The 144,179-nt window shown below is 41.0% G+C and overlaps 3 protein-coding genes across 13 annotated transcripts; 2 read left to right on the top strand and 1 right to left on the bottom strand.

Annotated features, from left to right (window-relative positions):
* Positions 1-32,829: 32,829 nt before the first annotated feature.
* On the bottom strand, positions 32,830-43,320 carry BARX1 (BARX homeobox 1). Its single transcript, XM_007434838.3, has 4 exons — positions 42,765-43,320; positions 36,744-37,032; positions 36,021-36,105; positions 32,830-33,568 (listed from the first exon to the last, which is right to left on the bottom strand). Exons 1-4 carry the CDS (start codon positions 42,973-42,975, stop codon positions 33,401-33,403), a joined length of 753 nt encoding a protein of 250 aa, XP_007434900.2. The 5' UTR covers positions 42,976-43,320; the 3' UTR covers positions 32,830-33,400.
* A 39,462-nt stretch (positions 43,321-82,782) lies between these two features.
* Positions 82,783-117,011, top strand: PTPDC1 (protein tyrosine phosphatase domain containing 1). Of its 11 annotated transcripts, XM_088134160.1 has the most exons (11): positions 82,784-82,932; positions 101,331-101,414; positions 106,269-106,425; positions 106,790-106,961; positions 107,777-107,857; positions 108,047-108,165; positions 108,919-109,056; positions 109,945-111,107; positions 112,230-112,415; positions 114,818-114,928; positions 115,996-117,006. In XM_088134160.1, exons 3-11 carry the CDS (start codon positions 106,365-106,367, stop codon positions 116,113-116,115), a joined length of 2,151 nt encoding a protein of 716 aa, XP_087990286.1. In that variant the 5' UTR covers positions 82,784-82,932; positions 101,331-101,414; positions 106,269-106,364; the 3' UTR covers positions 116,116-117,006. The 11 variants fall into 11 exon arrangements, 9 of the variants coding, with proteins under 9 accessions (XP_087990284.1, XP_087990286.1, XP_087990285.1 ...); XM_088134158.1 differs by lacking the exon at positions 106,269-106,425 and having other exon boundaries at positions 82,783-82,932; XM_088134159.1 differs by lacking the exons at positions 82,784-82,932; positions 106,269-106,425 and adding an exon at positions 82,952-83,035.
* Positions 117,012-117,182: 171 nt separating this feature from the next.
* LOC148216714 (tripartite motif-containing protein 54-like) lies at positions 117,183-128,828 on the top strand. Its single transcript, XM_088134164.1, has 4 exons — positions 117,183-120,013; positions 122,979-123,137; positions 123,894-124,064; positions 128,171-128,828. Exons 1-4 carry the CDS (start codon positions 119,840-119,842, stop codon positions 128,801-128,803), a joined length of 1,137 nt encoding a protein of 378 aa, XP_087990290.1. The 5' UTR covers positions 117,183-119,839; the 3' UTR covers positions 128,804-128,828.
* The last annotated feature ends 15,351 nt before the right edge of the window (positions 128,829-144,179 follow it).

The raw sequence follows: 144,179 nt of genomic DNA, 5'->3' as shown, positions 1-144,179 counted from the left end.
AGTCCCAGGTCACATGCCAAAACACTACACTATCCTGGCACCCTCTTTGTTGGCTCTTTAGGAACTTTTAAAGACAGAGCTGCTCTGCAGAGCCGTGGGGGAGTGAATGGTCACCCTTGGTACGCAATTTATTGGTTTTTAGATTTTTTATAATGTAAACGTCCAGGATTCATCTTCCTTCCTTCCTTCCCTCCCTCCCCCCCCCCCCAGTTTCTTTTATTGGTTTGCTTTCTTTTTAATCATTATCCATCATCCTGAGCAGTGCACTGAATGGTCAGGATACCCTTTAAAAAAAAAAGCAGAAAGGAATTCCTACAGCTTGGAGTCTAATTAATTTCTGGCTCAGTACATTTTGCGGGGAGGAAACAAGAAAGGAGAATTTTTGAAATAGACTCTTCCCTTAGAGCAGTGTTGTCCAAACTTGGCCACTTTAAGATGAGTGGACTTCAACTCCCAGAATTCCCCAGCCAGCCATAGATTCAAGTATGCTTTGCTTTATATACAGGAGGCTCCGCCTCTTTTTTTGAATTAACATTTTGATTAAATATTCCAAGCAGTTTACATTTAAACAGTTCAAATGGAAGGTTAAAATAGTTGATAAAAGCATACATTAGTACACCGTACAAAATATGCAAAATAAAATAAATGACAAAAACACAGCAAAACAACAGAGAATAAAAATAGCAGTAAATTTAAAAAATATATATGACAGCAGGATTCACAAATCCTTAAAAGGTTTGGGAGAAATCAAAGGGTCTTTATCTGTCACGGAGAAGACAAAAAAGGGGCACCTCAGTTGAGATGTCATCCCTAAGGCAGAGGGCTACTCCTGTAGAGGCCTCCTTCTGGCTTGTGACTGGTCAGCTTTAACCTAGGCAGATGCCCAGAGCTGGCTCTCTGAAGAGCATCTGGGTGGACAGGGAGGAGCACACAGGGACAGGCATTCCTTCAGACATTTTAGATACTTCGCCCCTTATCTGGACCAGGCCCCACTTACACCTTGACTTGTCTCAGATACAGAACTGCTTTTCTTGGCTTTTTTAAAATGCATTTTTATTGTTAAAAAATGCACACATGGGGATTAAAAAGAAAGACAAAAAGAACAAATCACAGAAATAAACATTAATATTTCCTTAGTACTTCTTCCATATATATAGGGTTTTTTAAAATTACTTACACACAAAGGAACTAAACCTCTGATTTGAAACATCATAAAAGTTACAACATCTGTTCTGTAACTACACTCCTACGGAGCTGAGCAGCATGCTCTGCTGAACTCAATGATTCAGTAGTCAAGCTAAGTTATATATTTTTAGTGGTTTCATTATATTTTTAGCTTAGCATTTCCTTATATTTTTAGCAGGTAGAAGTATTGGCGTAACCTAAAGGGAATTTACACCTTTAAATGTTCTATGTGATACTCAGTTGAATGGTAAATGTGATACTCATCTTGGGAATCGATAACACCTTGGAAGCCAGTGACAAACACACAGAATATTAATATTCCAAATCAGGCACGGGCAACATACTAGGACTATGCCTTTTGGAAGGACAGTCTGGGGAAGACATCTCATTTCTTCTTTGTTTTTTTAGATGTGCCCTGTACAACAGCTGAAATGCCTTTGTGCTTGAATCGTGGCCAGACAATTGCATAAAATTGTTAATGGCAGTTTGCCTTAATTGTTAATTGGTGACAGATTGCTGCTTGCAGCCAAATGTTGGGAGTCCAATGGTATTGGGGAATGCAAGTTTCTATGGGCTATAAGTTGCCAACTCTGTTCTCCCGCTCATAAGAGGATTGTACCTGAAGAGTAGAACCAATACAGTTTTCCTTAGTAAAGAGACAAAGGAAGGTAGATTTCTGGACTCATCATGGAAATGCAGAAGTGGGCACATTTTGTCGGGCAGAGATGAGCAAAGCTATACTGAGTAAAACTCCTTTTCCTATCCTGGGATTTCCGAACTCCATTCCATGGAACACCAGTGTTCTCTATGTGACTTAAAGGTCTTCCTTAAGCAGGTCTCAGGAATGAGAAGTATCCCATCTGTGAATTCAGAGGACCTGCTAGCAGAGCTCTTCATAGACGTCACACCAAAAAAATTAGCAACCACTTAAAAACCTTTGAATGAAAACTCACAAAGAATACGGGCTTTTGAATCAAAGGCATTGAAGGTCCTACTACCTTGTCCTTCAACCATATCTTTCATCACTTCAACAAGTTTTCAACCAACTTGTTACAACCTTCCTACAGCCAAGACCAAATACCAAAATAGGCTGAATGTAACCCCAACTCTAAGACTTCAAAAATAGGCTGCCCCATGCAAGCTCATACACTAAGATTTTTAATTTAGGTATTAAATGTGAGGAAAACTAAAAGGAATTATGAAAACATGGTTTATTTCAGTATTCCTTCCCCTGCCACTTTTTTTTTTAAAACAGAAACAGTCATAAATGTTCCAGGTATGGATATAGATATTCCAAGGTTTGAAAATGTAAGAAATACTGTTCACCTCAACTCTGAACACCAGCAGAGCCCTTCCCTCTTTTGTCGCTCCGGAACTGGAGCTTTGTGAGCTCCACATGTTTACAGCATCAGCATGCCAGATATTTTTTAAAGAACAACATTTCTGTAGGGATGATTTAATAACATTGAAATCACTTAGAAACCAATTGCCCTTAGCAGTGAAAATTCTGCATCAGCTATATTGTTCAAGTGTGTTATACAGAATTATAAAGTTTTAAAGTAGTAAAAGTATTTCTCTACCTATTGCAAATTAGGACTTCAATTGGCTCTTACAGGATCATCCGAGATGTTTTATTACCCGAATTGTTAATTGCTCGAGAGCAACGTTCTGCTTCCAAAGCATCCTACTTTCCAATTGCCCTGAGAACCTCGAGTAAGTGCCATATTTCTTCTTGTTTCCACAAAGTCTAATCATTACGGTGCATACAAAGCTGGGATTGTTTGGTAGGCCAGCTTATTTCACTTCACTTTACCAGAGCCAAACCAAACACTGGCTTTACTCTCCCAAAGTTGAAATAGTGGCAACCAATGAAAGAGGAAGAAAAATAGTTTCACTCAGTTCTGTACTCTGTGTGAGTTGTGCATATTCACAGTTTTCTGTATGTTTTGCAGCAACTTTGCTTTAAATTTTAAAAAACCAGCTCATTAAAGAAAATGTCTGAAAAATACCAACTCCCCAGAGAAAATGCTTTCTAATGGGGAGAAATTATGCTGGGAGTCAGGTGGCTGCTGCTGCTGCTGATGTTAAGTTCATCTGGCTAATGGGTTGGAGAAATATAAAACCTGGGTCAGTTCCTAGAGACCCAAAGATTCATATCAGCCCTGATGACAGACCAACATTTGTATCCTTAATTGATCAAAGAAGCCTGCATCACAGGATTTTGTTCTGATGCAAACTGTCATAACTATTGACAACTTTATGTAATGTGTACAATAAGTTTTGTTGGAGTTCCAAGGGTGTATACTGTCATAACACCCTGGACATTTTTACATGTGTTTGCATATTGAGATCTTTCTGAGACCATCACTGGCTTTGGTGAGGTCCAAATCACTGGTTTACTAACCTTCTGTACTTGGTGATTCAGTTATAGAAAGCCTGTTCGGGCATAAGTGAGATGAAACACAGCATATAGAAGTCATGCTGTACATTCTATATTCACGCTATGAAAGTGTTTGCCTGATAGCACTAAGCGAAACTCAGCTTGTCAGATCCTTCAGTTTCTTTCTGGCTGACCATTGTTTATGAGAATGTTAAATAAGCTGGCTTTCTTTGCACCCTCTTCTGCTTCCTCCAGACTGAAAGGTTTCAAACACAATTCATAATACCAGTTCCTGGGTCAATGAGTTTGGGATTGGGTCTTGAATTTAGCACTGGAGTTTTCTAACTTTATACACCTCAGCTGTATAGTATAGGATCTCAAAACTGATAGACCAGTTACTGTTGTGACATCTCCTTCCTGGCTTGACTGGAGGCCAGTACTGAGCACCTTGGAACATCTTTCATGCCCAGACCAAAACATTTTTTTAAGCAATCTATCCGTTTTTTCCCAAATGCTTTATTTTTGTCTTGGTATAGCTTTGTCCACCTCCAAGGCCATCTGTCATGATCGCATGAGGTTCCTGTGGGTCACGTGATCACTTGCTGCATCTTATTGGTTCAGCGTTCCTAAGACTCCAAGACTGCATCTCACAGAGAAGGGGGCAAATTCCATTTCCGATTAAAGTCAGCCCCTAAGTGACAATGATTGCCATATTTACAAATATTACCAAAATGCAGCAAAACATATTTCCTTTGGACTCCTTGAAATAAAATACAGTTCACTTCTACTGACGTTTAGACATTTATGTTCCCATTGAACCATTTCTGTAGCTGGAGGGATGTTTATTTATCAAGCATGTCACAAATGAAATTTAAAGGAAAGATCTGTTTGCATAAATACTGATCATCTTGATGTTTTAATAGCCCCATGCAAATGTTCCTGGCTTTGGAATATGAGGAAACTGTGAAAAGATGGTTGTGATTTCTATCGTTTCAAAAAGTACATCATTCCTGGACAAACAACTGTTGCTTACAAATGCCAACCCATAGTCTGAAGCTGATGAAAGAGATTTATTTGCATTAATAGGCTTTCATTAAGCCTTGAAAGAGCAAAACTGTTATGCAGCAATATTTAAAAGCTTGATCACTCAGTATAAACATATGCTTCCCTTTAAATACATAACCAAAATTATGCAAAAAATGTTGTTCACCTGGAAAAACAAACATTTATTTGATTTCAATAGTGAAATACTATGGAGCGTATCCCAACTAGTGAGTCACAGACCAGATACTGACTTGATTTGTGCTTTAGCACTTTGGCCCAACCCATGGCTTGTTTAATCATTTTTTACTGAATAAACCTCAACTGACCATAATTTCTTTCTCTATTTTATTTTATTAAATTTATTACGGCTGCCCACTCCAATAGACTCTGGGTGGCTTACAGTGTCCAAATATACAATCAAAATAGTTAGAAACAGTTAAAGCTTGATTTGTAACCACAGTAGTTCAGTTCATACAACATGCTAAACCAAACCTGGACTTAAACATATATATGAACACAATCATAATATTCTGTCGCATGCCAACTCTTTTTCAGCTTGCAGGCATGCAAAAAGGGCAGGTAAATGATAAAACATTTGCCAGCTGACCAACTCATTAGAGAAAATTAGGTAGCTGGACACCTACTGGAAGATCCTGCCTGTTTCCTGCTGGAAGAATAGTTATCGTGGCATCTGATAAATCCCAAAGAGATTACTTCTTTACAACTACAGGACATTTGTATGCCCTGTAACAATTAAATTATTAAATTAAATTAAATGCCACCTGGCCTGGGGTGGGGTGAGAATACCTCAAGCATGGGGATGGCTAGCCCCATAGAGTCCTTCTGCCTTCAGCCTCAGATTTTTCATCCTCTTGGTCTCTCTTTCTTCTTTTTAGTAATGTTTTAAATTAAGGTTTTATGTGTTTATATATTTTATGTTCTAATGTTTGTTGTGAATCGCCCAGAGTTCTCCCATTGGGGGGAGATGGGCGGTTGAAAAATTTAATAAATAAATAAATACATAAATAAATAAATACATAAATACATAAATAAATACATAAATAAATAAATAGTACTGTATCATCTTTGGATTGCCTTAGTATTGGATTAGATTGGATTGCCTATTGACCCACAGAGGTAATATGATCATATGTTTTGGCGGTATCAGTTTTAAACAGTGGCGTACCTCTTCCCCAGATCCATATGATCTTTTTGAACTACAGGGGATTCCGTGTTTTGGCATACGGCTAGCAGTACTTTCTGAGCTTTGATAGAGATGAATCAGTTTCCATGGAATTTTAAGGAATTTTACCTCAAAGCACAAGAGGGGAGCATAGATTCTGCTTTTAAAAAATGCCTCTTCTCCAGATTTCATGTAAGGAGAAATATCAATGTGGATTTACAATCTATTAATAGCTCCTCTAATTCTAATCCAAAATCGAAATGAATAAAATTATATTCTATTTGAATTTATTTAGAGAATTAAAGTGTTTGCCATTCCTTTTCACATGGAATAACCTTTAAATGATTTACACAGATTAATACAGCAGTACAAAACAAGGTGAAAATGTATAAAAGCAGTGGTCTAAAAACTAGTGAAACTGGTACTACAGTATCTATTATTATTATTATTATTATTATTATTATTATTATTATTATTATTTAATTAAATTTATATGCTGCCTGACTCCCAGCAACTCTGGGTGGTTTCAACATTAAAGTAAAACTTGAAATGTGGGTGGGTAAAGATGCTTCAAAACTGAAGTCTATAGCTCACTTTTTTCTATCACTGCCTTTTTAATCACTAGATTGTTATTTTGGTTAACGATACAGAGCTCTTGTCCTCACCACCACCACCATCTCCCAAAAAGGTTTCTGCAGACACTGCTTCATGAAAGCAGATAGTCTGGCAACAGCCAGATGCTTTGATGTCCATTCCCACCAGCTTCAGCCAACAAGGGTAATGACAAGATATTGGGAGAGTTGTAGTCCAAGCCATGTTTCCTACTCCTGTTATCTGGTTCTGAGGGAAATTTGGGGGTTGCAATGGAAGAGAGAAAGCAAACAAGCACTAGCTGTTGTGTTATTACCAAGAATGTTGGTGAAATTTTATCCACATCTCCTGCCTGAAAATCACTGAAATAATTGCCAAAATGGTTCACCTCTGTGTGGGGAACTAAAATTGATGAGCCCAACTCAGATTAGCCATAGTTGAAATGCCTGGCAGCAAAATAAGGGTGACTACCTGAGAAATATGTCTAGGAAAGGAATTCATGGCAGTGACTCCAGACTAAAAAGGCACTCCCTTATAAATTGCACTCTCTCCATTGTGATGGCTGGGGCATGCGGCTCAATGCCTCATCTGATTATCTTTTTTCAGTGGCAGATTCATAAGGCCAAGTCCATCATTGCCTTGAATCAACACTATTTGGTGTTTTCTAGATCAGAATTTAGATTCTGAATTGGAAACAATTTGGTAACTTCAAATACCAAGAAATTATTATTATTAGTGTCAGGCAGAACCTTCTTCCAGTAAGCCCAAATGTCTGCCTTTGTCCAACAGGCTTTGCAACCCACTACCAAGGAGGGAAGTCAGAAGATTAACAGTGACTGGGAACAGAGGCAAAAGAGACAATCAGTTTCAGGCTGGTATCGTTTCCTGCTGGCTCAAGGACTGGAGGAAGCATTTTCACTCAGCCGGGGGAAAGGATCAAGATTGGCAGAACTGTGGCTGGTGGATCCTCTGCCTCTTCTGGCACACCCTGATGGTCTTCCAGAATACCCTCCTTCTCTTTGTTTCCCTGTCCCCCCACCCTGACCCAGGATCAGAGTTTCAGCCCAATCATTGGTCACTGGAGTTTATGCAGTAACAGGAGAATGCAGAGATGTAAGCCTGGGTCATTGGCCTGTACAGTAGCAATTCTTCCCACACTAAATCCTTTCCAAACCAGTAAACCAGAATGAAAACTGAGGTGGGGAGGCAGGGTCTGAAATAGCATCCTCAACCAGTATTAGATAACTTTCTCTGCCCCAAGGAGCCCAGGAAGCAGCCCATAACAGCCAGCCCAAATTCCCCATTGCACTTCTCCCCTGAGAAAAGATAAGCTTTATAGCCTTTGGGCTGTATAGAAATAACTTTGTTTCAGCAGAGGGAGTGAATAAAAGAGACTGTGTGCGCATGGGGAAAATAAGTGTAATGTTAAGTATTAATTTTGACACATCTGAATTCCTTGCTTATGTGTGTGTGAGTGAATGTGTGTACACCCACACACACATAGTGTTGGGACTTCATGGGGAATGGGAAGGAAGAAAAAACCCCATGAAGCTGAGTAGACCTTGTGGCTTGGACTCTCACTCTGCAGCACAGAATAAAATGGGCTGTGTTAATAAAATGGGTTGTGACAGGCCATGGTGAGTGTGGTCTGACTGTATGTATTTAATAAAAGGGCTTACAAATGTGGTAAAAATAGGGATTTACAAGTGCAAAGTAAGTTTGGGAGGATATTCTCTAAAGATTTCTGTATGTTGACTAGCCTGCCAGACACACAAGACCTTTTCAGCTGGTAGCATTTGCAAGAAACATGATGTGATGGGAGGTTTACACTTCAAAATGAAACCAGAGTTTACTTTAACCAGCTACAAATTTTTCTGTTAGTTCCAGAATGAAGGCCAAAACTCCTCTTCTCTCCACTGGGAAGGGCATCAACTAAATGAGGTGATAAAACTCTTCTACTTCTTTCCATGTTGACAAACAAGATTAAGGATAGCCCAGTCTGTATTTGGACTGCAGCACTGGGGTGGGACACATTTTCCAGATTACCGCCTTCAGGGATTATTTTTTATCTGCCCTGTGGATGAACATTTGGATTACATAGAATGTACATCTTGCAAGAGAGCCAGTTTGGTGTAGTGGTTAAGGCACCAGGCTACAAACTGGAAGACCGTGATTTCTAGTCCTGCCCAGGCACAAAGCCAGCTGGGTGACCCTGGGCCAGTCACTCTCCCTCAGCCCTGGGAAGCAGGCAAAGGTAAACCACTTGCAAAATCTGGCCTAGAAAACTGCAGGGACTTCTCCAGGCAATCACCAGAAGACGACACTGACTTGAAGGCCCACACATCTAAACTGCAAAATTCAGATGATCACTGTACTTATCCAGAGTTTTGCAGCCCTTGCTGGTATGAATACTAGATTAGCCCCACTACTTGTAGTGATTTTTTTCATATAAAAATTCTCTTCAGTTTTCCAGAGAAATCAGAAAACACTAAACTGAATCTGACCTTAGTTACAAGTGTTCCTGAGTACAGCTGGCACCTCAAAGTTTTCCCAGCCTGTTAAATGGTGTAACACACCATTTTTGTTATCCCAAATATGGAGGTTTTAAAGAAGACAAGACTCATAGATTATTAGGTAGGTACAGAGATAGTCTTCTACTTCACAAAGTTGTTGGCGTAACTACTGAACTTCTTGTTTTTGTTACAAAGAAATGAGTCCAAGAGTTCTGTGAAGTCACAGTCTGCCTGGCTGCTACAGCATGGGAAGGATGGTAATTTACACCTTCGTCCAAAGCTTCCCAGTAGGAGAAGCTGCCAACAGTCAGGCTGAATTTCCCAGCACTCTGTCCTGTTCTACCCAGGACTTTCCTCTTTAGCCCAACAATGGCAAAAAATGAAAAGGAAGATGCTTTGCATTTTCTTGCCCAAAACCAACAATACAAAATGTATCAAATCTTATGCCAATCCTGAAGTATATAGCCTAGCTGTGTAACCTGGCACGTGAGGAAAGCTTTAATGAGAAATTCCTCTGTTAAATCAATAAAGCCAAACGTCTAGATATAAAAATAATTACATTCGGAAAGGGAAGAACAGGACAACAAAGGAAGTCAATAATCACGTATAGAATTCCAAATAAAATCAATACAATTGGCCTAACTTAATTTATAATTACTTGAAAAAGATTCAAGTTTTAGAAGCTGTTCAGATTTCATTGCAGAGAAAGTAGTTGGAGAGAGGTTTTCTAGGCCTCTTGCTTGGATATTGTTCTACTGCTGTATTTCCTCCTTTTCTTTCTGAACACCGCGTTACCTTTTATAGAATGTGGAGAACAGCTAAAAATCAGCTTTTGGGAGGATATTAACAATTGCTATGCCCATCAAGCTAATTCTTTCATCTCTGATGTCATAGATTCAGCCAGTTGAAAGCTTTTTTGGGAAAACAGACTACTTGTATAAAGTAAAAATAATTAGGTATTCTGAGTTGCTACCATGCCATACCAGAAAAATAGGGGTTTGTCACACCTGGTAGATATGTTATTTTCATATTTAGATTTATGTGGGATTTTCAAATAGGTTTCTTAAATACTTATTAAGAGTCATTTCTTTCTTTTTTCTTTCTTTTCTTTTCTTCCTTCCTTCCTTCCTTCCTTCCTTCCTTCCTTCCTTCCTTCCTTCCTTCCTCCCTCCCTTCCTTCCTTCCTCCCTCTCTTTCTTTCTATCTTTCTTTCTTTCTTTCTTTCTTTCTTTCTTTCTTTCTTTCTTTTCTTTTCTTTTCTTTTCTTTTCTTTTCTTTCTCTCAGTTTCTCATAAATCCCAATGTGTGCATTCAATTAATAGCTGTTGTCAATTAAAAATTAAATTGTACTTTTGCAGATTCTTAAGGCAATTCAAAAGTAATTTTTTGGTTTCATTTCAGCCATAGTAAGAACATACTCTCAGTCACATCTGTAGAAAATATATTATAAACAAACTAAATGCCTGTTCATTTTTCCTGAACAATGCAACATTCTTCTGATGTTTTCAATCATTCTTCAAACATGGTGTGTGGGGTGGGTGGTAAGAGGGGGGCAGATTTTTTTCACCCCATAAAATAGAAGTGTTTTTTTTTTTTAACTATATTACATACAGAGAAAGAAAAATGAAATCATAGGAGCTGTGGTATACATTAAATGACACATATGCAATTGAATTATATCCCACACATGAGGAAAAATGGTCTCCACTTGCATATATGAACCACAGCTCACAAAATAGCAAATGCAGCCTCAGATGGCAATCAATGTGTTCTCCATTACTATTACATATAGTGCTTTTACTGTAGCATAGTATGAACTTTGATACTTTTCCTGGTCTTGGGAAGACAAGAAATATCACTTGTATTGTATCCTGGAAGGAAGCAGGAGAGGTGAAATGGTTGTTCAGCCCTATGTAGAAGAAATTTGGATCAGCCCTGCTGGGGTTCCTGTTGTCCTTAAAAAAAAGTGGCAAAGGTTTTGGACAGACTTTCAAGATTGCTACTATACCATGCAACAATAAAGTTGCATTCCTGGAATCCCTGCAGTGTCTCTTTCTTGACCTGGCCTACCATAAAGTTCTGACAATTCATCAGTTAGCTGGTTAGAAATTTCATTACTCTATTTTCTTTGATAGTGAAGAGAAAGGCTGCTCCTTGTTTCCCTCTTTTTGTTCCTTCATCTGGTTTCACTTTCTGTTCTTTTTGCCAAGTTTGGTCTTCATTAAAATGGGCAGGACGGGCAGCAAGGTTTAGAGTATAATCTGATGCCTGCCAAGGCAGTCCACAGTGGTCTACAGTCTATAGCCTCATTAAGGTGCTGCTGGGCTACACCTATTCCTCACCTCCTGCCAGAGGTCTGTTTGCTTCTCCTTCTTTTCTTTCTCCTTTCCCTAGCTCTCAATTTGTGCTACCTGGTCCTTCTCCAAAACAAGACACTGGAGCAACTGAATCAAAGTAGCCTCAGAGTCCCCCAGAAACCAGGGCCACCACCAGCTATTTTATTGCAATGCCAGACAGAGGATCCACTTGTCCAAGTGTCAGTAGCACAGGCTGTCTCTGGGGCTACCTTGCTCCCAGAGTGCCTCTCTCTATGGAAGGACCCTCATCATAATGCCAGAGGTTTCTTCTGCAAAGGAAGGGATTTGACAGTCTCCCAAGTATGGTGATCTTGGACAGCCCTGTGAAGTGCAACCAGGTTTTGCTGCTGTGGCAAAGTCACTCCAAAGTCACTCCACTCCTCCTCCATGTGGGAAGCATATGTTCTCAAGAAGTGGATGATTGAAAGCAAGGGGTACCTGCCAACTGGTCCGAGGGAGGTAGCTTTGATATAAGACAGAGAGCATAATCTTCCTCTCTTCCCAAAGACGACAAGACTCATGAAACACACTGTTGTTCACAGAAGGGCCAATCCTCACATAGATGGAGTCTCCAGGGAGCACCACAAACAGATTATTTCCAATGTAAGCACATGCATGACAGAAGCAAACAGTAAGGATCATTGACTGGGCCCATCCTGCCCTCCTTCCCCCAAAGGGAGCATTCTGAAGTTTAGGGTGAGTCTTTTCCTGTCTTGCAATGGCTCCACATAATAAGAGAAAGAAAATTGTATAGAGCTCATCCTGCCCTGAGGATAAAACCTCTGAAGGTTAGATCTCTCTCTCAGCCCTTCAGAAGTGGCAAAAAGGAGACAAAAGGAGCCAACCAAGAAGAATGCGGAGGGAGGGAGGGAGGGAGGGAATCATTCAAGCAGATCCTTTGTGATTAATCTCATGTTTGCCAGTGATAATCGGACCTCTTGAGTATGAAAAGATAAGCAGAACCTTTTTTGCTATCACTGATAATGAGGATGCTTGAGTTGATATGATTGACAATCCATTCACTGAGACGCAAATACACAAACTAAGATATAACTACAAGAAGAATTTTGCACAAAATACTATCAAGTTAGAAGAAAAATGGATCCAAATGTCCAAATAAATAGAAGAAAACACTCTCATGGAGTGGATTTGATCATCTGACTTAAGTTTTACAGACTAGAATTTACATATGACAAATTCTTTACATACTGTATTTAACATTCAGAATTTACCCAGGTACACAGTGCAGACTAGACAGAGCCTTTCACTAGTATGAACTTCATGCTAAGCAGTTCAGTTAAAGGAGGGCCAAGATAATGCATCTGTGGTTCCTGTACTAACATGTGCCCTCTGGTGGTGAAAGGAAAACCTGGTAAAGTGCAAAGCTCCCTGGGGAGGTGGGGGGAGCACAGATGATTTTCACGTGATTGGAGTTTACCACATGTGGGTGTATTTAGAAGAATGAGTCACCATGGAAGAATTGCAGGAGAAAATGGAATATGCTTATACTACCACAGCACATGGCATTTTTGTTCCATTGCCAAGAAGACAATCCTGTGTCGTCCCCCCCCCCCGCCCCCAAGGCCTCTATATCCATCACCTTTTATAAGCAATGATTGCAATTTAAAATTAATGACAATAGAGTGAACTTAATAACTGGCACTTAGTTAAGTACTTTCCAGCTGCATCACATGGCTTGCAGGCTTAAAGTGTTTTTTGCTGGCAGAATTTGCAAACAAGCTAAGAATATTTGCTTATTAGAGTGGGAAGAAATCAAAATTTCCAAATGCTAATATGTTGCCTGATGCAAACCAGAGTCCTGTTTCACAATGAATTAGCCAGCAGTCACTTAAACTTGTTTCCACATTGTTTTGTTTATATTGACTGCATTTATGATGCTTCAGAAGTTGCCAGTAAAATATTTATTTAGCAGTTAGAGTCTTCTGCAAATGATTTTGCTGTCTCTAAAATAAATATTCTCAGCATCCTCAAATGGGAGAACTAGCATGGCTGCTAAGGAAATCCCATTTTGATCAATCCTCTCAAGTTGCAAATAGCCATTGTTCTATATCTGAAATAGCAACACTGTTGGGGAGAGGCTATTTATTATAATTAGAACTAAAACTAGAGATGTCAAATAAGCAACAAACTCAAGCATAATAAAGGATCCTGTAACAGTTTGACAAAAGAAACGTTCCTCCCATGGAAGTATTGGTTAAGAAGGGTGTAGTAAAATCCCACTCTGAAGTATCATTTGCAACTACAGTAGCGCCAGGCTAGTATGCAGGAACGCAGCCAGTGTGAGACAAGAGATCCAGAATTGGGTTCCTTATATAATGGCAATAACAGCAGTCCAGAGACAGGAAAATTAGATCCAGAGCAGGGTGCTGAGAACACACACACTACGGGTACCTTGTCACTGAAGCAAACACTATGAGATCCCATATTTCCAAGTCAGAATATGAAATCAAATGGCAGCCATCCTCTTAAATCTTACATCGTGAATGCAACTATTTACACAACTCCATAAAACCAACTGTCTCACTTGAATATTGTATAGTTGATGGCTGGCAGTTAAATGTGTGACCTGGCTCCACCGAAAAGCATTTCTGTGTGAAGTGATGGGGAGATGAAAGTGCTATTTCTAGCCATCTCTGATGGCAGATTGCCATCACCAGATAAATGCTGCAGTCTGTGACTATTAAAGAAGACATAGAAGCCAGCCCTAATACAAGGAGGATCTTGTTTTGGCTGCATCCCATTTCAACATTAGAGGGCAAACAACTTCTGATTATTCCCTCTCCACCCCACCCTCCACCTCCCCATCATTTGCCCAGATGTTTTGAAAAGAGTTTGATCTGTTTCTCTGCAGAGGTTACGTAGGCACAAACGTTCCTTGGCAAAATTTGTACTTGAATAAAGATCTCACAGTGGGATCCCACAGTTTCTCCTCAAGAAATGCAGTGTAATATTTCTATATTACATCTGACATGTGTCCCTTTGAATGGACTTCTGAGAATACTTTATACAGTGTGCTTCTGGCCATATAGCTTTCCTGCAAAGTCAATATAATCTAACAGAACCCCTCCTGGAGAGACTCTGTGGGACAGTCAAGGTCATGTTGACCAAATGCCCACTAATAAAAATACCACTGGGAAAAATGAGCTAGGTAAATAACGGGTCAGAGAAAGAAACCCTTATGGTTCTTATACCCCCAAGCCCAGGAAAAACAGCTTTGTGCACTTTAAAAGGAAGGAAATATAGCCATGTGCCAAAGTCTCTGGTGTGAAATTGTTAGTCTCCAATTTGAGGCTCTCTGGTTTAAATGGAATTTTTATTTTAAACTGTCTCACATGGATCTAATGAATACTCATATACTGACTATCACTAACTGAAGTCTTATGTCTACCTGGCACATGATAGTGCCAGGCATGGGAAGAGAGTGAGTGTTCTATTTGTAGAAATTACCTGGATTTGACAGTTTTAAGACAAGTAGATTTTGTATCTTTCTAATTAATGAAGTCAGTAGAACTCCACTGAAGGTTAGAAAAGGAAGATTTCCAAATTATCTAGCAAGTTATGTCACTTTATTTGGATTCTGGCATTTGATGGTTATAGGAAAGACTTTGATTGTCTTCAGCAGAGATAGGCAATGTAGTGCCTTCCAGATGTTTTAGACTATAGCTTTCATAAACCCTGACCATAGGCTATGTTGGGTTTCAGCTTTTGGAAACCGTAAGCCAAAATATCTAGAAAGCACAAGACTGACTGCCTATTCTTGGTCTACAGCAATGAAATGTATGTACTTGGGTGAAACTGATTCAGAAGTAGACATGTTGTAGCTCAGACTGGTGCTTCCTAAACTGGTGCTCTCCAGTTGAACCCAGTATGCAGCCAGGATCAGCTTGGAGAAAACCGGTCTGGTTTGTTTTTTAATCTGTTTCACATATGCACATAAATTTGATTGCTCACAAATGACAGTGAAAGGACATTCAGCCTGTGTTGCTTCCTTGGTAGTGCTGGGAGTAGATCTTGAGGCATATTCTCTTAACAACAGTAGGTCTTTCTTTATTTATTCCTGCTGTGCTTAAGCAGATTATCTCCCTAGTCCAAAGAATACATGGAATCAGGACAGATAACAGGATCTTCCAGGCCTAACTTTTTAGAGCTGTAAAATGTTACAGTGAGACAATTTGCAAGCACAACTCACCACCATATGGAGAAAAAAAGGGAAAAGGAAAAGCCCTATAACCCAACCATACATTTTTGAGAGAAGGTCCTGGAGGTTGCAGAAGATACAGGACAACAGAAATGTTTCATAGCTGCTGATTCAATAAAAGGCTTGGCTGCTACTCAAAGAATTATGCCAAGAGTGATCAGCAACCCTTGTGGCCTCTTGGGCTCCATCAGTTGCCAGTCAGAGTATGCATAGGTATGTTTGTCCAATTATGAACCTGGGCCTACCCACTCTCATGCTCAGGCTAGCAAAAACCAAGGATCCATTTCCCTAAAGTCAGCTGATCAGCTGGCTTGCAGGAAATGTGAGCAGAACTACCTGTAGCACTGAAGATCACACCTTTTGCCTTGATTTGCCGCTTGCAGGCTCTGAGTTCCTTGTTCAAGGTAGTCATGTGCTTTTACTGTGCTACCTATTCTGACCTTTGCTTGCTCTCATGTTCCCAGATAAAGATGGGATTTTGCCTTTTTCTTCCCACTTGAACACTTTACTTCTGTCGTACTAATTGTTTTCCTGTGAACAGTTTCTGCCAACTCAGACCTTCCTCTTGGGAGTTTGAATGCTGGCAATGGAACCACTCTGGACTGGTGAACAATGACTTTGTTCATTGCTCACCTGTTCAGTCTTCTTCCCCTCAGCTTGTGGTCCAGTAGACTGAGCCAACTAATACTCTGTCCGCATCTAAATGCTTTCTTGGAAAAAATATTAGTTACGGGCAGATAAATTCTCTTGTATTTTTCCCCACCAGAGGGCATTCAGTTTGATGAAGAGAATTTGCTTAGAAATTATTTTTTAAAAAACAGGAGAATTTGTAGGAAATCTTCATAACTAGATTGTGGTGTCCCTGCAGCTAGCTAAGAGGTGGCTAGGGAATATGTATACATTTTTTGTCTTCTACAATAATTTCTCCAGCATCTGCCACTTTCCTGGTTTCCCATACTTCTGCTAAATCCAGGGGTATCTGCAGGGTATGGTCAACAGGTCAAGATGGCAGCCACCATGGTGTGATTGAAGCTCTGTCCATTTCTTATGTACATTGCACATGCAACACATATATGAAACAGGTGGAGCTTTTTATATATATAGTTTTTATTAAAGAAATTTAAAAAAATAAAAACAATACAATTTTTGAAAGAAAAAAGTAAGGAAAGTAAAGAAAAGTAATAAGTGAAAAAAAGTGCAAAGAAAGAAATAGAGAAAAGAAAGAAAAGAAAAGTTATACAGAAGCAGCTTCTGATCTTCTTAACAGCAGTTACAAGAACATTTATATCTTACCCCCTCTCTCTAAGGTTACAACATAATTTCCTTCTTTCCATAGTCTACCCTTTCTAATCATCAAACTCATAAATCACAAATTCATCTTTTTCTTTTTTCAGAAAAAAGTCCAAAGTGGTTTCCAGGCATTAATAATGTACTTATTGTCCTTTCTGTAATCAAACAAGTCAATTTTGCCATCTCTGCTAATTCTGTCATCTTCACCATCCATTCTTCCCTTGTGGGTATTTCAGAGTCTCTGTGCATATAATAATTTCATAGCAGTTATCACATATAAAAACAATCTTCCATAACTCTTTTCTAATTGTCTATCCATTAGTTCCAACAAGAAAAGTTCTGGCTACAACTGAATATTAATCTTTAAAATTCTTTGTATTACTGTGTGTATTTGAACCCAAATTTTTCTGGCTTTTTTGCAAATCCACCAAGCATGGTAAAATGACATGTCATGTTTTCCACATTTCCAACATAAATTTGAAGTACCTTTATACATTCTAGATAATTTTTCTGGAGTAATGTTCCAATGGTACTCATTTTATAAAAGTTCTCTTTTAATTTATAGCATAAGGTAAATTTCAGTCTTTTCAGCCACACATTTTCCCATTGTTCCATCAGCATATTATGTCTGAAGTTCTTAGCTCATTCTATCATACAATATATACACAATTTTAGTAAAAATTTTGATTATAATAGTAAAATCTAATGCAAACTAAATTTAAAGAAAGGAAAGAGAATAGAAAGGAGTAAAAAGTGCAAGAAAAAAGAGAACAAAGAGAAAAGTAAGAATATAATAAAGAAAGAGAAAAGAAATATATAAAAGTGGCTTCCAACCTTAATCACAACAAGGATAAACAAATGTAGTGATTCTTCACCTCCTCTAAGGTTACAAACATTTATCTCTTCATCCTATAGCCCATCTCTTCTCTATAAACAGATCCATAAAACATCATCTTTTCAGTCCTGGTATCAGCAGAATGTTCATAAAGGGTTGCCAGAAGTAACAACCTATCTTGTTTTAACCTTGATCAAATAAATCAACATTATATTCCTTACTTTTACTTCTAACAGTCTTAATCTTTGGTTCATTCAAATATTGTTGTAGGATTTGATTTCTCTTCATTTTTTTGTCCCATCACACAGAGTTCTTCAAGATTTTAACAAGCCTCTTTTGTAAATCCAGTAGGAAAAAATTGTCCAGGTCACTCTCTTGGTTTGTCATTTGTATTTCTGTTTTGAATTTTAAATTATCATGCACTCTTTTACTTGTTCTTCTTCCATTTCAAATTTCAACAAGAGTTTATACATTTTAGCAATTACATGTTTATCAATTTCAAATTCTGTCTTGTACTGTTCAGGTCCAAATGTCCTGTTATCTACCTTAAATCTTTCTCTGAACTGTGCATATGAAAACCATTGAAAACTGAATCCCTCTGTATCAACTGATCTCTTGATTTCAATTTCATCTTATATTCTCCATGCTCATGTTGTAACAGCTGTCTATATGTTAGCCATTTCTCTTTGCCTGCTGTTTCTTTTCTATAAAATGCTTCTTGTGCTGAGACCCATAAAGGCATTTTCAGGCACAATCTGGGTCAATATCCATTCCATATTCTCAATATGGCACTTCTAATATAGTGATTTTTAAAAGCTACATTAACTTTAACTTTATCATACCATAAAAAGCTATGCCATCCAAACCTCAGGTCATGCCTATCTAGTTCTAAGCTTCTATTATTTCTCACCAGAACCCACTCCTTCATCCAAGCCAAACAGCAGGCTGCAAAGTACAATTTCAAATCTGGCAGTCCCTATCCTCCTCGTTCTTTGCATCTTGGAGGATTTTATATGTAACCCTTGGCTTTTTCCTTTGCCATACAAACCTAGGTATATCTTTCTGCCATTACTTAAATGGTGTATCAGTTGTCAAAATAGGTATTGTTTGAAACAAAAACTTAATCCTAGGCAATACATCAATTTTTATCACAGAAATTCTCCCCAAGCATGACAATTGTAATTTCTTCCATCCTAGCATATCCTTCTTAATTTCATTCCATATCTTAGCATAATTATTCTGAAGTAACATACAATTTATATTAATCATCATAATAACTATTTCACTTTTTTCTCAATCTTAAAACCAGTTTTTTCCATCAATTCTTTTGTTCTTCCATCATCATGTTTTTGTCAACATCTTCATTTTCTCATTATTAATTTTAAATGCAACTAATGCACCAAAATCCTTTAATTTTTCCATTATATTTCTATTTCTTCCAAAGGATTTTCCAGAATTATCACCAAATCATTGGCAAACACCCATAATTTATATGTGTCTCTTTTAATCTCTATTCAATACTTCCAAAGCTAAGATGAATAACAATGGTGATAATCCTTGTCTTGTCCCTTTATGTATCTCACAAGGTTTTGTTAAGTCTCTAATTAACTGTGCCTTTTGCAAAGTATAAATCAATTTTACTCATTTAATAAAATTCTCACCAAAATCCATAACTTCCAAAATTTTAAACAAGAAAGTCCAGTTCAAATTGTCAAAGGCCTTTTCTGCATCTAGAAAGATCAGTGCAGCTTGTTTTTCATTATGTTGTTCTAAGTATTCTACAATGTCCAATACATTTCCACTATTATCTCTCAGCTGTCTTTTGGGTAAAAAGCCACATTGATCTTCGTGAATAAAGTCCTGTAAAAAAATTTTCATCCTCTTGAGAAAACAGGCAGAGCTTTGATCATGGCATTGCAGCCACTATCTTGACCTTTTTGACTGTGCCCCTGGTTAAATCCCAGATGAAGATATCTGGTGAAAATCTTCTCCTTGGGCTTTTCAAATAAATGCACTACTATTACTGCTCTACAGAAATCGATGGAGGCTATCTCCTTCTCCTGGAGAAATTTAGAGAAATCATCCATCCAATTTCTCTGTCCACAAACTTGGTAGAGAATTTCAAAAGACTATTTGTGTCCAAGAAATGCAGAATAAATGTAATAATAAAACAGCGCTGCTGCAATCAATTCATGCTGCAGATTTGTTATTATAGCCTTACAAGAAAGGTAGTGTTAGTAGTTATGATTTGTGTTTCTTCTCTGGACTACCTCGAAGGGCTGATATCAGTCTCTCAAGTCTCAAAGCACTTCTTCCCTCCTTTACTTTTACTTTCCAGAAAACTAGGAAGGGTCTCTTCTGAGATGCTTCCCACATCCCTTTTTCTTCTGTGGGCTGAGATACCTTTTGCATGATGGTTGTCTAGGCTGCAGCTCTTTTTCCTGTCTCCCAAGGTCATTCCCACATACCATTACAACTAAAATACAGAAACTATTTCATATAACCTGGTGTTCTTCTCATTCAATAAATGCCATTTGAAAATCAATAATTCTCAAAGTTGAGAGCTGAACTTACCGTATTATTCCGACTATAAGACGATACTTTTTTCTAAAATCCTTACCCTAAAAACTGAAGGGCGTCTTATTCAAGGAAGTCAGCTGAGAATCACATGGTTCCAAACTGCCCATACTTTGTTTCTGCAGAGAGGCTTCCTCCTATTGCTAGCCTCCAATCACGAGTGAAATAGCTTGTCTCCCAACAGACTTCCTCCAATCACGAGCCTGATGCAACTGATGTCAGCTGATGCTGAACAAACCATTTAGAGGAAGGCTGATTGCAGAGACAAGCTATCTCCAGTTTCACTCGTGCTTGAATGTAATCAGTTAAGCAAAAGAGCCTGGAAATACAGCTGCAGAGAGACGGTTTGGACCTCCTCCCACCTAGTGTATCAGGTCAATGTTAACTAATTACTAAATAAAAATGTGTTCTGCACTATCTTTAAAATATTGATTTTTTAATTTTGGGCTGGAAAAGTGGGGGTCGTCTTGTACATAGGGGCGTCTTATTGTCGGAAAAATACGGTATTTATGAGGCTATCTGAATAGAAGTTCAAAAACTAGCAACTTAAAATTATCCAAATGAAAAAAGTATGAGACTAGAAAAGACAAACAGTTTCTTAGCACTCCAAGCTAGCCCTATTTTTCATCTTGATCCCACCCTGCTAAAGATTTATACACAGCCTACATAACATTCACATACCTAAACATGTATTATTGGAGACACTGAAGACTCGAGGAGTTGTAATTCAGAAAAGGAGGTAGTGGCCATTAAAGCATTCAATTGAATTGTGGGACCCTTGGGAATATACATTATGTGTCTGAAAGAAAGGAGGGGAAAAAAGAGTTTCAGTAAAATTAGCATTCTAAATGAAATGACTCCCTGACTACTTACAACTGTATAAATCTATGGAAATCTATGGGACCATGTCTGTGGATGTGTCTGATGAATCAACCTCAAGCCCCCCCCCCCCGAAGAATAAAGAATCATCATCAGCACTTTCCTTGATCAGCTTTGTTTTCTTTTGTTTCTTTTTATCTTGGAGGAATGTGTATGAAGTTGGGGACACGCTGAGTATTTTCTAGACTTGGTGTGTAGTCAGAATAGAAACCATTTGGAAAGAAATTAATTTTTGACACTCTTCACACAAGTGGTGCTTAGAGATCCACTGCAGAACATAGATGGAGACAAAGAAAAAGTTACAAGTGTTTCTTTTACTCATCTCTAACATTTTCCTGTTATGATTTTTTTCATTAGTCATACAAATATGTCTTCAATATACCTCAACGCTTGGGATACCTTAAAATGGCCTAGACTGTAAAAATCTGCAGCAAATATAATTATTTTTATGGAACTTACTTTCCGTTAAAGCAGTATTAGATAATAATATTATTGGGTAGAAGGACTTTCTCTGTATCTAATTTTCGATCATTTTCAAACTGCTGATTGGATACACGATACCGTATATTACTCCCACATATTCTTGGAAAAGGTATCATTCTGATTTAATAGGGCAAAACTTCTATGATCCAGAATGTTAGGTAATCATACTAACCTTTCCTTTCTACTTTTCCTTCTGACTGGACTAGCACTAGAAATAAAGTCCAATAGAACTTAGTCTCAGGTAAGAACTGTGATCTTAACCCTGAAAATAAAATCAGAATGGTGGGACAGAAGGGGATGCTTTCTTCATAAATATATTCCTTCTGGTTTGCTTTTTCAGGTCTCCTCTCTAAGTGCTAAACAGACCAGACACTGCTGAGCTTCTGAGGCCACTAATTTTTTTTCTATTGTGCTTAGAAGTCCTCCTGATCTTTCTACTGGGTGGATTCCTAGATCATCACCCTAAAGGCCTATCTTGAGAGCAGGAAGCCTAGCAAGAATATTGGATGTTTTTAAAATATTGAAATGCTTTTGAAATTTCTATACAGGTAGTCCTCACTTAACTCGTAACTGGGACTGGAAACTCCATTGTTAAGTGACATGGTAGTAAGTCAAAAAACCATGTGACCATGCCACTTAGAGATGGCAGTTCCGGCAGTCCCAGCTGCCGTCATTAAGGGAGGACATCACATGATTGCGACTTGCAACTTCCTGTCGGCTTCCCCATTGACTTTGCTTGTCAGAAGTTGGCAGGGAAGGTCGCAAATTGCGATCACATGACCGCAGGAAGCTGTGATGTTGTAATCTCAAGATGGACACTGAGCGCTGTTGTAAGTTGGTCACTGAATGAGTGGTCATTAAATGAGCTTCACCTGTGTTAACCTCCACCAGCTGATACCCTCCAGCTGTGTTGGGACTTCAGCTTCCAGTAATTCCATCCAATGGAGCAGTTGGCTGGAATTGTATGATCTGTAATCCTAGTACATCTGGAGAGTACCAGTTTGTTAAAGACTGTTCTACATCTTATGTGATGGGGCTAGAAAAACAGACAAGTTTCCACACAAAGCTACAGGGTCACCAACCAACTGCAGAGGAATCAGGAGAGTGGGAAGGTAGAGCCCAGCCTATCCACATCCATTGAAGTAAGTCTCATTCTTTTCAGGGGGATTGACTCCAGTGTAATCTTATATTCTGTTGGCTTGCCTTGATATATGCCCTCAATATATCAGGGCATTTTCCTATTTGGAGTAAATCCAGTGGTATTTGAGTCCAGATACTTCCAAGTAAATATGCATGGCTCTTCTAATTTTCTGAAGATAAAATAAAATTTGCAGGGGAAGAAGAAAGCAGTACATATTTCACCTAGGTTTTTTTTTTCTCTCTCTCACACACACACACACATACACGCACACACACCTCTACCTCACCCACTCTTTCTTATTTTCCACTAAGTGGGTTTCTGCTTTATTTTTGTTGGTATTTTTCCTTAGACAAGGAAGATAATTGTCTGCTTCCTCAGCCACACTATAATTTCATATCAAACAGGAAAAGGGGGGGAAAATCCATGCCCACAAAAAGACTGGAGCTGAAATACCTTCCTTGAGAGCTGGGAATTTTATTTGTAACCTGAGGCTAGAGGCAGAAGATAATTTTAATGAAAATGAAAGATGTGGCATTCTCCTTGAGTTTCATTTTCTTTCTCTCTTTAGTGTTTCTGCCTCATATTTTGTGGGGTTTGGAGGAAATGCTCCAATGAAAACCTGCCTTACCTTGGGACAATAAACATGATTCCTGCCACCTTCAGGGGAAGGACCCAAGAGAGAGACCTCCAGGCCTTCTGCCAGAGAAGGTGATCTGTTTGACTGATAAGGTCTCCATCTAGGTGAGCAAGTGGCTACTGGTGTGGACCACTTGCCTGGCAGACTAGAAATTCTGTTGCCCTGGAGGAATGATCTGCAAGTCAGTTCTACAGCTGTTCCTGGAAGAAAACCCATTGGTTGTGCATTTTGGGGAGGTGCAAATTGGATTGGATAGCCGATGAACCAGTGTAGGCCTCTCTTGATAGCTGCTGGATACTTCCATTTCTAATCTTTTGACATGAGGAGGCCTTTCCAGTTCAAAGGATGGAAGACATAGCTCTGTGAGCCCAGCTGAAGCAGGTGTCCTTGAGTGCAAAGGCTCTTCCCCTTTCAGGCAGGCTGGAGGTGGGGAAGGAAAGGAGCCAGGGAATCCTTCAGCAGCCAAGGAGAAGAAGGTTTAGGACTTTGCTTGATGAAACGCAGGCTCAAGTTATCCTACTTCAGACACATTATGCCAAGGCCCAGCTCTCTGGAGAAGACTGTAATGCTGGGAAAGATGGAAGGAAAGAAAAGAAGAGGACAACCAGCAGCAAGATGGATGGATAGATGGAAGTTACAGGGGTAAAGGGGGCATTGTTGGGAGACCTGAAGGACCAGGATAGGGACAGATGGCCATAGAAAAAATTTATGTAGTTGATGCCACCTTGATGGCACATAATCAATTAAAATTAATTAAACAAGTGCACATTGTGGGCAAGCTGCAAAGTAAGGAATGGATCACCCTCATGAGTCAGGTTAAAGATGCTGAAAGAAAGAGAGAAATTTCCACAGCAGCCAAAGAGATGTGCAGTAAAAGTTTTTTGGGTGCCGAAATCTAAGTAATAGACCTACTCCATGAATCTGTCAGCAGCTAGAGTGAATATTCTGCTGCGTTCATGGGAGAATTCCTTAAGAACACTTTGAAAATGTTGGCTTAGACGTTGCTCCTAAAAAAAGAAAATGTTACCATGTAATGAGAGCAGGCCTCAAAATCACACTTGAAAAAAAGGGAGGATATCTGTGAAGCACTGGCATGCCTGGCCCAAAGACACGTACTCTATTGGCTTCATTTGTGGGAGACGTAGAATTGGGGCTAATGTAATCCTGATTTACTCAGTCCAGTTTTTCTTAGTTTGCATAACACCTTCAGCCATAAACTAGCCAGGCTGGCCTTGTGCAACACACTCATTGAAACCAGAGTTGGCTAGTTTGTGGTTTAGTGTATGGCACGAAGCCAGCCAAATCATTCCCAAAACATCTCTGAATTCCAGATGAGGAAAGAAGGGTATCTTTTCAATGTTTGAGATGATTCAGACTCAAACAAATAAGAGAAATATGCTCCTTAAAAAAGAGGTTGATTATACAGGAGGCTAGAATGTGTAGGAAAAAAAATTGGTTTCCCACAATCAACTTCTATAAGAATTCAGCTGCACAGAGCAAACCATGCTGTGGCCTAATGTGTGGTGCCAATGCACCAGCCTGGTCAGTTTACTCTTGTGTTGTAAGAATCCAAAAAATTAGATCCATTCAATAAGATGTGATTCAGTTAACCATGTCCAGTGAACAGAACCATAGACTTAATTCATTCTAAAACACACCCTATAAAATAAATATTTTTGCCCAGAGCATGGCAAGCAGATTACAAAGTAATGGTGCTAAGTTTGCATCTTCAGATCACATGGGAGGACTTTTCTCAGAATTAATGGGAAACTTCTTATTCTGCCCTCTACAACAACGCCAGCAACTTTCATGATGACTTTATAAAGATCAAAATATTTGATACACTACTGTGCAAAAGTTTTAGGCAGGTGTGCAAAAATGCTGTAAAGTAAGAATGCTTTCCAAAATATATATTGTAATTGTTTGTTTATCAGTTTACAAAATGCAAAGTGAGCGAACAGAAGAGAAATCCAAATCAAATCAATATTTGGTATAACCACCCTTTGCCTTCAAACCAGCATCAGTTCTTCTAGGTACACTTGCACACAGTTTTTGAAGGAACTCGGCAGGTAGGTTGTTCCAAACATCTTGGAGAACTAACCACAGATCTCCTGTGGATGTAGGCTGCCTCAAATCCTTCTGCCTCCTCATGTAATCCCAGACAGACTTGATGATGTTGAGATCAGGGCTCTGTGGGGGCAAAACCATCACTTGGAGGACTCCTTGTTCTTCTTTATGCTGAAGATAGTTCTTAATGACATTGGCTGTATGTTTGGGGTCATTGTCCTGCTGCAGAATAAACTTGGGGCCAATCACACACCTCCCTGATGGTATGGCATGATGGATAAGTATCTGCTGTATTTCTCAGCACTGAGGACATCATTGATCCTGACCAAATCTCCAACTCCATTTGCAGAAATGCAGCCCCAAACTTGCAAGGAACCTCCACCATGCTTAACTGTTGCCTGCAGACACTCATTCTTGTACCGCTCTCCAGCCCATCGGCAAACAAACTACCTCCTGCTACAGCCAAGTATTTCCAATTTTGACTCAGCAGTCCAGAGCATCTGCTGCCATTCTTCTGCACCCCAGTTCCTATGTTTTCATGCAGAGTTGAGTTGCTTAGCCTTGTTTCCACGTCAGAAGTACAGCTTTTTGGCCGCAATTCTTCCATGAAGACCATTTCTGGCCAGACTTCTCTGGACAGTAGATGGGTGTACCTGGGTCCCACTGGTTTCTGCCAGTTCTGCACTGATGGCACTGCTGGACATCTGATGTCAAAGGGAAGTAAGCATGATGTGTCTTTCATCTGCTGCATTAAGTTTCCTTGGCCGACCACTGCGTCTACGGTCCTCAATGTTGCCCGTTTCTTTGTGCTTCTTCAAAAGAGCTTGAACAGCACATCTTGAAACCCCAGTCTGCTTTGTAACTTTTGCCTGGGAGAGACCTTGCTGATGCAGTATAACTCCCTTGTGTCTTGTTGCTGTGCTCCGTCTTGCCATGGTGTATGACCTGTGACATGAAACTGTCTTCCACAACCTCACCTTAGTAGCAGAGTTTGGCTGTTCCTCGCCCAGTTTTAAGCCTCCTACACAGCTGTTTCTGTTTCAGTTAATGACTGCATTTCAACCTACATATGAAATTGACAATCATTAGCACCTGCTTGGTATCATTAGTTAATCATACATCTGACTCTAATCCTACAAGATCCCTGACTTTGTGCAAATGTACAAAGTTTGCAAGTGTAAGAACTGATGCTGGTTCTTACACCAAAGGCAAAGGGTGGTCACACCAAATATTGATTTGATTTGGATTTCTCTTCTGTTCGCTCACTTTGCATTTTGTAAACTGACAAACATAAACAATTACAATATATATTTTTGAAAGCATTCTTACTTTACAGCATTTTTTCACACCTGCCTAAAACTTTTGCACAGTACTGTACATGTGGGAAGAAGGGTGGACCTTGTTCATCTTTAATACATTTATTATGGTACAGAAAGTTCTATTGTAGATCTTGTTTTGTACATAGGAAGTACCCAACTAACCAACTTTTCAGAAACAAAATAATAATAAATAGTAGCATGGTAGCTTACTAGATAGCATTTGGAAAGCCACCAAGTCACACAGAATTCTTTCTCAGCTGGATATAGTTTTGTGAAACAAAAAGCCCACTCTTTTTACATGCTGCTTTGCGTAAGGCTATTTTGTACCTGGGACTTTCACTCCATTCTAATCAAGCTATTCTGCTGCCTTGAAGATTATTCACCCATCCAAGACCCTACCAAATTGGGGGATACTAAATAGTTAAAAAGGAATACTGTTTCTACCCCTGGTAGGTGCCAGTTTGGTGTAGTGGTAAAAGGTACAGGACTAGGAGTGGGAAGTGGGGAGACCTGAGTTCTAATCCTCCCTTAGGCACAAAAACCAGCTGGGTGACCTTGAGCCAGTCCTTCTCTCTCAGCCCTAAGAAGGAGGCAAGGCAAACCACTTTTGAAAATGTTGCCAAGAAAATTGCAGGGACCTGTCAGAGGCACCAGGAATCAAGATTAACTTGAAGGACAGTAACGACAACAACGACAATTTAAAGTGGAAACAACAGGCACTCAGGCCTCTTCATTATTGCTGCCTGTTTGATTTCCACTAAAAGGCTCTGTTGCACAAGATTACCTTGTTTAACTGAACCAGAATTAATTCAATTAGCCCAATGGAATAATACGATCAATACATGTAAGCCAATCACACAGGCTGAATTTGCACAAATTAGGCCAAACTAGGGTTGCAACTTGGTGTACATTCTATTGTACACCGATTCTGTTTTGTTCATACAATGCCAACCACATTTTATTTCTCCTTTCTGCCTTACAAAGGCCAAGAGGTTCCAGTTCAAGTTACAACAGATCAAATAATTGCCTTGGTATGCTTTAGTGCAAGGCTGACTATTTTTATTTGGGGTACAAATTAATTTCAGAACCTCTTTTTCTATCACTATCTGAATATTGTGACGTTAACCTATTCTTCTTGCCAGCGACTCCTTTTTCTCCTCTCCCCCCCTTCTTCTCCTCCCCCCTCCACTCTCCTGTTTAATTCTGAAGAATAAGTTTATAAAACTTATTGTCGGAAGGTGCTTTAGTTGCTTTCAATAAAGCTATATGATAATGTGCTATACTATAATAATTACACACTATTACACATTCCGTGAATGTGTCAGACTAACATTTCTGTTTGAGCTGTTTGGCCCACTCACCCCTCCATCAAACCTGTTGCAAAACTTCTTCCACTGAGGACACATTTTGTTCAAAAGCCCCACTGGGACAGCTGGCCACCACCCTTGCACCAGTTTTCCCCTTGCCCATAAATTGTCACCCTGCCTGCCGCTTCCGTGAAAAGCAGGGTTCAACTCCACTCCCCTCGCGGCTTTAACAGTGCACCTTCTCACTTGCGGGCGGGAGACGCTGGTCTGTACACAGCTTGGCGCTCTATTAATCGATAAAGCGCCTTTAAGTGCTTTTGATGTAGAAAAAGGGAATAAAACTAATGATTTCAGTAAATAAGACGGGACAAGCCAGCTGTCCTTCGACAAAAATCCGTTTCATGAACTAACCTACCACAAGATGCCCGGGCACAAGCGAATCCTACGCTGTTCAGCGGCGCTTCTGGCGGGGGAAACAGACCTACTAGAGCCGCACGTTCCTCAGCCGAGCCAATCCTGCATTAGCAACTGGGTGGCTTCCCGGGTCTCAGGCGCTGGCCCTTGGGGGTGATTGGTAGAAGGCAGGCCTTGCCCAGGGTTCAGGCAGACAAGGCAGCGACCGCTGGTGCGGACCCATGGGAGGCTTTCTGCCTGCTGCTCAGGCTGGCCATGCGCTGCTCCTCGAAGCTAAGCAGCTTTCTCTGCCTGGACTGGAGAAAACCCGAGGTCGGGACAGCAGCCTAACAAGGAAAACCACCTGGAGCTGGCTGAGGGTCCTCGCCACGAGGACTGAGCAGTCCAGCATCCTCCTAAACCTGGAAGGGAGGAAGACCCCCAGCACTCCATGCCTGACGCTTCCTTGCGGCTCCCCGAGTCACTTGTGCGCCTCCCCGGGGCCGACCCTCCACTGCTGAGCTCCAGCGTTCAGGCCCTCTCTGGCCAGGGACATAAATGCGTCTAGATCGATCGCAAAGCAAGTAACCTCCACTTACCCTTTTCTAAGGAAGGCAGTGGCAGCGGCGGCGGCTTACTCCAGGTTAGATGGTCACCTAAGGCGCAGGCTTAAAGGGAGATGTCTCCGCCACCGCGCAGGCTGTGGCCATTTCCATCTAGCCATCGCTGTGGCGACAGATCAAGAATCCAACTAGGCTTTCAGCACTGCTGGGTTTCTCCCCAGCCCCACCATCTGTTACTTTCCTAAGGACTTATTTACTTGGAAGAATAGCCCCACTGAAGACCGGCTGCCTGCTGAAGAAGCCTGTTTGAATAGCCTGGCCCGTTCTCATTCCTTTCTCTTCCGTTCAGACTGAGCTCTGAAGTCCTAAGTTTTCCACCAATGAGAAAGGTTGCATTAAGTAGGGCTGCAGAAATCTGGAAGACCACTAGATGGCAACCAAGGGGATGTTTTCTCTCTCCCTTTTGCTGCCCTCTAGTTGTTGCCCCCCTTGTCGCAGCCCCATTCATGAGGTCCTTGGGCTCGTTAGTGGGAGAAAAGGTAGCTGAGGTGGCCGCTGGTGGAGCTGCCAGGAAAAGAGAACATCCTAACGCCCTACTACCACCACCACCACCAAGCCGTGGAAGCCCCTGAGTGTCCTCTTTCTCAGCCAGCCTGCTTTGAAGGTTCTTGTCCGAATAAAATTATGGAAAGGGCAAGGCGGTCAATAATGCATAGAATACATAAATGAGCACCGTGAAACTAAGGTGGGGTATGCCCCAAATAAATAATAAGCACCCATGTTTAGGATTACGGCGCATTGCAGCCCCAGGCTAAGGGCTGATTTCCAGGGCCTTCGAGTCCACTCCAAGGACACCGCTAAGAATTGCAGCCCATTTCACATGCTCACTCCCCCACTGCATTCCAAAAGTCTTCGTTCCCTTCAAGATGGACTGTTCCAGCTTCTTTCAATATGAAACTGGGCTCAGGTGCTGGAGACAGTAACCCTGCCTACAGTCTCTGGAGAGCCTTGCCAGCTTCCGAAGAAGCTCCAGGGTTGCTGTTGGAAAGAGTGCCTGGGGAGGGACCCGCCCTCCGGGAACCACACTCAGATGGCACTCGTACCTTAGGTGACATACAGCCAAGGACATTTCGAGCCCACAGATTTCAATGGGGAAGATTAACCAGGATTGCGCCAGTCTCAAACTTCAGGCGCCGGGGCTGCAGTCCTGGGGGGAAAGGTCCAAGGGGCTCCAGCTGCCACTGGCCTGATTTGAGTCAGAACTAAAACGGCAAACAACTCGTGACACCTTCTCTGATTCCAGTCCTCCAAATATGCTAGATTTCCACTCCCAAAGTTCCCAACTGCCGTACTGAAGTCCAGCACACCAGACTGGAGAATTTTGGGATAATAAAGGGTAGCCGGAAGAATATGAGGGCTTTGGTGTGCTACCAAACCTGGTGAGAGGAAACCGTGAGTTGTTTGTCTCTCTGCATTGTCCCAGCGTGCTGTTGGGTTCGGGTTAGCAAGCTGGGGAGCTACAGCTGAGAAACACAGCCAGGGATGAGCCGTGCCCCATTAAGGAAGTTAGAAGCAGAAAAAGATGCAGCCCCTTCCGCGAAGGATGTTATGGCAGACCTTCTTCCGTTCTACGCTCAAAGGCAAATCACTGCAATCCACTGACTAGGAGTCTCAAGAACCACGAAGGGGCACCACTCTCTCTTGTCTCTTGGAGACCAAGCCCCGTTGGCTCAGGGGGCTTTACCGCCACCTGTAGATACAGCACCTCCGAGCCTATCTGAGGGCTTAGCATACTGAGAACTTTCGCCCAGCCAAGCAGAAATGTCTCCGTTTTATATCACGATAAATCCGCTGTCTCTGGCTTGAAGTAGCGCAGACCTTACCTTGGATGCCATACTTGGAAAGAAGGGCCCCTGTTGATGATAGGAAGGATGGATTCACAGAGAATCCCTATTCACGAGAGAAGTAACCCCCAGGCCCCCTTCAGTGATACTTACTCCAGGAAAATGGAAGGTTTCAGCTGAGTTGCTTTTGTGCTTGTTTTATCAGTTACGGTTGTCCTGCCCTCCTCCCAAAAAGACTCTGTGCCTTTCTCGGTTTGACTCTTGGGAGTTAAAAAAAAGAAAAGAAAACGGTAGGGTAGGGTTGTTGGAGGGAAGGCCCAGGGTGATCCCTTTCCTTGGTGAGAAGAGAAGAGAAGAGAAGAGAAGAGAAGAGAAGAGAAGAGAAGAGAAGAGAAGAGAAGAGAAGAGAAGAGAAGAGAAGAGAGAAGACTTTATTGTCAGGATCACAACACAGCACACAGGCTCCAGCCTCTTCCAGAACTTTGCATTAGACGAAACCGCAAAGGACGCAAAAGAAGCGGGAGAGCTGGGAGCCACCCAGGCTGCCTTAAAATGGGAAATGGGATTCCTGCAGGCTTCAGATTAGGCTGGGCTAGGTAATGAGGTGGCTGGAGGGCAGGAGCGCCTTAGCTGTGTTCCTAGGGCTGCTGGAAACCGAAACCAGGCAAGCCCCCCACCCCACCCGCAGCGCGCCCTGTGCTAAAAAAGATAATCCAGTTGCTGCTACTTAGAATCATCCATCTGGATGTACAGACACACATGGTCGAGCAGGCATGCTGAAGTTTGAGGTGGGTTGCTAGTGATCGGATTTGCACGTTGCGCTAAATCATTAGTTTAGCCTGTTATATTAATTCAACCTGTAGTTTATTTGATGAACCATGTCTGAATGGCTTTCTGCCATCTATGGACCCTGCCACTTGGCCGTGGTGTGCTCTACAGAGCTTGAGAGCAAAGCACGAAGAGACGGGTTTTAACCAGGTCCCCTTTTTTTCAAGTAGGCAAAGGTGACAAAAACAAACTGAAAACATATGTCCAAGTAAGTGGGAAGATAATCGTTGATATTTGAAATGTAGGGCACCAATTGAGGCAGATTCTGCTTTGTCTTTATGTGGAAGAAGATGAGCGACATTGCAAAATGCGCAAGGAAAACCTTAATCAGAAAACCTATCCTGATTTACTCACCAGCTACTCGCCCTACTGATTTCAGACTGTGAGCTGGCGTCTTTTACTCAGAAGTCACTTTCTTGTATTTCAGGAAAAGAGTTCTCATGATGAATGCTACCCTAAACACATTCTGTTTAGTGGCCATTTGGGATACTGAGCTCTCACGAGGCTTAGCTGCTCCGCTCAAGGGGCAGAAGGCAAAGGCATGTTCGCAAATCGGTAAGATTCCACTGATTTTCAGGGCAGCACTTTAAGGCGGGGACAGAGAGCCACCGGGTGAAGGCTGCTTGGATCTTGCTCCGAGGTTGTTTCAGTGGTATGGTTTGCTGAATCACAGCCCCATAGGTTTCATGAGAAAAGCCAAGTCTCCTCCAAGTGGAGCGCGCCTCCAGAGTCCTCCTGGGTACGTCCCTGTGCTTTTCCTGGCAAGGATGCAAAAGCGGGTTGCCACTGTTGTTTTCCAGATTTTTTTTTACTTCCGATCTAGCTTATAGCCTTAGGATTTCCTGACCATCTCCCATTCAAATTCTAACCAGGCTCAGCTCTGAATCGATTCGGAGCAGCACAGATGAAGTTGACCCAGTGCTGAGGCACTTAAGGAGAAGATAAAGATGCCAGATCAGAGCCCTCGGCTGCATGCCTCCTTTGAGCCAAATTTCCTTTCCCAACTGCTCGGCAAGCCTCTTGATCCTTAACAGCTTTGCGATTGGACTGGCTTCAGAATATGAACCTTTTGCAGGCTTACCTCGGAGGAAACCCTCTTGAACGCAGCAGGGCCTCTTCGCGAGGAGGCCTGCGGAGAATACGATGGCATTATACATGTCCCAGGAAACGAAAGCACAACACGCCTCAGCCCCATCATTCATAAAATACTTTATTGAAATAAAATCAATATCTTCACGTTAATAAAAACCGGTCGTAAAATGAGTTTGCCAAATAAGTTCGGAGATGGTCCCCCGCTCTTAAACAGCGCAAGAACAGCGACGGGCGAAACCCCAACCCTTCCTCAAGCCCACCCAGAGGGAGCAGCTCTTCCTTAGGTCCGCACCCAGGGAGAGGGCGGCAGGGCTCAGACGCCTAGGAAATCCTACAACGGAATCAACTGGGAATCGGAGTCCACCCCAACCCCACCCCGATCGTCGTCATCTCCTTGCACGTGGCAACTTATTTAAACGGCAGCGAAAGCGGCTGCAAGGCCCTCGGCTTCAGTGGCCCCCTCCTGTCTACACCCAAGGCAGGCGATCCACGGGATGGCATTGCAAGCCGGACGGGCCTCGTCGCTTAGCAAGGCGCGCAAGGCTGAAGTTCAGTCCTCTCGGCCGCAGGTCCCAGGCACCCTTCCAGGCTAAGCCAGGAGGTTTGGGGACCTGCAGTCCAGCATCAGCAATCTGGGTGCTAGATCCTTAGTCCACGGGCTTGCGGCGCTCCGTTATTGCTCCTGGATGACTTGGCAGGGAGAGTCGAGGTTTTCAGCGTGCTGCTTCTCTGCTTCCCGGGCTCGCTCTTGCTCGGTTAGTTGCTCGCTGGTGGGGATGGAGTTTTTCTTCGGGCGACCTTTGGGCTTGGTGGGAGACTCAAGGCCTCCACCTTGCAACACCTGTAAAAAAAATCCACAGTCTGAAGGGAACGAAGGGAAGCAAAGCAAAGGTCTGACTTAACTAAGAGTAGCGCTGGGGAAGAGGGGGAGGCGAGAGAGCAGCCTTGCTGAGAAGGTCGGGAAACTCAACATCACCCTCACCCGCCCCCCAGCAATCATGGCCAATGAAAAGACATCAGAGCTGCTTGGCCTGTGCAGCGGTCAACCAGCCGCCTGGCCCCTACAGTATTTCTGTCTGCTGGCTTTTGTGGGGAAGGTTCCTACGGGTTGATCTAGAGCTTGAAAAGCAAATACTCAGCTGATCAGCCTCCCCCCCCCCCCCCCGGCAATACACCTTGAGAAAAACTCTCCTCAGGAATCCTGTTGGATTCCTTCCTCCCTCTTGCATTTGAGGCTGGTGAACATGAGAGGCACCATTTCTCCTTGCGGAGCAAGCCCCTCAGGGGCCTCAGGCCTCCCCTGGAGCAAGACTGAACTGGGAGCATCTCGCTGGTCTCAGCGGCTGAGCCCGGAAAAGAGCTGAGTTGTCGGCCTGTTTGGTCTAGGCAACTGCGGGTCGGGTCGCTATTCTCCTGACTTCTGCCTCAGTTCTTGTCCAAAGGGAGACGACGCAATGGTCACTTCCAAAATGATGGCCAGTCCGTGAGGCTGGCAAAACAGGCTCACTTCCAGCCCAGCAGGGACAGAGAGGGTGCTGTCCTTCCTCCCACTAGGTCAGGACTACAAATCCCAGAATGCCGATATCTCAAGAGGAAAACTGAGGTAGCCTGCCATCTGGAACAGAAGCTGGAGGCATGGAGATTGGGGAAAGATAAGGACTACGGGAGGGTCTCTTCTTCCACCCTCGCTTTCTAGGTCGGGAGGCATCGCGCTGCAGGCAGCCTGCCATTAGACCACCTGGGAAAGGCCCCCTTGGCAGGCACTCTGCTTTCATTTGTTCTAGTAACTGGGTTTGCACATTGCGCTAAGCCAGGTTCCTTTAGCCACTGTTTAGTGCATAGACCACAGTTGATGGAATATTAAGCCATGAACCATCATTTACAAGCCACAGTTGGCTGGGTTCTGACAACACCCTAAGCCAAAGCTAAACAAATCCCATCACTGCATGTTTTTCCCCACTGAGTCTTATGGCCAGGGGCTTTCTTGAAATGGAACCTCGGTCCCCATGGCCACTAGAACCTTATTTTCCTCCTTCTCTCTGCCTCTCCCATATTCTGCTGTAAAAGGTTGAGGAATAATAAGGTTAAGCAAAGTCATCGTGAATGAGACAGGTTCAACTGCTTCAGTCAAGTTCACTTCCACATGGATGTGGTTAGAAATTGGGGTAAATAAACAATAGCTTCACCTGAAGCAAATGGGCTACGGGTGACTAATTTTAAACAATGGGAGCATAGGTTACGTTTCATTCAGGTTTAAGAAGTGCTGGTTAAGGAAGATGGCAGCCTTTCCTCTTTCCGGGTATTGCTTGGAAAATCAGCTTCTACTCTCTAAATGCTGTGCAGCACTTTGAGGGAAACGGATTAAACACCCCCAGTACAGACATTGCATTTCAACCCAGGAATTTTCCCTGAATGCAAAGAACGGCACAACAAGCTCGTTGTGAAGAAGCTTTCCCCAGTCGGCTGCCCTTCGAGTACACTGGACCACAACTTCCAACATCTGGAAGACCAGATGGCTGGAGATGGGATAAGACATGGCCTCAACACTTCTGGTCAGACAATGTTGGGTTAATCATGATAATCTTCATGCACAATCCTATACTTTTTGCATAATCAAAAGTCTTCTTTTTGCCTTCAAGTCAGGCTTGACTCCGAGCTGGTCTAAGAATCTCTCCTCTCTAGCTGAAGGCTCCAGGGAAGGCTAGCCCGCCCCTTCCCTAAGTCCCCTCCTGGCCCCACATCTGTAGTTTGAGCATATCCCACTGGCTATTCCAGTCTGGCTGTGTCTTAAGGCAGGGGTGGGGGTGGGGGAATTGCTCATAAAACCAGCTGGCTCCCCACTTCATGAAAAGGCTTTCCCCCACCCAGCACCTGCTTCTCCCTAGCAGCCCTATTTTTGTGAGGAGCTACAAGCAGCCTTTCAGTCTTTGGTCCAGCTATAACAAGCCCTTGAGATGGGAAAAATTGCCCTGCCCCACCTGATCAGTCCACTGCAGAATGAGGAGAGCCAGCCAAAATTCCTGCCTCTCTATTGTATCCTGCCTCATATTGTATTGTATTGCATGAGGAAGGCCTCCTCATGCACTCAGTTTCTTTTTCCAATGTGGAATGTCCATGCTGGTTGGGGATGATGGGAGTTGTGCCTCAAAGGAAGGGATCCCTGGGAAGGGCTGAAGCCCTGGGAATATTTTTCAAGAACATGTTTGATAGGATGGTAGTCTTCCTCAGGTTGCCTGTGTAAATATGGGCTGGGTGAAAATTTCATAATCTGAACATCAAGACAGCACACTTACTATTTTCTTCCATTTCATTCTTCTATTTTGGTACCAGGTTTTCACCTGCAGTTGACTCAGGCCCAGGGATTCCGCCAGGTCTATCCTGCAGGAAGAAACAGCTGCACTGATTGCTGTTCTGGCAGATCCGCTCTGCTTGCCTCCCCCGCCCCCTTAGGCGACTCTTGAGCGTCTGGCGCACTGAAGGCACGGCCGCACTCAGCTCCCCTTCGCGCCAAAGCGCCGGGAGCAGCCCAGCGAGGCCGGCTAGCTTCCAGGAGAGGCGCGACCGAGAGTAGCTGAGCACCGGTTGTCTGAGACGCAGCTCCGGGCCAACACTCCCTGCTCAGGGAATGGTTGTCCGGCCTAGCTTAAGATCCCAAGAAGAGGGGGTGTGTGTGTGTGTGAATACCTTTCCTTCTGGTCACACTTTTGAGGAACGCGAGTCCTCCTGCCCGCGCCCCCCGCCCCCCATGCGGGACAAGGCCCCATAAGGGTGGTTTTTCGCTTGGGATTCCCTTGCTGGAAGGAAGGGCGGACACACACACAGACACAGAGACGCACTTTCCCTTCCCCGATAGCACTGGACCACCGGCAGGTCGATGGGTCGCGTCCACCGCCCCCGCCCCCCGATCCTCCTCTTGCAGATCTAGAGGAAATGTCTCTCCGAAGTCAGCCCCTCACCTCTCTCCTGCGAGCCCAGAGTAACCCCCCGCGGAACGCTGACCTCCGGGCGATGCCCACCTGTCGGGCGTGGAGAGGTACTTCTGCTTTTCGAAGCGCTTCTCCAGGCCCATCAGCTGCAGTTCAGTGAAGACCGTGCGGCTCCGGCGGCCTTTCTTGGCTTTACTGCCCGCCTCGGGGGCTCCCGGCTCCAGCTTCCCGCGGAGGTGCAGCTCCAGCGGCAGGTGCGGGGGCCCGGAACCGCCTTGGAGGCTGGAGCCGGCCGCCAGCAGCGCCGAACTCAGACCCGAGCAGCCCAGCGGCGCCAGCGGGAACTTGAAGACTGCCGCCTGCTCCGCCTTCAGCACCGCTGGGGAGAGAGAAAAGCAAAGAAAGAGAGGGTGACACACGGGATATACGCTGCGTAAAAATAGAGAAACCCCCACCCCCATCCCCAGAGCGGGTGAGTGTGAAAAGCACGCAAAACCCTGTGCAGGGGGCCAGGACAAAACGTAGTATTTTCTCTCTCTGCTCGGAGAACTTAGGGACGGTGGACTCTACGTGCTGCCTTCAGCCCCTCCTGCTTCTCGAGTGGGGCTCCCAGAAAGGCAGCTGCGGCCTGGGAGAAGGACCATCAGGCGCGCTGAAGCACCGCCTTTGCTCTCTGGGACAGACCCTCATTCTCAGCCGTCTGCATTCACCCGGGGGTTTGGCAGCACCTTAAAAGCAAGGGGGGTGGGGAGAGATAAGGGCACCGGTCTTCTTTTTGCAGGAAGGCACCTTCTGGATGAGATGGACTCTGGCAGCAAGTGTCCCCAACCAGAGGGGCCAGTGACAGGAGCCCAATACATCTAGAGGGCGCTGGTTGGGGCAGACGGACAGATGGGGGCTTTTCAGGGTGTTCAGTTTGGCTTCGGTTTGCCACGACCGGCTAATGGGAGTAATGGTTAAAAAAAGGGGCCATCTCAACTATGAGCCGCCTTGATGCCCCCCCCCATTGGTAGCGTCCCCTTTGATCCCACAAGCACCTGACTGGCCCAGGCAGAAGTCCAGGGATAGGCATTGCACACACACACATATACACACACACACAGTCTCTACTTTGAGATTTAAGAACTATCCTGTAGGAAAGAAACTTGGGAACAGCGACAAAAATCCAACCCTGCGGTGCCTTTCTTGGCTAACCTTCCCCAATCTGATGCCTTCGGATGCCCTGGGCGCCCCTACCCATTACCCCCAATCTCCACAAGCATGAGGGTGATGGAACATTTAGTCCATCCCACTGAGGAAGGCTGATACCAGGTAGAAGAGGGTTCCCAAAGTTGCAAGCGCCACCCAGCTAAAGGTCTGGACTTGGGAACTAGTCTTACGGATAAGAACGGGGCTTCTTTCCGAGGAAACATGGTTGGCTGCAGAAATGTGCTCAGGGCAAGCAAAACCCTGCCCCTGTTCCGTAGGTAATCCAAGCTGCAGGGACCCAGAGGTGCGAGCAAAAGCAGCTCCTGGAAAACAGCACCCTTGAGCTCTGGGGTTAAACTAGAGAGGCTCTGGGATGGAGGCGAACGGAGCCCCCTTGCGAGCTCTTCGGGGATGGGAAGGGACGGAGTTTTCTACCGCGCAATCCTACCGATGCTGCTTGACCGCAAGTTTCAAGGATTAAGCTGCGATCCAGGCCTCTTAGTTGGAAGCAGTTCCAAGGAAACCAGCAGCCAGTTACTTCAAGGGGGCCCTTCCGTCGTAAATCAATACAGTGAATTTTCCATTGATTATGGGAATTAACGGTACCCTTCCAGGGTTGTAAGTAAGCCCCTATGACGTCAGGGGAACCTAGTTATTTCCAGCTTGAAATTTACTCTGTTTTTGTTGAGGTTTTAGGGTTTTGAAGTACGTCTGCGAGGCATTAAGACAGCGGTCAATATTGGCTTATTTAAAGGTATTATTTTATTAAGCTGCTCCCAAGAAATCTTGGAGTTCTTTCTTCTTCTTTCTTTTGGTCCGGGAAGCAACAGATCAGTCTTTATATTCGGGAAGCAAGCAAGCAAGCAGCTGTGCTGCTAAAAAAAGGACCAAGGTAATTTTTTAAAAAATGCGACTAATGCGCTTAAAGTTTTTTAATTAGGCAAAAATAAAAGTAAGCAAAAATAAATTTGAATTTGCTAGAATTTACTTTTTCATCATACATGTGGAAAATGGATAATCGCTTATTTTCTTCTATAACTATATATGCAACCTATAAGCATTATTTGTTAAAGTGAAGCATAAATCCTTCTACTCTAGAGCACATAACAATAAATATATGAAAATGATATAAGCTGCATTTTTGAAACTTTTATCTGCTTTTCAAAGTTAGCATTTAATTCAATGATATAGACAAATTTAGAAATCAACAGAGATATATTCTGATCTTTGGGTGAAATGAGAAATAAATTGCTCTTGGATGTAGCAGGATATAAAAAGTAAACTTGTAAGAGCATGCAGTTATACACTTTTTCATTCAGTTGAAGTATAAATGAAAACAGATATAGATGTACTTCTGAATAGATTCTAAAGAGACTCAAAACTATATTATTGCATTAAACCATGTTTCCTATGTTTGGGTCAACAACAATAACAACAACAACAATAATAATAATAATACAGGATTTACTCAACTTGTCTAATTCAATTCAGTTTTATGTGCATTTAAATCATACCTATTTAAAATCGCTGGGACTTGGAACACATCCAGTCTGAACTCTTTGGCCCCATTACTTAGTACTGAGTCTTCTCAGGCAAGTTTATATAGAAGGCAAATCCCACAGAACTGAATGGAACTTGAGGAATTCCCCCCAGACTTCATAGCAGGAAGAAGCCATGTTACACTTCGGTATCTTACCGAGCCAACAGTAATAAAAGGCGAGGACACAATAACCCAGAATCGTTTACCTCTTTCGGAAGCTGAGAAGAGAGGAACAGATCATGGAAACATCCGATCAATGTCTATTTTCTTTTTTTTTTTTTAAGGCAAACTCCGAAGTGCTTATTGTTTCAAGGTCTGTTTATCTGGTCAAGAAGCTCCTAGGAAAGCTTTGAACAAGTATTCTGTCTCCATCTTAGAAACATTAATTCTTGAATGTTAGTTCCAAAAGTTATTCCCTTCCTTATCCAGGCAAATTCCAGTCCTAACCTCAGCCTTCTTGGTGGTACATCTTAAAGAACAAACATAGTTTAAAATAATTTCATGGAAATATGTCCATTTTACTTCCTCTGAAGACTTCTGAAAGGCAATAGTCAAGCTGACAACAGTAAATTAGTGGGGGATGTAAAACGGAGCAGAGATCCCGCCGGAGTTGTTCCAGTGGCAAAATCTGCTATAGTCTTGCTCTGGAATTTCCGTTCTGGATTCTCGCCATTGATTAATCGATAGAGAGCCAGAGAGTCTCTCTGTAGACACACAATCCTTCTGTCTTCCTTGCTGAAATGAGTTTACAGCAATTCTTCCTCCTAGGGCCGCATTCCTTGCCTTTGGCTATCAGTCCAGTCCCTCCTTAGCAACAAACCTTGCGGGGTTTAAGCAGAGCTCCCTGCAGGCCAAGGGGCATTGCCGCTAATATCCAATATATTTTTAGGTGCAGTGTCCTGGCCGGTAGCGCCCAGCCCAGGCACTGTGCCTAATATAATATATATATATATATATATATTCGGGGAGGATCTGCTCCCACCTTCTAAAGGGGATGGTGGAGAGTGGTATTTCGACACTTCTGGAGGGCACCAGGTTGGGGAGGGCTATGGAGAAATAACAGAAACATAGGTCCTGCGTAAAGCATACCCAAAAGCAGGAATGCAGTGGCCCTCCAGAAGAGCTCTCCGAGGCAGAATGTTTATCTTAGAGCCACCCCCTATTCGCATCACATTAGGCCTAAATATTTCATGAGGTGATATTTTCAGAATGAAAAGGCAGGGCAGAGGAATAGAACAATGTCACTTCTTTCCAGTGACTAGTCACTTTCTTGCTTGATGTCACTGAGCCACCCTTATGGAGATCTAGCACTGTCCTCATTACTGATATAGCAACAGTACTACATATGTCAGTAGTGAAGGAAGGGCCTTTCATCTGAAGAGGCACTGAGGGCTTCGCTTGTTTTACACATCGGTTCCTCTCACCGTCCTCGATCCAAGCAAAATCTGGTGAAAGGAAAATCCCTGCATTTCCTCCACCATGTGCTCCTCTCTCTTCCCCCATCAGCCTCGAGCGATTTCTTGGTGAGCAGCACCTTCAAGGGAAGGGGCAGGGGACGATTCACCACTGCTTCAGGGTCATTCTCCAAATACAGAACAAAACAAAATAGGGGGAACAAGCGACTCTCCAGAATTGAGTCTTTGAAATCGACTGGATTGGATCTCGCTTTTGAAACACTGTGAAAAGAGCCTGGTCGATCTCAGCCGGCTCTGAGGCAGCCCTTGTCTCTTGTCTCTCCCTCGCTTCATCGCCCTCTGGAGATTTAAGCTTGCAGGGTCCCGATTTAGAGAGACACCACTGAAATCAAGCCAGTCATAGTTTTCAGCTCCCAGCCGAATGGAGGGCAGGAAGACAAGCGCAACTTCCCGCCCGAGGTACCGACAAGGCCCTCTTGTGCTCCTGGTTTCTCGTTGAAGTGCCATTTCATGGCTCAGACACTGGGGAGGACCAGGTGGCAAGGAGCTGGCACCCAAGGGGACTCAGCTGGGAGCCCTCGGCCAGGGCACCTTGCGCTTTTCCAAGACCCCAGGGAGGCCCGGAGCGCAGGAGGGACTGCAGCGGCCAGAAACAGACCCTGCCTCCTTTCTCCTTCTTTCGGCCCCTTGGCTCTGAACTTCCAGCCCACCGATTGCTCCTGAGGGAACAGCCTAAGGTCAGTCTAAAGCAGGGCTGGAGGGCTCTTCAAGTCCCTCAGCAGGCCCCTGGGGGGCTTCTTCTGCACGCACAACAGCAAGCTGAGAGGACCCGAAGCAGAGAGGCGGCCAAAGAGGTGTTCCCGCCAGGCTCCCTGAGAAGGCCGGTCCAGGACATGGGCCTTTCCAAAGGTGCAGATGCAAGGTGGTTACCTTGGCTGCCCCTGCCCAAGCCTCCTCAGCCCTTCCTATCCCAGCTGCTGCTCCAGGGCCTGGACAGTCCAGCCCCCTGGAAGTTGCGCCTGAAGAAAGTCTGGCAGAGCTTCTCCCCAAGTCCACCTCACTACGTCCCACTCCCCAGCTGGGTTGGGGCCTTGGACTTCTATGAGCTTTCGCCCTGTTTTGTTTTTTAACCTTTTCCCTGCCCACTGAAGAAATGCAAGCTTGGACCAAGCTGTCAGCTTGGATCCGTAGCTCTATCCTGAATGTATTAAGATAGTGACTAGAATGATATTATGTAGGCCCTTTGTTACTGCATCACTCCGAGCAGAACCAGCCTGAAGCATAATTTTTAAGGTGGGGAGTGAGAGGCCAGGAGTTGAGATTTTCCAAGGGCCTTGAATCATTGGGAAGGAAAATATTATTCTCTCAGGAAAAGAGAATGCTCTAAGGAAATCAGGCTGTCTTCGTTTAAACCCACTAAACGTATTTGCCACTCGATTTTCGAGGGAATTATTCTGTGCTTGTGTGCCTGTCCTACCGCGGCAGCCTTAACTAAGCAATCGCAGGGGGGTGTCACAGGGCCCTCCGTCCCAGCAGCTCTGGGCACGAAAGACCCTCATCCTTCCCCAGGATCAACTCGCGGGTGATTGCCGGATCGCAGCTTCCTGTGGAGTCGGAGGGGCGCCTGAAAAGAGGGGGGGGGGGCTTCCTTCTCCAGCGGCAGAGTGGATAAGCTCCGGCCGACACCCCGAAGGCAGGCTACATGGGGCGGAGGTGGAAGGGAGCTGCGGTTCCTCTGGAGATCGAGGGGAGCCAAAGTCACTGATTTCAGAGCGGAGGGAAAGGAATGGCTGGTTGGGGGACGAATATTATTTCCCGCAAGTCCTTTTGAGCAGCCCCATCCTCTACCACAGATTGATTTCCGCCTTAGCCTCCTCCCAACAAGAATACCGGGTCCTTGCCCCCTCGTCCACGTCCCCCGCCCCGGCTCCGCCAAGAGAGACCTCGCACAAGAGAAGAAAGACCTACCTAGGGGGTTGTGGTAGGGTCGGGCCGAGAGTAGAGCCTTCACGCCAAATTTGAGCAGCTCCCCGGCTGGTGCCGCGCTCTTTGCATCCGGGTGATCCGTCAGGATTTCCTCGATCATAAAGCTCCGATAGCGATGCGACCGGTGGTCGACGAAGGGGTCTGCGGGGAAATAATGGGCGGCGGCGGCGCCCAGGTCCAGGGGGTGCTGCATTGTTTCTGGTGGGAAAGTTGCCTTCCCTCCGCCGACTCAGCTCCTCTCCTCCTGACTCAGAGCAGCCTCCCGTCTGGCGCTTCGGCCGGGATACTCGGAGGCCTCGGGCAGGCCGGGGCCATCCTCGCTGCTGTGGGGCGCTGGTCCTGCTAATGCTCCGGGGATCTCCACCGATTGCCTGCCACCAGCTGGCTCCGCTGCTGTTGCCGCCCCCGCCGCCGCTCTTCCAGCGCCAGAAGGCCAAACAGGGAAGGCTACAGCCTCGGCTTGCTCGAAGGCGCGGCCTTGGAAGAGCAGCTACTTTCTCCACCCCAGCGCCGCTCCAGACGACAGCCTATTATAAGAGTGACGCTGCTCGGAGCGCGGGGGGCTTGGGATGCCGACGCGGAGGGGGGGGGGCACTGCGAGGGGCGGGGAGTACCTGGCAAAGCGCGCTTGATCCGGCGCGGAACCAAGCGGATTGGTGGCTGGGCTGGCCGGCTGAAGCGCGCCCGCCCCCTCTCCCAACTCCATCTGCGAAGAAAGCCCGGGGTCTGCCGTGCCTGCGGGCCAAGCGCCCCGGACAGCCTCGGAGGAAGGGAGGGGAGGGAAGGGGAGGGGAGGTGCAGCGGGCCCCCGAGCTGCTGAAGGGGGATGACCAAGTCCCCACTGCCAAGGCCAGGGATGAAAGGGAAGGAGCGGGAGCGGGAGCGATCCTGCCTTCCTCTCCTTTAAGGCATCTTCAGTCCCTAAAGTTGCCTGCTTAGTTTAATCGCTTTACAGACTGTTTTTCAGGTTCCAAACGCTAAAACCAATCCCAGCGCTTTGTCCGCGTTTGCAGATTTACAGGGGCATTTACTCAGGTGCCTCTGAAGTGCGAGGATGCGGTGCAGATATATCTGGGACTTGCATTTAGAAAGAGCGCTTTACAACAAGTTTATCTTTGTATTCCACTATCTTTCGCCCTGAAGAAGATCGTTGTAATTTAAATAATTTTTCATAGTATTTTCTACTCCTTTCCTACCTTGGCTGACAATCAAGGAAAGCATCACTTGTGAGTGATGAGAAGTGAGGATAATGAGAATAATGTTTCAGAATGTATCATGCTCCTTTGGCAGTAAAAAGATTGGCTCCATGAATTATTCCACCCGTCCCCAACCCTGCTGAAACAGGATTCGAGAGTCATAATATGCGATGCTTGAAGACCAATCATCCCTAATCAGACTTGTGCAGCAGCACAGAAGATCTTGCTTATAATGCAAATGTTATAGACCTTATAGTACTTTAGGGTATCTGAGAATCATTACCTGATAAAATATTCAGGATAGTTAACAATATTATGTACGTTTGTTTGAAAGTTGTTTTGTAATGTTCAAGAAGTTATATGAGACACGTAAGATTGCAACCTAATACTCATCTGGGAATTAATGCTGTTCAACTAATTGGAGCTGAGTAGATTTGGACTGTCCATCTTACTAAAACCAAAATGAGTGGTCTAACAAAATGAGACACTTCTATGCCTGTTTATCCAGAAGCATCTCCTGCTGAGGTGAAAGGGTCTTATTTACAGGAAAGTATACAAAAAATCGAAAGCACTGAAGCAATTAAGCATATGCTAAAAACGTCTCCAGCTGCAATTGAAAAAAAAAATAATAAGTTTGCCTTCCTCTCCTCCTTAGGAGTAAGTTGTTCCTCCCGCCGGAGTTCTCTGGGAAACCATTGGGGAAACATATATAAAATTGATGCAGGAGAACCACGTGTGAATTTAGATGAGATTCTGTATTTCTTTTGGTCAGTTGTTAGATTTCTCTCTCTCTCTCTCTCCCTCCCTCCCTCTCTCTCTCTCTCTCTCTTACTGTTTTAGAAAATGTTTACCCAAAAGCCGCCCAGAGAGCTTTTATGCATATACACATATTTCCCTAATACTAAAAGAATCAACCCATCGTTGCCAGTGCCCAAATGTGTCTTGCAAGTTTAGGGGGAAGGACAATGAGCAGAAGGCGAGGAGCTGCATTTCAAGTCCAAAAGTGGGCTAGTGTCTCCTAGGAAGCCTGGCATTCTGAAGTAGTGGAAGAAAGCTTAAATCAGGAGACAATACTTGACTTATCACATTTTTAAAGCTGCCCAATGTATGACTGTGTGGCGTCTAAATTAAACATATTAATTTATGGCAAGATCCAGCAACAATTCACCCCTCTGAGATGTGAGCAGCTCTAGCCAGGCATATCCGAAACTTTATGCCCCGGAACTCAGTGAGACCGAAATCTGGGCGTGCAAAGGATTGCCCGTTCAAGACACCCTTATTGCTGGGGCTAAAGACAGGGGCGTTACTTAAGAAGCAGGAGCCCCTGGGACTGAGGACTTTCCTGCTTAGGAGCACGCAATGCATCTCACTGCCTCTCTTCCCAAACGGTTTAAACGCCTTTACCTTCCGCTGGATGCTCCTGTCCTTTGACAGCTGGAGCTGTTTTTGAGCGTGTTTATTTTCTGCTGCTATTTTAGGAAAGTGGTGGGGGCTATGCTTGGTTTCATCTGTGCTAGAAATTGGATTTGTTTCCGAACGCTGGCCAATTCACTATTTTGTAATTTAATAGAATGCCTAGCCCCCTCTGTGATTAAAAACAATCCCAAACAATACCAAAAGAAGCTTCTGAAATCAGCGTGGAACAATACCCAAGGAAGGACCTATCATCCTGCCCCCACACATTGAAAATGGCACTCCTGATTTAAAACAAAACAAAACCAAGCCCAAACCTAAAGTAAACTGAAAGAAGAAATGAGCGAGTATGGAAGGGGACCTATAAAAGAATAGAAAAACAGTGAGCAGGGATCAGGATAAAAGACTTGCTCTAAACGTGGGAAGGGACACCTCCTATTCACACCCTATCCAAAAGAGTACGGGAATCCTAGGAAAGGCAGCAGCTTCTTTGCGACCACTTAACAGGCGGTTGATATACTCCTTACTGGAAAAGTCGGGCAGTCTCCTTGCCGGCAGTCGTTCTGTACCGCACCCAACGCGGCGTCGTTCCATGGGATCTGTCCGCAATTTGGAGCGCCTGACTTTTGGTAGGGAGGAATTTAAAAGCCAGTCCAAGGTTCTGTGGAGAGGTCAGCAAAAGGCACTATTGAGAAAACCATGTTTTCTGCTTTTGGCCTTTCCAAATGGTATCCACCTGGAATTTCTCCAGGCTTCCATTTTCTTATGTCCCCTTTCTTTGCTCAATGTTTAAACTAGGCTGGAATTTCTCCAGGCTTCCATTTTCTTATGTCCCCTTTCTTTGCTCAATGTTTAAACTAGGCTGGAATTGGTAAGTTTCTCTCAATCTTCTTTTCCCCCAACCCGGACCTCCCATCGGGGGACTTTTGCTTAGGAAGTATTTGAAGAATGGAGACACCTTGTTGAGATTGGACGGACTGCCTGGCGTTTTAACTTAGTGTATCATCTTTTGAGTATCAAGACCTATTCTGCTGACGATTGGAAGAGGCAAATTAGATTTTATGATTTTAAGTCCAAATATTTGGACTGGAGTTTGAATCACCAGTTTTCAGGCGGCAACAGGAAGACGAAATAAAAGGCTATGTAGAGCATTGGAGTCCTGCTATAAAAAGGGGCGGAATGACCAATGTACTCTGCGCGGAGGGCCTTCGCTTTCACTCTCGCTGTCCGGCTGCTTCGCTGAGATTCGCGCAGTCCTGCAGTGCGATCCGCTGCTTGCCTAGCCAGAGTTCGTTTCGCAAACATTATGCCAGGCTGCGGGCAGGACAGAAATGGTTTTCCGAAGTCCCTGCCGCCGCCGCCACTTCCTTATGGTCCCCAGAGGTCTCGTTCGGACTCCTGTCGGAGGAAATTGATTGCAGCCTTTGCTTCCCTTCCTTGTCTGCCAGATTCGGGTCGCAGCGACCTGGAAGATTTGCGGCGGTCTTGCGACCATTTTCACAAGCGGGGCTGCGCAGACGCTGGCGCGTTTGAGTCGTCTAACCTTACAAGCAAGTAAAGTGCTTTGAGGAACCCAAATGGGGGATCGTGGAGTTGCGCTGCATGGAACTTTTTAAAAAGGGTGAAACACGAACCAAGACAGTCCTGTAGTAGGGAGCTGCTTGGTTCCGAACTGTTCTCTCCCCCAGCCCCCCTCCCTCCATGAAAAGACAAGGTGGATTCGATTAAAACCGAAGTGACTAATCGACCTCAATTCCTTTCTACCTTATGCAACACAGCAAAGGGGAAATACAAGGTGGCACTCCGCAGTTTAGTGGCCCATAACTTTGTCGGATTACAGACCCATCTGGGATGAGAACTATAGTCCATCACATTTGGAGAGCACTGGGTACAGGGAGGTCGATGTGATAAGGATAGGAGGAAGTAGTCGGAAGGGTGGAGGAGCCAAACCTGATGGTGGATTCAGAACTGGGAGTGGAGCAGGAAACTCAGTTGCAATGCTTAAACTGGGAAATGGCCAGCGCTCCTTGGGTTCCCCAGGGCTCCTACGTTGCTCCTAGAGCGGGCTTTGGCGGGGGGGGGGGGGGAAGGGGAGGGGGGGAGGTGTCACTTTTTGCTGTTCACGATAAACCCTGGTCTAACTTGAGCTGCCTTTCCTACTGGATTTGGTCGCATTTCTGAGAGCCCCTCTGCACATCTGAGTGCACATCCGAGTTCTTTGGTGACAAGCACGCAGGAGATAAGCCTCTACCAACGTCTGGCTTGTCAGGAAGGACAACTTAACATCTTCAGCCCTGCCCCGTCCTGAGGATAACTGGTAAAAAATGAAGGGAGTGCCAGGGCTCCTTTTGCTATCGGGGTAGGAAGACAGGACAATGCCCCCAAGTTCCACTGGGCAGCATAATCTTAAGGGGAGATGTCTATGCTTATGGGGTTCCTCCTCTTGGACACAGAGACAGAGGACTTATTAGATTCGTTTTGCAGAGCAAGAGAGAAGGGAGTGCTGATCCTTGGGATGATATTCTGGTAACTCTCCATGAGGAAAACACAACCTTTCTCCGGCCAAGGGCCACTCTTGGCTGGGGTGTACTAAGAGACCAGTCTGGAAAATGGATTCAATTTATTTCACATAATTTACATTACCGTGTCATCCATATTATTATTCTCCAAATATTTAATACTAAATTCCCCCTTCTACCACTTTATTTCAGAAGCAGTCTTTGGAGGCATTCTGGAGAGTCTCCGGATGCAACTCTTTGCTTTACACCATAGGTGTAAGGATCTGACTCTGGGGACATCACTTCTGACCACACAAGTCATGTTTTCCACAGCTTCTCTCTCTCCTGAGGTGGTAAGAGGACAATAATCCTTTGATAAAGCCCAACCAAAGAAAAAAGAAATAGTTGGCATGTATGCAGTTTTGCAACTGAATAGGACTTAAATCAAACCAAAGGCATCAAATGGCAGACTTCCCTCATGCTAAAGGTATCAGCCTTGTTTTGTTAGGTAAGGATCATGTATCCTGAAAGCAAGGATTATAAAAGATATATCTGTGCGCATGCCATGCCCCACTGGCTGCTTTTGGCAGGAAAGAAGAGAAAAGAAAAGTCATGTTTGCCTGCCTCTATCTTTAATCTGGTGTTGAGGTTCAGCCCAGCCATGCCACGCTGCTGTCAAATTTACCAAAGCATTTTGGAGTTACAGCTCCCTCAATTGTACTGAAGTCTAGTTATTAATCTGCCTGGATGGTGAAGGTTAAAGGCTTTGTTGTGATCATCTTGGTCTTACTGGACCAAGAGTCTGTCCCAACAAATGATAACACGGTTCTTGTCCTGTCTGTCCCCCCTGCCCCCTCAGCTTGGCCAGCCAACTGTACACCCAGGGGAAAATGATGATTCAGCAAAGATGCCTGGGCTGCACCAGCATCAGGGGAGAAAATAGTTAAGCTTGTAACCAGCAAGGAGGAGAACTCCAGCTTGTTAGTTTTCTAGTCATATTGCGGTTAAGGAAAAGGACATCCATTGCACACATTTATTGCATCATGCAAATATCTCTGGAAATGCGTAAGTCTGCACCATGCATTAAAAAAAAATACTTTGTTACTTACATACCAGCACAAGGATAGTTGGATGACACTTTAAGATGCTATAAATCACTAGTGTGGACAGAGATGCAGTCAACCTGGTTTGTGTCTTTGAAAGCAGGATGAACAGAAATCAAAGCCACTTTCTTTAAACTACAGGAAGTGTGACCTTCTTGTGTTATGATGAGAGGTAAGGAGCATTGTAAAAGTGCAATCACACACATTTCTGCTCAAACTTAACACCTACTGATAGCCTAATTTTTTTACCCCTGCAAATTGTTCAGTCTTCTTCAGCCTTAACCCAGGTCAAATCTATCCCAAGCACCCTAAGCCAGGATGGATTTACTCTGAAGTGAAATGGCAAGATTTTTTTTCCTTCTCTCCAATGGTTGTTGTTTGTTATTTAATTGGGAGGTGGTAGCTGGATAAGAAAGTAGATGCTAGATAAGAAAGGTGTGGAGGAGGCTTTAATTTGGTCCAAATTAATTTAATTTGCCCCCTCCCCCAACTCTGGGAATCCAACCTACAAGAACTCCAGGAACAGGAACAAAGTTCATTTTGTTTTGTTGCTCCAGGTCACTTCGGTGACAGCTAGGGATGCTATAAATGACTGGTAAGAAAATAGCAAACTCAACCTTTCAATGTGAGCAAATGTCATTGACAGTTTGGAAAGGAAGAACTGAGAATTCAAAATGAACAGTCAGAACTCTTACATAAAAGTTTGTTTTGATTTTTGACGTATGGTCACAATGATGGTTGGATGGTGCTATAAATCACTAGTGTGGACATGGCTTAAAAGTCCCTCTGACTCCCCTCTGCTGTGCAGCCTATACTGAGAAGTAGAGAGGTCTGGAAGGGAAGGAGGCAGAAACTAGCCTCGTCAGACAGAGCTTTTGAACAAACGGAACACCCTAAACATGGGCTGGCCTTGAAAAGGAGAGTATGCTGATCTCCATCTCCACACGAGCTTGAAAAGTCTTTCCATAGCTGGAAGAAACCCCACTCTGCTAAAGGAAGCTTAATGTTAGGCACTTTGTGCTGGGGAGAAGTTAGAGCATCTACCAAAGAAAGATGGTGCAGAAAAGGGGAAGGGGATGTTGCTTGTCACAGACCAGTTCAACAGGGACTGGGTTCACCTACCATCCCTGAGTTATAGAAAATGAAGTTTGAATCGTGAGCTGGTCCACAGGCCCAACCTTCTCAGCTAGCCTTGATGAACGCACTGGGGCATCCATCAGTGGTCACATCCTTAAAAGGCAAGGATGTTTCAAGCTGAGCTCACATCCTGGAGACTTTGTGGACATTGTTTTCCCTTTTTTCCCCTGCCTTCTTCACTGATGTTTTGTCTGACTTCTCAGTCTAGTGTAAAGTCCTGGGCTTTCCTGGTAGTCTCCTCTTCAAGTGTGATGCCCCTTAAAGCAAGATACTTGCTTTAAAAGAAAAAAAAATTAGCACTAGCATAGGTGGCAGGGAAGTTATATGATGGCAGATAGTTATTTTATAATTTGTATTTTGTCATATGTTTTTCTACAATAGGGTGCTTGCTTCAAAGTGTGAGGAGAAATTTTAGTTGCACTCCATTATTGAAGAAACATTGAAGAGCATTTGGGAGGGGTAAAATTATCCAACTACACCCTGGCCAAAGAGTCAAGCCTCAAATAATTTTAAGAAGAGAAAGTCTGTATAATAGTGATTCACTGGGGCACGTTTACTTGCAAGGAAAGGTCATTAAATTCCAGTTAAATCACCTGAGGATGATACTGAAGAGAAGGAATAGGCATAGGATCTAGTATTAATCTGTGTAGGAATAACTTGTATTTAATATATTGTGGTTAACTTTAAGAATAAGAGATTCAACAGAATATACATTAACGGTATATATTTGCTTCCTTGGAAGAAATCTTGTGTTCAGTGGTCTTTTAAAGTCCCCATAAATATGCCCACAGGATTACAACCCAATAATTTATCAAGACTGCATTCTGTATATACTTACCTTGGAGTAAGTATTAGAGAATTCGAGAGAACTAATGCAGGACTGCACTGTAAATGAGTTAATTATTTATTTGTTCAATTTATATGGCCTGTATATAGTCTGAATATTGAGGTGTTTATGGTACATTGGCTTATTGTGTTGTGTTGTTCCTTTTAAATAAATTCTAGGTACTCAGAAGGATATATACCAAACTAACCAGATGGGAAAAATACAACGTACACTATATTTCTTTTTTAAAATATTATTATTATTATATTACATAATTCCTAAGCAATTTATTTTATGAAGCATTTAATGGATGCAATGAATAAATTATTGGCCCCAAAGGGTCAAATCTTATCACACCGACAAGGTCTTATTCCCATATACACATCCATAGGTCAGGTAGTGTGTGCATTCAGCATTATCCTTTTTTGCCTACTTTCAGGTAAGCACCTTGGATATTGGATATCAACTTTAACTTTGTTCTGCTTAGCCCTTCTTAAGTAACAAAAGGAATAATCTATATTGTTGCATAATTATTTCACTACATTACAAATATCTAATTATAGATACTATTCTTTTTGCCTTGTACAAAATTATTTTAATTTGCATTAAAATAGAAAACGTTCCAGTAATAAAAATAAGACAAACATTTGAGGTTTTTTAAAAACAAACAAAAAATACCGCCCCCCCCCCCAAAAAAAACCTGGGAGACTTGCTCTACAGTCCTGCAACGGTCTGCAGTGACTGACCCAGGAGTAACCCTTCAATTGGTAAGAAAATGGGAACTTTCTTCCAGGTCAATGTATACAGGAACACACTACACCACCCTCCCATAGGCACAGCCCAACAAAGCCTTTTCCTCCAGTGCCTGAACAAAAGATTTGGGGTAAAGTTGCTTTCACCTGGGGTTTGGCCTGCACACAGGGGCTGCCAAGGCCATGCCTGGCACTGTCGGTTTTGGCCAAAGGGCACGATGGAAATGTGTCCCCCCATGACGATCCCAAGGGAAGCCAAATTAGCCCCTGTGGAGGTAGCCCAGAGGGAGAGAAAGAAGCTCTCTTCCCAGGTCATTCGAGGAACTGAGAAGGAAGCCACTGGGAAGAAGAGGGTTCAGCTCAAGGCTGCCCAGACAGTCAGGATTCCCACCCACCCCTTTTCTTAAAGGGGCTGCCCGGGATGAAAACAAGTGCTCGGGTTGCAAAAGGGCCTCCAGAAGGCCCTTCCAGACTCCGACTGAGTTTTGACTCCAAACTCCATCTGGAGGCAATTTTAGAGCCACCCTCCGCGCCCGTTCCGTTGCATTCCGGACCTGACCGGGCTGTCCTACCCCTCCCAAGGAAACGGGTTTCGTTGCACATTCAAAAGACAAAGCCAGGGCTGGAACAGAATCCGAAGCGACAGCGAAACGGTCTGGGCGACTCTCCCCTCCTCTCGAGGAGAAAGAGAAAGGCGGCGAGCTCTCTGACGGGGAGAACCGGCGCTTCTCCTCCAGCCCTTGCCCGGTTCCCTCCAGCTGCTCCTGGAAGGGAGGGAGCCGCCAACCCGGGCTCACTCCCGCCGTTCAGGAGGAACACAGGAGACCGCGGCGAGCAAGTTCGAGGGGCTCCCCCCGCCCTTCAGCTCGCCCCCAACTGCTTCCCAGAGACAGCCGGAGGGCGGCCAGAAGGGCTGAGATCGCAGCTTCCCTGGGCGCCCTTTGCAGATGTCCTCTCTTTGCGCGCCGCCGTCCCCTCGGCCCGCTTCGCCAGCTTATCTGGAGCAATGGCTTGAGGGCAGCGCTGGGGCTGTGAGGCTCCCGGGCGATACCACTTCCGCGCAGAGGCACTGGGGTCGCGGCTCCGTCCCGGGACACCCGCTCCTCTCCCCCTGAGTTTCCCACTCGGCCCTCGGAAAATGCGGGGACGAGCAGAAATAAAGAGCCCTCGAGCCGAGAGGCGCTTCTTCCGCGTCAGGAGGGCGGAGGGCTGCCCTGCGAGCAACTGCAGCCGCCAGAGCGCTGCCGCCGCCGCCGCCGCCGCCGCCCCCATCGGCGACCTGCTCGGGCGGATTTGATTGGGGGCTTGCGCGTGGGGCACGTTGCTTTCTTCTGGCCCATTTCGGAAGCCCTGTCAAGCGTCGAGTCCTGCTGCTCCGTCTGCTCAGCTGACCTAATGGAAAGAAATCACATACACTGGGTACTCTTTAAAGTCTGCGATTTTTTGAAAAACCTCAGGGAACTCCAAATGCCTTATTTCTACCTCGCCGAGGGAGCGGCCCCATTTCTTCCGCGAGCGTGAAAGGGCGTCGCTCATAATGACGGGGTTAATTATACCTGACCTAATGATATGGACGAAGCAGCCAGATGACCTTCGCAGTTTCCGTGAACCTCCAGGCACGCCGTCCGCAGCCTCAGCCCAAGCAACGGAGGTGGCTGGACTCCTTCACGGGCTTCCCGCGCCCTTTAGATGCGTAAGTCAGCCTGGGCTGGGAGGACGTCCTCTCGTCTTCTCTCCGCGACACTCTCCCGGTTACCGTTGCGGGAAACTTTCTAAGGCGGCTCCAAACTGGGGGAGAAGAGATCGTCCACAGCGATCTCGGGTGCCTCAGTCAGTCTGCGTTCATTTGCTCCGCACCGAAAGGCTTTTTCACCCGTCTATTCAGAGGACCTAGAAGTCTAGAACATCAGCCGATCTCCAGTTGCATTTCTCTTTCCACCACCTCGCCTCTTCAAAAATAGAGCCCCCCCTCCCCACTTTACCTCTGGACCAGAGGGAGTCCTCTCATTACCACAGGATCCTTGGCTGACAGAAGATCCAGAAAAGAAATTATTCGGTCCCTGAAGTTGGACCGGCCTTTCCTTTTGCCTGTTGGTTGCAGAAAGGACCCCAACGTGGGCAAGAGCTGAAAATCAAAGCCTGCAACGTTGTCACTCACTTCCCCAGTTGTAACCCAGAAGGATTATTTGCAGTTGCTTGGCTACCTTACAGGGTAAGGCATTGAGCCTCAAAAGCAGCAGGACTGGAGGAGCATGTGATTGCCTTGGTTAATGATATAATAATATATGTGTGTGTGTGTGTGTGTGTATGTGTGTGTGTGTGTGTGTATACACACACACACACACACACACATACGATGTTTACCTTCCTGTTCTTAATACAGTAATCAGAGATTGCAAATAAGATCGACTGCTAAATTCACTTATTTGCAGAGCAGAACAAAAATCCATACTGCCCTTAAATGATTTTAAGCTTTTAGCTATGTTATATAGTTTCATTTGTCCTAATAAAAACGTTACATCTCTACAGATTCCAGTAAAATGGCAGTCCGATACATTTATTAGGTGTAAATCTAATTGATAGACCTATAGTCTGCAGGGCACAAAATGACTTCAGGGCACGGAAGTCATTTTTGACTACCTTAGACTAAGACAGCTCTCCTATAATGAAGTTGTTCCAAATAACTCTGAATTCAGGAAAGGGGATTAAAACTGCAATCCTGTACACAAACACCTTAATTTTATGAAAATGGGCTGATTTGGAAATCAGATTAAGTGTTTTGTGCAGTCAACTTCCGATTTCTAAACTGGATTCACAGTTTAGATCAACAAAAGAAAATCAGGCAGTTGGAAAATAATTCCAGTAGGAAAAATTCAAATGGTGATCTGGGACTGGAAAGCTTGGATTCGGATTGTTCTCCACCCCCTATAAAGCACTTAGCCCTTGGCCAAGGGCTTCCCTCTCAGGCCATTTCCTCATTACTGATTTACAGAGTTTTCTAGCGTTACTAGTGATTTAAAGCCTTGCACTATTATTATACTGGCACAGTGATGGAGGGAGGATGACGAAGCTAGGAGATGCTATGAGCTTTCTCTACTGCTGAGTTAAGCACTGTCTCCCCAACCTTAAAAGGGGCAGAAAAATATGCAAGTGTGAAATTTGCTGTACCTGCTGCTGATTTGCTGTACTCCTGCCTGTATCATTTCTGCTTGCAGTCACCGCACTGTCCTGACATTCTGCTAAATAATTGGGAAACAAAGCCTAAAAAACCTTATACATCATGAAGCTGCCCTTGGATGATGCTGGAATAAAGGGGTGAAATACTGATTTTAATACTAATACTAAAATGTCTGAAGCCTGTCTCACTCATGGAGTGGGATGAGAAGTAGGCAATCTCACGGAGACACGGCAAGAAAAGGATGTTGCTGGGGCATGTCCATGCTTTGGTTAGATGTAAGTGTGAAAAGGCTTTATGAGTTAAATATACAGAGAAATATTAGAAGATACATGTATGTTGTCCTGTTCTGACCTCCTTGAAAGAATAGTTGTATGCTATAGAAGTGAGAGGGGACCTGATAGAATTACAAAGCCATGGTTTGTAAATTAATCCACAACCGGTTGGGTTCCTCAATCACACTAATCATAAATCATGGCTTATAACTAGGACTTAATGCAATGTATAATTTCAACCATTACAGATATAGTGACGCTAGAAGCTGCAACTAGAAGCAGCACTGGATTACAGTTATCCATACATTACATGCTTACTTAACCTGTAAATCACCAGCCTACTAACTCCATGCTCACAGTCCATGGCAGGTCATCTAGTTTAGTCTTCCCCAACCTGGTGCCCTACAGATTTGCCAAGAACAGAACTCCAAAATTTCCCAGCCTGACAGGATCCTGAAAATTGTCCTCCAAGTTCTCTGGAGATCTGATGTATTTGTGTTGTGCTAATTAATCCTTGAATACTACACCTTACTTCCAGATTACCCCACGAATACCCACTTTAGCCGTTTGCACTGAAACAATGGAGAATTCTTCGCATTAAGCTACATTTAGCCACTCAGTTCGGCAAGTACAAGTGCACGCATTTCACATTATATACATTATGAACCTGTCCTGCTCACAGGTTTGGCAGAAAAGGCCTTACTTTCTGGCATACAAGAGGGAACCTTCTCCTGCATTGCTCTTGGACTACAAAACACACTCCTTTGGGAATGGCATCTAGCCCCATTTTCTCAGTAAACTTCTTCCTCCAGGATTTCAACCACTAAAGACTTTTAACACCTGTTTTATTGTTAATTTGCATCTATGTTTTAAACTTTTTATATTTTGCTTTAAAAAAAATGAGTTAGTCATCTCAAGTACTCACCAGTGAGCTTTATATATGATTTCATAAGAACATAAATTAGCAGAAGGTGTTTGAAACCAATGGGTCCATACTAGTATGAGGGATGAAAGAATCTGATCAGGGCACTCTTCCCCAGTCGGGGACCCTGCAAACGTGTAGGATATCTAGGAAGTAGGACTGCTGAAATTTAAGGCCCCAAACTGGGAAAAGCTGAATTTAGGTAATACAGGACAATGCAGACAGAGAAAGGGACAGAGGTTACTCTTTCCTCAATCCTCTCTTTTTTCTAGCATCGCCTATTTCGGCATTCTCCAATCTAGCACTTTGGAAATGTATTTGGACTGCCACTCCCCAAATTCCTAGCCAGCATACCACTGAGGAATTCTGAGAGCCCAAATCCTCACAAATCTAGAGGGCACCAGGATGAGGGAGTTACAGCAAAGATATGAGATGTGATGAGTTCTTTGCTCCTTTCTGAGGCAACCTGATCTACATATTTGTTGCAACTTGGTGAAAATTATTCTGACCAGAATCGGTTTTCACTCAGAAACTTGATTGGCATTTAAATTATATTCCATGACACTCCTCCCCACCCCATCAGATTCGATGACATTTCTGACAATCAGCGTCTAATTTAAGCTAGGTCTTAAGTCTATCACCTGTCTGTATTGCTTGCCTGTAGCTATTTGCAAGCAGAAATGGAAACGGAATCAAGTGAAAAGGCCTTTCCTTTGCCCATTAGCAATCGTAGCAATGGGAAAGTGACAAGGAACCTCTGCTCATGGGTCAGATCTGGACCACCAGTCCTCCTCATCCAAGCTGTCAACACCTTGTTTAAGGCCCAATCCTCTTTCTAGCCAACTGGCAAGGGAAGTCAACTTAGTTTTGTTTCTATTTCTCCAAAAAGCCTGGAGCACCTTGAAGCAGTGGTTCCAGCACACTGTATGTGCGAGAGAGGCAGATAGAAAAAGGGATGCCCTCACCTTCTACGGGCTCTTCTCTCCTCAGGTTCTGATGCACTTTCTTGCAGCATGGAGCTTCGGACTGGTTGAGCCACAGAAAATCTCTATCCCTGTAGGAGAGTCAGAAAGCATATAGCCCAATGAATCAAAACTTAAAAACAATATAGTTCAGCTAATTTCTCCCAACTACTGCTTTAATAAATTATACCACTGGAACTTAATATTAGGCCCAACTGCACTACTAGACCATTGCTAGGAAGCCGCTGAAGTAAATACCTTTATAAGAATGGAAGAAAAGCTCTCCTGGATCAGCCAAGGCCCAATCTAATCTAACATTCTGTGACTAGGAGATCAGCTTTCCATTTATGTTCCTAACAACACGTACAGAACAGCATTAATGTATAGTGAGAAAAATGACTAGCCACTGATAGCCTAGTCCTCTCTGATCATGTATAATCTTTTTTTAAAGTCACTGAAATTGGTGACTATCATTACATCTTGCAGAAATCAGTCTCATAGTTTAACTATGAACTGTACAAAAAAGCATTTCCTTTTTAGAGAAGACAGTGCTTTTGCTGTAGCAGAACATGTTTTTACTTTGTCAGTACTCAGGGTTACATATGCCTTATAATCAGCCCTGGATTAACCATTAAGCAAAAGAAGCCGATGCTTAGGGCACCAAGAGAAGGGGGCATCACTGAGTTTTTTCCCCTAGTTATCACCCCCTTAACTTTTTCACTGCCACTCGACTTTAGTCGATTTTTTTTTTTTTGTAATTGTCCTTATCTGCCGTGTTCAACTTTAATTTGCATTGTTAAAAAAAAGTTTTCTTTGGCATGGAGAAGTGACTAAAGTTTAAAAATTTGGTTTGAAGGATTTTCAAAATTGAAAAGTATGCTCTCAAGATCACGTAATTTTAGTAGAGATACTATCAGATTTTATTTTACTTTATAATCTCTAGAAGGGTGATTAAAAATAGTTTTCAGCTTTTTTTTTCTATTTGCACTTTCCCTTATACTGTAATATTTGTATTAAAACTGCATTAAAAAGTGTTCAAGGTTTGCATTTTTTTCTGTTGCCCTAGGTATAAGTAAATAATTAGCTTATATTGCTTTTTATTGTTAAATAAACACACTTTTTAAAAATGTTTATATTTAATATAGTTGTGGGGTCTGACCTGGAAGAAAACTGAATTTTTAATTTCTTATTTCACTTGCACCTTAAGAAACTACAATATAGGTATAAACTAAGATGAAAAAAGAAAATATGCCTCTGGACTGGGAATGAGATTTGCTTATATGAATATATATCCATATAGCATAGATAAATTATTTAATCAACTGAGAAGGAAGCTACTGATTAATAACTGGATGTGATAGATTGGAGATCTGAAATCTTATACTGGCAAAACTCCCTTTCCATAAAGATTTTTCTCCCAAAAGAGTTATGATAGGTTACTACCATAGGATAATAGGTTATGGATTTGAAGTCCTGTTAACAAGGATTAGAAATAAGAAATAAATATTCCCTCACATTGAGCTTGACAACCAGGGACTTTATCTAGGCAGTTTTCATGGCAGCTTTATGAAGGAGTTTGCTGTTGCCTTTTTTCTGGGACTTTTTCCCCAATTTCCCAGTCAACATCCAAAGGCCCTTGTATTTCCTGGTGGCCAAATGCTATCCAGGGCTCACTCTGCTTATGTTCCAAGATCAGCTAATGCTGGCTAGATGCTACCACTTGCTGAGGTGCAGATTAACAAGGAATTTATCTTTAAACTCAATTACAAGGCTTACTATTTTAACTGAAAATTCAAAGTTGAATAAAACTGTACTAAATATCATTAGAACACAATTAAGTTTTATTGAATTTCAGGATACTACAGAGTTCCTTGCAGAAAAGGTGGTCAGAAGGTACATTAGTCCCTTGTAGGGCATCTTTAGGCAGATTCAGATGCTTTAAAGAAGAAAAAATAATTGTTTCCATTATAGAGTCCATTTAGAACAGCCAACCAAATCCGGATGCATTGACTTCATTCATATAATATTCTGAATGACGAAAAGTCCTAACTAACTCCGAGTCTTCCCTCTGCAACTCCTCTACTTGTCACAAACGTTGGACAGCATCGTTTCAGTGGTACACACATTAGTCAGCTTGGCTCACAGGTCTCATAGTGAGGCTGCAGCGGCTGCATGGAAAACCCCAGGAGACAGCTCACAATGTTCTTCACTGCCAGTTTGGGTGCCAGAAGAATACAGGTTCAGCTTCTTCCACTTAAGCTTTCAACATGATGCCTCCAGACCCTAAACTATAACTTCCTGAATTCCCCAAAGGACATAGCCTTTTATTTCTTATTCCTCCTCTGTTGCAGTGCATCTGGAAAGGGAAAATCAATCACTAATCTCCAGTTGACTTCCTGTTTATGACTCTCGTTTAGGGAAATCACCAAATGTCATGGAATATGTGATATCACAGTCTAGATTGAACAAAGCATCAGCATTCCTGAAGGCTTAATTCAGGGTTGAGAAATATGTTTTATTTCATGGTTAAGCAAAATTTAATCAGCACTTATACATGTTTCACTTTCTCCCCCTAAAATGATTTTTCTGCAAGCATCTGGCCCTAGCAGACATTTGGAATATGCAGTGATTTTTAAAAATGTATCATGAAATCACTAAACTACATCGCACTGATCTGAAGATTTTCTCACCTTTGCACCACCATCTTCTTTCCAGAACCTTTAATAAGAGGTTCTTCTAGATATTTCCTAATGGATGGAATACTCAAACAAAAGAGGTATAAACTACCCACGTCTGCAAGATTTAATGCTGGATACTGAAAATATATAATGAACGCAGTATCTGTGACAGCTTTATACCATCTTTTATGTCATCTGCCTTCTGCTTTCAAACCAGGTTCCATCCTTAACAAACCACAATGATCTCCAAGAGTTAAGATGAAGAGGTTACGTGAGGAAACTCGCCCTTGTTCTTGATTGCTGGAGTGGCCATTGCTGTAGCTAAGGCTATGTAGCTTGAGGGTCCAAATTCAGTTCTAATAATTCTGGTTACAGGCAGAATTCCACATGAAATATCCAGCTGAGGACAAATTAATGTTATAAAGTGTATGCATTATTCACAGTAAGATTTTTTTACATTGATATAAACATCATTTCTGATTTTAATTGGAACAAGAAATTAACAATAGTATGGAGAATGGAACACTCAGCTTTCTCTAACCTGGGTGCCTTCCAAATGAATGGACTTTGATTCCAGAATTCCTGAACCAGCCTGATCAGTAGTTTGAGAATCAAACTGCAAAACAAGTATATGAAGGAAGATGGAATGGATCAAAAGGAAAAAGAAGTTTTGGTTGAGAGGAACTGATGAGTTCCTCAGAAAGAGAGGGGCATGAAATTTAAAGATCAAAAGGCAATGTATGAACAGATCTGGTGGAAGAAAGGAAGGTTTGCAAGGATAGAAAGATATAGAGATATTTAGGGAGGGGGGTAGGTATGCATTAGATTTAGCTATACTTTTTTTTCCTTATCATATTTGTGTCTTTAATTTCTTTGGTTTGCTATTTATTACTCCCTTTCTGCACTTTGCACATTATTTACAACAAAAATGAGTAGCCTGATGGGGAAGTATATATGCCAAGAGATCAGTAGCCAGGTTTCCTCAAGAGACAGTATTTATTGATTTTATTTATCAAATTTATATGGCTGCCCATCTCACACAAGGTGACTCTGGGTGGTGCACAATAAAACATACCATCCAAAACCAGACCACCAACAAGATCTATTAGGGACAGAAAACAGCATGGTGATAAAGCATATAGCATGTTCCACTCGACGGCTTCTCTAATTACAAATGATGGGAAAGACCTTTCCGCTGAACTTGGAGACCCATTTGCAGTCAAGAAGCGGTAACTACATTGGCTTAGACTGGCTGACTGATCCGGAAATCAGTTACTTCCTGTGTTTTGTCACTATTATTTTACTTATTATTGTTGGTTTCCTTAATGGTTTACTTATTATTGCTGGTTTCCTTAATGGCTTTCTTCTATTACTCTTTGAGATTATTTCTGTACTTGTCTTAAGACAATTCGTTTATTGAGTTACAGTATAAACCATCTTGAAAATTGTTTTACTGAAGACAGACTAGAAAAAAATAATAGCAATAGCAATAATAATATGGAAGTATGTGCTTGGATCAGCATAAAGGTCTTTGTAGCCCAGTATTCAGCTAAATATATTGTCATTTCCCCCTACAGCCTAGCATTTTAAATCTAGATTTGAATCTCTCTTTCTAACAGCTATGTTTGCTGATGAGTGTCAACAGATACGTAGCATAATTTGGAAACAAAAAGATCAGGGTGCTAAGTGAGCAATGTCTACTTAGCTTAGAACCAAACACAGCTGGTTAACTGGCATCAGGAAAGTATTCCATGAAATACATTTCTGCTAAGTTCAGGGATTTTCCTAAGTTCTATGTAAATTAATCTTTGTAGTTTTTATAATGTACAATTCTAGATTAGAAGGTTTCCATGTATCTAAAATTGAATTGCCAGAACAGATTACATAACTATTTGTATATATTGTGAAATACATACACAACCATGAAGGTGCTAATGGGATGGTGAAGCACAGAAGAGTGTTGCAGAAAAAATAAAGTAAAATCAAATGGCTTTTGTGTTCTTTCCATTTGCAGGCAGACTCCCAAGGCCAACTCTGGCAGGACCCAGACCAGGAGCGCGCCTACAGGACTGTCAGATAGCAGGCCTAATTTCTCTTCATAGACAAGGGCTCCCTCTGCTGGCTTCGGAATGCTACTACGCCAGAGTCATTGAATGCGACCTGCACCACAGATGTTGTTCCCTGCAAATAGCATTTTGCATTTCTCCAGACCATTTATTTTCTAAGTAGCATTAAAGGTGCCCAGGTATACTTATTTGTATTTTAAAAACACCGTTAAATTTCGCTTCTGAAATGGCTTAAAATGAACACAGTCCAGCAAATGGCTTAAACTGAACAGAGTCCAGCAAAAATTAAACACATTGCCTGTGAATGAATGTGCTGCCATTTGCCAACTATTGTTATTTATAGTGGCTGTGAGAAGCCCAGTATGTATGCTACCCCACCTCCCCGCCCAGAGCAAATTTATTTGCAATGTCATTATTTAGAAAACATGATTACCTTAACTCATGAAATAAAAGCACCAGAGAAAAAATACGTTGGGGGAAACGAAGGAGACATATCTTCAAAAGGTGGAACACAGAATTCTCTGAAAGTTGGTGAGAGGACAGAACACTGTAAGAACTGTCTTAAGACTCTAGTCTCCTAGGAAATTTTGTCTCGGTTAAAACTTAAACTACTGCAGAGAGATGACACACTCGGAGGGAATGGCGCAGAGACGCCTATTGGAAGCAGCAGGAACTTTCCCTCAGTCACATTAAAATTAAGTTTTAAAACTTTAAAACAGGTGCCAAAATTATGCCAAAGATTCTCAACATTAGAGATAATGTTCTGAGCATTCTTGCAGATAACTCATATTCGCCTTAGCAGTACTTTTAAATTATCTGCATAAAATACTGTTAATTTGGAATTGTTCAAAACACATTTCCAGATATAGAGATATTTAGGGAGGGGGGTAGGTATGCATTAGATTTAGCTATACTTTTTTTTCCTTATCATATTTGTGTCTTTAATTTCTTTGGTTTGCTATTTATTACTCCCTTTCTGCACTTTGCACATTATTTACAACAAAAATGAGTAGCCTGATTTTGGGCCTGTCACTCTCCCTCAGCCCTGGGAAGGAGGCAATGGTGAACCACTTTGGAAATTATTGCCAAGAAAACTGCAGGGAGTAGTCCAGGGAGTTGCCAGAAGTCAACACTGACTCAAAGGCTCAGAAACAAACAAACAACAACCCCCCCAAACAAACAAAGAAATCCTGGGATAAAGTTTGATTTGTTTGCATCCACAAAGAATGTTTCCTTGGAATAATTCTGAGATGCTTAAAGGGATCTGAACAAGTAAAGCCCCAAGTTCCAAGTTTTACAAATTTCCATAGATACACTAGAGCCTATAGGAAGCATATGAGAGTTATCCAATTAATTGAGTAATCTGTTCTACTATAATAATAATTTTTGATATAGAGCATTCATAATAATCACCAAGACATTAAATATCATCATCATAGAATAACTATTGTTGTTTGACTCCAGCTGCTTTTACACCAGAATATTCTCTGGTTGCCTAATGAGCTAGGCCAACAGTTCCTATATCAAACTAAACATAAGAAGAGATATTCATTTATATATAAATAAATATTTATTATATATATGTCATAAGTTTTCTTCAGGAATTCAGGGCAAACTACTTCTATTTTTATCCACAACAACTCTGTTGCAAGTTCCATGGGACATCTTAGTAGATGAAATAATTCCATTTCTAATAAACTTGGCAGATGGATTAGAATACTACATGTTAATTCAGTTAATAAAGAAAAGAATGATATCTATATTTGGCTAAAATTTACTCCCAAAATTTCCACCGTATCATATCAAAGGCTTTTTTTCACCCAACAAAACCATCACTGCCAATTTCAGTTTATCTGACTGGGTAACTATAATATCAGTTAATAATCTAATTTAATTATGTGGATAGTGATCTATGAAACTAATTACTGTAATATTTACTACATACATGCATCTTTTAGGGATAAAAAATGGATATCTGCAAGCATGGCATTTTATAATCTTCCTGCCTTTTAATTTTATATGAATTAAATGAAAAGAGCATAGTTGATTTACAGTAATTATTAAATATAAAGTGTAGGGGATATGCTGCTTAGGAATTTTGCCCAAAACTGAGATTACTAAGGGATAAAATGATATTTGTCACAGAACTCTATGTGTACATTGCACTTAATGGGATACTTTCACGTATAATACATGTTTTTTTTCTTCCCCCAAAGCAAATGCCCTATATATCTTCTTGTTTCTGTTTACATTGCTTTTCACAAACACAGTGAAGCTTTTTATGATGTCTGATGTTATGACTTCTCCTCATTACTTCAAAACAGGGGCAGCTACATAGAAATATGGAAGTGTATTTCATATATTTTCTTTTCAAGTTACATCAGAAACATAAAAACTGTGACCAGAAGAGGGCTGCAGAATCTAAGAGAATAGCAAGGCCATGCAGATCAGGTGGTGTTTCTCCTCCTGTATTGTTGAAATGATGTAGTAATACTGTACATTCAAACTCTTTCTACAATAGACAAAAATGTTACTTTATTCTATGTCTATACCACCATCTCTCCAAGAAGCTCAGGAAATATTACAGACACTGCTAAACAACAACAACTCTTGTTTTGAAAAAATTCATCAAGGTCATTCAGTGAGCATTGTGTTGAGTAGGATTAGAATCTGGGTCTCCCTACTGTGTATCCAGGTCTATAGCTACAACATCAATCACCATATGTTTGCGATACCACCTATTAATAACCAAAAACTAGAAATTCCAACTATCTCTGTCAAGAAGTTCCTAGGCATTTCCTGAATAAGAGCTAGTCATTAATACCAGCTGGTCAGGCATTCAATTATTCTACTTGTGGGCTTCCCAAAGACAACTAGTTAGCTATTGTGGAAGAGAAGGCTGGATAAGACAGCTCCTAGTCTGATCCAGAGCAACTCTTCTGGAGTTATTGACTAGCTGGATTGGGTAGGAGGAACAGGGATTGTAATTCAACAATATCTGGGCAGCCATAATTTCCCTATCCCTGAATGTCAAGTCCTATTAATCAGGATCCAGTATCTCTCTTCCCTTTTACACAGGGGAGTCCACAGAGTATGGTAAAAAAAAAAAATCAGGATGACCATCATGGCAGTGCAAAATTCTGCCTGTTTTTATGTGTGTTGCACACAAGCACACATTAGAAACAGGCGGATCACGTTGTGGCGACTAACTTTACTTTTTTGACCATCCATCAGGAACCATGTCTCTGCATCTTCATAAAGGCCTACCAACCTCCTTAAACTCCTGGGGATCTGGGCATCAAACGGCCAAGTTCTTTTTTACCCAGTAATTAGCCATATCATATTCCTTTCTGTTTATATAGAATTAAGAGATTGCCTATCAGTGGGTGCTGAATTATTTCTCACTGGAAATTGGTGTTCTGTCCATTTCTGCAGCTGGTGACTCTCACATGAATGGAAACAGCAAACAAGATTCCAATTTTGCCTCAAGATGGAAAGATGAAGGTGCAAACAGACTAAGTATGTCTGGAAGCCATAGTCATATTAATTTCCAATTTTGTGAAGACCTTACAAAACAGCTGCAAGAACTTCACAAAGATCCGTCTTTAAAAACAAACACTCAAATGGTAAAAAGTTGAGCGCAACTCTTTAGCAATCACATGGATGGGATCATACAATTTTTGTCACTGCCTTGTGCTGGGACATTTTCTGACTTCCCAGTCTAGTCTGCCACCCTAACTCTCGCAGGTGATCTTCCATCCAAGTATTACCCACACCTGTCCTTACTTAGTTTCGGAGCCCAGATAGGTTAGCCAAGTGCTACTGCCTGTTGAGACAGGTCCAGTTAAACAGCATCCTGAATAAATCTTTGCATCTTGCATTTAATGAAAATACAGATTGTATATACTGGGAGAGGGGAAATCAAAGCAGGCATGGAGATGGAATGTTACCTTTGTCTTCCTGTTGCAGTCCTGAGAAAAACTGTTCCTCTGAAGCTGGTATTTTTGCGTTAAAAAGAAATACACTAAGGTAGGGGTGGTTGTTTTTTTTTTAACACCCAAAACAAGTAACAATTTCAGAACAGGGATCCTCCACTGAAGAACAAGAGGAGAAGAATGTTTGCTTGCATCCATCAGACACAAGTTGTCTTTTAAATACATACATACATACAGCACATACATATCCTATTCCCTATTGGACTAAGCAACAGTTTGCAAAGCATAGAAAGGGAAAATGAAACAGTAAGTCAAAGAAATTAAGGACGTGAGAGTTGAAAAGGATCTATAAATTTAGTTTACACCAACACCATTTTCTATGTTCCTTTATAAGTTTTCACTCTTCAGAATAATTCTGGTTTCCACCACATCCATACATTGCCTTTTGTCATTAAACTTTTTTTTTTTTTAATGATTTCATCAATTCCACCAAGTCACATTTTTTTTTGCTTCTCTTTTTGCCCTACCCTTTTATCCTTCTGGAAGGCCATGAAGACCTGGATCTTCCTTCAAGCATTGCACTAGGATGAGGATGAGTCAGGGAATCAACAGTATGCTGGTTCTGGCACCTTGATGTCAGCCCTACAAGGTAGACCAGACTAAGAAACCAATGTATGGCTACTTTTATTGTAACAGCTCTTGTAACAGGATCTTGCAAGCATGAATGTGCTTCCCCCTCCCTCCCTTTATCTTCAGTGAACTAGGGAGGGGCTTGTCTGGGACCTTTTCTCCAGTTACTTTCTTGACCTGGGCTCAAGCCTCACTTATCTGAATGCTGCCTTGGTGGCGGCTCTTCCTCCTGTCCTTTGAGGCCGCTCCCTCTTCCCTCTTGTCAGCCTTCAAGGTAGACCAGACAAGGAAACCAAAGTCATGCATGTTAATATTACTTTTATTATAAGGTTATAGCAAGAGAATCGTACATCTGAATGTGCTTCCCCTCCTCCCTCCCTTTATCTTCAGGACAACTAGGGAGGATCTTGTCTGAGACACTCAGGTTACAGTTCTGATCCAGACTAAGATTTATTTTATCTGACCATTGTCTTTGTTGCATCACTTCCTCCTGTTTCTCAAGGTTATTCCTTCTTCCCATTACATCTCTGTACTTGGTGGGAAAGGTACAATGGGTTTTTATGCTGTTGTTTTTATTGGTTGCTGTGAGCTGCCTAGGATCACTGTGTGACATAGGTGGCCATATAAATTCTTTAAATAAATAAATATTAAAATTTATCCATCTAGTTCCCCATATTTAGTAAATATTTCATGAAGGTACACAAATTCATCTACTTGCTCTATTTTTTTTTTGCCATTTATGTATGGGTGCAAGTCATAATTATCTTAGTGCTTGATATACTTGTCTTCAGATCCATAAATATTATACAATATATCTAACATTAACTAACATTTGGTTCTTGATTAAAATATGGCATCATCTGCATGCATACGTTTATGCATATGTTTATGCACATTCATGTCCCCAACAAGCATACCTCTAACATCACCACAAATATTCCTTATATAATTATCTATAAATGCATTAAACAATCAAACAGACATCATGCATCCTTGCCTTACTCCCTGATTAATTCTGAACCCTTCATGAAGCATCTTATTTATTCCTACACATGCTTTCCTTCCATTAAATAGTGCTGTCAGTGGTTTCATCAACTGGCCAGCTGTTTCCCCCCCCAAACTTATCCTTAGTTCTCTCATTATCACCAACTTATAAACTCCTAAGTAAACATACCCACGATAGTCAAGGTGACACCAATTTATGTGCTTTGACACACCCACACACACCCACACATACACATACATACACATACCATTTTCCCCTCTTACACTCCACATAGGCCGTGGTCATCACCCAATGGGCCCACAGATATTGACTTCTGCCATAAATCTTGGCTTTGATCACATCATACTTTTCAGTAAACTAGAGGAGACATAGATTATGTTTCCAGCTTCAGTTTCACTCATGCCACATGTAGCATTAACTACTATTGATAAGGACGGCACTAGACAATTCTGGTATGTATTTGGCACTACATTACAAGTGAAACTGAAGCTTACTTTTATCTGAAGCATCATCATGCTGTTATGCGCAACCTAGGATCTCTAATCTAGAGATTACCTTTTATTGCTTACATCCCATTAGCTACAGTAGGAGATACATGTGGTAAAGTGACACAGATACAGGAGAATGATCCAATTATATTTATAATCATCCAACTAATTTTATATTAAATTAGATATTAATTTAATTAGCTGTCACATTGCATAGAAAAAATTAGCCCACAGAAGGAAGTCCAAACAATAAGTAAAATTCATAGAAATATGAAAAGTAGTAAAATTGGGCAAGCCAAAATTATTTGCCTGTAAAAATGCAGCTGAAAGGTAAGTATGCTAGCTAGCTGAATCTCAGAGAGCCTTAGCTGAGCTAACTGTGTGTGGCTGAAACACATCAGGGAGCCATTAGGGCCATATTTGCATCACTTTAGCACAGGGCTTCTGTGAGAAGGCAGGGAGAAGTGAGGGCCTCAAACGAACCATGTTTGCTAAGGGAGAGCGCTGTGCACCATGGGGCAGCCTTGGGGGGACGGCAGGAGGGAGGATGGGCAGAAGGCACACTCGCATCAGAGTGGAGAAGGACGGCAGGAGGGAGGAAAGACTGCAGGCAAGAGGCACGTTCGCACCAGAGTGAAGAGAAACGGCAGGGGGCGGCTGTCGGGTCAAGTGGGGATTGGAATGTGTATTGCGCTGATTGGATTCGGAAAGTGGAATGTCTGCGGTTTTGCGGTTAATTAGCGGCGCTCCGGGGCGGTAAAAAAGGTGAGATTGTGAGCCAAGCCCTGGTAGGAGGGGGAGGACAGATAGGGGGTATAAAAACCTGTCAGACCTTGCTTCGGGGTTCCTCCATTGCTGCGGGAGGGACCCACCTTTGCAAACGTGCCCAATAAAAACTTCTGTCTACTGGATAACCGAACCCGTGTCTGTCGTTTTCTGACAAAATTGGCGAGCCAGCCAGGAGTCCTCGACGTGGACCGGACTGTGGGGAACCGGTGAGTAATCGGCCGTAACACCCCGTTGAGGTGTCTCCCGTTTTCCCCGAAGTCGGGTCCAGGACGGGACTCCAATCGCCAGTCAGACAGAAGTAAAGAGGAAGTCGGCCGACGAGGGGACCTCCGGGAGGTCTGGTGAGTACAGCCTACCCATAATCTCGGGGAGATTAGCGTGGTTACGAGGCGTTGGACGCCGCAAGGGGACAGAAGAGTCCGGGACCTTCTGTAAGGTGGGAAACGTAGTCAGGAAGGATGGGTAAGGCGCAGAGTAAGAGTGTAAGGCCAGGGGCCAGTGGGAAAAACGCAGTAGGGGGAATCCCCATGGATTCTCCATTAGGACAATTGTTGCAACAATGGGAGACACCCTGGTTGTGTCCATTCACCAGGGGTCTGGAAAAACCAACCATGATAACTTTGTGCACTAAAGAATGGCCAAAATATCCACTAGTGGACCCCGAATTCCCCTACCATTGGGATACTCTTGGAATCCCCAGTAATTACTGGGTGACCCAACTAAAAAACTACATTGTGGAGCATAAAATGTTAACACAGGAACCCTATGTGGAAGTCTGGTTCCATGTTCATTGGGAGGGGCCTCGACCCAAGTTAGCCAAAATTTTTGTCCAAAAAGAACAGGAGGATGAGGAGGAGGACCTCTGGCTGACTAGACCTCAATGGGGGCCGCCACCTCCTCCTCCTCCTCCTCTTCCTACCGCTCCCCCTCCGGCGCCCCCACCCTATCCCGGGCTGCGGAAAGAGCTGGACCAGCTGAACCAAGACATTCAGAACTTGCCCTTTAGTCTAAGGTCGGCCAGTGCCTTCCCCGTCCGGGAAGTCCCGAACGGAACGAACGCACAGGGGGTGACCGTCACCAGTTACGTAACAGTTCCCATCAAACCCAGTGAGTTGAGGGAATTAAATTAGACCCTCCCTCGTATGCAAGAGAATGCCCATACCGCCGCCGAACAATTGGAACTTTTCTCGGCCCGGTGGAATACTCCTGGGGGAACTGAATTACATTTTAGCCCACCTCTATACGCCAGAAGAGAGGGGCCAGATTCGGCGAGCTGCGCTCGGGGCTTGGGAGCGAAGGAATGCAAATGTCCCAAATGCCCCGGCCGCAGATACTAAATTCCCTCTGGCAGACCCAAATTGGGATCCCAATAATGCCGCACACCGGCAGAACATGAGAGACATGAAAGAGATGATTTTGGAGGGCATCCGAACAGCAGTGCCCCAGGGGAAGAATTTGACCAAGGCTTTTGAGGTAACCCAGGGGAAGGATGAATCGCCCGGAGATTTTTGTGAGAGGATCCGAGTTGGCCTGACCAAATTCTCGGGCGTGACTCCGGACACCCCAGCCTTTGAGACCTTGTTAAAAATGCAGTTCGTCACCAAAGCATGGCCAGACATTCAGAAGAAGATACAAAAACGGGAGGGTTGGACTGAACAGGGGATAGGGGAACTCCTAAGGATTGCTCAACAGACCTATGTGGGGAGGGAGGAGGCGAAGACCAGGCAGAAAACTCAAATGATGATGGCAGCCGTTCAGGCGGCGGCCAAGAATGAGACGAAGGGGAGGGACTGAGGGAGGCGCGACCTTCTCCCCATCTGGTCCGGGGACCTTGGCCCCGGAGAGGTGGCGTCGACCCCAGAAGGGAGAGGTGGACTGGGGATAGGCAAGGTTGTTTCCGCTGCGGGCGAGTAGGACACTTTGCTCGGGACTGCCAGGTGGATCGCCCCACGGGTGAGAGGAGTTTCCCCCTGTACAACTAGGGGGGTCATGGTTCCCCAACCGGGACCCACGGGGAACCCTTGGTAAACATCACGGTGGGTCCCACCGGCGAGGAACGGCAGTTCCTCGTGGATACCGGAGCCTCTCGAACATCGTTGTGCCAACCGATCCCAGGGATTGCGAAATCCCAGGGCGCGTCGGTATCGGTGATGGGGGTGGGAGGTTCTCCGGTCAAGGCAGACGTACTGGAGGGAGTGAGACTGGAGTGGAATGGGAAGGAGGTAACTGCAGATGTGTTACTGATCCCACAGGCAGGGGTGAACTTGCTGGGAAGGGATCTAATGGGTAGTCTAGGAGTGGAGTTGTGGAATGTGGAACAGGCAGAAAGGATGTGTTTGTTGCGGGAGGCGGACGTGGAGGTTGTGAACCCTGAGGTATGGGCAGGAGAAGGGGGGGCGGGTCGGTTCCGCATTGCCCCAATTAGCATCCCCTTGAAACCGGGGGTGACTGGTTTGCGGCAAGCCCAATACCCGCTGTCCCGGGATGGGAGGCGTGGGCTGAAGCCCATCATAGATGGGCTGAGGCGGCAAGGGCTGTTGGAACCGGCTATGTCCCCCTTCAACTCCCCTATCTTAGCTGTGAAGAAGAAGGACAATAGTTACAGGCTGGTGCAGGATCTGAGGAGGGTCAACGATTTGGTCTTGGCCCGGACCCCGGTAGTGCCTGACCCCTACACTTTGATGGGGAAGATCCCTCCCGGGGATCGGTGGTTCACGGTGATAGACTTGAAGGATGCTTTTTGGTCATGCCCTCTGGCAGAAGAAAGTAGGGATCTGTTCGCTTTTGAGTGGGAAGATCCGGAGACTGGGAGGAAGCAACAACTGAGATGGACGGTGCTGCCCCAGGGGTACACCGAGAGCCCCCCTCTTGTTTGGACAGGCATTGGAAGAGAAACTCCAGGGGTTCCGGGCCCCTGGGGGTTCTCGGGTGCTGCAGTATGTGGATGATTTGTTGGTGTCTGGAGAGAAGGAAGTAAAGGTGAGAGAAGACTCAGTGGCTTTATTGAACTGGTTGGCTGAAGAAGGATTGAAGGTGTCAAAAGGGAAGGTCCAATTTGTGGAAAGGGAGGTCAAGTATTTAGGACATGTACTCCGGAAGGGCGAGAAGTTGATTGATCCTTCTCGGATACAGGGGATAATGCAGTTGAAGCCCCTCATACTAAAACGGAGGTGCGGCGGTTTCTGGGTCTAGTAGGATATTGCAGGCTATGGATAGATGAGTACATGAGCAAGGCTCAGTTTCTGTATGAGAAGTTGAAAGGATCATCTGACAGGGTAGAATGGACAGACAGGGACACAGAGAAGTGGGGGGAATTACGAAGGAGCCTGGTGATGGCCCCGGCTCTGGCTCTACCGAACTTGGCCCTCCCCTTTCACCTATACGTTACAGCCCATGGGGGAACTGCCATTGGAGTACTGACTCAGAGACGGGCTGGGAAATATCAACCAGTGGCCTTCCTGAGCAAAGCCCTAGAACCAGTGGTGAGGGGATGGCCGACTTGTGTGCAGGCAGTGGCTGCCGCTGCTGTGCTAGTGACAGAAGGGAAAAAACTCACTTTTGGGAGCCCCGTGATTGTCCATTCACCCCATCAGATCTTAAGTGTGCTTAGTCAGCAGGCGGCTGCTTGGATGACAGAAGGGAGGATGTTGAAATATGAGACAGTTCTCCGGATAAGTCCTGATGTGGTGGTAGGAACAGACAGGAATTTGAACCCAGCGGAGTTTCTTGCGGGGGAGCGGAAAGAATGGGAGCCGGCGGAGCACGAGTGCTCCACCCTGTTGCAGCTGCAAACAAAGACCCGGGAGGACCTGCAGGAGGTCCCGCTGGAAGAGGGTGAGGTCTGGTTCGTGGATGGGTCTAGCCGAGTAGAGCAGGGACAAAGGAAGTCAGGGTACGCAATAGTGACTGCGGAGGGAGAGACAATAGAGAAGGGGGCACTACCAGCGGACTGGTCGGCTCAGCTGTGTGAAGTGCACGCTTTGAAACGGGCACTAGAGTTGGGAAAGGGAGTGTCCCTCACCGTCTACACAGACTCGCGATACGCCTGGGGAGTAGTGCACACTTTCGGGAAAATTTGGCTGGAACGGGGTTTACTCACAACTGCTGGGAAGGAGGTGAAAGCTCGGCAACTGATAGAGGGGATGATGGAAGCTCTTCAAGAACCCGACAGGATTGCAGTGGTGCATATAATGGGACATCAGAAGGGGGACTCGATGGAGGCAAGAGGGAACCGACTTGCTGATCGAGTAGCAAAGGAGGCAGCGGAGGGTGTCCCCATTGCCATCATGATTGCAATCCCCCAGATAGAAGAACCTCCGGCTTGGACGCCGGGGAAGTTGGATGAGGTGCTGCTGGAAAGGGAAGGTTGCAGGGAGGAAGCAGGTCGTTGGGTTACAATTGAGGGGACCCCAGTAGTGAGCCGTGCTGACATGAGGGGGATGTTGGAGAAACTGCACGAAGGGTCTCACTGGGGGTGCAGGCTTTGATAGATACTGTAAAGCCGTGGTACTGGAGCCTGGGGATGTGGACAGAGGCGCAGGCTGTGTGCTGGAAATGCCTGATTTGTCAGAAAACCAATCGCAAAGCCATGAGGAGAAGGGAGAGGGGAGGAAGGCCCTTGGCAATATGGCCCTTTCAGCGAGTCCAGGTGGACTTTACGGAACTCCCTCCTGTGGCTGGGTTGAAGTACCTGTTGGTACTCAAAGATCACCTCACTGGCTGGGTGGAAGCGGTGCCCAGCCGGAGGGCGACTGCACAGGTAGTAGCAAAAGTTCTCCTGGAACAGATCGTCCCCCGGTATGGGATAGTAGAGAGTCTGGATTCTGACAGGGGGACCCACTTCACCCACAAGGTGCTGCAGGAGGTCATGCAAAGCCTGGGGGTTCGATGGGAACTCCACACCCCTTGGCATCCTGAATCCAGTGGGAAAGTGGAAAGAGCTAACGGGGTATTGAAGCAACATCTCACCAAACTGGGATTGGAAACAGGGCTACCTTGGACAAAGACACTTCCGGTTGCCCTGCTTCGAATGCGGACAGCCCCTCGCAAGGATGTGGGGGTCTCCCCATTCGAGCTGATGATGGGAAGACCTTTCCTGGCTCCAATGGGAGAGCCTATCCCCGAGCTAAAGGATGCCTTCCTGAGAAAGTATCTCCTGGTACTGTCACAATCTCTCTTATCTTTAAGAAAACAGGGACTCCTCGCTCAGCGGCCCCCCTTGCTGGAAGACCAACACCCCCACAAGCCAGGGGATTGGGTCCTGATAAAGACGTGGAAGGATGAGAAACTGAAGCCGTCTTGGGAGGGACCATACCAAGTTCTCCTGACAACTGAATCGGCGGTTCGAACCCGACAGGGGGGTTGGACCCACTACCATCGGGTTAAGCGAGCTCCCGACCCCCGACCGTGGACTGCCCAACCAGGAGACGGACTCAAAGTAAAACTTAAAAGGAACTGAACTAAGGCAGGGGAGGAGATGAACAACATGAAGGCTTGCATCCAGGTTATTCTATTATGTCACTGCTTAGATGCTCTACAGCACAGCTCTAACAACAATTTTTTTGTAGAATTGGCACAGACAGCTTTGAACAGCACAACTTTTTGTGTGGGGCAACTCTTGACTGTGAAGGGTGTCACCTCCACCTGTTTCTTTGGAATGCCCATCAGCTTGGAAGCATTGAAGAATGTTACTCAGATAGCGAATATTGATATCACTGGGGATGATCCCCCGTGGGGGGGGATGTTCTATCATTTTGGGTCTTCTCCCACTCCAAGACCCTGGACTAATCAAAGGCAAATAGCTCTAAATCTCTTGGGGATAACCAATGCAACTCAATGTGTATATTTCAACAATACCCAGAACCGTACCCACCCACTGCCCTCAAAAGGTCCTGCTTTCACTTGTGGAGGGATCTATAATATCCCTTACGCCTCAACCCCTCTATACTTACCTAAAGGTTTCTTTTTGTTATGTGGACATGAAGCTTACACCTATGTTCCAGCCTATAGTTCAGGGGGCCCTTGTGCCATAGGGCACCTGACCTCTCTATATGCCCTGCCTCCAATACAAGCGCACCCATCAAAAGAAAAAAGAAAAAGGGAGCTGCCATCTGATTGTGAGAGTGATGTGACACTCTTGTCTGAAACAGAAGCCATGGCTCTGGCCCTCTCCTTAGTAGGGGTTCCTGCACTAAGTGGAAGGGCTTACCTGGACCTAAGGAAGGTGGCCTGCCTCCTGGCTAAAAGTGTCAACCTTACATCCTCTCTCATTGCAGCCCTCACTGAAGAAGTCACTGAGATCAGGAGGGCGGTCATTCAAAATCGGATAGCTATAGACTATCTCCTATTAAGGGCAGGACAAGGCTGTGAATCTTTTCAAGGTCTTTGTTGCTTTAACCTAACCAACAATAAGAATTATGTTGAAGCAAAACTAGCCAAGTTGAAGACCTTAGCCTCTCGCATATCCGAGGATCCAGAGGGATGGAATTGGTCGTGGCTCACTAGTTGGTTACCTAACTTTGCTTGGTTAAAACAACTTTTTGTACTAGCCATTGGTTTCATTGCCTTACTGGTCCTAGTATGTTGCTTAATGCAATGTCTCCCTGCTTGTGGGAATTACCTGTCCCAGTGTGTGAAGCCCCGGGTCCGGGACGAGGGAGCAATCCTGTTAGCCAGGTTTGAGGCCCAACAGAGGCGTGAAAAGAAAAAGGGGGGATTGTGAGAAGGCAGGGAGAAGTGAGGGCCTCAAACGAACCATGTTTGCTAAGGGAGAGCGCTGTGCACCATGGGGCAGCCTTGGGGGGACGGCAGGAGGGAGGATGGGCAGAAGGCACACTCGCATCAGAGTGGAGAAGGACGGCAGGAGGGAGGAAAGACTGCAGGCAAGAGGCACGTTCGCACCAGAGTGAAGAGAAACGGCAGGGGGCGGCTGTCGGGTCAAGTGGGGATTGGAATGTGTATTGCGCTGATTGGATTCGGAAAGTGGAATGTCTGCGGTTTTGCGGTTAATTAGCGGCGCTCCGGGGCGGTAAAAAAGGTGAGATTGTGAGCCAAGCCCTGGTAGGAGGGGGAGGACAGATAGGGGGTATAAAAACCTGTCAGACCTTGCTTCGGGGTTCCTCCATTGCTGCGGGAGGGACCCACCTTTGCAAACGTGCCCAATAAAAACTTCTGTCTACTGGATAACCGAACCCGTGTCTGTCGTTTTCTGACAGCTTCTCAATGTCAGCAACTTTAAAATGTGTGGACTTCAGCTCCCAGAATTCCCCAGCCAGCCAGCATGCTGACGTTGAGAAGCCCTGCTTTAGCAGGAGTATTCAGCAGATGTTGTTTTGAAAGCTAACCTCATCCTTAGAGAAACATGGATGCTGGTACCGTTTCTAGAGTTCTGGAAGTCTACAGTATTTTACATTAGAAGACATTTAACAATGGTATAGGCCGTTTAGAGAAATGTCATATACATATTCATAAATTAAAGGGTGACTAAAATTGCTTTGTTTCAAAACACTTGTGGACATTCAGAACATTAATATAAACAGCAGTTCTGGGAAATGCAAATTCTGCTTTAGAATGAGTATGCTGGTGTGGTAAGAGCTGCAAGAAGAAGCTACTTAGAAGGTTCAGATAATTAAAATTTAGATCATGAGAGTTTCACTGTATTTATAATATACTTCTGAATTTGCCTTGTTTAAGAATAATCTGGAATGACATTTAAGTGAATGTACAAGTAAGTTACATAGAGACAATGGCTTCATGCAGCTACCCACGTCTGTAAAGCATGCTGAGTGAAAACATAATTAGCTATTGACAGTGTTGCCTTGCAACATGAAATAGAAATTAAATGTGGCAACTTAAGTCTCACGCTGGTAGATTGGTTTGGCATTCACCTTTGATAGAGCAAAATAGGACAAATGAATTGTTTTTAGATAAAAGCAGTGGTTTTTCATTCCCTGTGTTTGCAGTTGAGTATCTAACTCAATGTTTTTACACAGTCGGTTGAAAAACAGCCCTCTCTCTGGCCATAGTGGGAGTACACTTCCCAGAATTACCAGCCAACATAACCTTTGCCCTTGTTGGCTGGAAATTCCAGCAGTTGCAATGGCAACACATCTGGAAGGCTATTCTAGAGCTTCCTTAAATGTCTGGCAATTTATTCTAGAAATTGTTCCTATTTAACATGGCAGATAGTACCCACGTGTTGATTATATTATGAGAGCCAGTTTGGCTTAGTGGTTAAGGTGCTGGCCTAGCAACCAGGAGACAGTGAGTTCTAGGCCTCCCTTAGGCATGAAAGCTGGCTGGGTGGCTTTGGGCCAGTCACTCTCTCTCAGCCCAATCCACCTCACAGGGTTGTTGTTGTGGGGAAAAGAAGAAGCAGGAGTATTAGGTATTTTTGCCAGCTTGGAATATACATAAAATGATTTTAAAAAATCTAAACAATAACAATAATAACAATAACAATATATACATAACACACTAAGCTATATAGAAATTCCATGTATAGGTAGCTTTTAGAGCAGTGCTGCTCATGGGAATGCCGGCTAGGGAATTCTGGGAGTTGAAGTCCACACATCTTAAAGTCTATAAGGCTGAGAAACATGGCCCCAATCCTATATTTGCTTACTTTTTAAAAGAATGTACATACTTTGTTCAACCACTCTTCTGAAAGCAGAAATAATAATAGCACACACACACCCATTGCTTTCTCGACATAGCAGAAGAAAACAAATGCTGGATCTGCTGATGAGCCTCCTCTTTTGTTCCATTGTCACAATCAAGGCAGCAATTGTATAATGTGTTCTGTGTAAATAGGGCGAGAAACACAGCTGCCTCTGGGAAGACTGTGTTCAGTTAGCTAGAGAGACAAGGTAAAGCAACTTCCCGTAACAGGCACAACTGAAATTGGGAAAGATGAAACATGTGACTTTCTTTTCATACCTAGAACTGGAATGAAGTACACGTTGAGAGTAGCGTATGGTTCTGCGAAGAGATATTTTTTCCCTCCAGGCAGTGATTATATCAGAACTATACTGTATTGACTTCTTCTAATTATTAATTTTAATACTGAAATCAGCTGGGGAGTGACAAAAGCTTTATAGCCTAATAATTTTTAGGCTATAAAGCTTTTGTCACTCCCCAGCTGATTTCAGTATATATAATTTTTAGGCTATAACAGAGCAACAACAGGGAAGGGATGAAATGCACATTAAAGATGCTGCCTGCTGAAATATCCAAATCTCTAAGGAAATAAAAAGACAAAAATCCATAGAATATCTTAACGAAGAGTGGGGATATTCACCTGGGTACAGATTACCTGAAGTTGCTAGGAAGAAAAATGATAATACTGACCCAAGTCCCCTTCCTAATAAATAATTAATACTGGAATTTGGCCAAATAGCAGCAAAACCCCTTTATTGCTTGGAAGAAACCAGGTTCTCCAATATGATGAACAGTTACAATGTTGAGATTATGATACGGGTCACATTCATAAAATGGCTGCCATAGTTTAACCTTTGGCATGTTTGCAACCAAAAGTTTTCTATTACTCTACACCCAGGATTACAGTATTCACATAACTAGAGCTTATGTATATTACTCTTTCCAGAAAGGTTTACACTCTCTTCTCATTCTTTATTGTGGGGCCTAAATAAATGATAAACACTAACAGATATAAAACATGATATAGTGGTCTTTTTTGAAAGGGAAACTTTGTCCCAGGGCAATGTCAGTTTTGGAGCTGAGAAATAATGGTTTGGAACCACCAGTCCAAAACCTTTTTCTGCCTATCACATTCACATTCCAAATCATTTCCTGAGTTTCTCAAACTGGGATTTCCAAACATACATTAACTTTTCAGATACATACTTGGAACTCTGAAGAGCAAATAGTACCTTAAAGGTGAATTTATACTCAAGTGTCAACCAAGAATTAAGCAGCCCGCTGCTTCTATCGCAGCAGGTGCCTAGCCAAGCTCCCCTGGTCTCAAAAAAAGCTAAACAGGATCAACTTTGGTTAGGACTTAGTGTCAGGCATCACACCAGGACTCTGTAGTAAATCAGAGTTCTCCAGGCTCTTAAGCTTTTATTTAGATTTGGCACAAGATTTCTCAGAAATAGCTCAGCTAGATTATGATCTTTATCGTAGAATGAAGCCTTAAACACAACAGTTCATTGCCAGTTTGCAGCACAAAGGAGTCGGAGACTCCAAGAATTGAACTCCACACATCTTCAGGTTGTCAAGGTTGAGAAACACTGATCTAGGCTATGGAGATTAAACCACAGCCTTTTTCTTCCTGCTGTTGTGAGTTAGCAGATAGGGTCTCTTGATGGCCTAGGGAGGCAAGTTTGTTTAGGTAATGGTTCTCTCTAGTCTTGCCTCACCAGCCCTTACCACCTATAGGAGACTATGGGGAAATCTCAAAATTGTAGATTAGACAGGGAAATTGAAAAGGCATCCTCAAAGAAGACAGTAGCAAACTTCCATATTATTGCTAGGAAAACTACATGGATATGTCCATATAATCACCATGAATTGACAATTTAAAAAATGACCATTTCAATGGTTCTTCATTTCAGCAATAGCCAGAAAAGGATTCCCACCCTACTAATTCATTGTATTTAATTAGTGGTTTATTCATTCCTGGTTTATTTGAACCATAACCTTATTTAAGTAAGTAATTAGAGTCTATTCACTAGTCTAATCTTTTACCAGCCATGATGGATGGATGGATGGATGGATGGACGGACAGAGATAGATAGATAGATAGATAGATAGATAGATAGATAGATAGATAGATAGAGTCCCAAGACCAAAAAAAAAAATGGCTTAGCTTGATTTGTAAATGCTGCTACTAGCATGAAGGGCTAGACTATAATTTGGGGATCCACTGCAAATTTATAGAATGGGGTCCTTTCTATATATGAACCTCAGTTCTATTCCTTATATAAAGTACAAGCTCAAGAGTAATGCAAGAACAATTTTTATTTTAATTCTCAGCTTACATTATTTTATGTTTTACATTTTAAGTAGTGTACACTGAACTTTTATACCAAAACCCTTTGATAGAACATTGACTATTTTTGTTGTTGTTTATTGTTGTTCAGTCTTAAGGACATGTTTATAAAACTTACCAATTATTTTGTAACTTTTTGATTGGCTCTAATAAATGCATTTAACTTGCCAATCTTTTGATACTTTTAAAAAATTCTAATAGGCAAATGTAGCTGCAAGTATTTGATAAAATGCTAAGCCAAGTTTATAAGGTAACAGTAGCTGAAATCACACACTGCATGAATTGTGAAGCCAGCTAAAATACTTAGGTAGCTTAAACTGTCCTGGTCACACAACACAGTGTTTCTCAACCTTGGCAACTTTAAGATGTGTGGACTTCAACTCCCAGAATTCCCCAGCCAGTTGGGGAACATTGCACAACAGAATGCCTGCAGTTTTTGATGAATGCTAGGGCTGAAACTTCTTTCAGCTTGTTCAGTTACTAACAATGTCTAAAAAAAATCCACAGAGCTTCACTGTAATTTAGTTGCAGTGAAAGGCAAGTATGAATAGCCTTGCAGCTTTTTAACTTTTTAATTTTTTACAGAAATTCATTTCACAATTTTTTCTTTCCAGAAATCTCTGCCTCATTTCTACTTATAGTCTGACATGACTGCATTGTGTGTATGAAGTAGATTCTTATCACCTGTATTTTGTACCTGTAAATCCTACTTACATCATTTAATTCTCATTGTCCCTTGGATCAATGATTCTGCTTATAATGTTAATTTGACATCCATAATAGAAAAACTCTGGGATTTGAAGTTCTTAAATTGTATAACAAAAAAAGATAACCAAGTATAGGTTAATTATACATTTTTCTCTGTTCTAGATAACAGCTTGGGTTCTGAATGTTACCTGTCCTATTCTGAATGTTATGTAAAAATGATTTATGTAAGTATCCTCAAGCACACTCTAGCCAAAGTTTTTCCTCTTTACAAATGGGCTGCAATTTGGGCCACCATTCCCAACATGGATTTTCAGCCCCTGGTAAAATGCACCCTTCCTCATCACCCATGCTTGGGTCCTATTAGAATACTATATAATATTTATTTAGGATATATCCTGGGCCAAGAATTGCTAGAGTTCAGAAACATTTGCAAGTGATACAATCAAGAAAGCAATGTTCTGTTCTTCTCTCTTCTGCAGATTGGCATTGCACTGGAACAATGGAACAATTCAGAATTCCTACAACATTTTCTGTTGAACTCAGAAATCCAGAAAGGCTAATATAATTCAGCGTGACTATGCAGCCACTCTTTTGTCCTGATTGTTTTTGTACTGTGAACAAGAATAAGGCCTGCTGGAATGGAAAAGGGGGGAAAATGCTTCTCCTGCTTTGGTCTACTGAAAGTATTGAATGATTTTCTGTGTGGTCTAAAATAGTGATTTTATCAGTACAGAAGGCTTGCAAAAATACAAGGCATTCCTTGTTAAATATTTTAACCTCAATTTTTAATCAACTATTTTCAAAGGCAACTTAAAACTCAATTGTTGTATGCCGCCCAGAGTCGCTTTGTGTGAGATGGGCGGCCCTATAAATGCAATAAATAAGTCCAAAAGTTTCATCTAGGGCTTACAAACTCAGAAGACAAGGGACAAGAGAAAAGAGCACATTAAAAGTGCCATAAAGAAGTGGTGAGTTTTAAGGGGCCTTTCCTTTGCTGTCGTTTTTATTTGGATGGAAACCTCTGCTAGATTCTTGCTTCTCTGGCCATGGTGGGAAGAGAGTGCTTTTGCCTCATTCCTGTGGTCTGTGGACAACTGAACAGTGAGCTGTTCCTTTTCCAGCTTCAGCTGGACCAGCTTATTTTTCTGTGCAAGACGAGTGCGGCTTGCTAACGTTCTCAGACTTGCTAGAGCTTCCGGGGAACTCAAATGAGGCTGAAGAATAGCAGCTCTTACCTGTTCCCCATACTCAAAAATAAATATGCATCACCGATTGAGGTTACCATGTTTTAATCAGCGTGAACAGATTACCATCTCTTCCATGTGAATCTCTCTAACCCAGTGTTTCTCAACCTTGGCAGTTTGAAGCTGTGCAGATTTCAATTCCCACGCTGCATGCTGGATGGGGAATTCTGGAAGTTGAAGTCCACACATCTTCAAGTGGCCAAGGTTGAGAAACACTGCTCTAACCCCTTACTTTGAAAAACATCCAAGTCTTTCCCCTCTGCTGAGCTGAATCGCTATTGACCTCTCCTTAAGTTGACAGAAAACTCTCTAGCATGGAATTGGGTCTCCCCATGTCTGATCCCCATCTTGCTTCTATTACCCGTTTGAAGTCACTAGACCCCTGACTTACCTCCATAGCATTGGGTGTCAAAGCTTAACTGGTTTTACACCTTTGGGTGGGATAAGGATGACTTAAATTTGTCTCCTCCATGGGCTGGGAATGAGATGAAGGCAACATTGTGGAGACATGGCCAAACAAAGAAATGTTGCTATGGTATGTTTATGCCATGCTGGGGAGGGGCAACTAGCGAATTAGCAGTGCATGGAATTGTATCTTCTGGTGGCAATGTCATCCGGCAATTCTCCTACAACAGCCAGTTTGGAGTACTGTAGCAGTTTAGAAACCGGGAGGCCCTGAGTTCCAGTCCCGCCTTAGGCACGAAGCCAGCTGGGGGACCTTGGGCCAATCACTCTCAGCCCGAGTAAGGAGGCCAAGGCAAACCACTTCCGGAATCTTGCCAAAAAAATCGCAGAGACTTGTCTAGGCAGTTGCCAGGAGTCAACACTGACTCGAAGGCAATCCCCCCAACCCAAATCCTACCACAGCTTTCCCCAAGCCGGTGCTCCCAGATTGGTTGGCTGCTGGGGATCAGGCAAAGGGGGCGGTGCGGCCGGAGGAGGGTGAATATTTAGATTTTAGGCCCTGGTCTTCACAAGGGACTTTTCACGGCAAAGCTTGTGTAAGAGGGGAGCGTTCGGTCCACTCCCAAAGCGGAAAGGCCAACGGCCCTGTCTTTGTGCAGCAGGGCACAGCGCAGGCCGCTCGTGGAGCATCTCAGCGAGGGCTTTCGCGTTTCCCGCCCGATCAGCCCCGCGAGCGAGGCCGGCCTCCCGCGCCACGCAGGCGCGCTGGCAGCCCCTTCCCTTCCACGGCCGGCGGCGCCCTTCCCTCGCCGCTCCCTGCCCCTCCCCTCCCCTCCCCTCCCGCGGGCCTTCTCCAATGCCGGCCGGGCCCGGCGCCGGGAGGAGGCGCGGGAGCGTCGGATGGGGCTCTCCGGGTACCGGCCCTGATCAGGTGGGTTCGCTGTCGTCGCCGGCGCGGTGCGCTCGGGAGTCGCGTGTGGGTCTTCCTCGGCCGCGCCGCTTCGTCGCGGCTGCGTCCTCTCCTTCTGCGGCTGGTAGCTACTTGCGGTTCCAGGCTCGGTTTCCACCCGCGGCTCAGCCGCTCCGTGCTGGGGCTTGCCAGGGCCCTGTGGCCTTTCTCTTTCCCCTGCCCCCGATATGCCTGTAGCAAGCCCTACCTCCGTGACTCTCGAACCGGTCCTCCTCCCCCTCCTCCTCCTCCGCCTCATTATTATTATTATTATTATTATTATTACTGTTATTGCAAGCAAAGGTAGTCTCTGTTGCGATCTGGGCGCACGTCTTCTTAGCACCTTGCGGGCTTCAGCATCCTATATCGCCTTCTGGGGAGAGTCCAGGAGCAAGCAGGCGTGAGGGAGGGGAAGACTCGGTGGACCTTCCTAGACTGTTTTACGTTTGTATTTTTGGCTAACCATTCACTGTTAGCCTTTCCTGATTTCAGTTTATAAATAACTATTTTTATTCAAGGTGCTTCTGAATGCTTGACAGCTCAACAGCTTTGTTTGTACTAGGGTCAGAAGTCTCTGTGTTCAGAGGGCTGCAAGAGCCTGTTCCCTGTTCAGAACGTTCTGTAATAAAGCATCTAGCGGTTTAGCATGTTTTTACAAACAATTTGCATTTGGTTTCTTCTTTGGGCTTAGCGGCTCAGTAAATTTGAATATGTGAGAAAACTCTTAGTAATGAAACTTCCTGGGATTTTTACTGCCTCACATGAAAAAGATTGGTCCATCATTTTTGTTTTCAATATTAAATTTGTGGGGTGATTGACCTTGGGGGGGGGGCGTCATCTTGAATGTTTTTAGTATTTACGTACAGGTTTTGTTTTTTATACTAGATTTTTATGGATTAATTTATTTTATTATTTATGGGGTATTTTTAATTGTTGATGGGGTTTTTGATTTTAACTGTGAGCCGCCCAGAGTCACCCGTTGGGGGGAGATGGGCGGCGTACAAATTTAATTATATATAAATAAAATTTTACTTTGCATAACGTACCTTCCTATGGGGGACCCAGACAAATGCCCCTGTTGCATCTCCTTAAGAAAGCCCTGAATGCAAACGTCATCATTAGTCCAGTTCATTTTCCAGTAGCATAATCCCATTGGTGGAATTAAGCAGTATTAAAATATTATACATGTTTATGTAAATGACTTGAGATAAGAGTATATTTCTTCAGTGATCTGGTTTGTCATTACTGCATAATAAATGTCCCATCCTTACTTTGAACTTAAGTAAATTATCTATTTCATACATAAATATTTTGATTTGTGGGGTTTGATGAATTTTGGATATGGCGTTACTCATAATAACTATTTTGAGTTTATTAAAATTACAGTTTGTGGTTCAAATTACATTTTTTGAAAAAAATGTGCATATTTATATTCTAAATTTGTAAAACCTGCTCTTGAATTCTTTGTTTTTGAAGTTATGTATATATATATATATATTTTTTTTGTCTGCGCTCAGTCATTGCTGACCCTGCAGTGACTGCTTGGATGAGTCCTTGCAGTTTTCAAGGCATCTGTTTTTTCGGAAGTGGTTTGCCAGAGCCTCCTTCCTAGGGCAGAGCCCAGCTGGTGAGCGCAGGAGGCGGGGTTTCCGTTGCTTCGCGCCCTTTTCGGGCGCGCGCGGTTTTTCGCGCTTACCGGCAACTGCTCCCAACTCCTTTTTTGCAAGGCGCCGCCAGCATTTTTCCTCCCACCGGAGTGAGAGTACCCATTTATCTACTCACGTAAGTTTTCGAACTGTTGGGTTGACAGGAACTGGGGAGGAAACAGGAGCTCACCCTGTTTAACGCGAAGGCTGGACTCGAACCGCTGAAGCGTCAACCATTTCTGGCCGGCAACTTTCAGCGTCATTAAGCCGCTGCGCCACCGCGTCCCCTATGTATATATTACCATTTTTTATATATATTCTATGTATTTTCTATATATATTCTATCTATCTATCTATCTATCTATCTATCTATCTATCTATCTATCTATCTACATTCTATATTTATATAGAATTATAATATCTGTATTTCTATATAGAAATATATATATTATATATATTCTATATTAACTAAACAAACAACCAAAAGTGATAGACTAGATAGCATGCTGAAAGGTAATTATTTTTTTCTTTTGTGCTGTTGCCTTGATGCTTAGTTTATTAGAATGAACAACTTGTTTCTAGCAGCCTTGCATTGCTGCTTGTAAAAACTGGGTGCCAGACCTGTGGGGTAATTAATCTCAGGGTAGTATGTACAATTAAACCAAGCACTTACAATTGCTTTTCAAGCAATATATTCTCTTATTTTTCTCATCAACAGTAAGTCTCCTGAGGTAATTGTATGTGTTAGATAACAAGGGAATAAATAAATGAGGCAATATTTAAATGTTCTGGCTTTACTATTATCTTTAAAGAATGCACAACAATTCAGAAGTGCTTTATAAGCAAAATGTTCAGAATTGCAGCTTATTTCAGTGTGTAGTCGACTGTCCCATTTTAACATCTAGCCTGTGTAATTGAAAGTTACACTTTGAAAGTTATTATTGTTTTGTTCTCTTACTGTTGATACAAAACGCTTTGATTATTCAAGCAATGTTATACATGAGCATTTTTCTTTTCAGTTTATGAGTTGCCATGAGCTTTCAGAGTTATGCACATTAAAAAATAATGTCCAACATGATTAAAACAGTCAATTTTAGCATGATTAAAAGTAGCAGAAAAATACAATGTGCAAAAGTGAAGAATAACAGTGTGAAGCTTAATTTCCAAAGATATAAAACAGATCTACCTATAAAGAACATAGTAAGGGTGTGTGTGGGGGGCCAAATAGTTATACCCAGCCCTAATTAGTGTAACAGGTAGTCTTTGGTTAATGGCCATTCATTCAGCGACTGTTTGAAGTTACGACTGCACTGAACAAGTGGTACTTACCATCAGTCCTTGAAGTTCCGGCTGACCCAGCACCCCTGCGGTCATAAGATTGCAATCTGAGCACTTGGCAACTGGCTTGCACTTATGACGGTTGCAGCATCCACGGTCACATGATCACCATTTGTGAACTTCCCTGCCAGCTTCCCGCAAGCAAAGTCAATGGGGAAGCTGGTAGGGAAGATCGAAAGTCACTCTGGTAAGTCTCCTGCACCTGGTAGCAGCCACCCCAAGCCCACTGCGCTTACACTGCACTGGCCCCTCCTGCGTCGTCCTGTACCTGGCAGCAGCCACCCCAAGGCCTGCCACTCTCATGCCTCACTGGCCACCACACACTCCCACGCACCTTTCCCCACATAGCAGCTGCTTACCTGCCTGCCGGGCTACTTGCAAGCCGCCTGGGACTTGCAACTTCCTGCTGGCTTCCCTACTGTCTTTGGTTGTTGGAAGCTGTCAGAATGTTGCAAGGAGGTCCTCGCTTAATGACCTGTGAACCTCGCTTAACAACTTCAACCGGGACTGCAGGGAATGTCATCACTAAGCAATGCAGTCACCCGATGTCGCACTTTACAACCACATCACTTAGTGATGGAGATTCTGGTCCCAATAACCATAGTTAACTGAGGACTATCTGTACTGTCACAGTGTTTTGTACTACAGAAGTATCTGGACTGTCTTCAGGAGCAGCATTGCATACGACTAATGCAGGAAATTATTTATTTGCATGATATTGCTGCTCCAAATCAGTAAAATGGGATGTTTTCTGACACTGCATGGTTTATGGCTGATGTTTTCTATGTGAAATAAATTAGTGGATACTTTTCCCCACAAAAGGTACCTGTGCTAGGGTACCCATGAATAGTATTGTTTATGATGTTTTTAAAATATTGTTATTCATAACTCAGAAAAAGATATAGTGTTTAGATATTGAAATAGTAATTAAAGCCCATTCATTACTATACATCATAATTGTCTGATTTTGCCTTGTGTGAATTGTATGCCCGCTCTAGTGGTCCCTTGAATCCCTGAGATATGAGCTGTCCTTTGCTGCAGATCAAGCAGGGATGATCTGAGATATTGATACACGCTCAGTCTACTTGAAAATGAATAGAAAACTGAAATGAAATTGAATGAATTGAAAATGAATGAATAGAAAATAAACATTCATTTAAGTGAGGATAAGACTGTACCCTCTCCTTTCCCAATTCATACTTAGATAGAGTGCCTGTGAATAGAACTCTACTGGCTATTACATTAGTATTGTCTTTATGCAAAAATATCTGTTGAAGAAGTAAAAAATAATAAAGAATTCCTCAGTTGAAACCCAGTTCCTTAAAAAGATAAAGATACATCCATGCAGTTTCCTTGGCAACAGTTTGGAAGTGGTTTGCCATTACTGTACTACTACTACTACAGTAGTCCCCGGGTTAAGAATACCTTAATTAAGAATGGAGCCTATTGTAGCAAAATTTGAGTTAAATACTACCTTTTAACTTCTTGTTAAGTATTCTGCTCTGATATTTCTGTATGATCTCTCACTGAGTACTACCTAGGTCTGACTTCGCTTAATCTCCTACTTGTGGGCTTCCTAGATGCATTTATGCCCATGTGAAATGGAATGCTGGCTAGATGGGACTAAAATCAGGGCTATTCTCATTTTCTCAAAGTCAGCTAGATGCTGTCGCCAGAACTGGCTCTGGAGTGAAGAACAAAGTTTAAAACTGCAAGTAATTGTAACAAAGAAAATGACATTAAAATCCAATAAAGACATAAACAGCTAACATAATATAGAGCAAAGATAGGAAATCTTTTGGTGGCCAAAGGCCACATTTAACATTTTTTGGCAGGTTGAGAGCCACAATGAGCAAGGTAATGAAGAATGGATCGAGACGTGTCATGTATGTGATTGGAGCCAAGATGTTATATATTTTTTTCTGTCTGTCTTTTGTTTTTTATGTATTTCTAGGGAAAGTGTGGATGTTTTAAAATTTGTCTTTTTAAATGAGCTCACTGCAACGAGCCAAAATTTTACTTTGGTTAGAAACTCAAGTGTCTTTGTCTAGTAGTCAGAGACAAATCCTTAGCTGATACAATATATTTTAGGATTACATTGCAGGTTGAGGCTTCAGGCGTAGCTGCCTCTAGAAACTTAATGTTTGCATAAATAGAATAGATACCTCTTTCTAAAATTTAGATTACTATATTCTAATGGTATTAGATTATAATGAATACAGTGACTTAACGAATTGTCATAAGATAAAAGGAGCAATCATTAGATCAAGTAAACTTGTGGCTAAATTTTAATTTCATTTTAGCATTGTAGACTGTTCCACATGCTGTTTACTGTTTTTTGAGTTCTGATACACTGTCCAAAATTATTTATCTTATTTTATCAGGTTTTGGCAGCTGCATTTATTTTAGCCTTTTATTGTCTTAAATTGCTACATTTACTTTAATTTAGCTATATCTTGCCAGTCTCTGATGATAAGAGAAGAGCATTAAGAAAAGCACATGAGGAAACAAATGAATTATTAGAGGAGTAAGAGTATGCATAACTATTTCAAAATTCACAGGTATCTGTAAATATCAGGAGTGATTATCTCATGCCCTCCAGACATATGGGGCTACTGTTTCCGTGCTCCCTTATCACTGGCCCTGCAACTGATAGTTGTTAAAGATTTAGAGGACATTCGTTCTTTATTCCTAAATAATAAAATTTCAGAAAGAATGTTAATAATGCAAAAGTAAATTGAATTAACTTTATATATAAAGGGGAGAAATTAAACTAAATTTGATGCACTTAATTCCCACTGAAATTAATAGTCATAACACATAACCCATTGATTTCAGTAGTACCTGAATTCAACCTACCTAGCCTGCAATCTTATACTCATTTACTTTGGAATAAAGCCCAATGAACTGAATAGAAACTGGATTGTACTGTAAATATGGATCTAGTTAAGCATTCATAAAGTTATGCTTATTATATATTAATTTATTATTAATATCAACTTATTAAAATTGACAATCTTAAATCCGTTGGATTTCAAAATAGTAAGGACTATTGCATTATGATTTCTTTCTTTAAAACTGATATTAATATAAATGCTTTGGTTGGTCTCTTTTATTAACTTATTTCATTAACTATGTATTAACTTGACATTTTCTAGGTAATTTGCAATAAACAAAATAAATGCAAAATAGACAGTAATGCAATGAAAATGAGAAGAAACAGAACAACAGGAAATAAAACTGAAAGCAATTCAAATCTAAATAAATTAGTAGTACAGTATTACATTTAGTACTTATTACGTAGTACAAGAGAAACTAAGCTGTTAATGACTCTTCCAAGATTACCTTTTACAAATCCAATTAAGCACAGCAAAAGCTGCAGCACTCCTTTTGTAACCTTATGGTGCAAGCAGGTATTTCATCATGGTTTAGTTCTTGCAATTAAACAGAACAGAGAGTAATGGAAGAGTCTGCTATTACCAGTTCTTTTTACTGGGTTACAGGTAAGTGAGGCTATGTGAAATTAGTATGCGCTGCTTGTTAAATTCATTTGAACTAAGGTTAATTCTGCGGTAATACTGGATTTATGAAAAGTGTGGGTATAAAAGAATTACAGCCAATTTGTTGAAAAATAGGCAAGTTATAAAACAAAAATGCAGGTATAGTTATTTAATCCATATAATTTTAAAACTTGATAATCCATATAATTTTAGGAGCCGGTAATTCTAATAAAAGTGAAAGAAGTGAAAAATGCCATTTTTATTTTGGAAGCAATTGCTGTGTTCAATTCTCTATTCTTCCATTATAGTTTTCAGTGTTCATTTTTACCTAAAAACTTGTTCAGGTTACTGTAAAATGCCTGAACATTGTTATGCTGGGCCCTGTCATGATGGCATTTTGGCAATTGATTATTTATTGCTAATACTTTTGCTTTTAAATGTAAGGTGGTTCCAAATGCTGAATAATAAATACTTTTTATAAGTGTTTGATATATTGTAAGCAGCGATGACTGTGTAAACTTTAAGTTTAATGATTAAGTAAAAGTTGTGATTAAAACAGATGGTGAACGCCTTTGAGTAAGAAAAAGGAATTTTCTTGGAGGTTGGAATTCTTTTTCACTTATCTGTTATCTTAAAAGGTTGGCCTGGGTTCATCTTGCATCTTATGAGAAAGATTGTGCCAAGTCTGGAATTTTTGTTTTTACAAAGATATGTAATTTATATATATAACATTCACAGTGTAAATCTGAGGGCTTTAATGTAATAATACTGGATGCAGTGGTCTCCTCTGCTACATCTCTGCATCAGAATTTCTGCCCGGAATACAGCTGTCTCAGGTTTGAAGCAATGGCTGTTACCAAGTAAAAGAAAGCACTTGGCAAGTTCAAATCCAACTTATACTTTAATTTAGTGACCTTTGGTCCAGTGTTGAGTAGTGATGATTCTAAATTAATTTCAAGAGCTAACTGGAGTACTACACATTAAGCCTTCACACTTGCTATATATGAGATGCTACTACTATTCTAGATATATCATCACCTGTTCTTTCTGTTGGTCACAACTTAGGGATTTATGAGATTAATGCACTTGGAAGTACTGAGTATTATGTTCGACTATGATGCTTGTCAGCTAATTATATCTGACAGTTGAATGCTATGTATCCTGAAAGACCCATCATCAGAGAATCCTTCCAGAGCAGCGTAAAGTTTCTGCCCAAAAGAAAAAAAAAGTTTTTATTTATTTGAGTTATTTTATTAGATTTAGGTGCTACCCAACTCCAAAGCAACTGAGTGGCTCACAATATAAGACAAGCAACAATATAAAAATGCACAATAATACACAAATAAAAAATACACAATACAATGTAAATTCTTGCATTGTCTTCCTTATTTCAGTAAGTGTATGCCTATGAACTCCAGTAGTTCTGTTGGCCAAGCTATGGGTTGGCCAAGTCAGATGCTGGGATCATTCACCCGTTGCGAAGAGCCGGAATCACAAGCTGGAAAATTGTACCCTGTTTATTCTGTACAGCAATAAAGAGGAACTCTCGGGACCCAAGTCACAAATTGAGAGTCCCAATACACAAATTAGCATAGTCTTTATACACTTGTGAAAACAGAAGCACATGATCATTAGCAAGCAATAGGCAATAAGCAGTAAATTATTCACACCCCTGGTTGGGCAGAACCTTGCCAGTGGTGGGCTTCTTGCTAAGACATTATAGCCCCTTCCTTTCTGTCCTTGGTTGATGAGGTTGACTTGAAAATGCGAAACTCAACTTATCTATGACAAAAGAGGGAAGTTGGCCTTGAGTCTAAGACTGATTTGGGTCAGGATGGTACAGGTTTCTTGATAATGGCAACCACATGATCATTCCAGGAATTTTTGCAATGCAGGGTAAAGGGGCCCAAAGGAGAGCAGTCAAAAAAGAAAAGATGGACAAAATGGGGTTTCTGTGGCTCAAGGTTCAAGCTAGCTGTACCAGCCCATCAGTTCCACTGATTTTCTTTGGCTGGGGACTTGAAGTTGCCTGTATTTTCATTCCTCAGATAAGATTATGGAATAATTTTTGGTATATTACTGATTCGGTAAATATGGTGTACTCAGTAATATATATTACTATTGATGCAGTATGCCTTTACATTGTAAAAGCCTTATTCAGTTTAAATCTGTGTTAAATCTGTTAATGCTTTTTTCCAGGTGACTTCCTTCCTTCCCCAGTCCCCCCACAAAATCAACTTGGGAACAACATTGTGGGCATTCCTGAGTTATTATTCCTGTTATAAATTTAATATAAGTGGCAGTTAATTCAGTTTGATATCAGATTTTAACTTGATTTCAGTAGCAGAAAGCACAAGCATTTACCTAAAGCTTAGAACTGAAAGCTTTTGAATTTTATCAGGGGATGAAAATAGGTGTTCACAGTTGAACTAGCAAAACCAAAGCATTTCTGAATGGCTAATTTTTCCTCCCTGATTATTCATTGTCTTTGAGATATCTGCTCCCTCAGTTATTACTTATATTAGGTATGTAACTGAATCATGTTCCCTTTCTCTCTTTGTTCCTTTAAAATTCATGTCTTGACATTAGGTGGCATAAAGACAAAAAACCTGTCACAGACCTACTTCTGTAATTCCTTCGCAGTTTTAAAATTATCCACAATCTTCATTGTATGTGTGCACGCATTGAGAGAGAGAGAGAGATTCAAAACAAATACACTGTTTAAAAAATATATTGTTAAAAAAAGTAATAAATGTATTTTCCTACACTTAAATGTTCCTTATGTCCTGTTTTGAATTTAAGATTGTATGTAAGTACCTTTTTTTTAATTTGAGCCACATGTCAAGTTTCAGTATAGAAGCTATAAGGCAGGTGGTATTATGCAAGCTTGACACCATAATAAAATGTAATGTAATCCTCTAATATATAACCACCATATAAGCCCTTAATAACTATAACTGTTAATTCCCAAATCCTTTTTTTCTTGCTTGTATTATTTTGGATTTTTATCATATATACATAGACACACTTCTGTTATAATTCCTAATGCTAGCAACATAATGTCGTTGATTCTTAATAGAAAGCTCCAGCCCTGCATTGGACTGCAGTAAGACTGGGTCTCTGTCTTGATGATATCTTTGTTCTGGGAATCTGGACTAAGCCAGTCTGGAAAGAAGCATTTGTATGGGATCTTTCAACATGGTCCATGGCAGGTTCAGTATCAGGTATAGGCATCAATGGGTATGTGCCAAGGGCCACATATTATAGTGAGGCAGCAGTGTTGACCCTCAGAATCTTCTGTAGCTTGTTCTTCTTTCTTCTTACTACTTGTTTGCCTGCCCTCATTGAGCATGTAAACAATGATAGGAGTGAAAAGATGCAGCACCTCCTTCATTTGCCTAGATAGTTATATTCTTGCACTCTAGGGCAGGAGTGCAGAGAATATGGCCTATATATTACATATGGTCCACCAGCATCTTTTGGGCAATTCCCATAGTCCCCATTAATGAACTGGTGAAACCAACATAAGGCTTTTCAAAAACATTCATCCTTTCTCCCAGTTGAACAGCTGATCAGGGGACTACATTTTAGTTCTGTTGAATTAGAACGTGTAAGCCTATTTCAATGGATGCATAATTTTTATTGATAGTGGAACACAATTGTTATCCTGATTACAAAACTTGTCCAATTGCTTATGACTGGAGCAAAGTTAAGCAGCTACTGAACAACTCTGAGTTAAGTTTTGCATTTGTAATTCACATTTTTAAAAGTAATAGAGCTGATGTTTCTTAAATAAATGAGGATAAAGAAGGAAATATGATTAACAGAGAACTGGGATTAAAATTCTTGATTACTTAGGCTCCTGCAAGAATTAATTTATTTTTTATGCAACCTCCTAAATACTATTTGAGAACTTTAACAAACCCTGTGAAATCTGTTAATGATTGTCTGGGCAATAAAATCTAAGCCCAATGTTTGGAAAAAACAAAAAGAACAAATAAAAGAGTACTGAAAGAAATATAGTGCCAGACATTAAGATGAAAGTAATAAAAAAAATGTTAAAGTGATGCAAATAATCTTAACAGCATAGATTTTCTTTGAGAAAGAAAAAAAACAGTGATTTTTTTCTACCCTGAATATGCCCCATCAGTTTTACTGAAGATAGTAGCATTAATAAATATCTTTATTTAGTTATTTATTAAGTAGCATAATAAAATATATTCTAAATAGTACAATAAGTAGATAGCAGGCTATAATTTTCTAATGCAAATCTTTTTATACAGTAGTATTATATTTCTAATACTTTATAGGAGAAGAGGAAGTCTATAGAATAGATATCAGGAATAAATTATATATGTCTTCATGAAGTAACATATTAATATTCCCGTGCTTTCTTTTCATAGCATTATGGTTATTATTTATTAATATTTATATACAGAAGTCTTGTTTTAATGGACCCTTGAGGGGTATCCATTACTTCCAAATGCCCATTAAAGTACATCACTGCCAAGAATTACATCATATGTATAATGACATCATAAATCACCACTAATGTCTTAAAATTAACATAAATTTAACTGCATGAACTACTTTGTCTGCATGAGACTTATCCATTATTTTGGTGTGATGTCCAGACAGAAATCTGCTCCAGAACATCAAAGTCTATTAAAGTCTATTTGTTAGCCTGTCAAATTAGGGTTTTGCTGTACTGCCTTCTCATAAATATACAATCAAGGCAATATACAACAGAAAGGTAAAATATATGTAAAACAATAAATATTAAAAAGATATTAAAATTGTAAAACACTACTGAAACAGTGTAGAGGATATTCTGCTACAGAATTCCTTTCTAAAATGCTGACAGAAGTGGTCAGTCATAGCTCTGAAGGAATGTTTCACATTGGGAGGTGATGCAAGGAAAAGGTCTTTCCTGCATGTCTGAGAGGTAAGCTTCTGTGAATGGGAATGCCCTAAAAACGGATCTCTCCTGCTGGCCTTAATTATTGGATTTAACACAAGGTGAGTGATCCCTCGGATAGGCAGACCTTAAACTGTTTAAAGCTTTGAAAGTTGAGGCCAGTGTCTTGAACTAAGCCATAGAAAGCATTTGACAAAAAAATGCAGATCTTGCAATACTGGAATAATGCAAATACAATTCCATGCATCCTTGAACAGCTCTTCTGCATTTTTAAAACCAGCTGAAGCTTTTGCACATTCTTTATGGATAGTCTCATGTAGAGTATGGTGTAGGGAGTATTGTTCTTTAACTGTGGTGTACGTTTAGATAATAAAGGCAAAGATTTCTAGATCAGAGTGACTCAGGAACTGTCATAGTTGGTACAGTGTAGCTAAGCAAAATATTATCCTTCTTACTACTGCCATGTGAATGTTCATCTCTAAACTTGATCTTTCAGCTCAAAACCTGATCTTTTAGGTAGGTGGTCATGACTCCTTCTAGAATATGTCAGACCCTATTCTGTCTTTCTGGATTCAGTCTTGGCACATTCACTTTCATCCACCATGTTGAGTCTCCTAGCAGTATTAAAGATTCTGTTTCATGAAATTAGGTGAAGGAACCAGTATTGTTGAACTTAATTTGCATATTAGAGGCATTGCCTTCCAAAATGGATTATCTTACTGAGTACTTCCATGCATTCTTTAAGTAACAGAGAACAGAATTATGGGCTAGACTTGACTGACTAGAATGAACTGGAGCTGAACAGTTGTTACCCAGAATCATCTTCTGGACAAGACCTGACAGAAAGAACAGAGCCAATGCATTATACTGTCCACAAAGCTGTATTTTGTAAGGGGTTCCAGAAGGAAACAATGGTTCACAATAGGGAAAACATCAAAGGGGTGAAGAGAAAGAAGACAGCCTTCTCCCCCTACACACATCTTGTAACTGGTATTGACGATAAACCTCAACTACAATAGTCTCAGATCCTGACAAAAAGTTCAGTTAACATGGGTCCAGGTAATTAGTATCTTTCAGACATGATCTTTTTAGGAAATGGTATTAATCAGTGTGAGGTGAAGAAAAAATTCCATTTAACCCATGCTTCTATGATTACAGATCCATTTCGAAAGAGATGGCCTTGAGGGAAATAGGCAAGAACTATTATACAAGCAGAGAGGGATTAAACATTCCTTAAGTTGTGGAAACAAGATAGTATTTGGAAGAGAGTCAGGCAGGCTTCTCCCTGATTCCATATAGTTTCTTATCTGTCATAGCAGTAGAGGTGCATGTTACCTAGATAAATGTAGTTGACCTGATTAGCCAACAGCTGATGATCCAAAGGCACATGGCTTCATTATCTGTGCAGGGGAATTAGGAACATAACCTGAAATAACATGCAACATCTCTTGAGTAATAAAAATCTGGAAAAAAGTTAACCAATTGTTGACATGAACATCTTCCTAATAGTTATTAATTATAGTTTATAATACAGTTTAAGTAATTGTCTTTTTCCTCTGTTCAGGAAAAGAAACATTTTTAATACTGAAAAAGAAAGCATTCTAAGAATCAGAATGTTTGATTAATATACAAATGTAACATTTTTCACATTCTGTAAGTATAAAGGCCTTCTCTGTGGTCTTGAAAATTAAGAAGGGGTTGGATTGGTATACAGTTCAGTATTCTATTGAAAATAGGAAACTAACTAAATTTTGAATGACACCATCATCTCTGTCAGGAATGCATGCAGCTCCTGAACACCATTGCCAAAAATTGGGAGCAGGTTCCCCACCAGCATACGAGATGTAAAAACTATAATGTAGCTCTGGATAGTTTTAAAAAAGGTACACAAAGAACACACAAAACCCAGAAAATCCTGGCCAGCTGTGTCTGTGAGATGCTGCCCTAACTACTTTGCATCATCGAGTGTCCAGCAAAGCACTTTCCTTTGCACTTGCTCTTTTCTTCAGGAATGTAGAGATTAAATTTGGAAACTATAGGTAGCCCTCGTTTAGCAACTGCCTCGTTTAGTGACCAGTCCTCACATTTATGACCTTTGCAGGTCTGTAAAGCAAAGCTGAAGTAAGATCATAAGCACAGGTGGAGTTTCACTTAGTGACTTCTTTGCTTAATGACCAAGTTGCTGGTCCCAGTTGTGGTCACTAAACGAGGACTACCTGTACCAAGGTAGAGCATACACAGTGCCATTGAACTGTAGCAGCCCTTCAGTACCAAATATTGTCTTGCTATATTTTGGAGTAAATGTTGCAATAAAGCGGGCCGAACAATGCCAGCACAAGATATTTTGCAGTGTCACCTCTCAACTGTGGCTGATATTTTAAAATGGTAACAAATATGGCCTGCCTTGTTCAGGCAACAATTCTTGCCTTGATTCATTACCACTCTGCAGCTTCTGCCACCACGAAAAGCTTTGTTTTTCCAGATAACAGCTGGCTTTGAAGCTTCATATCCTTGATTTCAAAAGAGACATAGTGTTTCTTCTTTTCAGACTTACTGTTCATCAGGATGTTCAGATAAATATCAATTGTGTATGATGGATTCTAGTAATTTTGTGAGGATGAAACGTATATAGATAATCTCTACTGAATATTTTTTTATGGGGCAATCATGTTTCCTATACTTTTGATGTGGATATGCAAGTAAAGTTTAAATAGATGTTGCTTTCCACTGAGATTAGTCCTCCCACTTGCCTTTCTAGTACAAAAGCAGAGGCTGGGTATTATAGAAATCAAACAATTCACCAATATAAAGTTCATCTGTAGATTTTTTAAAATCAGAACTGTATAGGTCTCTGGAAGCAAGTAAATATATTTAAAAAGCCTGATTGCCAGCATGAAAGAAAATAGGCATTTGAAGTGTTGGCTGAGAGATCAGTTCTAATTTGTGAAAATATATATAATATTTATAAATGAATATTCTGTCTTTCCACATAAAATGTGTAAGGCTATTATTACTAAAAATACACAGTAAAGTAATATTAGAGAGCAAACAAAAAATATCATTTTATTAAAAGTTATGTTGGCAGTCAAAAATTACATCTTGAAATAAATTGGTGTATTGAAAATTACATGAATAGTGAGGTTTCAATTCCAATGCTTATCCTGGCTTAGCTTCTTTTGAATTAATCCATAAACAATTTATTGATGTTTTGTAATACTTTACACTATATAAACTGAATGTTGTACATTCAGTTAACTGGAGGCCTCATCAATATTAGAACCTTGCAAGAGTTTAAGAGAGAGGGGAAAAAAATCCCCTTCTGGAATTTGGACTAAATGCCTTTTCTAAAAAAACAAAACAAAAAAAAGGACCACCATGAAATGCTGTTACCTACCTCAGCATAAGTTAGATGCATGTGTTCATAACAGCCTCAAGCTCTTTTGTCTTAAATAAATACTTTTATTAAGAACTATATCTATATGAATTGGTAACGTCCATTCCAGTTAAAAGCCAACATAACAATGAAGAATAATGTTAAAGCACTAACATTACAATGAACTCAATAAAACGGTGCTCTAGATAGAAAAGGTAACAGAAAAATTTCCTTTCCTCAAATGAAAAATTGTACTAATCCAGAGAATGAAACCAAATAGCTATAAATTCAAGACAGACAAAAGAAACTACTTCTTCACTCAACACTTTGTGTTGTGTCACTTTGTGTGAGATGGGCGGCTATATAAATATGATAAATAAAATAAACATAATTAATTTACAGAATTTGCCAAATAAAATGTGATGGATTTAAAATGGAATTAGATACATGTAGAAGAAATGAGACTTATTGCTAGCTGTTATTCATGACAACAGTAAAACTATCACGTAGGAGGTTAAAAATAAGCTGGTGATATCTATATAGTGAAAGGACCTTTTGGTATGTAGATATGTTTTTAAACAAAATATTTTTAATTTAAAGACAAACAGATTTAAAAAACCCCAATGTGGACCTTTAAGCTTTCAAAACTTAAATAATCTTGCAGGCAATTGTACCCTTCATTATTTGAGATGGAGCTTCCAGGTTCATATAGAATGCCAAAAATCTTTACAGCTAACTTTGCGTTTGAAAAGATGCAGCAGATATACTAAAATATTGGATTTCTTTATTATATTCTATAAACAGCTCTCACTTTTGCCTCCAAGGAAGAATTGTGTCTGAAGGAAACATATTTTTACATACATACATATATACAGAGTGTGTGTGTGTGTGTGTGTACACACACACACACACACATACTATAAATAGTTTTATTAAGACTTTGGATTATAATAGTAAATCTAATACAAACTAAATTTAAAGAAAGAGAAGAGAAAGAAAGAGTAAAAGGTGTAAGGAAAAAGAAAAAAAGAAAAGTAAGAAAATAATAAAGAGAAAAGAAAAATATAAAGAAGTACTTCCAATCTTCATCACAACAAGTATAAACAAATTTAGTGACTCTTCACCTAAAGGATACAAACAATTATCTGTTCATTCCATATCCCATCTCTTATCTATAAAAAAATCCATAAAGCATCATATTTTCAGTGCTGGTATCAATAGAAAATCCATAAAGGGTTGCTAGAAGTAACAACATATCTTGTTTTATCCTTGATTAAATAAATCAACAGTATATTCCTTTTGTTTTTACCTCTAACAGTCTTAATCTTTAGTTCATTCAAGTATTGTCGTAGGATTTGATTTCTCTTCATTTCTTCTTTGTCCCATCGCACAGAGTTAACAAACCACTTTTGTAAATCCAACAGGAAAAAATTGTCCAGGTCCGCTCTCTTGGTTTATTATTTGTATTTCCCTTTCGAATTTTAAAACATCAGCCAGTTTCTTTTGTAGATCCAGTGAAACAGCCTTTTCCAAGTCATTCTCTTGGCAGTTGTAAATCCAGTTTTGATACCATCTCTATCTCGTCAGATCAAATCTGTTCTACATCTATCATTTCTTCAGTAACATCTTTTGGATATAGTCTGTCCATAGAAGCAGACATTGTTGCTTACATTGTTAATATTGTGGCTACTGATTTCTCCATTCTTCAAAAGTCTCCTTCAGTATTTCAGTGTTATAACGTTTTGCATCATTTTATAGGCTTGTATTTTTTTCCTCTACCTAAATTATTTAGTCCCCTATAGTGTCCAGTTTTCAAAATCATGCAATTACTTATCTTTGTTATGTCTTGCAAAAAACCAAAACAGGATCTATTTCCCACAAGAAGCTGTTTGTTCTTTATAATTAATTCCAAAAGCTTATTGCAAAAGTTTCAATATTCCAAATTTATCTGGACCCTTAATCCATTTATAACTTTCTAAGATCAAAATCTTATTTAGCTTTTTGCTGTTTATTTCAGATTCTTTAAATTCTTAAGTTTATGATTAAAACTTTCTTTTGTTCAGGACTGAAGGCAAACTTACGTGGCATTTTCAAACTTGTCATTCCGAAGGTCTCTAATAGCTTAGAAGTACAGGTAGTCCTTGGTTAATGATCACTCGTTCAGCAACCAGTCGAAGTTATGATGGCACTGAATGAGTGGTGCTTATGACCAGTCCTTGAAGTTCGGCTGTCCCAGCACCCCCACGGTCATGTGATCACAAATTGGATGCTTGGCAACTGGCTTGCACTTACGATGGTTGCAGCATCCCATGGTCATGTGATCACAATTTGTGACCTTCCCTGGTTTCCCACAAGTAAAATCAATAGGGAAGCTGGCAGGGAAGGTTGCAAGTTGCTCAGGTAAGTCTCTCCCACCTGGCAGCAGCCATCCCAAGCCCTCCCACACTCATGCCGTGCATCCCCCACCACTTGCGCACCCACTCCCACCCAGCAGTAGCCACTTACCTGCCTGCTGGCCTGCTTGCAAGCTGCCTGGGACTTGCAGCTTCCTGCTGGCTTCCTTACTGCTTTTGGTTGTTGGAAGCTGGCAGGAAGTTACAAGGAGGTACTCACTTAACAATGGCAACAGAGACTGCAGGGATTGCTGTTGCTAAGCAATGCAGTCACATGACATCGTGTTTTACAACCACATCGCTTAGTGACAGAAATTCTGGTCCCAATTGCTGTCATAGCTCAAGGATTATCTGTAGTGAATGAACAGTTTTCAAAAGTGATTAGTAAGTAAAGTTAGGAAAATCAGTGTCCTTTAAAAGGTGGCGACCACCGTTGCGAGCCAGATGGCTATTCCTAGTGCTGAAACCCATTGGAGACCGCTGGCCTGCAGTCTCCTCATGAGGAGCAGCCATCCAGAGCACATGTGGCTGCTCTTCCGTCCTGTCCTTGTCCGGAGAGATTCCAAAGACCGGTCTACTCACCAGCTGAGTAGATGAGACTTCCTTCATTTGGATCTATTACTTCCTTTCTCTTTCTCTTTATTCTACAGACATACAGCATATCTATGTTCATTTCATTTCATTTGTTAATTCTTGCTTTTTACCATTTATTCCTCTTATATCCCATTGGTCAATCAAAGCTTTCACACTGTTTAGTAAGATTGGTAAGGTGGTAACATTTTTATGAACTAAGCTGTAAGGAAAAGACGTGTCAGTGGTTGATTAAAATGTTTACAAACTGCTCAAATAAATTGAATCTGACCTGCGTAGATTGGTGCCTATGTGTGTGTATGTATGTATGTGTACACACACATTGTAGAGGGCATAGGGAATGGCCTTGAAGGACAGGAGAAAGAGCTGCTACAAAAGCAGCATTCAGATAAGTGAGGCTTGAGCCCAGGCCGAGAAAGTAACTTGAGAAAACGTCTCAAACAAGCCCCTCAGATGAAGATAAAGGGGGGAAGCACATTCATGCTTGCAAGATTCTGTTACTGTAGCTGTCCTGACTGTATGGTATTGGTTACATAGTCTGGTCTACCTTGTAGGGCTGACACACAAATACGTACACACAAATACATGCACATGCTTATTGTTAAAATTCTGTTCCAACAGGTACTGCAATGGCTGCTGGAGTCTTACTGCAAAATGAGGCACCTTATTGTTCTCTGATAACCAGCAGCACAACCATGAATACAGGTAATTACTTTTTTAGTACATGAAGTTTGGCAGATAGGACTAGTAGTGAATAATAATAGGGATGGGGTACTGGATTCACCTAAACTCTGAATGCAGAGCTGAAGCAGGCTGTTTCAAGTTGATTTTATGGTTCCATAAGTTGAAATAGAATCCAGGTACAGTGACCAGAACCAAATCAAAAACACCAACAGATTTTATGAATAACTTGTCACTACTAGCCCAGGTTCTTGCAAAATTTGCCACAACCTTTCACCTGTTGTTCAAGGATTCAGGAGAAGAAGGTAATGGAATTAAGTGATAGGTCTATAGTGGAAGCATTATTTCTAGACCATGTAACTGCTTATGTAATACAACTCCAGTGCAAATTTATCTTGAAATATGGAAGGATTTGTCTTGCAGGAAAGGCATGCTAGCTGTCATTGTATTGGAATTGTGAAATTGTTGAATGGCATTAAAGCAGATTGAGAAATTGTATCTAGGATAGGATAGATGATGCTGGGGAAAGGAAAATGAGAAAGGGAGGAAGATCAATCCTTCTTTACCCTCATAATTCAGTTTTCTGTGCAGGAAGGAATGGCAAATCATAATTCCCACTCTTCCTCTTCCCGGAGAAAAATATTCCATGCAAGATAAAGTAGGAAGCCAGGACTGACTGTTTCATCATACATAGGCTGCCAGCATTCATGCAGAATGAAGCCAGGAGTACTGACTCTCTGCTTTCTCCTGCATGGATGAAACCATCTGTGTAGGACAAAGCAAGGAGCCAGGTCTCGCTATTTTGTCCTACATGGAGTTGGTTTAGCCCCCTCATCCCTTCCTTCATTGGGTAAAACACAGAACTGCTGAAGGACCACAACTCTTCTAGATGGTCCAACCTTGACAATGGGAATGGAGTAGGGAATGGCCATAACTCTGCAACTCCCTTACCCAATTTGAACGTTTTTGTTCATATTGATACCATATAGAGCAGACCTGCACAACTTACAGAGGGGAAAGGGCCACATTGATAAATTAAAAATAATTGTGGGCCACAAAGGAATAGCTTGCACGCCAATCAGCTGTTTGGTAAATATCTCCTGTGTATCTCTCTCACTTCTGCTGATATTACCTCCTGACTGCATTATGTTCTGTCCAACTTACTTCATCAGGATAACTGTTTTCTGAGTATTAGAGATACTAATACTCTGTTAGTGTTAGAGATATTTGAGTGGTACACGAGAAAGCAAAATTTTACTTCACTTATTGCAAAAGCAAATGTTTCTTAACTGGATACTTAAGCATCATTTTACTGTGGAAATAGATCTTTAACAAAAAAAATTAAGCAATGAGATGATATCACAGTTTCCCTCAATAAATATCTTTGCTATTTAGCTTAAGTTATTCCTTAGGTTTATTGCTTCGTATACTTTCAAACTTGACATTAGGTTGGAAAATGGGCAACTGCACCAGAAGTAATAATGAAATAAGAATTCTGTGTATTAATAGGATAATACTGACAGGAGAGGAGAACAAATATTCATTGTTACAATTTGCAGTTCGGATTCATAATTTTGGCGGAAGATTTTAAGATCAATGAAGATTTTTAAAAGCAATATAATCTCCGTCTTTGTGTTCATACAGATTTCCAATGACAACTAAAAAAATAATTTGGAGGACTAAGGATAAGCTCTATGCTTGTGTATGTCCTCATGTCTCAAGCTTAGTTTAACAAAACAATCATGATTTTGAAATTCATTTAAAGCACAGTTTGTTTGTTTGTTTGCTAGTCTAAACATAATAACAATTTGAGTCTTAATTAAATCAAGTGTTCTTAATTATGCGAAGAAAGAATGTAATGCATGAACACATTCTGGAAAATTACATCTGAATGCAACTTGTCTCATAAACGTTAATAAATTATTCTGCCTGTTTAGGTTTATCGCTTCATATTCTTTGCAGAAACTGACCAGTAATTGCCATCTCATTAAAATTATTACCTGACTCCCACATGGCAATGTTGTGGAATGTTGTTATATGCATGAATATAACACCCTTTAATTTTGGTTATGGATTAAATTAATAGGTTTGGTGCACAATATGAATATCATATTTTCACTAGTCCCAAGTCATATTGTGTTCATTACAAATACTAAATGAAACCAAATCATTGGTAAGACATCAGATGAATACAATGGGAGTGAATATGGTGAATTTTTAAGTGATATTAATAACAAAGTCATATGGTATTATAAAAACTGCCAAATTAGCATGGTGTTGTCATAGACTCTAAAGTGCTACAAGATTTATGATGTTGTACCTAGGAAATATTAGCTTATGCTGTTTGGTCCTTATCCCAATATTCTTAATAATTTGCATTCATACAAAGGTAATAAGTTCTGCAGCTTTTTGTGTGAACTGGTTATTCATGGAGGCTTATCCTCTTCTTGGCAGTTAGCTGTAGTACACATGTCTTCATTTTAAATCACACTAACATATTAATACTTGATCCAGGACATTTTGATGTCTGATGTACAAACTCCAAATGGTGCCTGTCATGCTGAAGTGGCAATCTGATTCAAGGCTAGTGTATCTTTTAGAGGAATAGGGAAAAATTAAGCATTGTATGATCTTGGATTTGTCTATTTATGTTGCTCTTTAAGCTTTATTGTCTCTGTTATTTATGCTTTCTGTACACAGTAAAGTGTGTTTTTATACAGTTTGGAACCTCTTCATATCAGAGTCCCTCTAAATCAGGAGCATACCAAAATCATCTTGTGTCTGCCCAGAACCTTAAATTATACTTTATAGTTTTTCTATGGGAGGTCCTTTTAAGTTGCAGTCTGTAATTAGAACAACTCTACAGTATATTTTTATCTCTTTTGCCACTGAATATTTTACACATGCTGCTGAAACCCAAAAAGGGATTTTTACATTTTCTTCTTACTTTTTTAAGAAATAAAGTTTGATTCTATTTATACCTTGGGAGATTGATCAGTCTAATTTCCTTTGCCATATGCTTCAATGCATAAGGCCAGGAGGTAGTGCTATAGAATTTATTTTCCTTTTTTCCTTTTATTTTATTTTTGTCATTTACTTGCATAGAGGCATAAAGGCTGTGTGAGTCCTATGTGTCTTACACAGCAGGATTAGGGGGGAGGATGACAGGTAAAAGCACCTATTCACTCACCAAGAAGATAGATAGTGCCAGTGAGAACTACCAAACCACTTCACTAAGTCAGGAGGCAGAAGTAGGGTGTGTAGACTCCAAGAACTTCTGCAAAGGGAGCTTTGAGACTTTTACCCTATGGGTTTAGCCCAATTCTGCCATTACAATTGTGAATAATGCTATGATTCTAGTATATCATTTCCATAATACCTGTTCAACATAGGTATTTGTGAGTTAACTTCACAAAGATTCTGAACCTTTAAAATCCTTCCCTATAAAGGTTAATTAGAACTTTCCATCCCTTAATACTTTGTACCTAAATGCATTATATCTGCTTACTAAGTAGGCCTATTGTATTTGCTGGATGGGGCAAATCTAAAGTCTGATAGTCCAAACTTACCTGGTTTGTCATTTAAAAAATGTTGAAATGTTGTATATGGATGATCTTGTAAAGATTGGATTTCAGAATATCCATTCTAATTCACAAGGACTTCCTCCACATTGATGTGCTGACAGGATCACGTTACTTGGGGTATTGTTTAACTTATGGATCAGGTGTTAAAGAAGAAATTTAATTACTGGTCGGCAATGTTACTACATTTCTAGGAATAACTGATATAGTTTCACATTTGTAAACTTGGCTAGAATGTAATACTTGCCATTGAATTATACTTAAGAACATCAGCTTCTTCAAAACAATGGCAGTAATTTTTAAAGAATACAGACAGAAACTGAAGTGTAATCATAGGACTGTTCTTCCATAGAGTGGTATGGTAGATCTATTTTAAACAGTGCATTTAGTTGTATATCTTTTTGCATGGTGGTCTACACAATCTAGAAACAACAGCTAGAAATCCTTTTTGGTAATAAGTGCTTCCAGATATTGACAGGACTACTTTGTTTAGTTTGGTTCTGCTCCATCAACCAGCATCCATACATTCTGTTACAGATCTCATAAGACAGCAGAAATATTGTTTGTGTACAAGGACCTTGCCTTTTCTTGCTGCTGATTAAATGCATGTGAACGATTGACTGGATAGTCTTTCAAACTCTACTCTGTCTTTGTAAACTCTTTCCTTAATGCTAGTGCTAAAAGCAAATGTATGATAATTGCTTTGCTAACAAAATGAGCACGTGACACAATTTTTGTGGGAGGAGAAAAGATTGTTAATTTATAAATGTTTCTGCTTTTCATTTTACAATCCTACCTAAGTTGCTCGTTGCCTATATTTATATCTTTATTAACTTGAGATTATTTGAAGGATACAAAGTTCTAAAGGTCTTCTGAAGAGTTGGCTATTGCTTGTGATGTTAAAGTCAGTACTTCAAATTCCAAGAATCTTTTCTGTTTGTAGGAAATAATTTTGGAATTCCTGGTTTATTTCAGAATTACCTGCTTTAAGTGATTCGGTAGTAGAACACTTTGTTCTGCACAAAATCAATGTATATAGAATTTAGTTGGCAAAAGGCGTAGCTGCCACCAGTGAGTTCATTGTTGGTTTCTATGGAGACAGAGCAGCCTATCCTGAATGGCTGTTAGATCTTACAGAAAGATGCATGTCTCTGTATAAGTTCAGTACTGAGCAAGTGAGCTTTCTCATTCAGCTTCATTCCTTACAGCGTATCTTAACGGCTTCAAGTAGTGGGTGACCATGCAAGGATCACCCAGGCGGCGCTTGGCAGTGAATATTTTTAGCAACTTTTTTCAGGGCCGGAGACATTCTTCCTCTGATCCTCTTCTTCGAATACTTCAAAGGCGACGGAGCTCAGTTGTAGAGGTCCTCTCGACTTCTACACACAGGGTTATGGTGGCCATTTCCTCTGTAAGCCCTGAAGAGCTAAATGCTGCTTTCCATGAAAGAAAAAGTAAAGTATTGGCATTTTTATTGTCTACATTAATTCTGATCTTCTTTTATAACTAAGCATTTGAGTTGATCACATCACTTAATTGATAAAATAATAGTGTATTATTTTTAAGCATTTTTGAGCATATTGTTTTTATGAGTTTGTAATGTGAAAAAGAAAACAGCTGTTATTAAATGTTTCTAGATAATGAGATGATCCTTCCTTTATTAAGGAAATACTACATATACAGTACTGACATAAAGAAAAGTTGTCTTTTCTTAGCAGATGTTTTCTTGATCTTGTTAATTTTTGTCTTTTTATATTTATTTTTTAGAATTCATTTTTGTTGGAAAGTTTTATTTTGTCTTGCCATTGTATGTTGTAGGAAGATCTAGACGTCCAACTGCAAAATATACAAAAGTTGGAGAACGCCTTCGTCATGTTATTCCTGGCCATATGCAGTGTTCCATGGCATGTGGTGGCCGTGCTTGCAAATATGAAAATCCAGCTCGATGGAGTGAACAAGAACAGGCAGTTAAAGGACTATATTCCTCCTGGTAGTATACAGCCTTCATTTCAGCTACACTTCTAAAAATGTTACTTTTAAATATCTTATGAAGCATTTCATAACTTTTTTGAACTAATTTCTGGATAAATATGCTTAGGATCAGACTACACATTCAGTGAAAGAAAAACAATTTGATATAGATTTAGGTGAGAAGTGTTTCAAAAATGCTGGACAGTTTATACATAGTATCTGTGTGTCCATGAGATTTATGCTTGAAACATTTATATGCTAAAAATGTTGGTTGGATTCAAACAAAAGCCTGTTGTTTTCATTTAGGTGTAAGTCATACCAAATGCATTCCACTGATGTCAACAGAAACTAAATTCAAATTAATCCAACCCATTTTGTATAGCTAAAGCATAGTTTTCATTATAGATATCTTTATTACAGACTTAAATGTAACTCAGTTTCAAATATATTGATAACTTAATCGAACTGAAATGTTGAATTAAAAAAAACAACCGAATATAATGAAAGCACTGTCAAGCTTTTATTGATATTTATGTGTGGGATCATTTTATAAACTTTTTTTAAAGATCACTCTAAAAAAATAATTGTTTTATACATGGATAAAAAACTAGATGTGAATGCTGTGTTATCTCTGTAATAATCACCATATCTTAGCATCCCATTAGCATTTTGTTATGTAAGTATTTGATTAAACAAAGATAAAAGGCATTTAATGGTCTGAAAGCACAGTATGTAAAATGTTATGATTCATTTGCTGAAACAATTAAACATGAGAGCTGCCTGAAAAGTATTTTAACTCCTACTTTTTCATGTCTTCTTCCCTCATCTCCTCAGGATAACAGATAATATACTAGCTATGTCTCGACCCTCCACAGATCTTATTGGGAAATATAATATTATTGAACAGTTCCAAAGGTAAAAGAAATTGGTAATAAATTACTAAAGTTCTTATGACATGGATGCTCATCTCTTTTTCCCTCCCTCCACTGGCTCAGATCATTTGTAGCAATTTATTCTGAAGTAAGAAAGAACATGGAATGGGGGTGGGAAAGACTGTGAAAGGATGCATAGTTCAATAATGCATCATCTTTTTCTTTGCCTAAGATGTGACATAAAAACTGTAATTAACCTTCAGCGTCCTGGGGAACATGCTAGCTGTGGGAATCCACTGGAACAAGAGAGTGGTTTCACCTACCTTCCTGAAGCCTTCATGGAGGCGGGAAGTAAGTTTGCTCCTGCTGCTGCTGTTGCTGGTTAATTATAAAGTGTGTTGCTTGCAGGCTGTTTCTGCCACCTACTTCTGAGGTTAAAAGCAGTGAGTTGAGGAATGCTTATTGAAAAAAGTAACATGCAATAACATACAACTAATGAGAATGTAGAAACAAAGATGAGAGCTATCATAAATGACAAAAGCATCCCTAGAACTGACAGCTGAATATTGAAAGCTACATCTGCCGATATCTGTAACAGTAATAGCAAATATTCGCAAAACATTTCACACATTCACAAGATAACAGGCATATATTTACAGGCACTAATTGTGTGTGTGTGTGTGTGTGTGTGTGTTTTACAGACACAGGCATACCCACTTAATTAGCATCTGCTTTCATAAGAAGAGTTTTCCACACTCTACAAATAAATAGCTATGTTGTTTGAGTATTTTGAAAAGGATATAATTAATTTAGGCATACAGACTGTGTATTTGTATATATGATCTATGTGTGCATGTATACACATACACATACACGCAGAGAGACTAATGCACTCCCCTTCCATTATACGTTTTATAATCCAGCTTCTAAAGGAAACATCCTGCTGATTTTGGAGTGTAACATTTGAAATTCTATTTAAAAGAATTCTAGAATGCAGGAAAAGCATTCAGTCTCTTCTGCTACAGATCTTAACAGTGTTGTAGTTAGGATACACTGAGTTCTGTTTGGTCTTCTAATTATAATGTTCTAAATATTTTTTTCTAGTTTATTTTTATAACTTTGGATGGAAGGATTATGGTGTGGCTTCTCTCACTACCATCCTCGATATGGTCAAAGTGATGACCTTTGCCTTACAGGAAGGGCGAGTAGCTATCCATTGTCATGCAGGACTTGGCAGAACAGGTACAAATATTCAACTGCTAGTTTAATTAAAATGTATTTTTCTAAAATCCAGTATTGAACTTTGTGCATTGTACAGTGTGCATTGCAAAGTATGCACAAAGTATTAATTGTTAAAAACTATTTGCTTGCTGGCATTTCTTGGAATTTTTCTTGGAGAGTGGCCCATGCTTCTTCTAAACTGCTTTTTGAGTTCAAAGAAGAAATTGAGGATTTAGGATGAGAGCTTCTATAAGGATTAAAGAGAAATCCTAGTTTTCAACTTTATTTCAGTTGCCATTATTTCAAAAGAAAACAAAACTCTGCAGTAGAGGTTTAGTTCTTTCCAAAAATGTTACTCAAAGGAATAGGAATTCATTAATTCCCTTAAATAGAAATGCAAACAAGAGTGCCTTCTATCTCTATCTGGATACCTACCATTTGGAAATATTTGTTTGATTTTTTTTTTTTGAGAATTTTTTCCATCTCCACTTCCAAAGCAGAGAAAGCATTTCTAGGAAAGCTTAACCATAGCCTTCTTTGACTTTATTTCCTCAGCAAGTAAAACTCTCTGCTTCAAAATGCTTTCCCCATCTGTAAGCTTTAATTTTGTATGCAATTTGTTCATAAAATCAGTTTGTTTAATGTCTACATTTCAGTATATAATGTTCATGTTTAATTTTTTAAAATACTTTAAGTAGTATTTGTGTGTGTGTGTGTGTGTGTGTGGGGAGAGAGAGAGAGAGAAATGTCTAATCTAATTCTTACAATTGATGGGAATTTATATACTGATAGATAATAGTCTGCTGTGATATAAAGGGCATCCGTGTGTTGTTTTCTGAGATTATCATTGTTTTATTTAGCCTTTACCTAAACTTGGAGATTTATCTATTTTTATATTTTACTTTCCAGGTGTCTTAATAGCTTGTTACTTGGTTTTTGCAACAAGAATGACTGCAGACCAAGCAATCCTTTTTGTCAGAGCAAAAAGGCCTAATTCTATTCAGACTAGAGGACAGTTGCTATGTGTAAGGGAGTTTTCACAGTTCCTAATTCCACTAAGAAATGTTTTTGCAACCTGTGAGCCCAAAGCACACGCAGTGACTCTTTCCCAATACTTGATCAGGCAGCGGCATTTGCTTCATGGATATGAAAGCAGACATCTCAAGCATGTGCCAAAACTTATTCATCTTGTTTGCAAATTGCTCTTGGATTTGGTTGAAAACCGGCAGGTGATAGAGGAAGAAGTAATAGATATGCCAGACCTGTCAGCTGAAATTGAGGAGACAGTTTCCCAGTTAGCTTCTACAGAACTTGACAAGGAGTTAACAAGGCAAGACAGTAGTACTTCAGAGCCATTCTCTCTCTCAGGATCAAATCCTCTTCATCCCAGGGAACATGAATTTGATCCTCTTTGCAAAACGAGGAACACTGATTACTTTCTGCCTCTTAGCCATTCAAAAAGGCGCCTTTGCTATAGTGACTCAGATTTAAGAAAAGCTGCATTTATTGCCGAGCAGGGAGAAACGCTATGGTCAGTGCCCGCACAAGTGCCACTCTGCAACAAATCCAACCCGCCAAACAAGGTGGACAATTGTCAGCCTCTTCACATTGAGCTAAACCAAGAAGTCTTAATTCGTAATACATTTACTTTCTCAACTCAGGGAAAATTTAATCTAGAAAGAAAAGAAGATGATTCTTCTGTTTGCCATAGACCTAGACATCCAAAAAGAGTACTGCGTAGTAAAACATTTTCTTCAGGCCTTGCATATGATTGGAAAGAAAAAAAGGAGGAGGAGGAGGAAGAAGAAGAGGAGGAGGAGCTAAAAGCACTGAACTATAATCCTATGAAAAAAAATATTTATGGTAAAAGAGTATCATCTGAAGATTCAGGCTCTTCTAAAGCAGTAAATGAGATTTGTGATACCAGAGATCTCTCGGAAACAATCCCCCATATTGTTGTGCAATCAGAACTAAATCTAGAAGCACGAAGAATTTTGGCAGCCAAAGCCCTGGCGGGTCTGAATGAATTTATGGGAGCCGAAGAAGTGAAGTATAAAGTAGAAATGTGGCAGGTGGTTTCATTTTGTAATATTTTTATCTACCAGTGGTGTATACATTAGGTAAACATGGGGAGAATATGCCTGGTTAAGAGCCGTTGAGATCTATTTCCTAAGCTTCAGTGATAATAAACAGCCACCCATGTTGTGTGTGTGTCTTTTCCTTTTGAATAGGAACTAGGGAGTGCAGCCTAAAACTAAAATGGATATGGAAGAACCAAATATTCTACACTCTCCCTCCCCCAAGTTTTTAATGAATGCAATGCAGATTAAAGGTAAAACTGCACTTTACGATGCAAACAGTTTTTCCTCAAATGCCAGTGTGGGCACAATGTATTTATATGGGAAAGAGCTGGAGGAAGGTTGTGAACTGCCCTTCTCTGCAAATGTCTGGGGAATGGAGAGATTAGGATATGCAGTTGGCATTACAGCATGTACAATTTTGCAGGGAGCATTCTTTGGTAGAAATTGTGGCTTTAATGCCCTTGGCTTTTCCAAAGTTAGGGAGGGACACTAGCAGTATATATCTTGAAGGACTCCCACTGGAATTTTTACTATCTAAATAGACCAAACAACAGAAACTGTCTTTTGCTTGGAGAAATTTACTTTACAAGGAAGCATTTGCTACATAATAGTAAGACATTTGCTCTAGATTAAGAAAGGGTTAAGGATTCCATGCTCATTGATTCTTCAGCAGAAAACAAAAACTGCCTCTTTCTACAGTCTCATTTTCTTGGCACACACAGATTGGGAGTACATAAACCACACTTCAGGTGTTGACTTATCGTCATACTCACCTGAAGGAAGAGTAAGCCCCCTGCCACTGTCAGTACGCTAGAGGTTATCTGAAGAGCCTGTAACGTGGGGATCTAAAGATTAGAACAAACATGGAGAACGATTATGCATAGAGCAGGTATACCTTTCCTCAGGCATATAAATGTCTGAATAGTGACAGAGATTGGGCAGGTGGAAGACCAGTAAACATTACCCAACTATCTTCTTCCACATGATTATGATGTTATAGAAGGAAATGCTTTTGGTGGCTATTTTTGCCAAGAAAAACCACAGTCCTGTCTTAAGATTACTAATGTAAATGCAGTTAATAGAAAATTTATTTAAATCTTTTTCTTTTGTCAGAAAGAACTGAATACTCAAAATGGAGCCTGGGATAAAATGTGTACTGAGAGGGATCCCTTTATTCTCAGTAATTTGATGTGGTCCTGGATAGAGCAACTTAAAGAACCTCTTCTAACCAAAAATGATGTTGATGTGTTAGCAAAAAATAATATAGACTTTCAAGAAGCATTCAAACTGCTAGAAAAGGTAAATAATATGCGTATCTGTTCACATCTTTTTGTCAGCAGCAGCTACGGGTTCTAGCTGCTTTCATGAGAATGATGAAAGCAGTTGGGCCATCCTATCACATGCCGTTTCCCTGCAAGCTCTGCCCCTTTTTGCACATATGTTGTGACTCATGTAGAACAGTGGCAAGTTTGCATCATGATGTTACGATGCTGTTTTTGTCAGCCTGACTCCCTTTGCCTCCCCAGATGAAGCTGCTCTGATATTTTACCCTGCTTGTATACAGTGTGTAAAAAAATGAGTGGTTTATTCATATGTTTATGTGTACTCATATATTGTATATGTTTATCAACCTAGGGGGAGATCTCTAGGGGGAGAAATGAGTTGCATTGGATAAAAGTACAATATATATACTTGTATTAGTCAACATTTAAAACCAGAGGAATTGAAATATAGCAGTTGAAAGTCCTGTTGCAGAATGAATGGGAGGCAATTTATTCTGCTTACTATATTTTTACAATATTTACTTATTTACAATAAAGTCTTCTGTCTTAGGTAACTTGTATTTGCTTCTAGGTTACTATATATCTTTCTTGTTATATTAGTGACAACCCCTAGTTAATTATTTCATTCTTTATCATCTTTATCTTTCTTCAAAGGTAGTTTTGGCATTTCTTTCCAGGCATTTTTTTGCAGAAAAATGAAGATAGACCTGTTCTTAATTTTGTATGAATGGTGCATGAGTTTTTATATCTATTCCTTTCTCTCTGGTCTTTTGCTGATAGTATTCCTTTTTCTCTTTTAGTAATATATAGTTACAGATTGAGAGTTAGTTTGGTCTAGTGGTTAAGATGCAGCTGCTCTGATATTTTACCCTGCTTGTATACAGTGTGTAAAAAAATGAGTGGAGTAGGAATGGGGAAACCTAAGTTACAGTCCTGGTTTATGCACTAAAGCCAGAAATGTGACTTTGGGCCTGTCTTCCTCTATCAGGTCTAGGAAGGAGGCATGACAAACCACTTACAAAAATGTTGCCTAGAAAACTTCATAGATTTGTCCATGTAGTTGCCAGGAGTCAAGTCTGCTTTGAAGGCAAATCAGAGGATGGAGAGGGGCAGTGAAGCTGGGTGATCTTGGGCCAATTGCACTCTCTTGCCATGATAGATAGATAGATAGATAGATAGATAGATAGATAGATAGATAGATAGATAGATAGATAGATAGATAGATAGATAGATATACAGGTAGTCCTCATTTAGCGACTGCCTCATTTAGCAACTTCACCGTTACGATGGTGATGAAAAATTAACTTTACAACCAGTCCTCGCATTTATGACTTACACAGCTCTGTAAAGCAAAGGAAAGCTGAAATAAGATTGTAAGTATAATGGAGGTTTCACTTAGAGATTTAATGACTGGATTGCTGGTCCCAATTGTGGTTGCTAAATGAGGACTACGTGTATGAGACAGGTTAGGAGAACTTATTAGTGCACACTATATTGTATGTCATTTTCTTCGTACTGTTAGCCAAAATTGTCCAGTAGGTAGGTGCTAGAAGAAGGAAGCAATTCCTGTCTATTTTATTAGGTGACTATTTATTAGGTGTCTATTTTATTAGCTGACTACTGGAGTAGTTTTAGGAGAAATGTTACTTTTTGCTCATTGTGGAGTTTTTCTATGATAAGATATATTTTCAGACATTGAGTGACTGTCCACCTCACAAAGATTTTCAACAGCAGTTCTTTGGAGAAGACTCGTATTAACAGTAACATGTAAGAGAGTGCCTCCTCTTGTATGTTCCCAAATGGTTGCATTCTCTTCCTTCAGCAAGGGAGTTAAAAAGCATATCTTTAAATGTCCTTTTAAGTGGCTAGTAATAGATTATAAATGTTATGCAGTGTTCCTTACATATTTTTAAATTATTTTACTAAGTTTAAGTTATTTTAAAAATCATTGCATACTATCTTGATGACATTTGTGGAAAGGAGATACATACATTTTAAACAAATATTAAGTAAATACATTTCCTGTTAGTTACAGTTCAGTATCAGGTATGCTTAAATGAATAGAATTATATGATCCAAAGTTATTAACCTTTTGTGAATGGAAAGGCTCCTTCCATTCAAGTAATGAATCAAGATCAGGTGGAAAAGGTGATGCTGTGATTCCTTCTCTTAAGACCCCCTCCTCTGTTTGGGGACCCTCTTCCACACAGTTTCAAATGGTGCTTAGAGCTATAGAACCTGAGACAGGAGTCCCTATCCTGCATCTTTTCATCCACTGATAGCTGTAGAGTACAGTTGGCATCCAAAGGGTCAACTCCAGAGGACTTATGTCTTGCTTAACTTGGTATTGAATTGCATCCTGTTGCCTTCAGGGTGACTCTCTAATAATATCTAATAACCTGTTTTGTGCTTCCCCAGGGAAAATATCTCACCATACTGTGTATCTTAAACTGCATGGTGAATTTGCAAAGAATACCAACAGATGTGGAAGAGCTGCTTCTTAATCGTGCCATTAAAGCATTCACCAAGGCAAGTAGCAGATGACTGTGGCTTCTTGTTATAAATACATCAACAGCTGCTGATCAGTCTACAGTACTAATCATAATCCTGATAATAAAGTATTCAGACAGATATTTCTTGCCAGGAACTTGAACTGTATCCTTTCTGTACTGAGACCAATTTACAAGTAGATCCTCATCTGTTTAAGACTGTAGAATAATTAATATGCACCTTCATATGGAGTTTGCCTTATAGCTTATTAATTTCAACAATTTATGTAATGCTTTGGGTAGTAAAGTTATTGGATCTTGGATCATTTTCAGTCTGAGGACAGGTTTATGCTAAGAAGAAAAAGAGGTATGATTTTAGAGTCTTCCATACTGCAGGCCATTGTCTTAATATCTTAAATCCTTTCTAATAAGTGTACAGAGCACTGGGGAAAATGATTGACAATGGCTGTAAGTTGTTTGTATGGAGTCCAAAGTTGAAAGTGAGTTGAAAGTATTCGTATTATCTCACTCTGGCACATTCATGTTGCCTTTCCGCACAGGGAATCTAAAGAAACAATAGCATTGAAAGGAAATTCATATGACTCTGTATCCTTCAGTCAGTATTACTGTTTATGTTGATATAACACAGATTTCTTCGTTATTCTTTCTTCACATGTGACAAGAGTCAGGGTAGATTTATACAAAATATAGAAAGTTGTACCACTTACCCATTTTCCCTTGTGTACAAAACCAATTGCTTCTGCCTAGTTGTAAGAAAAAAATATGAAGTACAATGTATGTCTTATTAACATTTGCTTTGATAAAGTATGGAATAGCTGAAAGAAAAAGGTAGTTTACCAGAACTTTGAATAACTACTTCATAAACAATATTTCACATATAGCTCTCATTATTCTATTTATTAGTCTACATCTTATAGCCATTGTAAATAGTATATTTGAAACATTATAGGTAAAACTATATTATCTGAGTATTTTAGTACCAGATAAATGTATTTGGCATTGAGTCCTTTATATTTTATATTACTCTACTGGGATAAAACCTGATGTTGCTTATATTTGGTAAGGTAACTTTAAGTTTGTTTTCAGCAGATGAATTGTGATTCTGAAGGTGGATCAGATGTTTACAGCATTTTAAAGAATGTTTTCAAACAGATACTGGAACACCAAAGACAATATGCCAGTGAAGAAACTGAAAAGCTTTTATGAAGTTTACATTTCTAAGCTACAGTTTTTTGTAGTGCTGAAAAATTACTTTTCTTTTGTATCCCTTGTTTTGCATTAACTAAATTTCTGTTAAAGTTGTTTATTAAATATCTGAAGGTTGTTTTCCTATATATGTATATAAATTGTTATTTAATAACTTGCCATTTTTGTGATTGTAATGTGGCGTTTTGGTTTTGAATATTGCATAAAAATGCAATACAGTTTTTCAATGATAAGTTATTGGTTGGATCAAGGAGAAAAATCCCTTTGTCCCATAGTGGATAATGTGATCTTTACTGATTCCTCCTCTCCCATGTGTCACCAAGAATCTGTTCAGGAAGGTTAGGGGTGCCTCAGAAGAATGGAGGTGATGGTGTTGGAGTTATTGTTGGAGGGGAATCCACAAAAATTGCCTTTCCTTCACCACTTTTTTCTCCAGCAGGAATGATCTGAGCAGCACCATGTCAGGCTCTGTTCCCATTGGCAGAATAAAAGCTAGATTCAGCCTGCTGTTTTTCACATTGAACTGTTGCTATAATTCACTGCCATAATGTGCTACGGTTTATTCAGTTAAATATCTGTGTAGTAAAACTCTTAAGCATCAATGTTGTTTACATTAATAGTATTACGTTTTACTTTGTGATTAGTAAACATTGACTGATATAAATGACTGTTGTACAACTGTATGGCTTTACCTTGATAGCCATAAAAGAATTGATTGCAATGCCAAAATAAATTTGTAGCAAGAAAATATAAACATGACTTAAAGTATGAAGTTGGACAGCTGCCAGCCAGTAAATGGTTATGAGAAAGTCAAAACTTTCTATTTTTTTTAAATAAAATACTGCAAATGTTAAAAGTGAGGCTTGTGTTCTAGTAGCTCAAAAAGTATTTTAAAAAATGAATAAAAGAAATATTTACAATGAAAAATGTTCCTGGTTGTTGTTGATAAATCAGGGTTTCTTACCTCATTAGGACAGTAATATTCCAAGAGATTATATAATGTAGTTATTTGTTGAGGCAGGAAAAAAAAATCCATGTTTTAGTTGTCCTCATGATTACTGTCATTCTTGTTTTATCTATTCTAGTTTTATCTTAACCCAGAAAACTCTTTAAATTCATCCCAAAAATAACAAAGTGTTACTTTGTTACTTATATAGGATCAGTACAAAAGATACCAGAAGGGGATTTAATTTGACTATGAGATCTGGTTTATGAAAAGTAGAAGATCATTTGCTTCCTGGCAAACTCTTGCTTGCCCAGTATTTGTACAGCACTACTGTAATATAAAATATCCTCCCAGAAGTAGTACTGATAGCAGGATCCTTGACAATAAGATCTGATGGGAATCTTCCTTTGTAGATGTCCCTCTAGAAGAACTAGAAGATAAGGTTTCATTTTTCTCTGCCTTTCCCACAAGTTTTGCTTTTGTTCTCATAAGAATTGGTCTCTTCCATCCCTTCACCTTATTATCCCTGATACATAACTGCATTTCTGGAAGTGGAATCTCAGTGCACTGACTATTTTTTTAAAAATCTGACTGGATTTTAATAGTGTATGTGGGATAAAAAACACTTCTTGATAATCAGTGATGTTGCAGGCTCTATCAGACCCATAGTAGCCATATTCACACCTATTGTAGTAGTACTAGATGTAGTACTAGTAGTACTGCGAGCTAGATTTCATCAGATACATAAGAGCTTTGCTGGATCAGACTGACTGTCCATCTACTTAAGCATTCTGTGCTATATGAAGGGCAACTAGGTGTCTTCTGGATACTCCCAAACAGGAGAGGAAAGCAATAGCCCTTCACTATAAATCTAGTAACTGTATTTAAGGTATGTCACTCATGATTGTGTAAAGAGCCATCAAACCGAGTAGTTATTGATAGCCCAATACTCCATCCATTTGTGTAGTCCCCTTCAAAAACCATTCAAATTGGTGGCCATCTCCACATTTAATGGCAGCAAATTCCATTTTAATGATATGTTATACGAAGTACTTCCTTTAATCAGTCCTTAATCTCACATTTAGTTTAATGGATACTTGAGTTTTAATTTATGAGGCAGGGGGGAAAAAAACTCCTTATTTACATTTTTCATTTCATGCATGATTCTAAATCATGTCTCTTTTGTTCCAAACTACAAAGTCTCAGACATTGCAGTCCTTCCTTGTATGACAGGTACACTTATTGCCTAATCAATTTGATTGCTCGTTTTTGTACTTTTTCCAACTACAAAATCCCTTTTCAGAAGGATAACCAGAAATTATATAATACTCCGAGTACTTACTGTAACCACTCAGTGAAATCTGTATAAATCTGCAGTTAAAGAAAATAGTTTTTCTGATACAAGTAATATAGTTCCTTTGATGTGCAATTGTCATATCAGGAATCATTTTAGACCTCATCTGTAAATGTGTGATAAACAAAACCACTTTAAACAATGGATGTGGTATGCAGATTTTGTAAAGGGAAGGGCACTTGCCCTGCTTATTATGCTGAAAATAAGCCAGCATCCGTCAACACTGATCATGCTGGCTGGAATTGCTGGCAATTGTAGTTGCTGTATCTGGAGGTAGCAATATTTGGAGGCAGCAGGTTCTGCACTGTTCTAACCTCCTGCATTGAAGTGGGCTGAATTTGGTGGTAGTTTTGCTCTTATATAAGGAAAAGCTTCCAATTTTCTCCATCTGTCTGCAACACCTTAAACATTCCTGGGGATGATTGCCACATAGTCCTGGAAACTTAGGAAGAGGAGAGCCACACTAGACTATGGTGGCAAAACGTCTTTTCCAACTAACACATTTTATTAAAAGGCATAAACTTTCCATCGTCCTGGAAAAAAAAAGCCGCTTTAAAATGTTGCAGATAGGTGCTATTTTTATGTTCTAAAGCACCTTTTCAAGAAAATTCCAGAAACCTCAGAAATGCCATTTAGGAGACAGCGAAAATTGGATGTGTAACAGTGCAAAAAACATTCACCTCTGCTAATGAAGAAAATTCCTTTTCCCTGTTACAAAACTACCACTGGATACTATCCATTTATTCTCTGAAATGAAAAATATATGTGAGAAATGGCCAAATTATTTCCTTCTATATTTGTACTTCAGGACATATGCCAGAGATATACTGCATTGTTTTTGACATATATATTTGACAACCAATAGTTGTTTTTATATAACTCTTAATTTAGGCTCTCACCTGGAGCCTTCTCAGACAAACAGCTGATTGAGGATGTCATTAGCTGTGCTAATTAATCCACTGCTCAGTTGAACTGCTTACTATTTGCTCTCTCTAACAGGAAATTACAAATCCTACAGTAAGGCAGAACAATGGGTTAAAACCTCCAGAATTAGCAATCCTTACAATGGAACAATGGAGTTTACATTAGCGATGACTAATGTAAGTCCCATTGATTTCAATGGCTCTGTTCACTGATGAAAAGTCTGGCTCCAAGTCATTGTCAAACCTCAGTTATGTAACTGTTATTATATAATATATTTAATATACATATTTAATTTACATTTCCGTGATATAAAATTGGATACTTTAAATTCAGAATTCATTAGATCTCACTTCTGCAAAAACTGAGGTGTTACTGTTGGCTTATGTTGCTATGGAGTTACTGTGACAAATGAGTCATGGAGTGACATTCTAGAATTTAACTGTAAATGTAGCTAGAAAAGAGCATTAGAGTTGGTCTATCTGTGTGAGTGTAGCAATGTTATGGAGGCTTTGGCACAGGTGCTGTCATGTCCAGTATGCCTAGAACTGTTCACTCCCCCAGTGCTGGTCCTCTCTTGTGCCCATAATTTCTGCAAAAAATGCCTGGAAAAGATTCTCATCCTCCAGAATTGTAGACATGTCAATGGGCAGTTCTCTTGCCCCATGTGCAGAAAAGTAAGTAGGATCTCAGAATGCTATAACTACATATTTTTTTATTGTTCCAAACAAACTTGTTCTAATGTTACTCAATGAATAAAAACTTCAAGAATTATTTTTATTTATTTATTTATTAATCAAATTTGTATAGCCACACATCTCACAGAAAAGTGACTCTGGGTGGCTTACAACAATCCAATAAAAACAAGACATACATAAAGAATCAGTATAAAAACATAAAAATCAATATTAAAGATAAATACGATAAAAAACAAATATACAAACCCTAGACAAGGGAGAATAAGAATAGCTAACTCAGCAATGGAGCTATCTAAAGGATGCCTCCAGTTCCCTGGGAGCTCCACGCCTCGTGACATAACCAGGTCTTGAGAGACTTCTGGAATGTCAAAAGGAATGGAGCTAATCTAATATTGGGGGGGGGGGATGTTCCACAAGGCGGGCGCCACAGCATAGAAGGCCTGACCCCTGGGACCCACCAAATGTATGTGCCTAGCTGATGTTACCCTCAACATGCCTTCTCTGCGAGATTTGATGAGGTGGGCTGATGTAATCGGGGAGGTGCTGTCCCTCAGATAACCCAGTCCCATGCCATGAAGGGCTGTAAAGATTAAAACCAGCACTCTGAATTGGACCTGGAAGCAAACTGGCAACCAATGCATAGGTGTAACATGCACTGTTCTAGGAGTGTACATAACTGCCTGCGCCACTGCATTCTGTGCCAGCTGAAGCTTCCAGATACTCTTGAAGGGCAGCCCCATGTGCAGCACATTACAGTAGTCCAATCTGGAGGTGACTAGGTATGAGTGATTGTAAGCAGGGTCTGCTAGTCCAGGAATGGGTGCAACTGGTGCACAAGAGGAAGCTGCGCAAAGGCCCTCCTAGCCACGACTGCCACTTGCTCCTTGAGCAGGAGTGTGAGTCTAGGAGGACCCCCAGATTGCACACTGGGGCTGTCTGGGGTAGTACCACCTCATCGAGCACCAAAGATGGCATAGCCCTAGAACCAGTGGGGCCCAAAACCCAGAGCCACTCAGTCTCACCAGGGTTCAGCTGAAGCCTGTTGATTCCTATCCAGACCCCCACAGCCTCCAGGCACCAGGATAAGATGGCATCTCTTAATTTGCCAGAGGTAGATATAATTGGGTATCATCATACTGGTGACGGATGAGCTCACCCATCAGCCTCATGTAGATGTTAAAAAGGAGAGGAGAAAGGACCAAACCCTGTGGTACCCCACATAGTAGGGGCTGAGGGTGGGACCTCTCCTCCCCAATCAACACCAACTGGATTTGGCCCTGAAGGAGGTGAACCAGCACAATACTGTGCTGCCTACCCTTAAGCCTCTAAACCGATCCAGAAGGATACCATGGTCAATGGTATCGAAAGCAGCCGAGAGGTCAAGAATGAAAGCACAACCTCCATCCCACTGATGCCAGAGATCATCCAAAAGCACAACCAATGCTGTTTCCATCCCATACTCGGGTCTGAATCCTGACTGAAAAGGAGCCAGATAACCTGCTTCTTCCAAGGCCCTCCAAAGTTGTTGCGCAACCACCTTCTCCATCAACTTCCCAAGAAACAGATGTGAGATACTGGACAAATATTGACCAGTATGGTTGGGTCGAGTGATGGCTTCTTCAGCAGGGGGCAGACCAAGGCCTCTTTAAGAGGTAGAGGAAGAACCCTCTCACTTAAAGAATTAACCACTGTTTGAATCCACTCACATGACACCGCCCCCTGCAGGCCACTTTAACCAGCCAGGAGGGGCATGGGTTTAAAGAGCAGGTGGCTGAGCTCATAGACCTGAGGACCCTGTCCACTTCCTCAGGCCCAACAGGATCAAACCGTTCCCAGATAACTGGGCAAGACTCCTCCTCAGTTCTCCTCTGAACCTGTACCAAAGCCAGCATCCAACTGGGAATGAATCCAAGCGACTTTATCCAACAGATGTTGCGCAAATTCCTCCACATGTTCCTGTAAGAGGTTCCCATGCCCCCTTTACCCAAAACGGCGTGTGTCACCCAAAACAGGGCTGTGGGGTGGCAATATGTGGATGCAATAAGGCCGGAGAAGTACTTAATAGTGGCTCTAACCTGTGTACGGTTGAGTTCATCCTTTGTTGAGCGCCAGAGATGCTCTAGACATCTCTTTTCTTGTTTCTTCTCCCTCAGCACCTCTGTGAGCCACGGGGAGTGATGGGATCCCAGAGAGGGGAGAGGTCATATATGCACGATCTGATCCAAGGCCTCAGCTGCCCCCTTATTCCAAGTGCAACCAAGGCTTTGGATGGATCATGCAGCAGACCAACAGGGACAATACCCAGCTCCCTCTGAAACCCATCTCGGTCCATCAGTGCCGGGGGCGGACCAATCTAATGGTTCCAGCTTCCCTGCAGTGGATAGTGGTGCTACAGAATCTCATAGAAATCAGGGTGTGATCTGACCATGACAAGGAAGACACCAAAGGCTTTATGCTTTATCCAAGAGAGCAGCCAATTACCAAGAATTTATCTGTGGAAAATGAAACCTGAAACCACAGATCATGGGAAAATCTGGGTTGTTGACTCTAAGAACATTTAAAATCCACTGTCCTAACTAGGGCAAGTGAAAAAAGTCCCTCATATAAAGCCACCTTTTGATATGGTGAAATGAAAAAAGTATTTTGTATTGTAATAAGGCCAGTTATATAAAACCTGGATACAACAAAATTATGCCCTATGGAATGAAAGTGATGCAAGGATTCACCATAACTTTAAGTCAGAGAGCACATCTTTAGGAAAATATTACAAAATGGCTATTTTGTGAGCCCATATACACACAATCAGTAGTATAGTGTGTATGGCCACAAACATGCATTTCACAGAAGACAAATAGATGAGGTTGAAAAATTTGTTTGCTAAAAGAACTTGAGCATAAGGCAGGTACTAAAAGAGAAGTCTGTTTATACAATGGTATTGTTTCAGACTGTGCACTTGAGAGGAAGAGGAATCACTGGATTGCCAAGAAATATCTTAGTGGAGAGTATCCTGGAAAAATTTAAGTATGAGCTTGAAAATCTGCATGCCAAAGAACAAGACCAGTTGTCTCAAATATGTGAAGAGCATGGAGAAAGTATGAATTTGGTATAAAATCAATCATATTTCTGTCTAGTTAGTAACATAATTTATCAATATTGTGTTTCTTGGAGGAAAAAAGCATGTTCATTCTAAAGTCTACAGTTCCCGCCACCCCCACCCCCCCACATTTCAAGTATTGTTGAACGTAATGGAGGCTCATAACATGAATTATCTAGGCTGATTAAAATTCCCAAGGATGAGTAAAGGGTATCTTCAACACATTACATGAAATGCTTCCATTATGGGATTACTGCATTACTGCAGCTAATGTAATTACTGATTTTTAAAGAAATGCCTCAACCTACCCAATCTTAATAGAATGTTACACCTGTTGGCTACTGCTTGTGATGTTTCCAGCGACAAGCAGTACTTTTACTTTATAGCAAGGAAGGGTGAAAAACTTGTGGCCCTGCAGATATTGCTGAATGAGTAGCATGTCTCACCACTGGATATACTAGCTGAGGCTACTGGGAGTTGTATTTCAGATTGGCTCTATCCGACTTTAGAAGCTCCAGATTTCTTATAGTATCATAACCTCTTCATTCACCCTTGGGGCACCCTGTATAGGCTGTATGCAGCAAAGATATATAGAAACCTTGAAATCATCAAGTGGTCACTTGAAGTTTTACAGTTAGGGATTGTAGCCCTAATCTAGCCCATAAGAAAAGCAGCAGCAGCCACAGCCGCAGCAGCAAATATTATACTGCAGCCTAAGGTTACACCACCAGATAACAACATAACGTCTCTTGAATTTTCATTCAGGTATGTCTAACTGACGATAAACCAATCTGTGCCATTTGCAAGCTCTTCGGAGACCATGAACCCCATACTGTAGCAAAAATTACTGAGGTGTATGCAGAGAGGAAAAAGAGTTTCATCAAAGATTTAGACTGGGTATTCCAACAGTCTGAATATGCTGAAAGGGCAAGGAAGGTAAAGTCCAAGAAACTCGATTCCTTCATTTTATAACATGACAATTCTTTTATTTCAATGCTTTTATTTCATGATTTCAAAAACCTTGTTTTCTTATTAAAGTAAGGCTTAAAACTAAAAGGTATTCTAAAAAGCAATCCATTCCACAACAGGATGGATGCTATCTGTTTGATCAGATTAATTATACAGATTGAACTTCACTTTTATCTCTCATTGAGTTCAGAGCTTCTAATGTTTCACTTGAGTCCAATAAAAAGGAGCATTAAGATGTCAATGAAGATTAACTTGCATTTATTTCAATAGGATGATCCTAAATAAGACATACGTCTGGATTCAGTTACAGAATTGCTGTTGTCACAGTGCTGATATTTCACCAAAAGCTGCCTAAATTTCTTGTGTGTATGTGTGTGTGTTCCTGAGAGCAGGAATCTAACCTGAGCAATGAATATGAAGCAGGTTTTTTAAATATAGCCAGAAGAAAATGCATTTACAGGAACTAAATTATATGGTTAGGCAAAACCTAGCACCTAGCTAATTACATCTTACTGGGAGGAGAATCAAGGCTGTGAGTGTGTGTGTGTGTGCGCGTGCATGTGTGTGCACTTGGGGAGAAAGGCAAAGGGAAGAGACCTGAGAGTAGTAATCTCTTAAGAAAAGACTGGACAGAAGGATAGGCAAGAGGGGGCACAGTGTAAATGCTTAACTCTCCATCTACACTCTGCTGCTCCTTTATAGTCAGTAGGTCATGAGATGCTGGGGTCAGTGCTGTTGAATTTGGATCTCCAGCAATTAAGAGGGAAGGAATGACAAGAAACTAGGGGTTGAAACTGTCATTGGTATGATTCCATTATCATATTAGTTCTTAAATATGTTCAGTTGTATTACTATATTAACTGTTTATGCTGGGCCACAAGGATTAGCACCTTTCTGAGCTTTATATCTATAGTTTTTAATCTAATAAACCCATTTCGGTGTCACTGTGGGCACTGAAATCACCCTTGAGAAAACTAATTGCCTCAGATTGCCCTAGACTTCAAAATATTCCATGTGAAACTAGCATTGATGAGCATTCAGGGAGCCCAGAAAGGAGTTTCTAAAGCACAAAAGCAAAGGAAATGACAATAACAGCCATTTGTCTTGCAATGGCCTAAGGATTTCTGCTCTGGTGGGAGGCTGGACTAGAAGACCTCTAAGATCCCTTCAAACCCAATGATTCTACAACAGCATTATTCTGTGATGTGCTGAATAATTGATTATTTTCCCCCTTGGGCAATGGGCCAGGATCTTAGGTGAGCTCATAGGTGAGCTTATTTTCAGGGAGTTTATTAGTATAGAAGTATAAATAGCCTTGGACATAATGTGTTTTTAATTTTGTTTGGGTGATTTTTGTTGTTTTTATGTGGAGGTTAGCCTCCAAGAGTTGCACACAGTTGGCAGCCATATAAATTAAATGAGCAAGTAGGTTGGTAGGTAGGTAGGTAGAGATAGATGGATAGAGACAACACTTAAAGTAATTAGAAGGCAATTCAGTGTTTGCTATTTATTTTATTTATTTATTAAATTTGTATGCTGCCCATCTCCCCCAGCAGGTGACTCTGGACAGCTCACAATGAAAGTAAAACCCACAGTTAAAAAATCAATACCCCCATTAATTAATTAAAATTAATTAATTAATTAAAAAGTCAAATTACAAAAACAAGCCCTATACATAAAAAACTAAAAACATTCAAGATGACGGGGGAATAAAATCAATTACCCCACAACCCACTACCACCGGTGTGAGCCCCCAGGCCATCTGGCATAGCCAAGATTTCATGCTCTTCCTGAAGGCCATGAGAGTAGAGCGCATTGCAGTAATCCAACCGGGAGGTGATCAGGGCATGTGTGACTGTGCAGAGGGCCTCCCGATTGAGGAAGGGGCGTACCTGCCTCACAACACGAAGTTGCACAAAGGCCCTCCTAGCCACAACTCCCACCTGCTCTTTGAACAGGAGTCGTGAGTCCAGGAGGACCCCCAGAATACACACCGGGTCTGTCTGGAATAGTGTGACCCCATCAAGAACCAAAGATGATAAACTCATAGATCTTGAGGCTCCCTGTATCCACAGCCACTCCATTTTACCAGGGTTCAGTTGAAGCCTGTTGTCCCCCATCCAGGCCCCTACAGCATCACTTAGGTCACCCAGGATGGAGATATATAATCGAGTATCATCAGCATACTGATGATACCTCAACCCATGGTGCCAGATGATCTCACCCAACCATTTCATGTAGATGTTAAATAGGAGCAGTGAGAGCACCGAACCCTGAGGTGCCCCACAAAGTAGGGGCTGTGGGTTGGACCTCTCACTCCCTATCAATACCGATTGGGTTCGGCCTTGGAGAAAGGAGCTGAACCAGCACAGAACTGTGCCACCCAGCCCCAACTCCTGCAGCCGACCCAAAAGGATACCATGGTCGATGGTATCAAATGCCACTGAGAGGTCAAGAAGAGCAATGATGGATGCACTACCCCCATCCCGCTCTCACCAGAGATCATCTAAAAGTGTGACCAATGCTGTTTCTGTCCCATAACCGGGCCTGAAACCTGACTGATAGGGGTCCAGATAATCCGTTTCCTCCAGGATCCTCTGAAGCTGCTGTGCAAATATCTTTTCCATCACCTTTCCTAAAAAGGGAAGGTGGGAAACTGGATGAAAATTATCCAGAAAGGTGGGATCTAGCAATGGTTTCTTGAGGAGGGGGCAGACCAAAGCCTCCTTAAAAGGCTTCGGGAACACCCCCTCCTGCAAGGGTGAATTGACCACCACCAGTACTCACCCTAAAGTCACCTCCTTGGTGGCTTTGACCAACCAGAAGGGACATGGATCTAAAATACAGGTAGCTGCGCTAACAGCCCCAAGGACCCTGTCCACTTCCTCAGAGCGAACAGGATCAAACCATTCCCAGATAACTGGGTAAGACTGCTCCCTGGACATCTCCACTGGACCCGCCTCATGCTCGGCCTCCAACTGAGAACAGATCTGAGTGATTTTATATGTCAGATGTTCAGCAAATTCCTCTGCACAGCCCTGTATAGTCCTCTGAGCCCTCCCTACCCAGGAGGGACCGAGTGACCCTGAACAGGGCTGCCGGGGGACACTCTGAGGATGCAATAAGAACAGAGAAATAATGACATTTTGCTGCCCTTACCGCCACAAGGTAGGCCTTAATAGCAGCTCTAACCCGTGTTCAGTCGGACTCGTCTTTAGTTTTATGCCACCGGCACTCATGATGTCTCTTGGCCCTTTTCAGTACACTTAACTCCTCCGTAAACCATGGGGAGTGCCGGGGGCAATGGGCCAAGAGAAGCCGCACAGGTGCGATCCTGTCTAAGGCCCTAGTCACCTCCTTATTCCAGGCTGTGGCCAGGGCCTCCGCTGGACCATGCAGCTATAGTTTCCTGTAATGTGACTTTTTTTAGAGGAAAGCCCAGATGAGTCAAGTCTCTTTTTACTTATTGTTTGAAGTTATGGGAGGATTATGAGTGCATATCCATCTCTACCACTACCAATGGAGACATAGTAGTTCAACTTCATGTGTTTTTATCTGAGTTTGTATGAGTCAAAAGCTTTTCCTTAAAAGATGGCAAAGAATATTTCTTACATTTACCTTTTCTTACTATTATGGTCTTTGAACTAGGGTATAATAACAGTATCGCAAAATTTTATCAATATTGGTAACTTCCATGTAGGATTTGTTTTCTTTTTGTTCAACTTTTTATTTTAAAATGGCAGTCACATTGCCATTCAATTGCATCACATTCAAGGTGGCTTCCACATAATCAGAAAATATGAAGCCCTAGTTTAAAGTAGGAATTCCTCCGAAGTGCTGCATTTCATGATGTGTAATGTTGTACAGTAAAACTCTTGAGAATATACAGTATCTGTAATATCAGAGCTATAATATCTTTTCAATATTGCCATCAAAGTTATTTACCAATAATTGCTTTGGTTACCAGATTTGAAAGCCTGGAACAAGTATTCAGAACTCCCTTTCCAAATATTTAAATTTCTCTAAATAGTTTTCTGACTGTTTCTAAGCTGTTGTGTGTTACACTTTGACAGGAAATTGAAATAAGGATCAATGAACTTGCGTATACCAGTGCTGATGTCAAGGTTATGATTGAAGCTGTAGGGTCTAGTTTACTCAAAGGTATCAAATGGAGAATGACTGAGCTAAAAGGGGAATTATGCAAGGACTATTCTACAAAACTAGAAAAGCTGCAGCTAGTAGCAAATGACCTTCAAGTCCCCACACACCTTTACCACCAAATGAAAACCTTTTTGGAACAGCATTCCAATTCAGTGCATTTTCTTCAAGAGGATAAAATATTCAGAAGCAAATTAGAGAAACTTACAGAAGGAAAGACTATGCAGCAAGATACAAATGACTGTCATATTTCTATTGGGCAATATTTCAAAGATTTGATCAAAGGCATCAGTATTAATAATTATATCTCCTGTAATTCAGATGAAACTCTTGCAAGTTCCAGTGAGCTCCCTGAAGTATTCAAGCCGGAATGTCCTGCATTTTCTTTTTCTGGTGAAATTCCTAATGAACATTTCTGCCAAGAGGTACTGGATTTTTTTCAGAAATCAGACCAAATAAAGCAAGATCCTATTCAATACATCTCCCACAGTGAGGGAAATAATACACCAAGTAAAATGGATGTCTCACTAGAAGCAGAATCAGTATAAAGGAAAATTATAGCGCAGTGTGTTTTAGAAACTAACACTGTATTTATATTCCACATACAAATTAATTAAAAACTAACAGCAAAATTTCAGTGTTCTGGGTATTCACTATTAATTTTGAAATAAAATATTTATAAATGCAACAATACAGTATAGCATTTGATACACCACACACCAGGGAGTGTTAATTATCACTTTCCAGATTACAGAGTTATTTGAAAGGCTGGAAAAAAAGAGATGCAAGATCTGATGATAGCAGAGAATAAAGAGGATTCTCAATTGTTTAAAGAAGGGTTAAGGAACCATTGTCTTTTTATTCTTTCTGTTATTTGGGTTCTCTATTTAATGTGTGGCTGAATTTCCAAAGATCTTAGTTCTCTGCAACTCTGAATTACAATGCTTTATATAATATGGGTGATGAATCTGCTACCCCAGATTTCTCATAGATCTGTATAAGCAATCAGTTTACTTTGCAATTTTACACAATGTTTTAAGGAATCTAAGGCTCCATAAGTCTAACCCTGAATGTATTCAGTGCTAGATAGAGAGTGAAAGAGTCAGCTTCTATCATTTTACACTTTATGCCAAATATTTCATTCTCATCACAGCAGTTAAAGCCTCATTATGCCATGTAGCATCTTTAGTAGCAATTGTGGAATGTCAGTTGCAAATAATTCCAAATAAAACCAGCTTTCCTTCAATATGTTCTAAAACTTTGCTATCTCTAGTCAACACTGGCATTCTAGTTCTTAACAGTTTGAGACAAAGCAGGATTTGTATTGCTTAAATTAAAACAGGTTTCAGTAAAGCAGATTAAGGGTGTGATAAAAGAGAGGTTAATTATTTGCAAGATGCTCAGGTTGATGTGAACACTACTCTCTTATAGTCACTGTGCCACACAGTCTTTATTACCATATTGTGATAGTGTTGGAACCACAAAACTGTTTCTAAATATGAAATAACCTGTTGGAGAATGGCTCTGCATTCTTACATTTCATAACGCAGTTGGCAATATTCTGGCATGTCAGTATAGCTTATGCTGCCTAGTTGATGGGATGGGGGCTTGCAAGGAAGTCTCTAGATTAGTGATCCTACCTTGCATAGAATAGCATGAACACATGGCATACTGGACAAAATGTGCCAGTATTGATTCTTGCAACAAACATTGGGATAAAGATTAGATATAATGTCTATAGAGAGGAAAAGATGGTTGCAAAGCATGTAATTAAAGAGAGCAAGGAATGGTAAAGATTAAGAGGCAGAGAAAATTCAAAACCATTTTCATGGAAATAAATTGGTGAAGAAGGCGAAGCAATTATCTGGCAGAATAAATGGAATTAAAAGTGATGAAATGATTCAGGATGAAACTAAAGTGAGGGAATGCTGGGAATATTAGGGATTTGTATGGCAATGATTATTTATTTATTTATTTATTTGTATTTGTATTGCTGCCCATCTCATAAAAAAGTGACTCTGGGCGGCGTACAACACTCAGTTAAAAAGAAGACCAATAAATACATATAAAACAGTCATTACTAAAACTATAAAAACTATTAAAAAGCACATGGAACAAGAGAGGATGATGCTAAGGAAACAGTCGCAAAATCTCCCTGGTCCCCTGGGAGCCCAGGCCTGATCACATAGCCAGGTTTTGAGGGACCTGCGGAATGTTAAGAGAGATGGAGCTAATCTCACTTCTGGGGGGAGAAGATTCTACAAGGTGGAATATGATATGTCAATGAATGATATGTTAATGAATGGAATTGAAACAAATGCTACTAATGACTGATGACGACTGCTTTACATTTTATCATTTCAACTTGACAGGCAGCACATATCAGCAATCAGAGCCTTAGGATAATCTGTAAACTGAGATTTATTTTTAAAAATGATATTTTCTTTTTTTAGAATTATTTTTAATAGTGGAATTCAAACTACAACACAAAGAAGAATACAATAGTGGTTATACAGTGAGAAAGGAATCTACTTAGATTAATGAGGATTAAAATAAACTAACAGAAAGAAAAAAGGGGTGGAAACTAGTTAAAGAAAGAAAAATGTTTGATATTTTATCCATGTAGTATCAGTTTATAACTAATTCAATCCTTAAGCTAATAATTAAACCCAGACCATATGGAAACATACTGTTTCATCTTCTCATTTTTAGAAGATAAAGACTTCATTAAAAGACTCTAAGACAGATAATGGATTCTTGTTCTATATTCATTCCTTGGTATCAGGAGCATAAGTTTCTTTCCATTTATAGTATGTAAGATTATCAGCTTTGCTGAGCTCTAGGCTTAGTACAGCCAAAGCTCTTCATTAAATGACAAATTTCATATTTTGGGAATATAGGTTAACATCTAGGAATATAGTTTAACATCACATTTACATTAATTATTTTCTTTGCAAAGTTGTATTAACATATGGTATGATTTGAAACCAAAAGAAAGCTATGGCTGGACAAGACGAATCATATGAGATAAAGAACCATAATAATTTTTACAATACCAACACAAAAAATCTGATTTAAAACATTCTCTGAGCAGTCCAACAGCACAAAATAATATTTTCTGATAAATTAATTTCATTCTTAAGTCATACGAAGTATGTTTTATGCTTCTTAAATCTGGACCCGTTGTTTTTTCAAGATAGGATATTCCAATTCTTTGTTCCACAGTTCAGTTATATAACTGATGCTAACCTTCTTTTTATTTTTAATTCTTTATAAAATTAAATTATTATTTTTGCAACAAACTTTAAAAATCCTAGGATGCACGTATTGCTGAGGTCTGCTAAAGCATCTGGACTACACTGTTTAATCAGTACATGTTTCGACTGTATTTATTGCCCAATGGATATTATAGGAAAATCATATTGAGAATGCAATCTCTCAGAAGTCTTTAAAACAAACATTATAAATAAATTGATTTAAGGAACATATACCTTGTTTGGCACAGACATTCCACAAGAACACCTCTCTTCCTATCTTCAAGCTTGGGTTATTCTACAATTTCAATTTCTCATGTGATTCTGGATCAAAATTTTAATCGCTTACCAATTAAGAATCAAGTATGTCTAGCAGCTTTCAAGGCTGGAAATTAAGATCCAGGTTTAATATACTTGGACTTCAAAACATTCTAAGATTTCAAAGAGGTTATACACTTGCTCTCCAAAAAGCCCAAACAGGCTAATATTGTATGTATGTATGTCAAAATGAACATCCAGTGGAACAGCTGAAAATCTGGTAGGTTAAAGCTGCCTTCATGAAAAAGCAATTTCAATTTGGTCAAAGATATCTAAGAGGTTTTGGCCTGCCATAAACATTTTCTCATTATCTGATTAACATTGGACCTTTCTTAAAATATTCATTAAACTCAATGTAATATTAATCTTAATTATATTATCCTTACCCCAGAGACTTAATACAAGTTTCTGCCATTGAGTTATATCTATTGAAACTGCATACATATTATGCAATTTAGTTCAACATATTATGATATATTTTGAGAAAAACATAAAGTGTAGTATTTTATGGAATCTGTACAAGTTGTAAATCCTAATTTAAGTTGTCTACAGATATTGTAGATCTGAAAGGCAGCAAATTAAACTTTTTCCACTGAGTGTCTAACCAGAGTATAAAGCTTATTGCTTTACAACTTCAATAAGCTTTGGTAATGCCACTATGTAACAATCCAAAAAGTCCGCATCATTGGCATATAGGCAATTTTATTCAGTAAAGTGCCATCACATGCTTAATATCTTGAGGCTGTCTAATAAAAGAAGCTATAAATTCATAAACCGAAAGGAAAAAAAAAAGAAAAAGAAAGGAAAAGAAAGGAAAGGAAACAATATAGCTTGATGGGTTGAGAAACAAATAAATTTGTAATTCCTCTGGCCACGTGGTGAAGATCCAAATTGTAATCCATTGACAAAAGATGATGGAAGCTTCATAAATTCAATCTGAACCATATCAAAGACCTCTTCAGCATCTAACAGAATTAAAAAGTCAAAATTCAAGTTTTTACAGCAGCCGCAGGGGAGGGGAGAGTTGATGGGGGTTTTGTATTGGGGATTTTACTTTGTAAGCCGCCTGGAATCACTGTGTGTGAGTAGGGCGGCCATATAAATTGGTTAAATAAATAAAATGTCAGTTGACTATTTCTGAACTTTAAAAGAGCAACACTTAGTCTTTTCTATACCTTAGAGACAATTTTGGCAACTTCGGGAAACTCCAGGCAGAATCTAATGATTCCTTAACGTAGAATCACTTTCTGCTCCTGAAACAGAAAGAGGTCGTTTTCCCAACACTATCAATCTGTCTTCAACCAGATTTTCCGTATGCATGGTGGACTGTAGAGGGAGAGTGATAGGAAAGGCAAAATCCATTTTTAAAATGAAAGTGGTTTATATACTTGCATATACCATTCATTATTATTGCAGTATCTATATGTTTGTGCATATTAAGTATGTGTATTTGAGAAAAGATCCAGCCGGATCTTTTCTTGTGTAACATTGAATTCTGCTGTCTCTCTGTGATTTTCCATATTATATAAAAACAAAAGTAAAGTTAAATACACTAGATCTTGTATCTATCCAAGAAGCCAAATTCAGTATTTTGACTGCTGGATCTTTTCTCAAATACACATACTAAATATGCACAAACATATAGATACTGCAATAGTACTGAATGGTATATGCAAGTATATAAACCACGTTTATTTTAAAAGACAGCATATGGCATGGCATCATTCATGAAATGCATGTACAGTACTATATTTTACACTGCATCATAAAATGCAATACTTATGTTTATGATACAAGGAATGCAAGTTTCTTAACTCCTATGACAACTATGTGAAAAACAATTTAGGGCCATTACTTTTCTCCTTCAGTTCATTTACCTCTAAAATGGGAATCAAACATTACTTAGAGCCTTAATAACATAAGAATTGTAATATTCCCTCACTGATAAAAGAGTTGTAAGAAACATACTGAGAATTATTAAAGAATCATTTAATAAAATTGTGGTTGGGTGATACAACTCTGGATGATGATCAAGGTTCAACTTTCTCTCTAGAATGCAGGTGGGACAGATTTTTTTTTTCCTCCCTCAGTTTCAGATACCTATTGACATATAAAAGTGTGGCTAATGGTAGCCTATCTGGGAAATTACTATGGAAATGTTTGTCCAGGCTGTATGCATACTACTTACAGACTTAATCATAACAATGGTCAGATCCACAAGGATATTTTAAGAGTGCCTAAGTTACTGGACATATCTGAATAGGATCTTTGACTCCAACAGCAAATGTCATACAATCTGCTCTTCACCATTTGCATGGCAAACAAATATTTGAAAAATGCAGTCTGGGTAATTTTAAAAACAAGAATTGAATTCTTTTATCCCATTAACATTTCACTATATAAGATACAGAACAAAGTTATATACAACAAAAATAGAAGTCCTATTATTGGATAGTGACTAATTGTCACTCCTTGTTGAGTCAGCTTCCATCAATCAAAATGATAGATTCAAACTAATGCAGTCAGAGAACAAAAATGTTCCATTTCAAAAATAGTTAATTATGGAATTTTTATGAGTAATTTCTTATCTTATTGCTACTTGTATTATATGGCAACAGGAAAGTAATTGTGCAGATCCTATAATTTCAGAGCCCAAATATAAAATAGTTTAAGTACAATTCTGCACTTATTTTACTGGGAGCACAATGACAGTGAGACTTGGTTCTAAGTTGCCATACCATATGAATTATTTTCTCAGAAAAATCCATTAATGAAATTGATATTGCAATGCAAAAAGTCTAATACCTCAACCAAATTTAAACAGTGTAAGGCTGCAGTAATATTCATTCTTATTTCCTGTGACTCTTTAAAAAAAATGACTCTGCTCAACATTAGAAGTAAAATATTTTTCCTTGCAGAGGCTTGTAAGAATTCATTCTCCCTAAGTGAGTCTGTACTTCAAGAATTACAGAACTTAAATGGGCCATATGTTTACCATATTATAACTAAATGGCTTAAAACAGTGTACAGTACAACAGTATCCTCAATACTATGTTCTCCCTATTGTACATATACTGTATGCCCAAATGCCCCCCCACAAGTGGAACTCACGCTCCCTCTTGTGATAGAACATAGAACTGAAGTTTCAGTATCTTTCAGTAAATATTTAAAGAAAATGTTTGACTAGTTTCTGTACAACAATGCATGAGCAAATGATAAAATCCCACCTCCTAACCCAACATAATGGCTTATACATTTGCACCAATCTCAACAGCAGTTCTATTTTCACTGTAACAGGAAATTCATTAGGGAAACATCAATGATCGTGTGAATGAAAAAACGCACAGGAACAAGAGGCTATCACTTTAAATTATTTCATGAGCTAGCATGATTATTTTTCCTTAACAGCTCCAAGCATGGTGTTGCCCAGCTTTTAGCTTGGTTAATAAAAAAGATTCCTGGAAGGCAAATTTAATGCTCAAGTGATATGGATCACTGAGCCCTCATAAATGCTTTATTGCTTCCTCTTGTTTTAGTAGCCCTTGGGACTATAGAAATATTAATATTACGTTTTTAAGGTTGGTTATTGCATTTATCCTGAAAAATGTGGAGATTTTCTACATATTTATAGAAGATGCTATGAGTGATAGGTTCTTCTGATAACTGTCTACATTTATATACATTTCTATGACACAGACAGTCTGTATTGCCCTGAGTTCAAATCCAGTCCTGGACCTTTTTGAATTCTGCCCCGAATGCAAAGTATGCTCTCTACTCCTTACTAAGTATTAATAACAGAGAGTTGGAAGATTCCTAGAACACAATATTCTCTGTTGATTGCCTTGTAGAAATGACCAACCAAGCCTACTAATGCAATCTCAATATCCAGATGCAGAATTAGACTTTTAAAAAATTATAAATTCATTCAAAGTCAGAGTGAAGCTGAGGACAAAAAGAAAAAGGAAGAACCTAATGATGATGGTGCTCCCTTTACAAAAAAGTTCAAAGTGAGGAAGTAAAACTAACAGCTTCTATCCCCTCATGTGAACTTCTGCTATTTTTTTTTTAATCTTTTGAAGTACGAATGCTTTCTTGGGATCTCATGCATGGAAGAAGCAATCACTGCAGATAGAATATCACATGCTTTACAGTAAGAAGCATATGGCATTTCAGCATTCCTGTTGAAAAGCAGCAGTGGAATTGTTTAAGCCTTAAAGTCATGCGCTTTGAACATTTTTTACAACAGCCAGAAGTGAACCCACAAATACAGTACACAAGCCATTGCATATACTGTGTCTATTATGAAACAGCTCTTGTGCAGCCTAAAGTTCCCTGAATCTGCTATACAGAATTTAATTATTGTGTGGGGGTAAGTTATGCAGTATATAGCTTTTGGAGATTAAATTCGAAGAATTAGCACTATAGTAAAGAAAAAGAAAAAAAAAAGAGAGAAAATGTCTTCTGCCTTAAATTTGCTCCCACAAGATACTTATATGCAAATAGCACAGTTACAGCAGTAATAAAGCTGCAATCACAGATGAAGCAGCAGCAAGATTTTTCTTTCCTGTAGTCATAGACGTCTTGAAGGCAAGTAATCAATCAAAAGAATCATACACATCTACACTGCATTTTTCTCACGCTGCCTGTATTCTCCAAGTCCATCACCAGTGCCTCATTGCGCTTTACGTACCCCTTTTTAAACTGTCAATTTTCAGCGTCTGACCCAATTCCAAGCGCACTTCCATCGAATTCCATGGAATTCCGATTCCACGGAAGGTTCCATTTTCCTAGGTTCCATTTTCCGCATGCCCGAGAGGTTGCCATGCCGTTATTACGTTGCAGCAGAAGTAATGGAAGCTGCAGTCCTATACAAATTTACCTAAGAGTAAGCCTCGCTGAACTCGGGGGTGGCGGTGTTGTTAAATACTGAGTAGCCATGCTTGTATTTTACTTGATTATTGCATTACTTTTCTGCCGTAGTCGTTTACAGTTCAGGAATGCGACCAGACCAGAGAACCTTTTAAGGAGGATCTCAATGAGATTTGCTCCTGAGTAAGATCGCATGGGGCGGATCCTAATTTAGTTTTTTTTAGGTGCTGGGTGCAAAAAAAGAGTACAGTTGCATTTCCGTGGATGCTGACATCGAAACTTGCGGGACTCTCTTCTGACTCATCTTCAAGAAAGGATGGTGTGTTACGCAGAGATCGATGCTCAGCATCCCCCCTCCCAGTCAATGGGAAGACATTCTCCCGCCTTGGGAAAAGACAAAAATGAAGGAGATGAATCGAGGTCCGCAGAATTCGAGCCCCAACCAGGTAAGGAAACCAGCCGCTGCTACAAGGAGCGCTCATCTTGTCCAATCAGAACTCGGAATCTATCACGGGGGCGGAGCTATCCCGACTCTACGCCAATGGCTGTACCCAAGCGTGGTAACGGACGGGTTGCTTGCCCGCCCTCTTAATTGGCCACACGGTTGGAAGGCGGAGCTTTCTGAGGCGCTTTGGGGAGGGGGTGGAACGTCATCCGTTTTTTTTTCCCGTGATCCAACGCTGTGAAAGGCGGTAGCACTGCTGCAGTAGCAGCCCCGCTGCCGCTACCGACGACGACTTCATCCGGGTCTTGGGTGGTGCTGTAGAGACGGGAATCACCGTGCTGCAGGTAACGGTCGTGTGATCGCGAGGTGGTGGGGGAGACGGGAGCAGCGAAAGAAGAGGTTGGCCTTTTCGCACAGGGAGCGGGATTGTTTCGCCTGCGCGAGAGAGCGGCTTAGGCCTTCAGGCGATCCTTCTGCTACTTCTGAGACGATGGATGGGAGGGAGAAAAGAAAAGAAGTTTCCCCGCTTCCTCCCGCCCTTTCTTTCTGCTCGCTTTAGCCCTGCATCCTTTCTTCCCCTTCGGCCCCCTCCCTCTCCTTGCCGCGCCTTCCCTGACAAACCTGAAGGTCCGAGGAGCGCCGCCCCTCGGCAGCGACTGATTGGCCCCTGGGCTGTGGTCCTTCTTGCGATTGGCCGGAGGTGCCTGTCCTGGGTGGCGCGTCACTTCCCGTAGCAAGTTCGAGATGGGCAAGGGAGACCTTGGCTGCCAGGGAGGGATGGGAAGGGGGTGGGGCGCGAGATGATGCTGCGGCGGGGACTCCCAGGCACGATGGGCAAGCCCCGCCCCATCTCCGGAGGCGCCCCACTTCCCGCCTATTGCCGGCCGAGCCCTGTCGCAGCTTCCTCCTCGCGCGCGCCTTCGAGCCCCCTCCCTTCCCCCACTGGCTCGAGCGCCGGGCCACGAGAGCCCGGGCGGGGAGCGAGCGCGAGAGATGGGGGAAGGTCTGCCGCTCGGCGGCTGGGGCTCCCGATGGGACGAAGCCTTCTGGGCCGGAGCGGGGCCAAAACGGAGGTGGACTGCTTCTTGGCAAGCGACTTTGCTACCACGAGGCGCACCGCCTCTCCTTCCCGCGCGGTCTTTCTTGTGTCTCGCCTGATCGGAGAATAATCCTGTCCACGCTGGCTTGGCAGCCTGCTCCCTTTCATTAGAGGGGGCTTGCTTCTCGGGAGACAGCTGGGGGATCGGGTCGCCAGGAGATCTGGCAGTCAAATGTTTGGCGCCTCTTTAGCTGATTTGTATAGTCTCGGGTTTGGAAAACTAAGTAGTTTGAATTTGAAGCAGTGTAACTTCGTCAGAGGTAGGGGGAGTTTTTCACTTTGTGGCGCTCCTTATTTAAGCCACCCGCTATTTTAATCAACAGATCAAGTTGTGACTTGTTGGAGGTGTGAAGGCTAGAATGGTTTTTGAGTCTCGGTTTTGCTTTTCTTGCTGGCAAGTGCCCTAGTTGTTCTTTCTGATACAACTTTACCTCCAATTCAAACTTTATAGACTTTCAGCAATTATAATCTGGGAATAGTGGATTTTTTAATGGATGCTGCTATCTTACTTTTCAGATGTCCTTCCTGTATCTTCTTTGGGGCTGGAAGCCAAGTTGCAAAAATTTGCTTCTCAAGTGAAACTTCATTACATGGGATGACAGTGCCATTACCTACTTGAGGGCTGACAAGGTGTATCTGTTTCTTTACAGCTGGGAAAGGAGGAGCATTGGCCTTGAGTGGGGTGACTGTATTTGTCTTTGAAAGTGGTAAAGGAAAGTACTTTAAAACAGTGTGTTCAAGCCTTTTCTTTTGCCACTAAAGAGTTTTGATCCTGTCAAGTTAAACTTAACTTTTCAAACTGACCGTGTGGTGTCTTAGTTTGAAATGATGAGGGAATGTAGAAAGTTTTTTCCTTTCTCCAGAAACAGTCAAATCTAAGATGAAATCTGTCAGAAAACTGCTTCCTGAACATGTAGTGTCTTGAAAGTAATTAAATTAGTAATTTGTCAAAAAAACAACTCTTACATTCTTTGAAAACTGTTATATCAGATACTGAAATAGATATTGATAACATAGATTAGTTTAATACAAAATGTCATGGCTACAAAATACTGTCCCAGTAACATAAAAATAACAAGCCATGGAATAGACAGATTTGCTTTTACCTTAAGCCAAGCCAGACTTCCAAAAAGATTCCTTAATTGTGAATAGTGGTAGGATTGTTGATGGCTTTATTTCTAAGACCAAAGAAAGTTGGAACTTACAAGAATTTGAATATGTGGGGAATATGTTAATGTTAGGCTGAGATTCATGGGATATAGAACCATTCAGTTTATATAGCAATTTTCAAAGCAAACTTTGGCTCTTTAAATTTTAAAATACTTAATATGTCTGTTTCTGAGTAAGGATTTACTAAACAAAGCAGGTTGCAAGGGATTTGTTTTCATTTTAATTGGAGTAAATTAGTATATAAGTGAACTCTAGTTCAGGCAACTGTCAAATATCCATGGGTGCTGCTTTCAGTGAATTTGATCTTTCCACCTGCATCTTCCTAGAGTAACATAAGATTAGAGTACTTTGGAAATAACCAAATGGTGAATGCCTTTTGATTGTTTGCTACAAACGCTGAATGATTGCTGCTGCCAGTAAACCTCAAGTGTTTATGTATATGTGCAGGTGTTGGTGGGGGGAATAGACAACATTTTGTCTTGAAAGTGAAGCCAGTACTACGTTAGTCCTTCATAGAAGTTTATGAATTTTGAGCAACTTGATGGATTAACTTAAATAAAGACATGAAATGGTATGAAGTTGTTTGAAGAAACAAATCCTTCCTCTTCAATTTTATATTTGTCCTTATGAAGAAGCAATTGAATATAATTACCTATAAGTTAAATAGTTTATTAACTGCTCAGTAGCAGTAACATTACAGTACTAAATGTTTGCTGCTGAAACAAATAGAATTTGTTGCTTATGCAGTTGTTGGTACATAATTTTATTAACAGATGAGGATGTAAGATGTTATGTTATATCCAGTAATTGGGATTATATAGAAATAATCCAACATCATGTGAGTAGAATTTTTTATACCACAGGATTTCCCATTCCCCTTGCAATTTCTTTCCCTAGTAAAATGCTGTATGATGCAAAACAAATTCTTGAGAAGGGACCATCCTATCTGTTTTCTACTAATTGAAGGGGTTACTTTTTCACATAGTCCTCATTCTATAAGGAGTTGTGTACATCTGTCTTGATTAGAAAGTTCCATAGAGGATCTCCAATTGCACAGCTAAAGTCCATTGCTCTGTTGGTGTAGTGTACTGAAACACTCATTTTTCATCAGGTGTGGAGACATCGATTCATTCACTACTTGATAGGAAGACACCTAATTAGTTTTTATGCAAGACAAATAATACCAATTGTGTAATACAAATAAAGAAAAGGAGGTATAATAATGTCCTAAGTGTTTTATATCCTTCATTCTTCTATAACATTTGTTTGATGTGAACAAAGTGGGCCCTGCACCTGCGGGAAAAACTCTAGGAAGAAAAAAAACATCTTAGTTGATATTATTATAAATAAATGAATGGGAAACCTTTAGATTTAGAAGAGATATCTTGGGAGCATTAAAATATTTAGGAGCCATTATTAAGTTTGCTTATGGTTTTTAGTGAATATGTGCAATAATGTACAAATTATAATGTTTCTGAAAGGTAGGTATTCAGTAGGGAGATAAGACTAGACCTGCTGCAGAAATGTAAACTCTAAAAGCAAAAAAGCAAGAGCATTGACCTATGTTGCTATATATTCAACAGTTTTTGAAATACTAAAAATCAGTTTCTTTTCTGAGATTATAGTGTAGGGTTTAGACATTGAGTGATTATTGTCATCCTGTGTGGTAATATGGTTAGGTTGTGTTTGTAAATATATGTTGCATTTCATGACATTGGAAGTGCTGGCTCCTAGCTTGACAGTACAAAATAAATGTCCCTACTCCACAAATCCATTCTAGCATATCAACAGTAATATAGAGTGTTAAGGAAATTGTGGTGTCCTATTTGTGCAGAACAGTTTAGAAAAATCTGAAAATTCTTTATATATTTTTAAAATGATATGCATCTTGAACACACTTCACTTCTTTGAGCAAAGAAGAAAGTATAATATGTTCAATTCATTCCCAATGTACTAAAACACAAGCCATACCTATAATACACTTAGTAAAGTTATTAAGGATTTTAGATAAATTTTCCAGAATACTGCAAGGTGAACTTGTCACATTCTTAAAGATGGAGGCTGATACCTACTGACATTGAGTATAAGCCTTATTCAACTGTTTGGATTATCTATTCAAATATAGTAACAGAGTTTAGATTCTGATTCCTTATGTGGTTCTGTGGTTTTAAACTATAGATATTTCATGGCTTTCAGTGGGCATATGCAGGATTCAAGTTTCGAGATTTCCCCAATATTTACTGCCATGGTTATTCATTTTCACCCAACTTGTCCCTGTCTATTTCTTGCTTAGTTTTGCATCAGTTATTTTCTCCCATCTCTTTGAGATGGAGAAAAAAAACCCTAGATTTTAAACATGTCTATAGATAATTGAAAATTTCCAGCACTTGAATGTGAATGTTAGTATTTACCAGAGCAATTTTCAGTGTAACAAATGCACCAAAACATTGTTTATTCACAACCTGCATTTTATTTCAGTATAAAGAATAAGATTAGTTTCCTGTGCTATTTATGTATTGTCATAAAATCTGGCATTTCTTATAGCTGAAATTGCAGTTGCATGCTTTTATTTATTTAGGATGGTTTTCATTAACTTTCCTTCCTCCTTTTAGGTTTGAGAGTGGAATAGAATGAAGAACGCTGTACAATAGTTGCCTTGCATCAGTATTTGCAATCAACTTAATTTCTTCATCCAGAGAAGTTCCTAAGACTGAATGATTCAGATATTTAACTGGAAAGAAAGGCTTTTAAAATAGATTGTTAAACAACTGGAGAGATGTTTGTTTTAGCATCCTTTTTAAAAAGACATTGCCATCTATTAAATGAAGATACTGCTCTGTGGGATGAGGTAGTAGGTTGTATAGTTTTAGGGTCATACCCACCACTGGGAGATAACTATACAGTCTACTGTCTTTCCTAAGGAGGCAGATAGTCATCAGCAACATTAGTCTGATTTTATTATTGGAACTATGGTTGCAATGGTAGATAATGTACACAATTGAACATTATTTCAAAGAAGCAAGAACATGAGCAACAGGGAACTTGCACCAGTGCCATAATTAATAACAATCAAAGTTGGACTGCGGTATGAAGGACAGAGGGGGAAATAGCTCAGAAAAGCAAATCTTTTGTGTTCAAGCTACTTTTGACCAGTTTTGAGAGTCCCCCCCCCCCGTCCATAGTACCTGTTTTCCATCATTCAAAAGGCCTGCTGCTTTTCATACAGCCTCATAGGAGATATGTGAAACAAAAGCTTCCTGGTGCAAGCTTTTTTCAGGATCAAATTCAAAGGCATATTCTCAGAACAAATTTACTTTCTAAGTATGTTTCTCTTATCAGGTTGAGGTAGTAGATTGTATAGTTGTAGGGCAGTTATTTTGCCCTCTTCAGGAGATAACTATACAATCTATTGCCTTCCCTGAGGAGTAAAAATTCTACAGTATTCTTCGTGGATTATTTGCAGTTTGATTTATAATAGAAATTACAGTATGTTTTTGTTTTTAGTGGCAAACTATGTACACAAGGCTGTAAGGGTCATTTTGTCTTTATCTGCTGAAGGAGATACTTGATGAGGGATGGAGTATATGTGATATGTTTGTGTATTGGTTCATGATCTTACTGAATGTCTGTTTTGAAAATATTCTACTTAAGCTGAATTGTAGTTTAAGAAAGTAGCCATTGTTCTGTTTCAAATGGAATGGGGATATACTTGTGTATATATTAATCATTTGATATGATGTCAAAACATTTAACACCTAAGGATGTTTCCTGTTTACCACAAATGAACAATGGCAATATCTTTGCACAATGAACATGCATGTGTTTATACTGCATAATCTTTAAAGATGTGCATAACCTTTCTTCACAATGACTTCTTTTTTTAGAAGAATTACAGAAGAAGTGGTGGGGTTCCTAGGAAGAGGTAGTAGGTTGCATAGTTTTAGGGCAGTGGTTTTGCCTATAAGGAGTTAACTATACAACCTGCTGCCTTTCTTAGGGCTTTAATATTACAACAGGATCGTAGTTGCTCGAATTACGTGTTCCTAATATAAGTTATTGTATAAAGTTTGCAAGATTTACCGTTACATTTTTGTTCCCCGAATTGAATAAACCAAATCATGCAGAGGTTCCTTAAACTGCCTTGATGAAACATATTCTTTTTCCTATGCCAGCAGAATGTGGGAGCCAGAAAAAGGAAAAATCTGATACCACCTGCATACTGGGAAGAAGTGTGGTTGTTTTAAGCCTAGTACTGCTCTTGTATGTATGTAATTTGCATAATAAAGTAGAAATTCAAACCAAGAAGGAATTGGTTTGACGTAGCTCATTGTGTTTCTTACGTTTTGTCCAGTTCTAGTATTTTCTGGTTTTAACATCCAAAAGTACCTTTATTTTAGTTTTTAATGAAACCTCTGTGTATTTTACAATAGATTAATTGCTGGTATGCCTAAGCAGCTATGTAAAGGAGATTGGGACTCTGTCTACACATCAGCAGAATAACTCTCCTAAAATTGTATAGAACAGGACCAAATTTGTTGGAGGAGAAGCCAGCCTCCCCCCAAAATCAAAAATGAAAATGGGCTGGATCAAGCCACGTGCTGTGGAGAAAAAGAATCCCAATTTCCCCTCTCCCCAGTGGTATTCTGTTAGGAAAGACAATTGAGCAGTGGCTTGAAATGTTGTCCACTGCTCCATTTTAAGCCTTCCTCCCTTCTGGTTCATGCAGCCCGACTCATGATTCCCAGTGCACAATATAAACATGCAAATAT

Source organism: Python bivittatus, unplaced genomic scaffold (genome assembly GCF_059951505.1).
Source record: "Python bivittatus isolate LINGU-HERP-01145 unplaced genomic scaffold, Pbiv_v1 ctg000080_np1212, whole genome shotgun sequence".
Taxonomy (NCBI): Eukaryota; Metazoa; Chordata; class Lepidosauria; order Squamata; family Pythonidae; genus Python; species Python bivittatus.
Note: the sequence above shows the minus strand (reverse complement) of the source record. Positions and strands in the feature narration are given on the sequence as shown.

Bases quoted from the DNA above. Each gene is read 5' to 3' on its own strand.
- LOC148216714 (XM_088134164.1), top strand. From the start codon at position 119,840: ATGGAGGCTTTGGCACAGGTGCTGTCATGTCCAGTATGCCTAGAACTG. The intron at 123,138-123,893 runs GTATAAAATCAA...ATTTTCATTCAG, and splicing joins ATGGAGAAAGTATGAATTTG to GTATGTCTAACTGACGATAA. The intron at 124,065-128,170 runs GTAAAGTCCAAG...ACACTTTGACAG, and splicing joins ATGCTGAAAGGGCAAGGAAG to GAAATTGAAATAAGGATCAA.
- BARX1 (XM_007434838.3), bottom strand. From the start codon at position 42,975: ATGCAGCACCCCCTGGACCTGGGCGCCGCCGCCGCCCATTATTTCCCC. The intron at 37,033-42,764 runs GTAGGTCTTTCT...CTCTCTCCCCAG, and splicing joins ACCCTACCACAACCCCCTAG to CGGTGCTGAAGGCGGAGCAG. The intron at 33,569-36,020 runs GTAAGTGTGCTG...TTTTTTTTACAG, and splicing joins GAATGAAATGGAAGAAAATA to GTGTTGCAAGGTGGAGGCCT.
- PTPDC1 (XM_088134156.1), top strand. From the start codon at position 106,212: ATGCAAGGATCACCCAGGCGGCGCTTGGCAGTGAATATTTTTAGCAAC. The intron at 106,426-106,789 runs GTAAAGTATTGG...TGTATGTTGTAG, and splicing joins TGCTTTCCATGAAAGAAAAA to GAAGATCTAGACGTCCAACT. The intron at 111,108-112,229 runs GTGGTTTCATTT...TTCTTTTGTCAG, and splicing joins ATAAAGTAGAAATGTGGCAG to AAAGAACTGAATACTCAAAA.